Source organism: Choloepus didactylus, chromosome X (genome assembly GCF_015220235.1).
Source record: "Choloepus didactylus isolate mChoDid1 chromosome X, mChoDid1.pri, whole genome shotgun sequence".
NCBI lineage: Eukaryota > Metazoa > Chordata > Mammalia > Pilosa > Megalonychidae > Choloepus > Choloepus didactylus.
In genome coordinates, this window is record NC_051334.1 from 22,064,868 (window position 1) to 22,209,046 (window position 144,179).

General features: G+C 39.2%; 3 protein-coding genes and 3 pseudogenes across 3 annotated transcripts; 4 read left to right on the forward strand and 2 right to left on the reverse strand.

Moving 5' to 3' along the window:
- Positions 1-43,274: 43,274 nt before the first annotated feature.
- PRDX4 (peroxiredoxin 4) lies at positions 43,275-59,609 on the forward strand. The gene is made up of 7 exons (XM_037822282.1): positions 43,275-43,607; positions 46,829-46,946; positions 48,319-48,435; positions 51,203-51,325; positions 54,161-54,291; positions 55,280-55,314; positions 59,499-59,609. Exons 1-7 carry the CDS (start codon positions 43,367-43,369, stop codon positions 59,547-59,549), a joined length of 816 nt encoding a protein of 271 aa, XP_037678210.1. The 5' UTR covers positions 43,275-43,366; the 3' UTR covers positions 59,550-59,609.
- LOC119523221 lies at positions 49,668-51,009 on the reverse strand (annotated as a pseudogene).
- Positions 59,610-73,254: 13,645 nt separating the features above from the next.
- ACOT9 (acyl-CoA thioesterase 9) lies at positions 73,255-95,284 on the reverse strand. The gene is given in 9 exon segments (XM_037822124.1): positions 73,255-73,344; positions 73,517-73,607; positions 73,769-73,880; positions 74,383-74,450; positions 85,471-85,544; positions 90,486-90,589; positions 90,965-91,048; positions 94,834-94,871; positions 95,115-95,284. Coding segments are annotated over 9 exon segments (816 nt in total). The 5' UTR covers positions 95,270-95,284.
- An 11,389-nt stretch (positions 95,285-106,673) lies between these two features.
- Positions 106,674-107,478, forward strand: LOC119523669 (annotated as a pseudogene).
- Positions 107,479-112,032: 4,554 nt separating this feature from the next.
- On the forward strand, positions 112,033-112,188 carry LOC119523794 (annotated as a pseudogene).
- Positions 112,189-130,250: 18,062 nt separating this feature from the next.
- LOC119523372 (pantetheinase-like) lies at positions 130,251-135,436 on the forward strand. The gene is given in 4 exon segments (XM_037822125.1): positions 130,251-130,595; positions 134,152-134,431; positions 134,434-134,577; positions 134,580-135,436. Coding segments are annotated over 4 exon segments (1,626 nt in total).
- The last annotated feature ends 8,743 nt before the right edge of the window (positions 135,437-144,179 follow it).

Here is a 144,179-nt window from a genome sequence, read left to right on the forward strand (position 1 = left end):
ACATGTATACATGATAAACAATTAAACTTGCCTGTTTTTGTCTGGGGACTACATTCAGAGATTAAATGGCCTGATACACCACTTGTGGCTCCCAAATTGATAAGCCTTAGCTCACTCTCTTTGCTTTCAATTCATACAGACAGGTGACTAAGGTTCTAGTATTTTTTACTTGGCCATCGAAAAAATGAAAGAAAAGAGGTTCCCTGAGAAATCCACTAATTCAAAGACCCCTGCTTGAAGGGTGGGAAAGAGGCTGGCACTGGAGATGTTCTAAAGTAAAATTATCTCCAACAGAACAAGGAATTTAAAGAGACAGCTAAAGGAACTCACATATGTAGTGTGATCTTCATGCACCCTGACAAGTCAGAGAGGGATGGGATGAAGGGATACTGGCTTCCCCCTACATAAGGCCCTTTGCACCTCCCATTATTTCTCCTAGTTTATCCCCTTTTCTTTCTTCTATCCCCATTTCCTTTTTCTCTCATTTTGTTCAAAGCTTTCCCCTATTCCTACTCATTATGCTGAGTGATACTCAAAAAAAGTATAGTGGTTTTCTGTGGGGAAGGACCCCAATTCTACAAGGAGGTTTTCCTAGGGAGAGCTTGGCATGACAAATCCTAACAGAATCCATCCCCACATACTCACCTTCTATAAGTATTTTTTCCAAAATAAATCTGCCTGGGAATGATACTGGCACACATCCAGGTCCTCCTCCCTCCCTTATCACTATCAGCTTCTCCCACTTCAGACTTCAGGGTATTATCTGTATTTTTTCACCTGCAGCCTCCAGGAAAAGGGGGTTAAAAATCTGATGTAGTTAATCAGTCAGAAGAAGCTAGGGCTCTGCTCACATAGTCCATGCTGGAGCTCGGGTGGTGGGTCACCATCTAGGCAAAGCCAAACAAGGCACCTCCACTACCACACAGCCAACTTGGGCTCACCCTTCAATGCCTATCTCAGAGCTTGAGGTGGCTAGAGCACTGACATGTCACAATACAATCAGTAGAAGACTTTATAGGGACAGGGTATTCAACAAACTGAAGAGCTACCCTCACTGATGCTGTGGGGAAACCAACACCCAACCCAAAGACCTTTGAAACATGAAAACATGAAACTCCCTGATAATAATACCCTCTATTCTAAATACTCTTGCTTGAATATTGGGGAACAATTCACACTGGAAATAATGCACTGGAAAAATTCTAAGAACAACCAGGAAGGCTTTGAGACCAGAGAGAGCAGAAAGTAATCACATGTGTAGGTGGGGTCTGTATATACCCTGACAACTCAAAGAAAGATGGGATGAAGGGATACTGGCTCCCCCACTATCACCACTTGACTGTACTATCACTTTTTAGAATTCTCTCCTGTTCCCTCTTTCCTCCACCTTCTCCCACTTCCTTCTATTTCTTTTCTTTTTCCCCTTCTCTCACATTCTCACTCATTGTGCAGAGTGATAACTATAAAGAATGGAATGGGGTTTGCTCAGTTAGGTCAGGGCCCCAATCTTTCATGGAGACTTCCCTAGGCATACCTGGGCAGGGAGATTCCTAAGGGAATCCATTTCTCCATTTTCATCTTCTATATGCAGCTTTCATAAAGTACATCTGCCTGTGATTGACCCTGTGCCTCAACCAGGTTCTCCTCCCTCCTTTTTATAAGCAACTTCTTCAATGTGACAAACTAAATCTCCTATTAGGGAAAAAAATTTGTACATTTTTGTGACCTAGTGTTAACATATACTTTGTGACCAGTTTCTTAACTAGGATACCATCTGCACAAGTAAACAAAATATTTAAATTGGAAATCATAAAAATTAAAAACTTTTAACAGTGAAAGGACAACAGCAACAAAGTGAACAGACTCCACAGAATGGGAGAAAATATTTGCTAATCATATATCTTAGCAGAGTCTAGTATCCAGAATATAAAAACAACTCCTAAAATTCAGCAATAAAAAGACAAACAACCCAATTTAAAATGGGAAAATATTTGAATAAACATTTCTCCAAAGAAAACAGATAAATGGCAAAAAAAAAAAAATTAAAAGATGCTCAAAATCATTAGGCATTAGGGAAATGCAAATCAAAACCATAATGAGATACCACTTCACACCCACTAGAATGCCTAAAAATTAAAAAAAAAAACACAGACAATAACAAGTGTTGGTGAGGATGTAGAGAAATTGGAACCCTTATAAATTGCTGGTATGAATGTAAAACACTGCAGCTGTTGTGGAAAACTCTTTGGCAGATCATTCCAAATATAAACATAGAGTTAGCATATGACTCAGCATTTCAAGTCCTGAGTACATACCCAAGAGAACTGAAACCATACGCTCACACAAAAACTTATCCTAGAATGTTCATAGCAGCATTACTCAAAACAGACAAAAACTGGCAACAACCCAAATGTCCACCAGCTGATAAATGGATAAACAAAACGTAGTACACCTATTAAGTGAAAGATTATTCACCCATAAAAGGGAATAAAGTACTGACACATGCTACTCTATAAATGAACCTTGAAAATATTATAATACATGAAAGAAGACATTCACAAAAGACAGTGTGATTCATATAGCATCTCCTACCTAACCAAAGATTGACCTCATTCTGCCCTCCTCCTCAGACATTCCTTCCCCAACACCCTGGAAGCACTCCAAGATTTGGCTGCTATAATGTTAAGTGCAGCCCATCCTGCATACATCACACCAAAATGTTTTCCCAATGCTTGCACACAAGCCTCTGGCACTTAGCCACCTTTATTCTTCAACCATGTACAATCTGTAGAATGACTGCCACAGGTGCAGACATACTCCAATGAACTTCTTGCCATCTTGCTGGCCGTCAACAGGTAGCTGCAACTCTCTGTAATTAAGTTCCACTAATAAATGCTTTTGGATTTATCACTCTTATGTTTAATGTGTCTTTCTCTAGAATCACAACAAGCCCCACTGTAGGGCAGTTTGGGACAATTCAAGCTGGGTCTTCCCCTATTTCTTCTTTCGGGGTGAGTCCTGCAACTGGTTTAGCAGAACACAACAGCAGGATTCCAGAGAAATGGGCTAGGGAAAAGAAGAACTGACTAGGGAAATCCCAGGCTGACCACAAGGGTCTATGCGGGCCTCCATCATACTTCTCTTAGACATCTGTAGACTGCCCCAGGATTATGGTAATGCACCAAAAACTCTGGCAGGTCTTGCCTCTCTGCTGGAAGGGCTAAAATTGCACTCAGTCATCAAAGAAGAGAAGCAGTTGGTGGCTGTAGCAGGGCAGCCCCTGTTGTGGGCAATAAGAGTGGCTACTGAAGCACGGTAATAGCTGATGCCAGTGTATGTAAACCAGAGAAAGAGGTGCAGTTGGAATGAAACATGAGGGCAACTGCATGTTTCCTAGTAAATGATACGGTGAGGAAGGTGGAGGAATGGAAGCCTAGGTTGAACACCTTGGCCTGCTGGTATACAAAAAGGTATGGGAAAGGGCTTCCTAAAGTGAATGTATGGACTATAGTGAAGGCTACCAATTGGAATGCAAAGACGTGGAATCCTTTAGAAAGTTAGAGTGCATCAAGGCAATCAGTTCGGAGGATGAGAGAAGGGAAGCATCTCTGCATACTTGTACCCTTATAGAGAAAAAGACTAGACCAGCAGGATCTCAAGGACCCCCTCCACCAACAAATCAAATATATTCCATCCAGAAATATACTCTCGCAGAGCTGACTAATATACCAAGCCATTTCTGCCAAAATCATAAGGAGACACTGCACCATGGCTAGTAAGACTGTGGGATAGTGGAGCTGATGGGGTGGTCTTGTCAGGAAGTGAAGTTGAAAAGATAAGTAATGTCACCACCCATCCATCCATCAGACAGGGCTTACATGGGGTGAAGGCAGTGATGGACAATCATATCTCAACTGGTTGGATCATTAATGCCTGCCAAGATGCATGGCTCTCAGAAGGGGAAATGCCAGGAGAGTCTGCCATCCCCCAGAAAACTATCGAAGAAATGCAAGGGCTGCTGAGAGAGCTAGCGATGCATGTGGCCATTTATGCCCTGCTCTTCTGGGGCCCTGGCAATGCCACTTTTACAGCAGCCATGAGAAATAAGTTATTAGAAGTGGCACCTCCAAGTTGGAAGGGGACTCTCCTCCCTATTTTAAGCCCTCTTGCCAGTATCCCTGTCTTATGATGTAGGACAAGCCCTTGCTGAGACAAAAGAGATAGCAACGGACACAGGGACATCCAGAGTCCAGAGTACCAAACAGGAGAGTGAAATACACGGTAAAGGAAAACAGCCTGCCCCCAAATCCAATGCAAATAGAGTTTCCTATAGCCAGATATAGCAGGACCTGCTGAAAGCTGGGGTGGCGCAGGAGAAAATCAACAACCCCAACGCTGTCCTGCTGAAACACTGGAAGGGGCTGGAGCCAGAATAACAATAAACTAGAGGGCCCCACAGACCTTGGTTAGAACTAACTCCCCCCTCCCCCACCATGAGAAGAAGGAGGCAGAAAGAAAATGACAACCCCCATACCCCCTTCCCTGAGGGGAACACTGGAAGCCCCATGTGGAAGTAATCATACATTGGTCCACACAAAATAAACAAAAGGTGTTGGCCCTAGTAGACATGGGAGCAGAGTGCACCCTCATACATGGGAATCCCCACCAGTTCTCTGAAGTACCAACACACATTGATGGGTATGGTACTTCCATGCCAGTGAAAAAGTTTAGTGTCCTCCTTCTAATAGGGTAAGCCCTCCCCACCCCACCCCATCCCACGGGTGAGTGTATATATGCCCCATACCTGAAAATATATTGGGAGCAGACACTCTCTTAGGGGCTGCCTTAGATACCGCTTTAGGAGAATTTCGTCTAAGAGTGCGAATCAGGAAGGCAGTGCTGTGGGGGCATGCCAGGTGGGAACCCATCCTCCGGTGGCTATTAAACAAATATTGCCTGCCTCGGGGCACAAAGAAATTTCCGCAACTATCTTGGAATTGGAAAAGGTGCAACTTATCCAACTGGCAAGAGTCCTTTCACTAGTCCAGTTTGACCTGTACAAAAGCCAGATGGAACATAGAGAATGACTGTAAATTATTGGGAACCAAACAAAGTGACTACTGTCATCCATGCTGCTATACCCAACATAACCCAATTACAGAAATTAACAACTTTTCTAGGAACTATCATGCTGTTATACATTCAGCCAATGCTTTCTTTAGTATGCCAACAGATAGTCACAGGACATGTTTGCCTTCATGGGGGAGGGATGGTAGTGAACCTTCCAGGTCCTTCTCCAAGGGTATATATAGCCTTACTATCTGCCATGGATTAGTAATCAGGGACCTGGCCACCTTGCGTCCACTTCCAGAAGTACACTAGAACACTATGTGGATGATATTTTGCTGACCTCTGTAGACTCCAGTCTTTTACAGAAAGTCAAAGACAGGGTCTGACAGCACCTCCAGGAAAGAGAATGGGTGATCAATCCTCAGAAAATACAGGGACCAGGAGACAACCATCAAGTTCCTGGGAGTGGTATGGTTGGGTAAGATTCACGTTATACCATCTACCATGATAAATTAGATCCAAGCTTACCCCCGCCCAGAAACATTTAAAGAGGTACTAACTTGTGTGGGGCTACTGGGCTACTGGAAGACATTCATTCCTCATTTGGCACAATATCTGCGCCCCCTCCACAAGTATGTGATTGGTGGCATAAGGAAGAGGAAGCTGTTGCAAAGTTAAAATTTTAGTAGTATAAGCACAGGTCCTGCAAACTGTGACTCTGGGGTGACAATTTGAGGATGAAATGTAATGAACCCTATGGCAAAGGGATGAAAAGACATGGATCCCCATAAGATTTTGGTCTCAACTCTTCAAAGGAGCCAAGCAATGTTATACCATCCTATTAAAGCAGTTCCTAGCTGTATACCAAGCTTTACTAAAAACAGAGGCCATCACAGGGAATATAGTAGTGAATATAAAAACCACATGTGCCATTAATACATGGGTAAAGGTACTGCTTGTGAGGCCTGCTTCTGCAGTAGCCCAGAATGGCACATGAGTGTGCTGGCACACATATCTACAGCAGAGGGAACACAACAGCCAATCCCATTTTACTCTAGTTACAAGCCCTTCTGGGGCCCATAACATACACCAAAGAATCAGAAGAGGCCCCAGAGTTGCACCTAGAAAAGCCCCAATGTATAAGGGAAAGACAAGGGACACCCTCACAGAATGCTTGGTATATGGATGGCTCCTGCTCAGGCCAACCCCCATCTTGGAGAACAGCAGCCATACAACCAGAAACAGACACCCTGTGGATGGAGAAGGGAACGGGACACAGTAGTCAATGGGCTCAGATAAGTGCCATCTAGTTACTTCTTATGAATGAGCCACACCCAGTCACCATTTGTACTGATCCACAGATGGTTATGAAACAGTTAACAATATAGACAGCCCAATGGGAAGCTGATAAATGGCTTATAAACAGGCCTTCCTTGTGGGTGTGGGTGTGTGTGTGTGTATGTGTGTGTATGTGTATGTGCAGCTGAACTATATAGCAAGATATCTGGGACTGCCTACAATGCCCAGGTGCAGATGTTACAGTTTTCCATTTGGCTGCCTATCAGCCAACCTCCCTCCCAGGATACAGGGAGGCAGGTATCTTAGCAAAGACCTGGTCAATGGAAATGATTAACAAAACAGACATAGCCCACTGGATACACCAAAAAGGGGGCACAGGGGTATTCACACAACCTGGAGACTAGTACAAATGGTTGGTTTGCCCATCTCCAGAGAGGACACTGAGAATGTCCCTCAGGACTGCCCTACTTTCAGCCAAGTGCAACTCAAATCTCTTCCCAGGGTGTCTGGCCATGTCACAAGAAAACTAAAGGTTTAGATGTCTTGCAGGTGGATTATAAAGGGCCTCTTCTGAGATACCAAGGGTACTGCTATGTACTTACCTGTGTAGACACTGTTAGTGGTCTCATGCAAGCATTACTCTGCAGACAGTCCAACCAAACATCCACTATTAAAGACCGCAGTGTCTATAATGTATGGCACGACTAGTATCATTTCTAGTGACCAAGAGTCCCACTTCATTGGTACCATAATACAAGATTGGGCACAAAAGGAAAGGATAACATGGCAGTTTCATTTGCCTTACAACCCTCAAGGGGCCAGTCTAACAGAAAGGCAAGACAGCCTACAAAAGTAACAGCTCAAACTCCTCACTGAATGAACATCTCTAAAAGGATAGGCAGTAGTCCCATCAAACGCTCTCAGAAACCTTAATGAAGCACCCACCAAGGGAGGCAAGGCAGCCTTTGATAGGATCCTTGCAGCACCAGCCCTTGCACAAGCTGTGCGAGTATGGAAACAGACAGAAGAGTCCTGAAGCCCTGAGCTAAATGCCACCCAAAATGGGATAACCATACGAACTCCTCTCCCTGCCACCTGGGGTATCCAAATAATACCTTGGAATCTGGAATGGACAACAGCCAAGAGATGGATCAGAATCCTTTTGCTGATAAGGCAGGAAGCCCCCACCACCCTAGAGCTAACCCCAACATTCCCGGAAGAGAGAGGACCCAGAGAGGCATAATGGTAATAGGTAGGTGAGCGTCCAATCCTAAAGGGCACAGCTGTGGCAACGGTGTGCTGGATTACTGTTAGCACTATTAATATAGAGGTGGCAGCCTCTCCCATGGTGAGATGAAAGGTATGGTATAGCCAGCCAGGGCAAGTCACTGCTGCAGCAGAGGTCATTGCCAAAGGAGGAACAAACACTAGTCTCATATTAATAGAAGGGTGAGATAGCCCAATCTGTGTTCCTAACAAGTTCTTATCTTTCTGCTGCTAGTTTATGCTGTTTTTAAAGGCTAATTGCTTATGCAAATACTTGGAGCATCACTGAAAATATGTTTTTAGCCTAGGTCCACCATACAGCAGACATACACAGCTAATTCAATTGTTGCGTATGAAGGCTCATGCCTTTGAGCAGCTAGGGAGGCACCCCTTGGTGGAAGACCCACTTCAAGGTCACAATTGAGAGATCATCCAATACTGGATCTGAGAACAAAAGAAGGAAGCATCAACCTTGAATAGCACCACCACCATGGGTGGCACCATCAACTCATAGCAGGTAGAGCTAAACACCCTGGAGCACAACCTAACCTGTTCCAGCAAAGCCTCAGAAAGAGAAGCCATTGAGAAGGTGCATAATGTCCCAAAGGATAGCACCTTCCTCCAGTGGGGATCCTATGCCCAATTACAGGATGGATTCATTTGGCTAACTCCTACCATGGGGATACGATTACAAACTGCCTCCCTGTATTAGAAACAAAGAAATCTCACAAAAGACCATTAACCAATTAATACTAGATACCTAGGCTAAATAACTGTCCGGCGCCGCCCCGCCCCGCCTCGAGTCCTCGGTCGGCCGGCGATGGGGACCAGAGAGATAAGGGGAGAGAGGGTGCGGACAACGTCTTACCCGGAGCACTTGTGATCACTCAGGACTCGCGGTGGTAAAGCAGATAAACTTTTAATGGGACTAGGCAATCATCATCTTTACAGGTTCCACCCGGGGCGAGACACCTCGGGGGAGAACAACCTCGATGCGGCCGTCAGGTACGGCTCCTTGTGGGCTGTCTCCCCGAGCTTTGCCCGGGAACTTTCTTATAAACCTTGCGTGTATCCAATGGGCTAACGCCACGCACACAAGCATGATTGGTGAATACAGCGGGTGGTTACATACATCAGAAGCCGGAAGCAGGATGTGGGCGCCATCTTGGCACCACTCGATGGGCGGGGGGACTTTGGAGCAGGTTTACAGCGCATGCGCTATGCCCGTCCCGGGAGACGGCTCTCCACAAATAACCCCTTAAAAATGCTCCCATACCACTGCCCTGACTAGCAGTGACTGGTTTGCTACTGACTGGGCCTGGTGTCCTGGTATCTACTGAATTTCCCCTAATGGCACATGGTGGTTATGCATCACAAACATGTGGCTGTGGCTACCCCTGGGTGGATAGGTAAATGTACTCTTGCCTTCCCCTGGATGCACTCTAGGATATCAGATACAACCCAAGTGCCCTTAAATGAGCCTATTTGGAAAGGAACGTGGAGCAATCTCTCTTGGTGGGATTATTTGATCTCTGTTTTTGATCCCCAAGGAGGCAATGCTGACATCATGCTCAAGAAAGAAACCTTCCAAAAGTTTGTAACCACAACCTTCATTGATACTAAACCCAACATCTCTGTATAAATAGGGAAACCACAGCTATGTGCAAGGTAGTGCTACAAAATTGCATGGCCCTGGATATTCTCACCACAGCACAACTGGGACATGAGCCTTATTAAAAACTGAGTGTTATGTATACATTCCAGATAAAAAAGCCAAAGTAAGTAAGTACTTAGCTCACTTGCAAAAACAATTGCAACTCATAAATCAAATGAGTGATGACTGATGGTGATCTCAAAAGGTGGCTAGGTTTGCAAGTTGCAGTAGCTGGTGGAAACGCTGTTGATGAGTCTTCTAGGTATTGTGGCAAGTGGACTTACTTGATGTGCTTGTATATATTGTTGGTGCAGGTTCTGTATCCAATGCTCCCTTAAAAATGGGAAAATCAATTTTACTAGCTATATCCCCACCCCACCCATGGCCCAGGACTCTTCTGGAAAAGGGGACATGCGAGATTATAAGGGCCAGTCAGGGGGATGGATTGTGTGCTACATACAGTCTTTCCTACCTGTCCAAGAATCGACTTCACCCATGCCCTCCTTCTTAGACATCCCTTCATGTAACACCCTGAAGCACATGAAGCTCTGACTGCTATAACGTTGAGCATAGGCAGCCCACCCAGAGCACGTCTTCTTTTGAAAAAAGAGCACATACCAAAATGTTTTCCCAATATTTGCATACAAGCCCCTGGCACTTAGCCACTTCATTTCTCAACTGTATAGAATCTGCAGAGCAGTTACCAGGATGTGGATGTACTCAAGTGAATGTCTTACCATCTCACTGTCCATCCTGAGGTAGCTGGAACTCTCTATAACTAAGTTCTGCTAATAAATGCTTTTGGACATACCACCCTGATGTTTAGTGTCTCCTCCTTTGGAATCACAACCAGCCCCATTGTAGGGTAGTTTAGAGCAGTCCCGTCTGGGTCTTCCCCTACTTCTTCCTTCGGGGTGAGTCCTGCTGCTGTTTCAGCAGACACAACACTGATTACATATTGTATGTTTCCACTTACAGAAAATGCCCAAAATAGAAAAATCCATTCAAAAAGAAAGTAGATTGCTAGTTGCGAGGGAACAGGAAATACAGAGGATTGAAACTGATTGCTGATAAGTACAAATTACCTTTATAGGGCAATAGAAATGTTCTGGAATGGGATAGTGGTATGGTTGCACAACATTGTTGAATATTCTAAAGACCACAGAATGGTTAAAAATGATGAATTTGAATATGCAAATTATATCTCAATAAAAAATGCTGTGATATAAAACAATAATGGACATTTATGAAACTTACAGTTTCTGTGGTCAGGAATTCAGAAACGGCTGAGCTGTTCTGCTCACAGTGCCTCATGAGGTTGCAGTCAACATGTCAGCCAGGCCTGCAGCCATCTGCATTGACTGGAGCTGGAAGATCTCTTTCCAAGGTGGTGCACTCACAAGGCTGGCAAGAGGATGCTGGTAAGTACAGGGAGGCCTCAGTTTCTTCTCACACAGGCCTCTCCATAGGCCACTGGAATGTCTTCCTAACTTAGTAGATGACTTCTCCCAGAATGAGTAATCCAAGTGAAAGACAGACAGAAGTTCTCCTTCTTGTGACCCAGCCTCAGAATGCACAAAGCATGACTTCCACCATATATATTTGATAGAAGTGAACCCCTAAGTTTAACAAACATTGAAGGTAAGGTGTTATAGTTATCATATCATTTCTACTTCACAGCATGGGAAAGGAAATGAAGCTCAGAGAGTTTATACAAATTTCCCAAGGCCACAAGGCCAATCAGTGGCAGAGCTCAGATTTCAAGCTAGAAAGACTGACTCCACAACATTTGTTCTTAACCTCCATCAGTGGTGATTCTTAACCAGATATGCTCATTTGTGAAGTTAGAGATGCCTGCTCTCCCACCCTCAAAGGAACTGTTAAATCATCACCTCTGGGGCTGTAATCCAAATACTTTAATGTTTTTTATCTCCTCAGGTATTCCTGAGATGCACCCTGGATTCAGAACTGCCCTTCTGTGCATTAGGGTTTTGTACTGTTAATATGGGCAGCTGACTCCAACTGGAAGTTAAGTGCCTTGAAGGCAGGGCTCCCATCTCAAAGCTTCCTTGTGGTTTGCCACTGTGACAGCACAATGTCTTGCCTGAGGGAGTCAGGCATTTAGTAATTATCAGTGAATGGAAGGATACAAAGCAACCACCACCCAGAGTTACAGTTGCCACAGTATTCCCATGGGACTGAGGGAAACACAGAATGTGCCTGGGAGCTGGCCAAGGTGGACTCTCCCAATTGACCAGGAGGTTCACTGGGACCCACTTGGGGGGCATTTTCTGCTGCCAACAGGGATGCCTTAGCCAACCCCAGAGCAAACAGGTGTCGGGAAATAATGCTCAGTCCAAACTCCCTCTCTCAGCTTTCAAATTCACTCTCAGAGTTGTGAAAGTGAAGGTTGCCTTTGCATGAATTTAAGAGTGAGTGCCTTCATAAATGTACTGTCCCAGGTGCTTCAATGATCTCATCCTAGTCCTGACCCTGCTTCTAGTACATTTCATTTCCCACTAGACACATTCAAGGACTGAATAGCCACAAAGGGCTTGCACCTACTGTACTGGACAGCACAGATCTAAAAGCATGGATATGGCAAAAGGGTGTTCCTGAGAATGGCATATTTCCAAACTGGGTGATGGCATATCTACTTGTAAACCATCAATGCAACAAATTCCTATAACTCCACTTGAAATTTACTCTACCACAAAGTTAACAGTGGGAAACAAGCATTACCCTAGTTCACAACTGTCTCCCCCCAAACACATTATTTGACCATGCACTGCCACTGTGCTTACAAGGCTGATATAATACTGGTTCCTGAGCAATGGGCCACTCCTCCTTTCACAGGCAATCACAGGTGAGATGTATTCACATGTGTAGTCATACATTTTATTAACTTCAAAACCTCTTTGCACTTAGCACACACAAATCTGTGAGCCCTCAGAGAACTGGACCTTAGCAAAAGTTGAAAAGGCTAGAACTCCCCATTTAAATCTCATCTTCATTATGGTCCTTCTGCTCTGTACAGTACCACTCATGAAATGTACATTTTACCATCATTCCATACCTTACATAATTTGAGTGACAGATTTTCTATCATGCATGGAAAGTGAAGTCATTCCCTAAAGAACCTTTGCAGAATTATTTTAAGGAAAGAAACAGCTACAATGAGGTAGGCTTGTAACTCCCCAGGCCATGGAAAATACTACCTGAGTGAAAGTCTCTAAACCACAATTTAGACAAGTATTGAAGCTTTTTGTTAGACTTTTTCAATAAAATCCAAAAACATTTATCTAAAGGACACAGAGGCAACTTAAGTAATTACATGTAAACTAAAACCCTAGACAAGAGGGAGAAACCAATCTTCAGAGTTAGCTCATCAAGATAATCAGCTGCCTAGCCTTCAGTAAAAAAATTACAAGCCATACTAAGAAACAGGAAACTATGGTTCTCTCAAGGGAAGAAAAAAAAACTGCAGAGGAGAAAAAGAATTTGTAAGAACTAATCAAAGAAGTTCACACAAATCTAAACCAATTCAAGGAGATGAAGGATAAAAAGCTAAAGGATATTAAGAAGACAACGTGTGAGCATAAGAAAGAATTTGAAAGTATAAAAAGAAAGAAAACAGAAATATGGGGATGAAAGGCAAAATAGTAGAGATTAAAAATATACTAGAATAAAACAGCAGGTTTGAACAGGCAGAATAATCAGTGAACTAGAAAACAGGACAATCAAAATCATACAGCCAGAAGAACAGACAAAAAAAAAGAAAGGAAAAATTGAGCATGTCTCAGGAATTTGAGTGACAGCATGAAGCAAGCATACATAATGCATCATGGGTGTCCCAGAAGGAGAGGAGAAGGGAAAAGGGACAGAAAGAATATTTGAGGAAATAATGGCTGAAAATTTCCCAACTCTTACAGAAGACATAAATATACATGTCCAAGAAGTTCAACATACTCCAAACAGAATAAATCCTAACAGAACTACTCCAAGACACATACTAATCAGAATGTCAAATGCCAAAGACAAAGACAGAACTCTGAAAGTAGCAAGAGAAAAGTATACCAGCACTGATGGGATGGAGCAAAGGCAGTGCTGAGAGTGAAATTTATAGCACTAAACACATATTTAAAAAGAAAAATGAGCTGAAATCAAAGACATAACCACACACTCACAGCAAATCAAAAAATAGCAGCAAACTAATCCCAAAGCAAGCAGAAGGAAAGAAAAAACAAACACTAGAGACAAAATAAATGACATGGAGAATTTTTTAAAAAGCAAGAATCAAGAAAATCAAAAGCAGGTTCTTTGAAAAGAAAAATAAAATTGAGAAACGCTTACTTAGATTGACAAAGAAAACAAGAGAAGATACAAATATATAAATCAGAAATGAGAGGAGGAACATTAACACTGATCCCACAGAAATAAAAAGGATCATAAGAGGATACTATGAACAACTGTACGCCAACAAATTAGAAAACCTAGATGAAATGGACAAATTCTAGAAACACACAAACAACCTACATTGACTCTAGAAGAAACAGAAGACCTCAACAGCCCAATTACAAGTTAAGAGATTGCATCAGTCATCAAAAACCTCCCAAGAAAGAAAAGCCCAGGACCACAGGACCAGAGGGATTCACAGGTGAATTCTATTAATCATTCCAAGAAGAATTAATAGCAATTCTGCACATACGCTTACAAAAAAAATTGAACAAGAGGGAACACCACCTAACTCATTCTGTGAAACCAACATCACCCCAATATTAAAGCCAGATAGAGATGCCACAAGAAAAAAAAATTACAGACCAATCTCTCTAATGAATATAGATGGAAAAATCCTCAACTATACACTTGCAAATTGAAACCAACAGCACATTAAAAGAATTATACACTATGATCAGTTTTATCCCAGGTATGCGAGGGTGGTTCAACACAAGGCATCCAAATTGGAAAAAAAGAAGTAAAACTTTCATGATTTTAAGACAACATGATCCTATATTTAGAAAGTCTCAAAAAATCTACAACAAAGCTACTGAAGCTAATAAATGAGTTCAGCAAAGTGGTGGGATACAAGATTAACACACAACAATCAGTAATGTTTCTATATACTAGCAAGTAGCAATGTGAGGAGGAAATTAAGAAAAAAGTTTCATTTACAATAGCAACTAAAAGAATCAAATATCTAAGAATAAAGTTAACCAAGGATGTAAAGGAACTATATGCAGAAAATTACAAAATATTGCTAAAAGAAATCAAAGAAGACCTAAGTAAATGGAAGGACATTTCATGTTCATGAACTGGAAGACTAAATATTATTAAGATGTCAATTTTATCCAAATTGATTTACAGATTCAATACAATCCCACTCAAAATTCCAAGAGCCTACCTGGCAGAAATAGAAAAGCCAATTTAAAATTATTTGGAAGGGCAAGGGGCCCCAAATAGCCAAAAACATCTTGATAAAGAAAAAGGAAATGGGAAGACTCACACTTCTGACTTTACAGCATATTACAAGACTATAGTGGTCAAAACAGAATGGCAATGTCATAAAAACAGATATATTGATCAATGGAATCAAATTGAGAGTTTAGAAATAGACCCTTACATCTATGGTCAATTGATATTTGACGAGGCTGCCAAAGCCACTCAACTCTAACAACAGTCTCTTCAACAAATGGTGCCGGGAGAACTGGATAGCCATATCCAAAAGAATGAAAGAGGACCCCTATCCCACACCTTATACAAAAATTTACTCAAAATGAATCAAAGACCTAAATATAAGAACCAGGACTATAAAACTCCTAGAAGAAAATGTAGGGAAGCATCTTCAATATCCTGCAGTAGGAGGTGGTTTCTTAGACCTAACACCCAAAGCACAAGCAATGAAAGAATAAATAGATACCAAAAATTCCACTACAAGGTATATACTCAGAAGAATTGAAAGTGGGGACTCAAACAGTTATTTCCACATCGATGTTCATGGCAGCATTACTCACAATTCCCAAAAGATAGAAGCAACCCAAGCATCCATCCACTGATGAATGGATAAACAAAATGTGATACACACACACAATAAAATATTATTCAACTATAAAAAGGAATGACGTGAGAACCTAAGATGGTGGCTAGGTGAGACAGGGCAAAACAACACCTTCATGAAAAATACTAGATAAAAGCCAGAAAGTGACCCAGAACACCAGTTCCAGAGATGCACCAGCTGGACAATGTCTGCTAAATCCACAGGGACCATGCATTTGGTGAACCCGTGAGTCTGCATTCTGAAATGAGTGAGTGAGCCAGCTGAAAGTCCAGTGCCTGTGCTGCAGTGTGGGGAAACCACGGGCTGGCGTTTGGAGACGGACTAGTTCTTTTTTTAAAAAAAAAAAAACCCAGGAGTGGCTGTGGATATGGTGACGAGAGCCACACAGTGAAGTGCGGCAGGAATGAACTGTGCAAACGCCTCAATATCTGGCATGGAAGATAGCCCTTCTCACACCCACTGTTAATTGTCTCAGAGCCAGGAGGGCAGAGGGGAGCCAAAAGGACAAAGAAACTGCGCTCCTTGCAGCCATCTTCCCAGAAGGCTGGGGATGCTCCTGCCTGGGGCCAGAGCCACTGCCCAGAGACGGGCCAAGGGTCCCAGTGTGATGGGGAGCGTTTCCTGCAGCACTGCACACATGCCACAATATCAGCCATGGACAGTGGCCTTTAGTGCACCCACAGCTAATTGTCCCGGAGCTGGGAAGGTGGAGCTGTGTGAAAAGGGGGAAATTAACACACCCCATTCAGCCATCTTTACAGCAGGCTGGGAACACCCCTGCACAGCCAGGTGGCCCAAAGCTTCCCTGGAGGGCCGGCACGCACTTGTGACGTGGCACAGCCTTCCCTCAGCAGAGATCCTGGAAGAGCACGGCTGAAAAGGGGGACACACTCGGAAATCCCAGGACCCTACGCCAATACCAAGGACTTGTGGGTCAGCAGCAGAGAAAATCTGTGGCAAGGCTGAAATGAATGCTTAGACTCTTGCAACAGCATTAAACCTCTGGGAACACCTGGGAGGTTTGATTATTAAAGCTGCCCTGCCTCCCTAATCGCTCAGACACACGCCCCTCATTCAGGGTGGACAGGACCAACAACATACCCAAACTTGGTGCACCAATTGAACCTCACAAGAATCAGACCCCCACACACTACAAAGACAAAGTTGGGGAGAAATGACTTAAGGGGAATAGGTGACTCATGGACGCTATCTGCTGCTTAGTTAGAGAAAGCGTACGCCACCAAGCTGTAGATCTGACAAATTAGACACTGGTGCCTTTCATATTCTGAAAGAACCCTATCAAATGCCAAGAGGCCAAAACCAACAGAAAATTTTAAAGCATATGATAAAACCAGATGATATGGAGAACCCAAACCCAAACACCCAATTCAAAAGATCAGAGGAAACACAGTAATTGGAGCAATTAATCAAAGAACTAAAGACAAACAACGAGACCATCGGAACAGGATATAAAGGACATGAAGAAGAGCATGGCACAAGATATAAAGGACATGAAGAAGACCCTAGAAGAGCATAAAGAAAAACTTTTAAAAGTAAATAAAAAAAATAGACAATCTTATGGAAAGAAAAGAAACTGCTGACCAAACTAAAAGGATTCTGGATACTCATAGTACAAGACTAGAGGAAGGTGAACAGCAACTCAGTGTCCTCAAGGACCACAGAATGGAAACTGAAAGAACTAAACAAAGAATGGGGAAAAATTGAAAAAACTGAAATGGATCTCAAGGATATGAGAGATAAAATAAAACATCCAAATTTAAGACTCATTGGTGACCCAGAAGGGGAAGAGAAGGGTAAAGGTCTAGAAAGAGTATTCAAAGAAACTGTTCAGGAAAACTTCCCAAACCTTCTACACAATATAAATACACAAAGCATAAATGCCCAGCAAACTCTAAATAGAATAAATTCAAATAAACCCACTCTAAGACATATTCTGATCAGACTGTCAAATGCTGAAGAGAAGGAGCAAGTTCTGAAAGCAGCAAGAGAAAAGCAATTCACCACATACAAAGGAAACAACATAAGACTAAGTAGTGACTACTCAGCGGCCACCATGAAGGCGAGAAGGCAGTGGCATGACATATTTAAAATTCTGAGAGAGAAAAATTTCCAACCAAGAATACTTTATCCAGCAAAACTCTCCTTCAAATTTGAGGGAGAGCTTAAATTTTTCACAAACAAATGCTGAGAGATTTTGCTAATAAAAGACCTGCCCTACTTCAGATACTAAAGGGAGCCATACCAACGGAGAAACAAAGAAAAGAGAGAGATATACAGAGAAATTTAACAGACATATGTAGAACATTACATCCCCAATCATGAGGACACACATTCTTCTCTAGTGATCATGGATCTTTCTCCAGAATAGACCGTATTCTGGGACATAAAACAAGCCTCAATAAATTTTTAAAAATTGAATTTATTCAAAGCACATTCTCTGACCATAATGGAATACAAATAGAAGTCAATAACCATCAGAGACATAGACAATTCACAAACACCTGGAGGTTAAAAATGAGGTGGAGATGAAAACATTCCTGGATAATCAAAAGTTGAAGGACTTCATCACCAGATCAGTCCTATAAGAAATGCTAAAGGGAATTCTGCAGGCTGAAAGGAAGGGACACTAAACAATTGACTGAAACCACATGAAGAAATAAAGGTTACCAGTAAAGATCACATGGTAAATATAAATACCAATACTACTGTATTTTTGATTTGTAACTCCACTATTTACTTCCTACATGATCTAAAATACATAAACTGTAATGATAAATCAGTGGTTTTGGATTCAATGTACAATATGTAATTTTTGACAAGAACTACATAAAGTTGGGGGAATGGAGGAGTATAGGAACATAGTTTATGTGTCCTATTGAAGTTAAGTTGCTATCAGAGAAAAAACAAGATTGTTATAGATTTAAGATGCTAAATTTAAGCCCCATGGTAAACACAAAGAAAGTATCAGAGAATATGATCATAGAGATGAAAAGTAGAGTATGGGTTATGAGAAGTGGGGGAAGGGGCAATGGGGAGTTAAGAAATGAAGTGTAGGGTTTCTGTTTGGCGTGAAGGAAAATTTCTAGGAATGGATGGTGGGAAGGTGATGGAATTGCAACATTCTAAATGTGATTAATCCCACTAATGGAATGCTAGGGAGGGGGTGGAATGGGAAGATTTAGGCTGTATATATGTTTCCACAATTGAGAAAAAAAAAACAGTCTAAATAGATAATGACAATTAAACACCAAAGATGATCCTGGATGGGATCTGAGGATGGAGGAGAGGAGGCTCAAAGGGACATAAGAAAAAAAAGGCAATATAGAATGTAAGCTTTGTATCAATGTTGAATTTCTTGAACTTCTTAGCTGTGCTTAATGGGATTGCATAACAGAATGTTCTTGTTCATAAGAAATGTATATGTGAATTATATTGTTTTTCAAGGATGTGTGCAGCTTGCTTTCATATGTTCAGAAGACAGAGCAATAGATGATGGATGATAGGGAGGGAGGGAGGGAGGGAGGGAGAGAAAGAAACAGTGTGACAGGATGTTAAAGTTGGTGGATCGGGGTATCAGGGATGGGGTCGGGGTATGCTGGAGCTCTGTGTATGGGGTTTGTATTGTTCTTGCAACTGTTCCTGTAAGTTTGAATTTATTTCAAAATAAAATTTTTAAAAAAAGGAATGACATCCTGATGCATCCAGCAACATGGATGAACCTAAACGACAATATGCTGAGTGAAATACTCCAGATACAAAAGAACAAATATCATATGATCTCACTGATATAAACTAATTATTACAGGCAAACTCATAGGGTTAGAATCTAGAATATAGGTTACCAGCGGATAGACTGGAGTTAGAGAATAGGGAGCTAATGCTTAATTTGTATAGAATTTCTACTTAGGTTGATTATAAAGGTTTGGAAATGGATGAAGATGATGGTAGCACATTATTGTGAGTGTAATTAACAGCACTGAATTACATAGGTGAATGTAGTTACAAGGGGAAACTTTAGATTGTACACATTACTAGAATAAAAATTTAAAATAAAGCATAGGACTGTACAATACAGTGAATCCTATTGTAGACAATGGACTATAGTTTATAGTAAAAGTATAAGAATATTCTTTCATGAATTATAACAAATGTACAACACTAACACAAGGTGTTACTAAAAGGGTGATAACAGAAAAAGTACACCTAATGTAAACTATGGACGATAGTTAACAGTACTATTTTAATACTTTTCATCAATTATAACAAAGGTAACTACTGTTGAAAATGTAGTACAATTATAAAAAAGTGTTACCATCAATTGTAATAAATGTTCCACACCAATGCAAGGTATTGATGTAGAGTGGTGTATGACAATCCCATATTTTATGTATGATTGGCCTGTAAACACACAACTTCTCTAATAAAAAAAAATTTAATGTCCAGGTTGTAACAAACGATTACAAAAAATATAAAGAAACAGGAAATGATGGCTCATGCAAAAGAGTAGACTAAAGCATTAGAAACCATCAATGATCAGGCCTAAGACTTAAGAGAAAAAGATTTTTTTTAAATAGTCATAAATATGCTCAAAAAGCTGAAGGAAAACATGGACAAAGAACTAAAAGCAATCAGGAAAATGATAGAGGAACACAAATTATCAATATGGAGATGAAACTCATGAAAAGGAACCAAACAAAGCTGAAGACAAGAGTAACAGAAATAAAAAATTCCCTAGAGTGGTTCAACAACAGATTGGAGCTGGCAGAAGGAAGAAGCAATGAACTTGAAAAGACAATTAAATTATTCATTCTCAGGAACAAAAAAGAAAAAGAATGAATAAAAGTGAACAGATATCCATATCCAAAAGAATGAAAGAGGACCCCTATCTCACACCTTATATAAATTAACTCAAAATGGAGCAAAGACTTAAGCATTAGAACTAAGACCATAAAACTTTTTTTAAAAAGGTAGGGAAATATCTTAAAGATTTTGTAATAGGAGGTGGTTCCCTAGACCTTACATCTAAAACACAAGCAATGAAAGAAGAAACAGATAAAAGAGATCTCCTCAAAATTGAATACTTTTGTGCATCAAAGGACTTTGTCAGGAAATTAAAAAGGCAGCCTACTCAATGGGAGACAATATTTGGAAACCACATATTGGACAAGGGTTTAATATCCAGAATATATAAAGAGATCCTATGAGTCAACAACAAAAAGACAAACAACTCAAAAATGGGCAAAAAAACATGGATAAACACTTTTCCAAAGAAGAAATACAAATGGTTCAAAAGCATATGAAAAAGTGTTCAACATCTGTAGCTATTAGGGAAATGCAAATCAAGACCACAATGAAATACCATCTCACACCTACTAGAATGGCTGCTAGTAAACAAACAGGAAACTCCAAGTGTTGGAGAGGATGTGAAAAAATAGGTACACTTATTCACTGTTGGTGGGAATGTAGAATGTTCAACACTCTGAAAGGCAGTTTGGCAGTTCCTAAGGAAGCTAAGTATAGAACTGCCATATGATACAGCAATCCCATTACTACGTATATACTTGGAAAAACTGAAAGCAGGAATACGAACAGACATTCGCACACCGATGTTTATAGCACGTTATTCATGATTGCCAACAGATGGAAACAGCCCAAATATCCATCAACTGATGAGTGGATCAACAAACTGTGGTATATACATACGATGGAATATTAAGCAGCTGTAAATAAAGTCATGATGCATGCAACAACATTGATGAACCTTGAGCAAAATAAGCCAGAAACAAAAGGACAAATACTGTATGATGTCACTATTACGAACTAACTATAATGAGTATACTCTAAGAATTAAATTTGAGAACATAGGTTATCAGGAGATAGAAAGAGGGAGGGATTGAACATTTAAGGCTTAAGGAGTACAGAATGTTTAACAAGATTGATTGTAAAGGTTCAAAAATGGATAGCACAATACTGTGTCATGGTAACACAATATTGTAAGTATAATGAACAAAGCTAAGTGTAAGTATGGTCAAAAGAGGAAAGCTAGGAGCATGTATGGCACCAGAAAGAAAAACAGGACAAAAACTGGGACTGTATACCCTAGCAAAACCTAGAGTGGACAAGGATGGTGATTAATTGTATAAATGTAAGAAAGTTTTTAAACGAGCAAGAACAAATGTATGTTACCATTGCAGGGTGTTAAACATGTAATGGTATACAGAGAAAATACAATTAATGCAAACTAGGGTCTGTAGTTAACAGTAACACTGTAATATTCTTTCATTAATTGTAACAAAGGCAATATACCAAGCTAAATGTCAATAAGAGGGTGATATAAGGAAGAGATATGGAATTTCTTTTCTTTTTTCTTTTGTTTTCTTTTTTTTTCTTCTTTCCTTCTTTCTTTGTGGAAGAAATGGAAAGGTTCTCACACAGATTGTGATGGTGAATGCATAACTATATGATTATACCAGGAGCCACTGATTGTACACTTAGGATGGACTGTATGGTGTGTAAATAAAACTGTTTAAAAAATAAACAGAAAGATACAAGTGCTGGAGAAGATGTGGAAAGAGACATATACCTAGTCAACGTTGGTAGGAAAGAAGAATGGTGCAGCCCCTCTAGAGGGCAGCGTGGTGGTTCCACAGGAGGCTAAGTATAGGGGTGCCATAAGAACATGCAACCCTATTACTAGGTACTCGGAAGAATTGAAAGCAGGGACATGAATAGACATTTGCATGCTGATGTTTATGGCAGCATATCATTCACAATTGCCAATACATGGAGATGGTCCAAGGGTCCATCGACTGATGAATGGAAGAGCAAACTGTGGTGTATATATATGATAGAATATTGTGTGGCTGCAAAAAGGAATGAAGTCATGAGGCATATCATGAGATGAAACAACCTCAGGGACATTATGTTGTGCAAAATAAGCCAGAAACAAAAGGACAAATATTGTATGGTCTCACTAATATAAACTAACTATAATGAGCAAACTCTAAGAATTAAATTCGAGAGCATCAGTTATCAGGAGCTAGAAAGTGGGCACAGATTGGGCAATCAATGATTAAAGAGTACAGAACGTTCAATAAGGCTCATTGTAAAGGTTCAGAAATAAATAGCACAACACTGTTAGTGTAATTAACAGTGGTGTGTGGGTATGGTTGAAAGAAGAAGGCTAGAGTTGTATACATCAACAGAAGGAAAGCTAGAAGATAAAACCTGGGACTATATAATTTAGCAAAACCCAGAGTGGACAATGATGGTGATTAATTTTATAAATAAATGAGAGTTCTCACATGAACTAGAACAAATGTACATCACTATCACAAGGTGTTAATAATAGATGTTTTACGGAAAAACTAACATCTGTAGTTAACAGTAACCCTGAAATATTCTTTCATTAATGGTAACAAAGGCACTATAACAAAGCTAAATGTCAAAAATAGGGGGATATAAGGGGTATGGGATTTTTTCTTCAAAAGAAATGAGAATGTTCTCATAGTGACTGTTGTGGTGAACGGATAACTATGTGATTATGCCAAGAGGGACTGATTATACACATAGGATGGACTATATGGAGCATACTTAGGATGGACTATATGGAATGTGAACAAAACTGTTTTTTTAAAAAAAGAGAGAGAAGCAAGGCAAGCATATAGATTATGTTCTACATGGTAATTAGCATAAACCTGGTAAATGTGTAAAACTGAGACAGGACAAACTTCAGCTATGGTTGGTGGTTGATGACCCCAACATAAGTCAATGTCAAATGTTTTTATTTATGAAAATAGCTTCAGTTAGAAAATTCTTATAAGAAAATTAGGGCCTAGAGTGTAAGTTCTTACAGCAGTCACATTTATTCCTGAGTTTTAACTATAATCTCTAAATTCTGAGATGTTGTACTCTTTATGTGTACCTTGGTAGTTCCCTAGAACTTTGGGTATCTGTGTGACACCTGAGACTCAGAGTTAGAGTTCTGAGGCTCTGAAAGTCAGCATTATTCAATACAGCAACTGTTAAAGAAGCTGAAAAAGAGATCAGACTTCAATAAAGGTATGAATGAAGGCGATCTGGTAAGGACTAAGGTAAATCAGAATACAGGGTAAAGGATGATATTGTCTGTATTTTAAAACTTCAACTTCTGTGTGAGACCAAAGGAAGAGATGCTTATTTTGTCCAAAATTTAAATTTTCTGTAGCACACTATCTAATGTAACCTGTCTGGTCAGTTTATTTAAACAATCTAATTACATGGAACCGAGAATCGGGAATGAGATCTGTTATTCTATACAGGTTAATGTAATACCCTGATACATTACTGAGTATTTTGGGGCAGAAAATAAAAAAGTATTAGCAAAGTCTCTTGATGGACTGGAGAAATAAATCTGGAACTATTAAACTTCACCTGGGGAATTCCTGATATTCTCTCAAGCATTAAGGTCTCCCAATTTAATAAGCCAAGCCCTTGATCTTGAGGCTTGCCCTTATGGAACTTACTTCTGTAATAGAAAAGCTAAGTCTACTTATAATTATGCCTAAGAGTCACCTCCAGAGAACCTCTTTTGTTGCTCAAATGTGGCCCCTCTCTCTCTACGTCAAACTCTGCAAATAAACTCACGACCCTTCCCCCTATGTGGACATGACTTCCAGGGGTGTAAGTCTTCCCGGCAACATGGGACACAACTGCCGGGTATGAGCCTGGCCCTGGCATCATGGGATTGACAATGCCTTCTCGACCAAAAGATGGAAAGAAATGAAACAAAATAAAGTTTCAGTGGCTAAGAGACTACAAATAAGAGTTGAGAGGTCATTCAGGAGGTTACTCTTATGCATTATATAGATATTCCTTTTTAGTTTCTAGTGTATTAGAACAGCTAGAAGGAAATACCTGAAACTGCTGAACTGGAATCCCGCAGACTGAATTCTTGATATAGCTTTTATTGTATGACTGTGTGATTGTGAAAACCTTGTGACTGACACCCCCTTTATCCAGTGTATGGGCAGACAAGTAATAAAATAAAAAAAAGATTAAATGCTGGGTTTTCATCAGGAACCACGGAGGCAAGAATGCAGTGGGATGACATATTTAAAGTGCTACAAGCAAACAATTGCCAACCAAGAATTATATATCTGGCAAAACTGGTTTTCAAAACTGAGGGAGAGACTGGGACATTCCCAGACAACCAATGTCCTGAGAGATTTCATCAGCACAAGACAAGCCCTACAAGAAATGTAAAAGGGAATTCTTTGAGTTGAAAGGAAAGGATATTAGGCAATAGAGCAAAGCTGCCTGATGAACTAAAGCTCTCTGGTAGTGTAAGGAAATGGGTAAATATAAATGGCAGTACTATTATATTTCTGGATTGTAACTCTACTTTTTACTTCTTACAGGATCTAAATTGCAAATGCATAAAAAGTAATGATAAATCAATGGTTTTGGACTTCTAATGTAATTTGTGACACAAACTACATAAAGATTGGAGTACAGAGAGGTATAGGAACATAGTTTGTAAATGCTATTGAAGTTAAGTTGATATCAAACCAAAAAAGTTTCTTATATATTTTGGATGTAAAAAGAAAATATAGGAAAAAAATAATATTCACAGAAGAAAGTTAGAAGGGATTCTAAAGAGTTGATTACATGAGATCAAAAATATACAAAAATAGGCAGTAATGGAAGAACTGAGGGCCAAAAAATGTGTAAGACTTACAAAATCCAGACAGCAAAAGGGCAGAAGTAACCCCTACATTATCAGTAGTTACTTTAAATGAAAATGGGTTAAATTTTACAGTCAAAAGGCCCCTTCCCCCATAGCCCAAGCTGCAGAGCCGCGTGGTGCCACAGAGAAGCTCTCTCCCAGCAAGAGAATACAGCTCAGCTGAGCTCCAACTGGGGTTTTAAGTAGCGAGTGTGAACTGCTCACTACAGGTACGCAGCCCCAAAAAACAGACAGAGGCTTTGGGTGACGACTGACCTGGGAGAGCCGGAGGGTCACCTTGGACTGGGTCTGAAGGGGACTATCTGTTTCTTTTTTGGCTCAGTGGAGAAAGCCCCAGTCATTTTCAGTTTCCAGGGCTGTGACTCTGGGAAGGGTGGAGACACCACAAGCAGAGAGAGAGACCATTGAAATGCTAATGACCTCCACCTGAGGGGTCTGTCTTCTCTAGGAGGAAAGGGGTGGGGCCCTTTCCATTCAGAACCAGACCCCAGAGCCTGGGGGAACATGGCCATACCTCCTCACACCAGTCAAGAATTATAGGCTAACAGGAGTCACCTGCTGGGCAGAAAAGCACAGTGACCCGAGGCATCAAAGGGTGGAGCAATTTTCTAAGACACACCCACAAGGAAACCAGCTACTGAATATTTCTTCCCTCTGGGACCTGAGCCTGTTCTGGTCTGGGAAAACCTGATTTGGATAACCAAGGAAACCATGCCTAGACAACAGAAAATTACAACCTACACTAAGAAAGCAAAGTTATGGCCCAGTCAAAGGAACAAACGTACACTTCAACTGAGATACAGGAATTTAAACAACTAATGCTAAATCAATTCAAAAAGTTTAGAGAAGATATTGCAAAAGAGATAGAGGCTGTAAAGGAAGCACTGGACATGTATACGGCAGAAATCAAAAGTTCAAAAAACCTACTAGTAGAATCTATGGAAATGAAAGGCACAACACAAGAGATGAAAGACACAATAGAAACATACAACAGCAGATCTCAAGAGGCAGAAGAAAACACTCAGGAACGGGAGAACAAAACACCTGAAAGCCTACACACAAAGGAGCAGATGGAGAAAAGAATGAAAAAATATGAGCAACGTCTCCAGGAACTCAAGGATGAAACAAAGTACAATAATGTACGTATCATTGGTGTTCCAGAAGGAGAAGAGAAGGGAAAGGGGGCAGAAGCAATAATAGAGGAAATAATTTATGAAAATTTCCCATCTCTTATGAAAGACATAAAATTACAGATCCAAGAAGCGCAGCGTACTCCAAACAGAAGAGATATGAATAGGCCTACGCCAAGACACTTAATAATCAGATCATCAAATGTCAAAGACAAAGAGAGAATCCTGAAGGCAGCAAGAGAAAAGCAATCCATTACATACAAAGGAAGCTTCATAAGACTATGTGCGGATCTCTCAGCAGAAACCATGGAGGCAAGAAGGAAGTGGTGTGATATATTTAAGATACTGAAAGAGAAAAACCACCAACCAAGAATCCTGTATCCAGCAAAGCTGTCCTTCAAATATGAGGGAGAGCTCAAAATATTTTCTGACAAACAGACAATGAGAGACTTTGTGAACAAGACACCTGCCCTACAGGAAATACTAAAGGGAGCACTACAGAGTGATAGAAGACAGGAGTGTGTGGTTTGGAACACAATTTTGGGAGATGGTAGCACAACAATGTAAGTACACTGAACAAAGGTAACTATGAATACGGTTGAGAGAGGAAGATGGGGAGCATGTGAGACACCACAAGAAAGGAGGAAAGATAACGACTGGGACTGTGTAACTTGGTGAAATCTAGAGTATTCAACAATTTTGATAAAATGTACAAATATGTTCTTTCACGAGGGAGAGCAAGCAAATGTCAACCTTGCAAGGTGTTAAAAATGGGGAGGCATTGGGGGAGGGATACAATCAGCATAAACTAGAGACTGTAACTAACAGAATCATTGTATTATGCTTCCTTTAATGTAACAAAGGTGATATACTAAGGTGAATGCAGATAAGAGGGGGGGATAGGGGAGGCATGTTAGACACTTGACATTGGTGGTATTGTCTGATTCTTTATTCTGCTTTGATTTAAGGTTATTTTTCCTTTTGCTGCTTCCTAGCTGTCATTTTTTTGTTTCCTCTTTCTTTTGCCTCTCTACCTTCTTTGACTCTCCCTCCTGCCTTGTGGAAGAAATGTAGATGCTCTTGCTTAGTATGAGTAGAATGTTCAATTAGGATGAACTTAAATGTTTGGAAATGAACAGGGGTGTTGGTAGCAAGATGTGAGAATAACTAACAGTGCCGAATGGTGTGTGAATGTGGTGGAAAGGGGAAGCTCAGAGTCATATATGTCACCAGAAGGAAAGTTGGAGGTCAAAAGATGGAAATGTATAAAACTGAATCCTGTGGTGGGCAATGTCCATGATCAACTGTACAAATACTAGAAATCACTTCATGAACCAGAACAAATGTATGACAATACAATTAGAAGTTAATAATAGAGGGGCATATAGGGAAGAACCATATACCTGTTACAAACTATATACTACAGTTAGTAGTATTTCAACATTTTTTCATAAACAGTAACAAACGTACTATATCAATACTAGGAGTGAACAATTGAGGGGGGTTGGTTAGGGATAGGGGAGGTTTAGAGTTTCCTTTTCTTTTTTTCTTTTTTCATCTTTCATTTTATTTCTTGTCTGGAGTAATGAACAGTTTCTAAAAATTGAACAAAAATTAAGTGTGATGGATGCACAGCTGTATGAGGGTACCCAGGGGCAAGTGATTGTACACTTTGGATCTTTGGATAATTGTATGGTATCTGAACAATCTCAATAAAAATGAAAAAAAAAAGAGAATAGGAGTGGCTATCCTAGAGTCAGACAAAATAGACTTTAAGGAAAACCTGTTATGAGGGACAAAGAAGGGCACGATATATAGATTAGAGGGTTAGTTCCTCAAGAAGACATAATGATCATAAACATATATCCACCTAACCAACAGAGCTCCAAAATATATGAAGCAAATATTGAGAGATTTGAAGGGAGAAATAGAAGTTTCCATATTAATAGTGGGAGACTTGAATACACCACTTCCAATACTAGACAGAACATCTAGACAGATGATCAATAAGGAAACAGAGCACTTGAACAACACTCTAAAACAATCAGATCTATTAGACATATACAGAACTTTCCAACCAACAACAGCAGAATGCATTCTACTAAAGTACACATGGATCATTTTCCAGGATAGACCATATGTTAGGTCACAAAAGAAGTCTCAATAAATTTTTAAATAGTGAAATCATACAAAGCATCTTCTCTGACCACAATGAAATGAAGCTATAAATCAAGTAACAAACAGATAACTTAAAAATTATCAAACTCTTAAACAACCAATGGGTCAAAGAAGAAATCACAGGGGAAATCAGAAAGTTCCTACAGGTAAATGAAAACAAAAAGACAATGTACCAAAACTTACGGGATGCAGCAAAAACAGTGCTGAGAGATACATTAAAGTGTAAGCACATACATTAAAAAAGAAGAAACTTCTCAAATCAGAAACCTAACCTCACACCAAGAGAAACTAGGAAAAGAAGAGCAAAATAAACCCAAAGGGCACAGAAGTAAGTAAATAATAAAGATTAGAGCAGAGATAAATGAAATAGAGCATAGAAAAACAATGGAAAAAATCAACTAAACCAAAAATTAGTTCTTTGAAAAGATCAAGAAAATTGACAAAACCTTAGCTACACTGACAAATAAAGAGGTAAGACACAAATAACTAAAATCAGAAATTAAAGGGGGGCATTACTGCTGACCTTACAGAAATAAAAAAGATTATAGGAGAAGACTATGAACAACTGTATGCCAAAAGATTAGATAATCTAGATGAAATGGACAAATTTCTAGAAACAAACAAATTAACCAAACTGACTCAAAAAGCAATAGAAAATCTCAACAGATCAATAGCAAGTAAAGAGACTGAACCAGCAAACAAAAACATACCAACAAAGAATATTCCAACAGTGAATTTTACCTAACATTCAAAGAATTAACACAATCCTTTGCAAACTCTTCCAAAACATTGAAGAGGAGGGAACACTAACTCATTCTATGAGTCCTGCATCACCCTAATACCAAAGCCATATAAAGATATCACAAGAATAGAAAATTACAGACCAATACCCTTATGAATACAGATGCAAAAATCCTCAACAAAATACTAACAAACTGAATCCAACAGCATGTTAAAAGAATTATATTCCTTGACCAACTGGGATTTATCTCATGAATGCAAGGATGGTTCAACAAAAGAAAATCAATCAATGAAATACACTTCCTTGCTAGAATGTAGGAAAAGATGCCACATGATCATCTCAATTGATGTAGAAGAGGCATTTGACAAAATCCAGCATCCTTTCTCAATGAAAAACACTCAGAAAACTGGAAATAGAAAAGAACTTCCTGAATATGATAAAAGACATATATGACAAGCCCACAGCTAGGAACATTGGGTATCTCTGTGACACCTGAAACTCAGAGCTAGAGCTTGGCAGATATGAATGTCAGTATTAGCACATACAGCAACTGTTTAAAAAAAAAAAAAGCCGAAAAAGAGCCCAGACTTCAATTAGTGATATGAATGAAGCAGACCTGGTTAAGACTAGGGCAAACCAGGCCAAAGGGTAAAGGTCGAAACTGTGTTTTAAAACTTCAACTTCCATATGAGACCAAGGGAAGAGATGTCTATTTGGTGCAGGATCTATATTTTCTAAACAGTATAACTCCACCATCAGTTTGTTCAAACACCACAATTACATGGAACTTTGACTAGGAAGTGAAATATGGTAGGTTTGTATAGTTTAGAGTGAAACAGTGACACATCCCAAAGTAATTTGGGCAGAGAATAAAAATATATTTGAAGGGCCCCCTGAGGAACTGGGGGGGATATGAGGAAAAGTTGGACTTCCTCACCTGGAATGATGCTGATGTTGTCACAGACATTCAGGACTGGCAGTTTGATATGCTGAGCCCTCTATCATGGGACTTGCCCTTATGAAGCTCATTACTGCAAGGGAAAGGCTAGACTTGCATATAATAGTGCCTACGAGTCTCCCTGAGTACCTCTTTGTTGCTCAGATGTGGCCCTCTCTCTCTCTCTCTCTCTAACTAAGCCACCTCAGCAGGTGAATTCACTGCCCTCCCCACTACATGGAACCTGACTCCCAGGGGTATAGATCTCCCCGGCACAGGCTATGACTCCCAGGGATAAATCTGGACCCGGCATCGTGGGATTGGGAGTATCTTCTTAACCAAAAAGGGGATGCAAAATGAGATGAAATAGTTTCAGTGGCTGAGAGATTTCAAATGGAGTCGAGAGGTCACTCTGGTGGACATTCTTATGCACTATATAGACAACACCTCTTAGGTTTTAATGTACTGGAATAGCTAGAAGTAAATCCCTGAAACTATCAAACTCCAACCCAGTAGTCTGGACTCCTGAAGACGACTGTATAACAGTGTAGCTTACAAGGGGTGACAGTGTGATTGTGAAAATCTTGTGGATTGTAGTCACTTTATCCAGTGTATGGATGGATAAGTAGAAAAATGGGGGCAAAAACTGAACAAAAAATAGGGTGGGATGGGGGGGATGATTTGGGTGTTCTTTGTTACTTTTATTTTTTATTCTTATTCTGATTCTTTCTGATGTAAGGAAAATATTCTAAAATAGACTGGGGTGATGAATGCATGACTATATGATGGTATGTGAACAGCTGATTGTACACCATGGATGTTTGTATGGTATGTGAATATATTTCAATAACACTGAATTTGATTTTTAGAAAAAGGCTACAGCTAACATCATATTCAATGTTTGAAAGACTGAAAGTTTTCCCCCAAAGATCAGGAAAAGACAAGGATGCCTGCTTTCACCACCGCTGTTCAAGACTGTACTGGAAATTCTAACCAGAGCAATTAGTCAAGAAAAGGAAATAAAAGGCATTCAAATTGGAAAGGAAGAGGTAAAACTATCTCTTTTAAAAGATGATGTGATCATATATTTAAAAATTCCAAAGAATCCACAAGAACACTACCAGAGTGTTGGGGACTGAATAATGTCCCCCAAAAAGACATGTTCAGGTCTTGTCTCCTGTTCCTGCTCCTGTGAACCCATTTGTAAACAGGACCTTTGAAGACGTTATTAATTACAGTGTGCCCAAACTGAATGGGAGTGGGTCTTAATATAATATGGCTGGAAGTTCTTATAAGCAAAGTAAATTGGACACAGAAAGGAAGCCCTGGGGGGCAGCCAGAAGCTGGACATCAACAGAACCCAGACGAAAAAGGAGAAGGCATTACCATGTGCACTGCCATGTGTCAGAAAGCCAAGGAACCCCAAAGATTGCCAGCAAGCCAGAAGATACCAACCCTTGAAGGAAGCTAGCCTTCTAACCTCTGAAACCATGAGCCAATAAATTCCTTTTGTTAAGACAACTTATTATACGGTATTTGTTTTAGCGGCTAGGAAACTAAAACAGAGAACTAATAAACAAATTCAGCAAAGTTTTGGGGTATAAAATCAATATGCAAAATCTGTTGTGTCTCTATATACCAGCAATGAAAAATCCAAAAAGGAAATCAAGAAAACAATTCCATTTAAATAGCATCTAAAAGAATAAAATATCTAGGAATAAATTTCACCAATTCCATGTCCATGGATTGGAAGACATTATTGTTAAGATGTTAAGATGTTAATATTACCCAAAATGAATTACAAATTCAACAGAATCATGATCAATATCCTACCAGCCTTTTTTATAGAAATGGAAAAGTCAATCATCAAATTCCTATGGAATGGCAAGGAGCTCCAAATAGCCAAAACCATCTTGAAAAAGAACAAAATTGAAAGACTCACATCTCCTAATTTCAAAACTTACTATAAAGCCACAGTAATCAAAACAGTGTGGTAATGGCACAAGGACAGAAATCAAGACCAATGGAATTAAATTGAGAGTTCAGAAATAAACTTACACATCTATGGTCAGTTGATTTTGACAAGGGTGCCAAGTCCTCTCAGTGGGGAAACAGTCTCTTAAACAAATGAAGCTGGGAAAACTGGACATCTACATGCAAAGAATGAAATTGGACCCAACCTCACACCATATATAAAAATTAACTAAAAATGACCTAAATATAAAAGCTAAAACCATAAAACTATACAAAAAAAAATAGGGAAAAATCTTTAGGACCTTGTATTAGGCAATGGATTCTTACATAGGCTAACAAAAGCACAAGCAAGAAAAGAAAATATAGATAAACTGGACTTCACCAAAATTTAAAACTTTTGTGCATCAACGGACATTATCAAATAAGTGAAAAAAGACAACCTACAGAATGGGATAAAATATTTAGAAATCATGTATCGGGTAAAGGTTTAATATACAGAATGTAAAAAGAACTCCTACATGACAACAACAAAAAGACAAACCAATTAAAAATGGGCAAAGGATTTGAATAGGCATTTCTCCAAAGAAGATATATAACAAACACATGAAAAGATGATCAATATCATTAGCCATTAAGGAAATGCAAATCAAAACCACTTGAAATACCACTTCACACCCACTAGGATGGCTATTACTTAAAAAACAGAAAATAACAAGTGCTAACAAGAATGCAGAGAAATAAAAACCCTTGTATGTTGTTAATGGGAAGAAAACGATTTGGCAGTTCTTCAAAAAGGTAAACATAGAATTACCATATGACCTGGCTATTCCACTCCTGTATATCCAAAAGAACTGAAAGCCAGAACACAAACAGATACTTGTACACCAATGTTCACAGCAGCATTATGCACAATTTCCAACAGGTAGAAACAAGCCAAGTGTCCACTGACAGGTGAATGGATAAACAAAATATGGTATATCCATACAGTGGAATATTATTCAACTATAAAAAGGAATGGGGTTCTTACACATGGATGACCCTTGAAAACATTATGCTGAGTGAAATAAGCCAGACACAAAAGGAAAAATATGCTATGATTCCAGTTATATGAAATATCTAGTGTAAACAAATTCAAAGAGACAGAAAGTAGATTAGAAGTTACCAGGGGTGGGGGAAGAGGGAAGTTGGGAGTTACTGCTTAATGAGTACAGAATTTCTGTTTTGCACGATAAAAAAGTTTTGGTAATAGATGTAAACATGGTGATGGTAGTATAACACTGTAAATGTAATTAATGCCACTGAATTGTACACTTAAAATGGTGAAAATGGCAAATTCATAAAAAAATGAATTATGTCAAAGTGGCATCATAATCCCCTCACTTTCATTAAACACTTTCTTTTAGGTATGTTTCCAAGTAAAGTGGGGCAAGCAATTGGACACTTAAACCCATGCTCTAACTCAATCAACTCAATCTGCCCTGAGGATTGTCCAGGTAAGATGCCATACAGAAACTGGCTGGAGCCATGGCTAAGAAAACTGGCTGGAGCCATGGCTGAGACACATCCACCACTAACCCTGACCACTTTAGGAAACCAGCGATTTTGAGACCAGAGCAGCCGAAACCACCACCACATAACTGAATTTAAATTACACAAAAGGTAAAAGCATCAAACTGACACTGACTGAAGTAGGAAGTGCCTGGGACATAGTAGGTTCTCATTAAATAGTCCTTGAGTGAATGACTGAATGAATAAATTATACATGGACAGACAGAAAGTTACCACACAGCCTCTATCAGGCAGGTGAAGAAAAGCAAAGAGCTTGCCAACTGCTCCAGTGGCCCTCTTCTCACAATGAGAGTGACCTCAGAGATAGTGGAAGCAGCTCCTTCTACAAAGGGATCTACATCCATTCATCCACCCATTCACCCATTCAACAAATATTTACTCAGCATTTATTATGTGCCTGGGACCACAAAGTGCTCTAGGGTTACAGCAGTAAACAAAGCAGACATGGACGTGATCCCAGAGAGCACTGGAAGGTGAGTTGGGCAAGTGGGGAAATTATTAAACTCACTACCACTATGGGGTAACACAGTGAATTACAGGATCATAATCCCACTGCAGAAACTCGGAGACACTCTGAAAAACACATCTCAGGTTTATTCCACCAAAGGAGAGAGTCACTGATTGAGGGCTGCTCCCAGAGTTGGGGGCTGGTGCAGAGCAGGCTTCTGAGGCTTTGTGGAAAGCTGTCAGGCCAAAGATGTAGCCACTAGCAGTCAGAAATCCACCAGAGCACAGAGAAGTGGTAAGGCCTGCACAATATGGACACAGCGCCAACAAAGTCTGCTGCAGAAGCTTTTGAGGAAACCCTCTTGGCTAATGTCCATATCCCAAATTCCCAACACCTATCCAGCAAGATTTAATGGAGCAGAAAGAAAAAAAACTTAATCTGTGGAGTCAGTCATTATCAAGTAATCTGTTTGTTATTCTCATAAAGTATTACACTGCAGAAACTTTACAGGTATTTATATAAACACACATGAATCAACAGATAGCTAGTAGTCTTTTATCAATTTGGGGCTCTTCTGGAAAACTAGTTTTTAGTTTTCGATCAGAGCCCTCCTTTGAAGTGTCTATTTTTTATCGGTTTAGCCTAAATTAAACTTTTAACTACCATAGCAGACTACCTGTATGCTATTCTGCTCGGCAAAACTAATGATTTTGTAGAGAATAGGTCAAAAACAGATAAAATCTTGTTTAAAAATATTTATTTATTCTGATATTCTACTGCCAAATTTACCTTCTCTAAGTGTTCTCTGTAATTTCAAATTTTATTTCAACACAAATAACTTCATGGTTCACCATGGAAATCCAGGGAGAATTCGTTTTAAAGCATATATATTGCACAATATTAGAAGAAAGAGTCAATAAGGAACCCATGTTTTCCTGCAAAATTTTATCAAATATAAGTAAAAGCCACCAAAAAAGTTGGCCTATGACTGGTGTTTCCTTGCCATTTGCATAGAGGCTACTTTTTTAAGAAAATAGTTTTTATTGGAACTTTCTTTTACAGAGTTGAATCCAATTGTGTCTTACTCTCTCCAAAGTATGTAGTATTTCAGATATAATTTTCACTATTCCAAAATTATTTTTCTAATTTTAGTGATGTGAGCTTCTTATAAATAACCCAGGCATTAGGAAGGTACAAAAATTTAACTATTTGCTACCATCTAGTGGAACTACTAAACTTTGCACAGAAACAATTTTCACTTTAACATAGTCATTCTACTATTTTATTACTTTCATCTGATTTCTTCTTGGCTACATGGATTTCCGGTTGTAAAAGTAAACATTCTTGATATTTAATCCAAAATTCTTAACGTGTTCTGAAGGATCAAGTATAACGGGCCAGAAAGATAAAGGACGAAAAGACTTCTGCAGACACATCACTGCACTCTTACCCATTAAAAGGTAAAAACCATTTTGATGGTCAACCATAAACTGATCAAAAGGAAGGGTCACAGGTCATACTCCACCGAAATTTATTCTCAAGAGGCTTTGTTCTCATGCGAACAAGCACTGTATCTTCATTTCCAAGCTTAGCTTCTACTCTACATAATATATCATTCTATTGTCAGATTTTTCCTCTAGTGTGCCTTATGTCATGTACAGCATATCCAATATGTCTGACCATATTAATCATATTCTTCCGAACATGGCAAAGGAGGCCTGGTGGAACATGAGAAATGAGATGCCAAATTAAGAATGTGCCCTATGGTCACTGATGAGTGGACAAAAGTAAAGCAAACACTATGTTCCACAGCACTTAATATGTTGTTTGGTTAAATAGCAGCTATTCCAGGATATAGTGGGCTTTGTCCATGTCCCTTCCTATGCCTCAGAATTCACAGTCATGTAGATGGAGATACTATCTAAAACACACATGATCCTCTGCCCAAGGGCTTTTTCAGATAAAGTGTCTGCCATCAGGAACCATGCATTCTAGTGAAGAACTTTCTAGCGGGGGGGGGGGGGTATTTCTTGTGGAATGAGCATTTAGTAATTATTTCTGGTACCAGGATAGCTCCCTAGTCATCCTGACGCCTTTGAGTCTGGCTGCACAATAGTATGTGGCATCCACCACATCATGGAGGTCAGGCAAAGATTTACTGACAAGACAGATCCTCAGACAAGGAAATTTTTACAAAGATATTTTACATTACAATACTACAAAATCTCTTCTTGGATCCTCCTATAACAAGGGAACACCCTCTTGACCAGAGCCCTATCTCCTTTGATGCTCTGCAATGGACACGACCTCCAAAAAGCTTTGAATTGAACTAACAAAATCCCCCATGTTTACAAAGTTTACAAAGCCATAAAAACAACTGGAGTATTTAAAATTAGTAGTAGATGACAAGAGAATAAAATAAAAAGAACCACAAAGAAAGCCATTACTGCATCATGATGATCCTTCACACTTGTCTCTCCTGAGGGCATGATGTCATCAAATGGAGAGGGGATACGCTCCAGTAATTCTCTACTCTAATTCACTCCAAATTTGATTGGAATATTAAGCCTCTATAGGATGAATAATAAAGCTACCTGGAGGAAAGAAAGCTAGTTATCGATGAACATTCATACTCCCCTTCTTTTACAGAACTGAAAGTTTTACCTGAACATATGACCAGGCACCACCCCCCCAAACCCCACCAAATACTTCAGACCTTAGACTCCCCTACAGTGTACCCCTTCCTGTTCCTCCTCCTCCTAGGGGCCAGACATGGTGGTGAGCAATCTCTGACTGTGTGAATGAAAGCAGCAGTCTAAGATAGCAGAGGAGGGACATTGCAGAGCCCAGTAACCAGTCCTGGAATTCCCATCCAGAATTTTCCATTACAAAGAAACGAACATCTCTTGTTTATGTCAGAGTGTTTTAGCAGCCTAACCTGTATCCTACCTATGACACAACCAGAACATTAGCCCTGTGCAATCTCAACTCTTAAACAGTCCACACAATATCATCCACATACATTTAGAAAAATAATCGGTTATATCAGTTCAAGACATATTTAGTGAATACTTTAGGAGTACGTGGACTCAAGATCTCTTAAAATAAAAGTGTGGCTCTCTGCTGACTAGAAAACATCCATGTAGTATATATAATTTCTCAAAGGTTATTATTTTACAGATTTATGTGTTCACAGTAATTATTCATTCAACCAACATACACTGAGAACTAAGAACACGGTACCAGACCCAAAAGAGGATATAAATATCCATAATATTTAGGTATTAATCAGAAGAAGCTTAAAATTTAGAATGAGGAAAAAACACAAACATAACAATAACATAAGATCACATGTAACTTCCTCAACATGATAAAGAGCATTTATGAAAAACCCACGGCTAACATCACACTCAATGGTGAAAGACTTAAAGCTTTCCCCTCAAGATCAGGAACAAGACAAGAATTCCCACTTTCAGTACTGCTATTTAACAGTATGCTAGAAGTTCTAGCCAGGGCAAGTAGAAAAGAAAAAGAAATAAAAGGCAGCCAAATTGGGAAGGAATAAGTAAAACTATCTCTATGTGCAGATGACATAATCCTATATCTAGAAAGTCCTCAAAACTCCAAAAGAAAACTAATAGATCTCAAAAACATCATTGTTCAGAGCAGCATTATTCACAATTGCCAAAAACTGGAAACAACCCAAATGTCCATCAACAGAATAATGGATAAACAAAGTGTGGTATATACACACATTGGAATATCATTCAGCCATAAAAAGGAATGAAATTCTGACACATGCTACTAAATGGATAAACCTTGGAAACATTATACTGAGTTAAATAAGCCAGACACAAAAGGAAAAATATGTCATGATTCCACTTATACGAAATATCTAGTATAAACAAATTCATAGAGACAGAAAGTAGATTAGAAGTTACCAGGGACAGGGGAAGGGGGAAATTGGGAGTTACTGCCTAATGGGTACAGACTTTGTGTTTTGGGTGATGATAAAAGTTTTGATAACAGATAGTAGTGATGGTAGCACAAAATTGTTAATATAATTAATGCTACTGAATTACACACTTAAATATGGTTACAATGACTAATTTTAGGTTATATACATATTACCACAATCAAATTTTAAATGGTTAATTTTATGTTATGTGAATTTCACCTCAATCAAAAAACATAAATAGCAAAGAACTTGAATACACATTTCTCCAAAGATATACAAACAGCCAAAAAGCAAATAAAAAGATGCTCAATTGCTTTAGTCATAAGGGAAAATGCAAATCAAACCACAATGAGATACCATTTAATATCCACCAGGATGACTGTAATTAAAAAAAAAAAAAAACAAAAAATAACAAAGGTTGGCAATGATGCGGAATAATTAGAACCCTTGTACATGCTGGTGGGAATGTAAAATGGGGCAGCCATTGTGGAAAACAGTTTGACAGTTCCTCAAAAAGTTAAACTAGAATTACCATATGTAATCCAGCAATTCCACTCCTAAGTATCCACCCAAAAGAACTGAAAACAAGTGTTCAAGCAAAAACATCTATACAAATGTTCAGAGCATCATTATTTGAAGTAGCCAAAAGGTAGAAATAACCCAAATGTCTATCAACTGATGAATGGATAAACAAAATTTCATATATCCAAACAAGAGACTATTACTCAGCCATAAGAAGGAATCAAATATTCACACATGCCACAACATAGATGAACTTTGAGAACATTATCCTAAGTGAAAGAAGCCAGACACAAAAGGCCAAATATGATATGATTCTATTCATATGAAATACCCAGAATAGGCAAATCCATAAACAGAAAGCAGATTAGTGGTTGCCAGAGACTGGAGGTGGGGAACAGGAGTCACTGCTTAATGGGTACTGGCTTTCCTTTAGTGATGATGAAAATGTTTGGGAACTAAATAGAGGAGGCAGTTGCACAACATTGTGAATGAATAAAATGCCACTGAATTGCACACTTTAAAATGGTTACAATGGCATATTTTATGTTATGTGTATTTTGACACACAGACACACACACAAAGCACATGTGCCTCTCTTTTAAGGAATTCTAGAGAGAGGCTTCACAGCAAGTGTGCTCTCTCTCTTGCTCTTTACTATAGAAGTAAAATAAAGCAAAAATCAAGTCTGACATCTATCTTTTTCCCAACCTTCTCCCATACCGAACACTGATTGTATGTACAAATGATGAAACATGAAAACTTGCCCATATTGGTCTAGGTGCTACTTTCCACGTTCAGATGGTCTACAGCACAGGTCTCTAAAGGACAACCATTTGTGATTCTCTGCTTGATTAGTGTTCAGCCTGCTTTCCCTCTTTTCAATGCCTACATTTTAAAATGAGCAAGACATTTAACTAATATGAATAGGAAGAGCTCCAATATTTTTTACCCAGAATTGTACTAAGGCTTTACATTTTATTTTTTGCTTAAAATAATAATAAGCAATGGGCAAACTCACAGTTTCTGTAGTCAGGAATTCAGGAATGGCTGAGCTGGCTGGTTCTGCTCATGGTGTCTTAAGCAGCTGCAGTCAACATGTCAGCCGGGGCTAGAGTCACCTGCACTGACTGGAACTGGAAGATATGCCTCCAAGATGGGGCATTCATAAGGTTGGCAAGTGGGTGCTGCTAAAGGGAGGCCTCAGTTTCTTTTCACATGGGCTTCTCCATAGGCTGCTGGAGTGTCTTCATGATTTTGCGGATGACCTCCCAGAGTGAGAAAGAGAGAAATACAGTTTTCCTCTTGCCTTGAGTTCAGGCTTCAGAGACCTTAACTTATGTCTCTTGGAAGATGAGGAACACAGCGACTAATGTCTGACTCACACAAATAAAGTTAAGAAGTTGGGGCAAAGCTGCCCCTAGCTGAAGGAACAATAAGAAGGCAGCCTCAAGAGTGAACTAAATTTCCAGCAGACGCAGAAATAATGTGAAAGCACATTATCTCAAGTAAGTAAAAAGACATCCTACAGAATGAGAGAAAATAGTGGCAAATCAATTACCTGATAAGGGTTTAACATCCAGAACATACAAAGAACTCTTACAACTCAACAAGAAAATGACAAACACCCCAATTATAAAATGGGCAAAGGATGTGAAGAGACATTTCTCCAAAGATAATATACAAATGCGCAAAAGCATGTGAAAAGATGCTCAATTTCATTAGTCATTAAGGAGATGAAAATCAAACTACAATGAGATACCACTTCATACCAACTAGAATGCTATAATAAGAAAAACGTGGAGAAATTGGAATTTTCATACATTGCTGGTATGAATGGAAAATGGTGCAACCACAGTAGAAAAGTTCAGCAGTTCCTCAAAAAACCTAAATCTAGAATTACCATATGACCCAGCAATTCCATTCACAGGTATATACCAAGGAGAAATGAAAACACACATTCACACAAAAATGTTTACAATACATTAATGTTCATAGTATAACTATTTATAATAGCCTAAAAGTGCAAGCAACCCAAATGTTCATCAACTAATGAATGGGTAAACAAACTGTGATATATCTATACAAGGGGATATGTAATGGAGTATTATTTAGCCATAAAAAGGAATAAAGTACTGATACATGCTGCAACATAAATGAAACTTGAAACATTACGCTAAGTGGTATAAGGCAGACATAAAAGCCACATTTTGTATGATTCCATTTATATGAAATGTCAAGAATAGGCAAGTTATATATAGAGAGAAAGGAGATTAGCGGTTGTCAGGAGATGAGGGGAGGAGGGAATTGGGAATGACTGTTAACAGGCATGGGGTTTCCTTCGAGGTGATGACAATGTTCTGCAATTACATAGCAATGATGGTTGTACAACATTGTGAATATAGTAACAACCACTGATCTATACCCTTTAAAATACCAAATTATATGCTTTGTGATTTTTATCTTAATAAAAAAATTGAAAAATAAAAGTCAGCCCCCAGAATGAGTAATCCAAGGGTGAGACAGAAGCTATCCTTTTTATTACTTAGCCTCAGAAGTCACAAAGCATTACTTCCGCCATATTCTCTACAAGTGAGTCCTTAAGTCTAGCCCACATTCAAAGTAAAGCTTTACATTTATCATATCATTTCAGCTTCACAATATGGTGGAGTATTATTGTATAAACTGAGGCTTAGAGACTTAAATTTTCCAAGTCCTTAAGCTTTTAACACCTTAAGGTGTTAGAGCTCAGATCTGAACCTAGAAATGGCTGACTCCACAATCTGTGCTTTTAATCTCCATCAGTGATGGTTAGATACACATTTGTGAAACCAAAAACACTAGAGCTCCCCTCTCCCCAGGACCTATTAAATAATCATCACAGAGGCTCTGGTCCAAGCACTGTTTTTTTTTTTAAACTCCTCAGGTGTTTCTGGTGTTCCTGGGTTCAGAACTGCCCCTGTGTGCCTTATGGTTTTGTTTTATTAATATGAGCAGCTGACTCTAGTTGGATACTAAGCACCTTGAGACAGGACTGCCATTCCAAGCCTCCTTGTGGTTGCCTTTGTGACAGCACAATGTCTTGCCTGAATGGGGCAGGCACTCAGAAATTATCATTGGGTGAAAGGATTCTGAGCAACTGCTACTCGGAATGTCAGTTATCAGGGGGTTCCAGTGGGACCGAAGGATACACAGGATGTGACTGGAAACTGGCGACCTGGTCACTCTCTCCAGTGGGCAGGAGGTTCACTGGGGCCCACCTGGGGGGGTTAGTCCCTGTGGCCAACAGGGGCACCTCAGCCCATCCTAGATCAAAGAAGTTTTGGGAAATAACACTGCCCAAGCTCCTCTCCCAATTATCAAACTTAAAGTCTCAGCTCAGGGCCTAGAATTCACAGCAACTTGTGGCTGCTTGTCCAACAGCGAACATGGATCACCGAAGCCGACTACCGGGCACAGGTCTGAGCCGAACCCCTGGGACCCATCTCCGAGCCCCCCGGACCCCACTACCCCTCTTTGTGGAACAGGAGGCTAGGGAAGGAGAAGATTGGGAGCACGAGGTTCCACGTCAGAGGCCTCCCATCTATGAGCCCCCAGAAAGTGAAGAGGTACCAGACAATGTTATGGGTAAGGACATGCTCTCCCGCCAGGGACAGAGCTTCTTCTTTTTCATCCTTTTCCCACAAGGGACTAGGGCCAGGAAATAGAAAGTAGGACATAGAATGGGCAGAACTAGGGTGAGGATGAGTTTGAAAAGGGCAGGCTTCCTATCTGCCTCAAAGGTTGTCATGAGGAGCATGAATATACTACGCGAAAGCAACTTGAAACTAAGAAAGGCTGTTGGAATATTTAGGTGTTATTTACAAAATCAAATGTTTACCGTGTGCCAGGTGCCTTGGGAAACAAAGATGAATTAGACATCAATTTCGGCCCCAAGGAGCTGACACTCTAGTAGAGGAAAGCAAACTGTTAGGATGGCTTCTGAGGGATTCAGAAAGATGAGAAGAGCCCACAGCGAAGTAGAAGGGACCCTGGGGGGCATAAAGGCCACTGACGGCTCCCGTCTTGCTGGCGCGTGATGTCTCTTCCCCCTAGTCTTCCCTTCCCCTCCTAGCAAGTGGGTAGGTGATGAGGTAATTGTCAGAAAATGGAACAACACTGTGCTGCGAGAAAGGGTTTTCTCCATTAAAAAAACACACACCTTTGAAACAGGTCAGCAAACTGCCTGTTTGCCCCGTAGTTCCTGGCCTGTTGGAAGAAAATAAGTCTCGAAATACTGCTTTCCAGGTTAGACCTTTTCCAAGGTTTCCCAGATCTGAAAGGGATGCAACTTGGTGTGGGGTGTGGGGGTGTTCATGATACTCTTCAGATCACTACAAGGAAAAACTAAGAAATGTGTGTTAGAGGTGTAAAATGCAGGCCGTTCAGGGGCAGAAGGATTAGTTTCAGTTTTAGGGGGATGTGTGCTGATGAGGCTTTGTGGAAAAGACGGGCCCGGAAAGACGACAGGGTCTAAAACATTACCACAGCGCTGAAAGGAGGGGCCGAGAGACGACTAAGGGCGCCACCTAAGCGCGCCTTCACAGAGTTAAGGGACGCTTGGCAATAATAGACAGCCCCAGGGCGCATGCGCAGACGCAGACGCAAACTGGGAGGGTGCGCCCACGTGATGGGGCGGGGGAAGAGTGGGGGGAGGGTGGAACAGGTCTCGCGAGGCCGCGCCCCACATCGCGCGGGCATCGTGCGCGCGGCTGTCGCTGCCTGGTGGCGGGAGAAGCCGCGCTCGCGCCAAGGAACGTGCGTCCGCACTCGTGCGGTCATGGAGGTGCAGCAGCGGCTGCTAACTGCGACTACCACGTTTCGGTGTCGGAGCCGAAGGCTGCTGCTACCGCTGCTGCTGTTCCTGCTGCGGTCCGGGGCTCTGCGGAGCTGTGATGCAGAGGAAAGTCCCCGGACCCGCGAAGAGGAGTGCCACTTATACGCGGGCGGACAAGTTTACCCAGGCGAGGCGTCCCGGGTGTCGGTCGCCGACCACTCCCTCCATCTCAGCAAAGCCAAGAGTAGGTGGTGCTCCGCCAAGGCGGGTAGGGGCTGGGTGAGCGATGGTAGAGACACACGAGTGGCGGTGGAGGTCCCGAAGACACGAGTACCCTGGTTGCAATGGCTTACCAGGGGGCCTGGGGTTGGGCCGCATCCCCTGGGCTGCCACCGGGCCTGGGCTAACCTGGTTATCTCTTGGGAGGCTGGGGAGTAGTGGTGGAGAGGGGGTTTCAGCTTTGAAGAAAGAGATATTTTCCGCTGATCAGATTTTGGAAGAGGCAGTGGTTACCCCTAAAGCCATAGATGAGGGCAAGAGGGTGATTCTAGTCCCAGGCTTGCAGGCATCGAGGGTGTTGTGCAAACTGAAACACTTCCTCAAATATCGCAAGTGCCTGCAGCACATCCCGTCAGTTTTCAAGCACTGTTCGAGGTTTGTCTCCTTGTTTTCAGCTTTCCTAGTATTCAGGGAGGGATATGCTAATAGGCTGAATAAAGAATCACAGAAAGCTTGATTAAACGGAAAAGTTTAATCAAAGCCTAAACAAAATGCTCAGGAGGACAGACGTTTCAGTTCTTTTATTATTTTTGTAACATCTTATAAGGAAGACTATTTAAAGCCACCTCTCAAGGACTGTAGTTAATGGATATTCTTTCTGCTTCTCAGAAATGAAGAACCTGTTACAGGGTGTACTTTGGAGGCTGATGTAAGGGAAACGGGAAAAGAAGAGGCTGGAAATAACGCATTTGGGTTGATGATAAACCTCGTGGCATATTTTGTGTCCTGCCAGTTTGGCTTTTGATTATTTGCATTTCTGTCCAGTGTACACAGCTATTGGCCACTTTCAGGAAAGGACACGTCAGACTAGTAGATACTGAGAAAGTTATAGCCTACTACATCTGTATGTTCAGATTAGCCAAAAAGAAGTGGCCAAGGACTATAGGGATGAAAACTCGTTTGTTTCCTTTCAATAACCTGCTTTTTCCTGTGGATCATTTGACATTCTGTAGGTGTATGTTCCAGTTTTGTTGTTCAGTTACAGCATGTTCTGTGCTGGTATTCAGTGAAAAACGTAATGCTTCAAAAATATGAATCCCCAATGTTAAATGGGATGCTGTTATGACTTAGAATGGGATGGGAGAGTGAGAAAAACTGTTTTGCTTCCTAAAACATTTGCATTTCTTTCTTACTGAAAGTTAACTACTTTTGGATTTTAGTTTTTAGAAAGTCAGTCTTGCAGTTTAAAAATCATAGTATTTCCAAGTCTCTTGGTTTTACTTGCCTGAGAAGATATTTTGAAATGTCAGCCAGTTAAGTTTTTACTGATATTACACATATTTCTCATAGGAAACAAAACCACTCCAAGGCTGCTCATGAAAGCAAACAGTAATAGTGATAATAGATTTCCCTTTACCAGCAAATCCTTTCAAATTTTAGATATTTGCTACCTTTCTGTGTCATAGGATTATCTAGAATAAAAGGCACAAGAACTTTTACTCATAAAGTAGAATATTATGGAGCCATTAGGGTAATATTTTAAAATAATTTTTAGTAATATGAAAAAACTGCTCATGATTAATTTACTCTTTCCTTTAAGAAAAGGGGGTGCAACATGATCCAAATCTGTGTGTTTAAAAAACACTGGAAGAAAAGACATCAAAATATTAATAGGAATTAAATTAATCTGGGTTATGGAAAGGGGTTATTTAAATATTCTTCTTTTAGCCTCTTTGCATTTACCAGAATTTTTATATTAATTATATGATTTATATTCAGGACAGTTGTTCTTTTTTAATAGATGCAAGGGGTTGATGTGGGAGTTCCATTTATACCTCTTAGCAAATTAACAGCATTATTTTTGCTCTGTAAATGGATAACAGTTTTTTCCTTGAACTGCAATTCTTAAATCCAGAACCCAGAATTTCCAAAATCAGAATTTGCAGAACAAAATTTATTTTTCAGATTTGGTTACTAAATCAGTAATCATTGCAGTAATCATTAAGGAGTGTCATTGTAATAAATCGTTATAATTATTATAACCTCACACTTAATGAGTAGCATTTTAAGTAGTATATATAAAACATATATAGTTCAGTACCCTTCTGCTGTCTTATTTGCCCTCCTGGCCTCTACCTAATTAGATAAGGATTAGTATTTGAGTAGGCTGCTGGTAAAATAAGTAATTACATATTATGTATTAACTTCACAGAGAAATTGTTAGTTTGTCTCTATTTCCTGAATGACTAAAAATGCTGGATACTTTACAAAAATATGAATGTTACTTTCTAGAACCTTAGACTTGAAAGCAAGAATTGACTTTAATGTATCTAATGCTTCTGAAAGTTTAAGTGCTATCTGAATGTGTTAACAGAGCATCAGGGTATATTATCAAACTGTGTTGGATAGAATTACAATCTACCCTTAAAAAGAGTAGCACGAACTATTAAATGTCCATCAGGTCACTTGAAACCTGCTCAAGGGAGTCATCTTCAAGGCCCTCTAGTAAAATAATCTTCTGATCAGGTATTTTATTTCTGCTTGATGTGTTTAAAAATTTTCTTCTCCTTATATGGTAGTGAGTGTAGCCTAGTCTGCAACAGCTCAGTGTGTATGTGAAAAGCTGGACATTTAAATTAGTACATCAAAAGACTGCCATTAAAGAAAATTACTGAAAATGTAGTAAGTTGGTAACTTGGGGACTATAGTGAAGTCTCCAGTAAGGTTTAGTGCAGAGATGAGATGTAGGAGGCTTGTGAGCCAAGGACAGAAAAAAAATCAGAAATTTCCCTCCATTATGAACATCGGCAACAAACAACACTAGCATTACTGGTTCTTGCTTGTACCTTTGTCACCAGTAGAATAACAGATATTTTCCTGCCTCATTATGGTTGCTACAGGTATTCTGAAACATCGTTTACACCTATCAATATGTTAGGAAGTTATTAGTTCACTGGTGCAACCTGCAGTTTTAAAGTGTTAACAAAAGAGCACATACATTACTAAATCACCAATTTTTTAATATACTGATAATTGTATTTCAATATAATTAGTTTTCATTGTAATTATATGTGTTTTGATTTATGCATTCAATAACATTTTTCTGAGGAGGGTTCTCATAGACTTCACCAACTGCCAAAGATTAAGAAACTCTTGATTTTTAGTGGTTTCCTAAGGAAAGATGTCCTGCCAGCCTACCAACTTTCTCAGTGTTATAAAACATGATAAAATCTTTTTCTTTCTTAGTTTCAAAGCCAGCACCTTATTGGGAAGGAACAGCTGTGATAAATGGAGAATTTAAGGAGCTCAAGTTAACTGATTATCATGGAAAATACTTGGTTTTTTTCTTCTACCCACTTGATTTGTAAGTAACACTTGTAAATAACACCTGTAAGACCTCAATCATTATAGTTATTATTTGAGAACATTAAATAGTTTAGGAATATTTTTGTTTGGTTCTTGGTTCTTAAAGAGGCAAGCTGAGATGAAGAATTTATTTAAAAAGGCAACATAATCCTTTAGTTTTCTGCCACTACTTTTTCTGTCTTCACTAAGAAATTGGGCAAATGTGTCTCTAGGAAGCATTTCTTGGGATACTAGGAAAGCAGGGGCTGCCCACTCCTACCCTTTGGCAAGTATTTATAATACATATTACATCCCAGGTTTCCAGGGACATAATCCAAGATTAAAACTGTCTGCTTGCTCATGGCAGTGCTTCACTTGAACAACCGAAACATTTGAAGAGCCTGTATTAGGCTCTGGTAGGAACTTGTCCCCTAAGTCGGTATTTTTCAAACTTTGTTTGCCATGTCCCACAGTAGGAAATAACATTTTTCATTGCCACCCAATGTGCACACACATGCACATATATATACAGGCTAATATTCAGTCTCTATGCATTCGTACAGTCATGCTTATTGTTAAAATACTGGAAGACTTCCATATTAGGTGGTAAATAACCACTGTCCTGACACCCTCCCCAAATTACCTCTCCTCCTTGGCTCTTCAGAAACCTCCAAAGCTAAAACCAGCTTTGAGATAAGACTGTTAAATATTTTGAATATCATTCCTGAATATACATATATAGTTTCATAACCTACCTTTAGTATACATGTTGTATTCTCATATTTCTATTCTATTTCACTTTTTTTAAATGCTGGTTGTAATTCACTAAATTAGTTTGAGTCCCTACCATGGTTTAGGTATATTCTCTAAACATGCCCTTCTGACAACATGAAGGTATTAAGGTCCTGGCTGCTATAGGACTGGGAAACAAGGTAGAAAGGACCTTATCAAGAAGGGGGGTGGGGAGAACAGGAATTGGAGAGCATTTCCATATTTCCTCATCTCAAATAAGTAGTGAAATGTTGTAAAATTAGTGTAGGGCCTTTGAAAGTTGTAAAGCACTAGATAGAGTATTATTAAATAAAACCTAATAAAATGGGGGGAGAGGCTGCTGGCAGAAGGAAGAAAAAAACATTGGTGACCACTGATGCATTAAGTTATAAGAAAAAGAAAGTTTATTGAGATATAAGAATTCTATAATAGGCATTTTTAAATTAAATGTTATTTGATTAAATGGCAGTCTTCTAGACATCTCATCTTGAGACGGTTCATATATAAAATTGTTCTTTATGTGCATTTTTATATACTAAAGGTATTTGTAAAATTCATTTGAAACTTAAGATCTATGCACATTTTGAGAATACTGAATTAATTTTATTTTTTACTTTCAGCACATTTGTGTGTCCAACTGAAATTATCGCTTTTGGTGATAGAATTGAAGAATTCAGATCTATAAATACTGAAGTGGTAGCATGTTCTGTTGATTCACAGTTTACCCATTTGGCCTGGTCAGTATCTTTCATTTGTAAGTAAAAAGAATGCATTTACTCTTAAATAAAGGGCAGAGAACTCTTAATCATGATAGAAATATAGTTATTTATCAGTCACTGCAGGATTAGATTTATCTGAGAGTAATACAATGAGCTGCTAGTTCAGTCAAGTAATGGTAAAAATGTATGAGGATTTTATAGGACATTTCAAAATTGTAGGAAAAAAGTTAAATGCAACACATGTGATTTCCATAATGAAAAGCACTGAATTGTGTAATTATAATATATTGGGTAACCTTAATCTGGAGGAAAAATGTTTAAAGTGTATTATTTCTCTATTACACAGTCTTCTAGTACGGTAAGCCATACTCAAAATAGCTTGTATAATTACTTTTCAAAAAGCAGTAATTTTGAAAAATATTTTTTTAAATTCATTAAACACAAAAAGACATTTTGCCTAATTAGTTTCAAAGCAATGTAAGTTAAAATAACAAGAGATGCCATTTTTTCCTTGTCTGATTGGCCAAGGTTTAGAAGATAGAAAAAAAATCATCCAGTATTAACAAAGGCATAAAGAAATGGCACTCTCACACAACAAAACTGGTTCAGCATTTCTGAAGAGCAGTTAGGCAACCTGTTTCAAAATTGGAAATGCTTATGTTGATGTGAGCTTTGATGGTGTCCACAAAGACTTTGGTGCATAATAACGATCGCTCAGAATTATTTTGATTTGGTTTTAAAACCTAATATTCATTTCATTAAAGTTAGAAATTTAAAACACAACTTTTCTCCACTTACAATTCCTGTACATAACTAACACATTTTAATTGGTTGGAGAGCTACAATTTACTTACATTCCCTTAAGGATTTTAAAGTGTAATTAAATATATTTGATTTTTGTTTTAAGTATCTCAGTTTTTAGACAAACTTTCCCAAGTACTTGTGTATTCTTAACAAATCTAATAAATAAATACTGTCTTAAGTTCCTTTAATATTCTTCTTTACTATTTATAAACTTAATAAAATTCAAATTACAGATTTTAAATTGGAATCACAAAGTGAATCTATATTCTAATGTGCCAAATTCTCTTAAACATTGTAAATAACTTAAGAAACAAATATGGACTGATTATCTCTTTTATTTTTTTTTTTTTGATCTACCAAATATTTTATTAGATTTTTCAGAAAAATCCTCTAAGTTAAATAACATGAAATTCTTTACATACGAAGTAGTGATTCTTCATTTAGCGTCAGTTTACTCTTCCAGAAGTTGTTTTCATCCTTCTGAATATCCACTGCCTTTTAAACCTCCTGGCATTTTGTTTTCTCTGGGTTTCCCAAGCATTATTCAAAAACTGAACTGCAGCCTTTTTCACGGGCAACCTCTTATTGTCAAGAGACAGGAATGTATTTACCGTAGTCCTGTTGGTTCCTGGACCATATAAAGAATTTTGTGTGAAGGTCATGGCTGCTTGTTGCCTTGAATCTCTTAGATATTGGTCTTTTAGTCTTACAGCCAAGTAGCCGTGATTCTAGCTGACTGTACTTTTTGCACTTTTTCTTCAGTTTTCTTAGAGTCGCTGCCTTTTTCATTCTTTTCGCTTTTCTTTTGCAAATTACCTTCTTTCCACTTTCCCGGTCATTTCTTTATGCTTTTGTTGGATGAACAGCTCCTCCCGTCGCTTCCTCCTCTCCTTCAAGAGCGTTTTAGCCCTGCGCACGGTCTCCCGCATTCGCCGCTCCTCTTCCCTTGCTTCCGACTGGGCGCTGGCGAACGTCAACTCCTCCGGGGCCTCGTCGTCGTCCTCCAGCGGCTCGGCGGCTGTGCCGCTGCTGGGCTGCCCCAGCAACAGCCCGTGCTCCGCCGCCTCCTCCGAGGCCTGAAGGCTCTCATCCACCATTGCCGACCCGGATGCCGACGACCGGGTGCCTGATTATCTCTTAATATAATTGAAACTATGGGTTTAATTGACTTAATCGTGTCTTTAGTAGTTCTGAATCTTCCTAGGGTTAAAACACATATCCACTAAAGAAAAAGTTGTTATCCCAAATAATTGGGAGTTACTTTCCCAGTAATTTGAGGGGATATACCTTCTCAGCTAGACAGGTTTCATATGAGCCAGAGATTTCAATTTGGATGTCAGAACTGGGCTTGCAGACATCTGGAGCAGTTCTTCACTGATTTCTAGCTGCTGTTAGTGCCTCCCCGTTGGGGCATCAGCCTTCATCTCCTGATTTCAGGTCACAGAATCCTTAAATAGAAGACTAATGAGTCTGAGATTACAACTAGCTTCCTTCACTGCTTCAGGTAGACTTTGCATTTCTTTGACTCTCAGAATATTTGTCATTTAATAATTGTGCCTCTCTCTCAAGACTGTCTTGTGATCACAGTTCTCAGGTTATACTACGACAGTATATATCCTTTGATCCATCAGTTCCACTTCTAGGAATTAATCAGACAAGTGTCCAGAGATGAGAATATAAGGGTGTTTCCAGCAGTGTTGATAAAAGAAAAAAAAAATCTAAATGTCTGTCAATAGAGATTAAATATGCCATGTCTTTACATTGAAAATGCCAAATACATACATCCATATTTCGTGTTTAAAGAGTCAATATATTGTTAAGTGGGGGCAAAAGACAAGAAAATAGAACATTTATTAGCCTGTTTTATAAGAGAAAGTGTGTTTGTTCATGTGTGTACACATACATATGCAGAGAAAAAGAGTACTGTTTTGATGTATATCATTTACTTGGCTCTGAAAGGTAAATGTTTTGTTTGTTACAGGATTAATACTCCTCGAAAACAAGGAGGACTTGGGCCAATAAGCATTCCACTTCTTTCAGATTTGACCCATCAGATTTCAAAGGACTATGGCGTGTATCTAGAGGACTCAGGCCACACTCTTAGGTAACTTTTGGTGGTTTTACATTATGACAAATTCAAGTACATGTGTAATCCTCCTTGAAATAGATGTTATTTAGAGATCTTTGACCAACCCTTTCATTTTATAGATAAAAGAAACAGATTCATAGAGGACCATGAACTTAGCCAAAGTTATATATTAATTAATGGCTGAGTCGACACTTGAACTCAGGTCCCCCAACTCCTCGTCCATTTCTTTTTCCTCTTCGAAACTGACTCCAGTAGTGTTTTTTCTGAGTGCAAGAATCATAGTACTTAGCAAACCTGTGTCTTTGGAATAATAAAAACTAAGGAAATATTTTACCCAGGAGCTCTTACAGGGTTGCTTGAGCTAATAAATGCTAACAGAATTCTTCTTTGGAAAAAAAAATAATCTTAGCCTAAAACAGTTGTAATTTTGTTATATTGTTGAGCTGTGCTTTACAGTGCCAGTAGTTTCTTTTTTTAATGTTTTATGTGAAAGTGTCAGTATTTAATAATCCTGTATTTTTTATAACAGCTTTATTTAGAAATAATTCACCCATTTAAAATATACAATTAAATGGGTTTTAGTATATTCATGGAATTGTGCAACCATTACCACAATCAATTTTAGAACATTTTCATCATTCCAAAAAGCCCTGTATCCATTGTCACTCCCCATTCCCCACCTCCATCCCCAAGTTTCTCCCCTCCCGGCCCTAGGCAACCACTAATCTACTTTACATCTATAGATTTGCCTATTCAGGACACTTCATATAAATGGGATCCACACTATGATCTTTTATGACTAACCTCTTTCACATAGCATAATCTTTTCAAGGTTCATCCATATTGTACCATATATTAGTAAAGTAATACAAGAACACAGTTTTAAAAGTCAGGTTGTCTTAAGCAACAGTCCTCTCCCTATGTCTATCCCTCCTTCTTGGTGGAAGCTACTTTCAACTCTCCAGGTACTTCTTTGATTATTTATCTCCAAATATCTAAATATTATCTCATGCTTTTTCTGGGTTTATCTATCTTTGACATTATTTATCATGGTAAATAGGACTTTTCTGAGGATGTTAATTATACACATTTTAAAAGCTTTCTGCTGCTTCTTGAATTTTTAGTTCCCCCAAAATTTCTTATTTAAACAAGTATTTATCTTGTACCTAATGTGCCAGGTACTGTTCTCAATCCTAGGGATAGAACAGTGAACAAAACATGCATAAATCCTTAGAGCTTATGTTCTTTTGTGGGGAGGTGGACTTTCAGCGTCTCAAGTCTTACATCGGAGGCTTTCCTCAAGTACCTTGGAGTCCTTAGCTCTCTATTCATATTTAAGAGTGAAGTACCAAAAAGCTGATTGTGAGCTACCCCATCAGTCAACTGATGGGTTTCAGTGAAGGGAGATTGGTGGCAATCTGGATTTTTAATTAGGGGGAACCTAAGTTACCAGTATGTCAGACTTTTCCCTGGGGCCATTCAGCCTTCTCCAGATTCTCCTGCCTGGGTTATATACCATGCTACAAGCATTCTGAGATGGAGTGAGAATAGAGCACTAATGGGGCTCACCAGTCAGAATACACACTCACACTGAATGCCCCAAATTTGAGTGCAGCACCTTACACTTGCCCTCCACTGTGCCTGGTGTCCCCAATCCCGTAGCCTCTCAGCTGAGTTCAGTTTCTTCAAAGGGTAAACCTCTGTTCTGCAGGAGTAGAGGAGGAGCTATCTGGCTATAACCAGTAAGAGGGAAAGGGTCCAGGGGTCCCATTCCACTTACACAGACTTTCAGGCAGTTCCTGTTTTTAGCTCATGCCTCACCCCTTCCTTCCACAATACACATAGCCTCCATATCCCAGGCCTTCTGGGGATCTTTGAAGAAAATTGTCTTGGTTCCTTTTGGTATCCCCATCTCCAGGCATGAAGACTTTGGTTTCCTTCCTCTTTGCTAAGTCAGTTATTTTCCTTCTTTTTTTCTATCATATAGGAAAATTGTTGACATATCTAACCCATCTTCTTTTGTTCTCTTTTTACCTATTTTATTTTTGTCATTTTGGTAGGAGTTGAGGAGAGAACAGTTCTTAGGAGGTGGTAACCTGACCATATTATAGTTGCCAATTTTACAAATTTTGCCATAAAGCAGGTATTCATTTTGACTTATTTTGGCAATCTAACGACATATTATTTGAAGTTCTTTGCTTGGGCCAATGGTTTCCTGAGTGGTACAGACTACCAGCTTGTAGGTATTTTAAACTGCTTGCCCAGTAACTGAAGTAGATTTTCCAGCTTTTAATCCCCATACATATTTTTAGGGGCTAATCAAATATAAGGCTATGAACTCACTAAGTACAAGAACAATTAGTGAAAAAGAAATTCTAAGCTATACAGAATAACTTCAGAACAGCCAGACCTGAGTTTAAATACTGGTTGCAGCATTAACTAGCTCTGTGACCCTGAGAACCTCTCTAAACATATTTTCTTATCTTCAGAATGGAGAACACTACCCCATAAGGTTATTATGTAATGACATTGTAAAAAACAAAGAAAATACCTAAAATGGTTCCTGGAAATCAGTAGGTAGTAAATAAACAGTAGTTTTAAAAGGGGAAAAGGATGAACCCCTTACTTTTTACACAATTATACATTAATAGTTCTTAGAACAAAAATACTAAAGAAAATAAAAATTGAGAAGATGAAGAAAATATCCTCAAATTCTTTATTTTTCCATAATAGTTATAAAATTCTCCACCAGATAATTTTCAAAGTGGCTGGTACAGGGATTCACATTAACTAATACTTGTCTTAACTGAGAAGAAATGGCCTTACCTCTGCCATTCTTGTGTCTTCCAGAGGTCTCTTCATTATTGATAACAAAGGAATCCTAAGACAGATTACTTTGAATGACCTCCCTGTGGGTAGATCAGTGGATGAGACACTACGTTTGGTTCAAGCATTCCAGTACACTGACAAACATGGAGAAGGTACCCCTCCTTTCTAACCGTCATAGCCTTTTGATTTTTCAGTTGAGAAATAGCAGCATAACTACTTTGGTTTCTTATCTTAAAAGTAATCTGGATGGTTCCAGAGTCTTCTGATTATCATTGTTTGAAATTATTAGCTTATGTTTTTTAACAGATCAAATTATTATTTAATGTTCTTTTAACAAAATATCACTAATATATTCTACTTACTGATTAAGATGCAAAAAAATCATTATTTGTATAATCCTTTTTGGATAAGCTCAAAGAGAAAAGTTCCTGCTACAATTTTTCAGATTATGTATTTGTAAACTTAAAATGTGCCAATCTGGCAATATTTAGTAATACAGGTATTATTTGCATGTATACATTCTTTGATTTCATTTTTAATAATTAAATGCTCAGAGTTACTCGATATCACACTGGTTCTTCCTTTCACTCCAAGTTTCAGCAGTAGCTAATGGAAAAAAGTCAGATTTTGCTAAAATAAAACACATTATATATTTCCTTTTTAAAGTGTAACTCAGTGCCTGGGTCAGGTTGCATTCTAAATAAAGGAGAAATCCTGCTTTCTGAATACTTTTAAAGTCTCTTTGTGAGCCATGTCATCAGTACAAAATTCTGCAGTCTATGTGGCAGGCAAGCTTACTAGAAATTTTATGTAAATTCAGAGAAATTTTGCCATATCCAGATCTTTCAGTTGATGAGATTCTTAAACTTTCCAACTACTCAGCTTGGTTTCTTATACTGTAAATGTAACTGAACATTGTTGACAAAATGAAAATAGATTAATTGCCTGCTGACCAGCTCCATAACTCAAATTCCTTGGTGCAAGCAGGCAAGCTAATAGAAGTCAAGTGCTCAGTGGCCTGGAAATGTTTTTATTAATATATATTGTCTCTATGGTCAGTTTCATCTGGAAAAGAAACATCAGGTGTTGCTGAAGAGAACTTTGTTTTTAAACTCTTTTCCCCATTTTTATTCCTTTTAGTTTGCCCTGCTGGTTGGAAACCTGGTAGTGAAACAGTAAGTCAAATTGTTTCTTCCATTAAGGGGATGGCTGGAGCAAAAACAAACAAACAAAAAAGCCAACCTTAGAATGATCTTGTAATAGTACTATCTTGATTTTGTAAATGAAGTAAACATTGCTAGGCAGAAATTGTAGAGTAAAGGCATTCTTTGGACTGTAGGGAGAATACCTAAAACTGGAGAAAGCAGAATGTGGGGCTAAATGCTTTAAATTTTAAAGCCAAGTATCCAGAGAAATGTACCCTTTTTAAAAATAATCAAGGGAATAATGCAAACTTGATTGAATAAATTCAGAAGTCTTAAAAGTCATGTGAAATTTCTTCCCATAGTATGGGGAAAGAAAAAAGTCACAAGCAAAACATTTCTATGTGTAACGAAAAGCTTTTGAGAAAATCTGGCTTAATTAACACTGAAGCGAATTATTCTCTCCCTATCATTTGCCTCCTTTGAAGGAAGAAAAGGTTGAAACAGGTACATTCTTTCATTTAAGGAGGTTGTATAAATTTGTAGACAGTCCCTGAAATAGTCTGGCCAATTTGGAAATTTGCTGTGAACCTTTTTTTAAATAACATGTTTATCTTCTAAAAATCAAGAGTTTTACACAAACTATAATTAGGAAATTGAAACGTACTAGCACATTGGAGGAAGAAATCAGTATCTTAGGGTAACAGAAAAAATATAGAATCTTAAGGCTTTCCTCCTTAGCAAACCAAAAAAAGAACCATTAGCCATAGACAAAAAGAGGTAGTAGACATTTCCTCTGTAATTTCAGGTTAAGTAAAGTAACATTTAACTGATTTTGAACCAATTTCAGATGGGTTTGCAAATAAGCTTTGTCTTTGAGTATCAAAGTTAGTATTGTAAACAAACATCTATGTATAGATCTCATCTATACGCAGATGTATACATAGAGCTATACATAGATCTGATAAACCTCAAAGGGGATTTGAAGGGAACTTTGAGCACTAGATACATTAAACTATAAATTACTCATTTGGTTGATTTACATTTATTGATTGTGAGGCTTACAGATAGAAATATAAATCAGAAGCTGCTAGCATCACCTGAGAAGTCCTAAAAAGCATTTCTGGATAGGTCTTCAAGTTAGGGGGCACTTCCCCCTGAAGCTGTAGCAAAACTAGTTGTGACTGATGAATAACATCATTATCAATCACAAGCATGTGCTAATTAAATATCCACACCCTGAGAGATCAACAAAACCTCCCAAGATAACTATGAAGGGCATTATAGGATGAGTAGTTTACATTTCAGAAAACCTGTTGGCTATCCACTTGACTAACTTTTGGAGGCCCATAAACCCTTTTGAGAATCTGATGAAAATCATGGATTCTCCTGCCAGAAAAATGCACATGTGTTGTCATATACTGTTTGGTCATTTTTTCAAGAAACACTTACTGAGCACCTGCTATGTGGCAACTATTCAAACTATAACTATAGCCAAACAATATTTATTAGTGAACAGCAAAGCTGAGGCTCCTGCCCTGAGAGTTACATTCTTACTCTAATTTTTTATTATGGTCATTGCTTCTAAAAACAGGTAGGTGGTAACCCTGGCATTGAGAGACTGAGAATGCCTCTTTGACCAAAAAGGGGGAAAGAAAGGCAACAAAATAAGGTTTCAGTGGCTAAGAGATTTCAGATAGAGTTGAGAGGCTGTCCTGGAGGTACGCCTGTGCAAGCTTCAGCTAGATATGCCAAATGGCCACAGTATGATAAACCCAAGTCAACGGTAGTCTTGAAAACCTTAAAGAATACCCAGATCCTTATTGGAGACTCTATGAAAGTTTCACTCACTAAGTTTATTCCTCAGAAACTTAAATCCTCTAGAGAGCTCCTGTGCCAGCTAAGTCCCAAAACACAGAGGCAATCACCTCTTCAAGAACATCAGCCAGATGTGTCCCCTTTTTCCATAATGTCAACACCCCTTTTCAACATGAACAAATTAGGGTGGTCACTGCCTAGACATCCCTGAAGATCAGGAAAGTGATTAAACTAGAGGAAGGGGTAGCAACAGACAAGATGGAATTTAACAAAGGATTATGAATACTGAATCTCTGTATAATTTTCTTTTTCTTTGTTGCTGGGGTATTGGAATAGCTAGAAGGAACGAACTGGAATGGTGGAACTGTAACCCATAGCATTTTTTGAAATTTGCTCTATAGCTACTTGTTAAATTGTACTTTGAAAGTTATTACTTTTTGCATATATATTTCACAATAAGGAGATAACTAAAACTGTGGAACTGTAATCCATAACATTCTTTGAAATTTGCTCTCTACTTGTTAAATTGCACTTGGATAGTTGTCACTTCTATGTATAAATGTTATATTCCACAATTAGGAAAAGAAACAGGTAGGTGGGAGTTGATGGGATAGTGCCTGGAGTGGGGATAAAGTGGTCAGGAAAGACTTCTAAGATGATATTTGAGCTGAAACCTGAGTGAAAAGATGGAGCCAGTCCTGCAAAGAGCAGTACAAGAAAGAACAGCAAGGGCAGAGGTCCTGAGGCAGGAATGAGATTAGCATGTTCAAAGAACAGAAAGGGGCCAGTGTGGCAGGAATATAGTGAGTTCCTAGGAATGAGAATAGAAATTCCAGTGACACAGGGCATGGAGAGTTCGAGAACAATGAGAAACTGATTCAGTGACAATGGAGGTCATTGGTGAATATATGGAACTCAGTGTCCAGAGAATATGAGGGCAAAAGCCAGTTTGGAGTGGGGAAAATGAGACCAAGTATGTACAAGTAGTTCAAGAAATATAGCCATGAAGGGGAGAAGAAAATTAAGAAAGTAGCTGGAAATGGGGGAATGTAGTATCAAAAAAGGCTTTGTGGTGCTATTTCCTTGAAGATGGGTGAAGTTTTCATCTCCATCTCCCTCAGTTCTCTCCTGGATATTGCCTAGGCCTCCTGATTGGCCTTTCCATTCTTTGCCAGCCTCTCCCAGCCTCCTCTTCTCTATGATTCCTGCACTCATGCATGCTGTGCTCCCACCAAATCATATGACTCATTACTCTCTAAAAGAAGCCCTGCTGTTTCACACCTTTGTGCCTTTGCCTCAGGTATTTCTATAGCCTGGAATGCCTGTCCTCTTCTCTAAATTCTATTCATCTTTCAAGAACAACTTAAATGCCACCTGCCCTCTGAAGCTTTTCCTGCTCCACCATCTCAGCCTCCATCGAGTCATACAGCCTGTGTTGTAGCATGGTTGTACTGTGCATTGCATCAGAAACACTTGTATACATGTACATCTTCCCCATATGCTTGTAAGAGCCGTAAAGGCAGGAACTTGGGTAGCTATCCTTGTATACCCCACTGCTCAGTGCACTGTTGGTACTTGGTAGTTATTCGATAACTACTTGTGAATTGAATGTAAATACAAAGAGATTATAAATTGGCAAAGGCAGAATACTCCTTGAAGTGATACCTGAAAAATTAGGTAAAATTTATCTTATGCTGAAGAAAAATTTTGAAGAAAATGCATAACAAAATGCATATACACCTATTATAAGGCAATTATAATAGTTTATAAGTAACTAGCAAATAATACAGTTAATGTGAAGTCAAATTATATTGGAAATTAGAAAGTCTAGAAGGTTTCTGAGGCTGTGATGCTCTTGAAGTGAGCAATTTTATTTAGAGTATTAGTTCAATCAGTAAAGTTATTTAACATAATGCTTGATGTTGTATTTTTTTTTTTTTACTTTGCAGCTTGACATTAAAAAGGATGCATTCTGGACCTCCAAAAACATTTGCTAAATCCTTAGTGAACACAATGTCCCCTTTTCAAGTTGTTATGGCATACTGCCATTTAATCAGCAAATTATTTTAAAAATACATTAACATCTGTAGCCATGCTCTCTTAATGTGTTTGATTTAATTAGATCAAACCTGAAGATGCCATGAAAGCCTGGTGGCCACGAGAAGAGCTGTAAGTAAAGTTTTGGGTGCTTGAATACAGATGTTAATTTACTAACAAATTATAAATTTGCTTTTAGGGATATCTAAGATTCGTAGGTAGGGCAAACCCAGTTTTTCCTAAATATCTGGTACCAAAATAATCTTTCTTTGTCTTCTTTAGTCAAGAGCTGGCCAACTAATATAAGACTACTAATGATGCACTTTGGATTTAAAAATTAATAATTTGTGTTTTTTTAACAGATAATCCCAGATCCAGCTAGAAAACTGAAGTATTTTGATAAACTAAACTGAAAAATACTTCCTTGGGCTGTGATGCTTGAACATTATTAATAAAGTTCAACATTTTATTACCACATGGTATTGCAGTAGTAATTTCTTGGAGAATACAAAAATCCATGTCACAGTCCAAAGATAGCTAGTGTTCAAATTTTAGACATTGATGCCAGAAGCCAGGCAGTTATTCTGTATCTTTCCATGGTAAGAAAAGTCAGATTGAATCTAATAACAATAACTAACATTTATGAAGTACATGCTATGTGCCAGGCATTGTTAAGCAAGTTGGATGCATTATTTAATTTAATCCTCACAGCAGCTCTTTTGAGTTCATTACTTTACAGATGAGAAAACTGAAGCTCAGATAAATTACTTACCCAAAGTTACAAAGTTAGCTAGTAAAGGCAGAACCAGACTTTGAACCCAGACAGGCTAATTCTAGTTTCTGGGCTCTTAACACTCCACTGTGGCTCACCTCGCTGTACCTTTAAAGCATTAAAGAATAAGTTATGGGCAGTCACTTTGCCTGAGGTCTCATAGAGACAGCAGATCCCCCCATAGCAAACAGCTCTGAATAGCAAGAACCCTGTTGCCCGCCCCTCATTTTCTCTAAATTCATTCAACATATACTAAATTTATATGTTACAAGTTATATATTTATATTTAATTTAACAAAAGTTGAATCCCTAACTCTCTATATATGGCTAGCTCTTAACAAATTACCATATACAAAGCTGAACTCCAGTGCTGCTTCATCACCCTACTTGCCACCCTGAAAGTCAATTGCCTTATTGTAAATAGAGTGCCATGTGGTTAAGGGACCTGGTATCCAGGAGAATTTATCTCATCCTCTTTTCCATGCTAATTACTCTCAACAGTCCCAAAAAGCCATGAAAAGTACAAATTTTTTACTCATGGAATAAACCTCTACCTGCTTGATTAAGTTTCCATTCTCTGGAGCTTTTCTAGGCCTCTTGTTCATTTAGATATGTTTACAAGAAAGGATCCATTTGGGAAAATGGGTCTAATATTTCATTAATTTTAATGAATATTTTATTAAATTAATATTTCATTCAACATTCAGCAACTGTTGATCACCTACTCTAAACACTTGGCACATATCAGTAACGACATGACAAATTTCTGCCTTACAGAGCTTAGTATTTGCTAACTAAACCAGGTGCTGATAGTATAGTAATTTCTGGGTACCTACAAGTAAGTGAAAATACATCCTGGCTCACTGCTCCTCATACTAACAGGATGACAGCCTATGAATAAAATAACATTAAATGCACCCCTTTTCTGTGCCTTTTATAAATTATCTGTTCAAATGGCTGACTTGTAGGAGTCCATAGGTCCAAAATTACATCCTAAAATTTTTCTCAGTAGCCATTTAAAGAAGACTGGAGGTTCAGAAAGGATAGTCCCATGCTTTACTGGAGAGGACAGGCACTAAGCCCGAATGGGATGCAGCTACTGAAGACTTATTCCCATAATCTAAAGCAGCAGTTCTCAACCAGGGTGGGTTTTGTCCCCCAGGAGGCATGGCGATATCTGGAGACACCTATTGGCTGTCACAACTGTGGCAGTGCTACTAGCATTTAGCAGGTAGAAGTTAGGGATGCTGCTAAACATCCTACAATGCACAGGACAGCCCCTACAACAACCTGGCCCAGAATGCCAATACTGCCATGGTTGAGAAACCCTGCTCTAGAAATAGCTTCCCACAGGTTAAGGAAAGCAGGCTGCCAGTATGGTTTAGTAGCTGTCTGTGCAACAGGACAGAGTCATGCCATGACAGCAGAAGCTTATCCAAAATAATAGGTCAAAAGGTAACCTGAAGTTTCTATGAAACACAGTAGACATCTTCAATGCAGTAAGATATTATATCTATAATTTGCTTCTCCCTCAAATTTCTGGTCTTCTGTTGACTATTTCCCAGTTAGGCCTTGCCACTGTTCTGAGCTTTCCAGTGATTATGACTGACTGCTCTTTCAGAGATTTCTTAGTTCCCAGAATCTCACACAAGGCGATTGTTCCTGCCATCTTCCCCCATCCCCATCATCTCTGTCCAAGTTGCATCTAACCCTACATCCTAAACTTTCCATCTTGCAGTAGACTTCCAGGTTGTATATTTTGTTCTCAAACACATTAGCCATTATTTTATTATTTGTATTTTTGTACCCTAACCCCATTTGATATGGAATGCACCATTATTTCATTACTCATGAACTTTCTGACAATGTAGTATAGAACTATGCCACTAAAATACTAAATTCTATGTATTTAATCTTAGGTTGTATGCAACTCTTATCAGTGCCATTACTATCTTAACATAATTTTGGCATAATTTTGTACGCTTAATGTAAAATACTAAAAATATGTAAAAAGATCCACCTTCCTGAGGCTTAAACATCAATCTTTTAAATTAACAGATTCAAAAGTCAGGTCAAACACCCCAATTCACCTAGTGCATTTTCCGTAATCATGCATTTGTGCATAAGAAAATATTCACTACCTACACATGTGCAAGGTACTTTGCTAGGCAGTGGGGGTAAAAAGATATGGCACAGTCCCTTCCCTCAAGAGGTCCACGATCTCATAAATCAGCATGATTTCTCCACTGAAGACCACATCACCTGAGAGTATACTGTCCTTACATAAAAAGACAATTACTTGGGACCCAAGAGATTAACCACGGATCAACTAGTTTTCCTTTCACTGTGATCTACTGCATAATCATACTTCAGCGCTGATTAGATAGGATTAGAAATCCAATGTGAGGCCAAAGTTAGAGGGAAGTTAAAAATTTAATCTGAAGCCTTGATTTTGTTAACTTAAAGCTCTGGCCATTTGTACAGTTCAGTCAGGTCATCAGAAACACTATTTGCAAGTTTTCTCACTATTCAAGTACACCGTGCTATAACCTAAAGTCCACGAGATGGCGCCTGGCATGCAGCAAATAGCATACTGAGGCCCTCTTCCTCTCAGGCGGGTTTTCTTTTTCTTTAAGACCAATAAAAAAGTAAGTACAACTCAAGAAGGCATCTTAATTTGTACTGTGAATGTATTCCTTTCATCTGTGATGGAAAAATCAAACTTTTTTTACCACAACCAGGTTAGTACACACGAGCTAGTACACATATAAATGTGTGTGTATATACACACCATGCACATATATAACAAGTTTTACACAATACTTACCATTTCTGTACATGATGCATTCTGGTATTTCCTTTTTTTAAAATGTTGGTCACAACCCACTAAATTTCATGTCTCACTAATAAGTCATGACACATAGTTTGAAATATATATATATATATAACAGGATATAATAAAGTGCCTGATATATCAATACCTTGTGACTTATAATTTTCAACTCATTTCCATTATGGTTTTTAGTCATACTGTCCCCTCTATTAAAAGCACACAGTTTCTGTGACACAAAACCCAAAACCTCTCTACCCTGTGGTCACTATAATCCTTTCTCTGGAGTATTAATTTCTCAATACCTCTAGCCAACTGGTATTCAGAAAGGCCTTGTTTTATTCTGAGGCTCCATTTTTTTAGCATATACATTTAAAATAGGATTTGATTTTTAATATGATGTTCTAGTTTGCTAATGCTGCCAGAATGCAAAACACCAGAGATGGAATGGCTTTTATAAACGGGGTTTATTTGGTTACACAGTTACAGTCTTAAGGCCATAAAGTGTCCAAAGTAACACATCAGCAATCTGTACCTTCACTGGAGGATGGCCAATGGTATCTGGAAAACCTGTTAGCTGGGAAGGCACATGGCTGGCACCTGCTCCAAAGTTTTGGTTTCAAAATGGCTTTCCCCCAGGACATTCCTCTCTAGGCTGCAGTTCCTCAAAAATGTCACTCCTAGTTGCACTTGAGGTATTTGTCCTCCCTTGGCTTCTCCAGAGCAACAGTCTGCTTTCAATGGCCGTCTTCAAACTGTCTCTCATCTGCAGCTCCTGTGCTTTCTTCAAAGTGTCCCTCTTGGCTGTAGCTCCTCTTCAAAATGTCACTCACAGCTGCACTAAGTTCCCTCTGCCCGTCAGCTCATTTACATGGCTCCACTGATCAAGGCCCACCCTGAATGGGTGGGGCCATGCCTCCACGGAAATATCTCATCAGAGTTATCACCTACAGTTGGGTGGTGCACATTTCCATGCAAGCAACATAATCCAAATGTTCCAACTTAATCCCCACTAATATGTCTGCCCCACAAGATTGCATCAAAAAATACGGCTTTTCTGGGGGACATAATACATTCAAACTAGCGCATATGATATGCAATATATTCATAACACTATTTCACTAACAGAACAACTGATTGAAATGAAGGAAGAATATATGCCTAATTAGAGAACTCTGGAACCAGAAAGATGCCCCTGCTCTAAGAGGAAGCAGGACCTAAAGAGATGAATTCCCCATCCCCAAACCCAATTCCCAGAACTAGCTGACTGCATAGGTAGGGCTAGACCTCACAGGTACAAACATTCAGGCCAGCACTGCTTCTGCCACATCACCTTGCCTGCCTAGGAACCCATACTGGCCCAAAGGACTCCCAAATCCACCTCAGATCCATCCCCTTAGATCAAAATAATCTCGTGACACAACAGTGTCATTTGGAAGCAACGTGATTAGTCAAAGACCCTTAAACCTGTTTTTGTACTTGCCAAATCCCTATTTTTAATTCCTCTTTCCTGTTACCTCTTTTATAGTAAATTCAGTATTGGTTGCCAGGGGAAACAAAACACGAGTCAATTTAGAGAGTCATTCACAACTGTAGCAAAAGTTTTATTCTGAGGTGTGTGTGCTGGTTTGAATGTATTAAGTCCCCCAAAATGCCATTATCTTTGAAGTAATTATCCGTGTTAATTAGATTGTAATTCTTTTGGGTGTTTCCATGGAGATGCACCCCACCCAACTGTGGGTAATGACTCTGATTGGATGATTTCCATGGAGGTGTTGCCCCACCCATTCAGGGTAGGTCTAAATTAAATCACTGGAGCCATATAAAGGAGCTCACAAACAGAAGGAACTCAGTGCAGCTGAGAGTGACATTTTGAAGAGGAGCTACAGCCAAGAGGGACACTTTGAAGAATGCACAGAACCTGAGAGAGTAGCTGCAGATGAGAGACAGTTTGAAGACGGCTGTTGAAAGCAGACTATTGCTCCGGAAAAGCTAAGAGAAGACAAACACAACAAGAGCAACTGAGTGACATTTTTGAGGAACTGTAGCCTAGAGAGGAACATCCTGGAAGAAAGCCATTTTGAAACCAGAACTTTGGAGCAGACACCAGCCATGTGCCTTCCCCGCTAACAGAGGTTTTCTGGACACTATTGGCCATCCTTCAGTGAAGGTACCCTATTGTTGATGTGTTACCTTGGACAATTTATGGCCTTAAGACTATAACTATGTAACCAAATAAAACCCCTTTATAAACGCCAATCCATCTCTGGTGTTTTGCATTCCGGCAGCATTAGCAAACTAGAACATAAGGGGATATTAAAACAAATGCCAAAGATATTTCAGCCATTCTTCTGCCTTAAGGTTGAGATCTCACATATTCTGAGATATATATATATATATATATATATATATATATATATATATATATATGGCATTAGTTTCCCCTTTTCGTAACAACTGAAAAAATATATGTTAAATGTGGCAAAAGACCAACACTCTAGACCTAGTCTGGGCCTACCCCACTATACATAGTTACAGGGTGAGCATTGGGAAGTTAGTTTATCAATCTGAGCCTCAGTTTCTTCATCTGCAATATATGGGTAATAATACTGACCTCAAAGGGTATTATAAAGATTAAATGAGAGGCGGAGGCGGGGCAAGATGGCAGACTGGTGACCTGTATGTTTTAGTTACTCCTCCAGGAAAGTAGGTAGAAAGCCAGGAATTGCGTGGACTGGACACCACAGAGCAATCTGACTTTGGGCATACTTCATACAACACTCATGAAAACGTGGAACTGCTGAGATCAGCGAAATCTGTAAGTTTTTGCGGCCAGGGGACCCGCGCCCCTCCCTGCCAGGCTCAGTCCCGGGGGAGGAGGGGCTGTCAGCTCCGGGAAGGAGAAGGGAGAACTGCAGTGGCAGCCCTTATCGGAAACTCATTCTACTGATCCAAACTCCAAACATAGACAGACTGAGACCAGACACCAGAGAATCTGAGAGCAGCCAGCCCAGCAGAGAGGAGACAGGCATAGAAAAAAAACAACACGAAAAACTCCAAAATAAAAGCAGAGGATTTTTGGAGTTCTGGTGAACATAGAAAGGGGAAGGGCCCTGAGGCGCATATGCAAATCCTGAAGAAAAGCTGATCTCTCTGCCCTGTGGACCTTTCCTTAATGGCCCTGGTTGCTTTGTCTCTTAGCATTCCAATAACCCATTAGATCTCTGAGGAGGGCCCGTTTTTTTTTTTTTTTTTTTAATCCTTTTTTCTTTTTCTAAAACAATTACTCTAAGAAGCCCAATACAGAAAGCTTCAAAGACTTACTATTTGGGCAGGTCAAGTCAAGAGCAGAACTAGGAGAGCTCTGAGACAAAACGCAATAATCCAGTGGCTGAGAAAATTCACTAAATACCACAACTTCCCAAGAAAAGAGGGGTGTCCGCTCACAGCCATCATCCTGGTGGACAGGAAACACTCCTGCCCATCGCCAGCCCCATAGCCCAGAACTGCCCCAGACAACCCAGTGTGACGGAAGTGCTTCAAATAACAGGCACACACCACAAAACAGGGCGTGGACATTAGCCTTCCCTGCAACCTCAGCTGAATGTCCCAGAGTTGGTAAGGTAGAGCAGTGTGAATTAACAAAGCCACATTCAGCCATCATTTCAGCAGACTGGGAGCCTCCCTACAAAGCCCAGCAGCCCAGAACTGCCCTGGGGGGACGGCACTCACCTGTGACATAGCACAGTCATCCCTCAACAGAGGACCCGGGGTGCACGGCCTGGAAGAGGGGCCCACTTGCAAGTCTCAGGAGCCATACGCCAATACCAAGGACTTGTGGGTCAGTGACAGAGACAAACTGTGGCAGGACTGAACTGAAGGATTAGACTATTGCAGCAGCTTTAAAACTCTAGGATCACCAGGGAGATTTGATTGTTAGGGCCACCCCCCTCCCTGACTGCCCAGAAACACGCCCCATATACAGGGCAGGCAACACCAACTACACACGCAAGCTTGGTACACCAATTGGACCCCACAAGACTCACTCCCCCACTCACCAAAAAGCCTAAGCAGGGGAGAACTGGCTTGTGGAGAACAGGTGGCTCGTGGACGCCACCTGCTGGTTAGTTAGAGAAAGTGTACTCCACGAAGCTGTAGATCTGATAAATTAGAGATAAGGACTTCAATTGGTCTACAAATCCTAAAAGAACCCTATCACGTTCAGCAAATGCCACGAGGCCAAAAACAACAGAAAATTATAAAGCATATGAAAAAACCAGACGATATGGATAACCCAAGCCCAAGCACCCAAATCAAAAGACCAGAAGAGACACAGCACCTAGAGCAGCTACTCAAAGAACTAAAGATGAACAATGAGACCATAGTACGGGAGATAAAGGAAATCAAGAAGACCCTAGAAGAGCATAAAGAAGACATTGCAAGACTAAATAAAAAAATGGATGATCTTATGGAAATTAAAGAAACTGTTGACCAAATTAAAAAGATTCTGGACACTCATAGTACAAGACTAGAGGAAGTTGAACAACGAATCAGTGACCTTGAAGATGACAGAATGGAAAATGAAAGCATAAAAGAAAGAATGGGGAAAAAATTGAAAAAATCGAAATGGACCTCAGGGATATGATAGATAATAAGAAACGTCCGAATATAAGACTTATTGGTGTCCCAGAAGGGGAAGAAAAGGGTAAAGGTCTAGGAAGAGTATTCAAAGAAATTGTTGGGGAAAACTTCCCAAATCTTCTAAACAACATAAATACACAAATCATAAATGCTCAGCGAACTCCAAATAGAATAAATCCAAATAAACCCACTCCGAGACATATACTGATCACACTATCAAACACAGAAGAGAAGGAGCAAGTTCTGAAGGCAGCAAGAGAAAAGCAATTCACCACATACAAAGGAAACAGCGTAAGACTAAGTAGTGACTACTCAGCAGCCACCATGGAGGCGAGAAGGCAGTGGCACGATATATTTAAAATTCTGAGTGAGAAAAATTTCCAGCCAAGAATACTTTATCCAGCAAAGCTCTCCTTCAAATTTGAGGGAGAGCTTAAATTTTTCACAGACAAACAAATGCTGAGAGAATTTGCTAACAAGAGACCTGCCCTACTGGAGATACTCAAGGGGGCCCTACAGACAGAGAAACAAAGAAAGGACAGAGAGACTTGGAGAAAGGTTCAGTACTAAAGAGATTCGGTATGGGTACAATAAAGGATATTAACAGACAGAGGGGAAAAATATGACAAACATAAACCAAAGGATAAGATGGCTGATTCAAGAAATGCCTTCACGGTTATAACGTTGAATGTAAATGGATTAAACTCCCCAATTAAAAGATATAGATTCGCAGAATGGATCAAAAAAAATGAACCATCAATATGTTGCATACAAGAGACTCATCTTAGACACAGGGACACAAAGAAACTGAAAGTGAAAGGATGGAAAAAAATATTTCATGCAAGCTACAGCCAAAAGAAACCAGGTGTAGCAATATTAATCTCAGATAAAATAGACTTCAAATGCAGGTATGTTTTGAGAGACAAAGAAGGCCACTAGATACTAATAAAAGGGGCAATTCAGCAAGAAGAAATAACAATCGTAAATGTCTATGCACCCAACCAAGTGCCACGAAATACATGAGAGAAACACTGGCAAAACTAAAGGAAGCAATTGATGTTTCCACAATAATTGTGGGAGACTTCAACACATCACTCTCTCCTATACATAGATCAACCAGACAGAAGACCAATACGGAAACTGAAAACCTAAACAATCTGATAAATGAATTAGATTTAACAGACATATACAGGACATTACATCCCAAATCACTAGGATACACATACTTTTCTAGTGCTCACGGAACTTTCTCCAGAATAGATCATATGCTGGGACATAAAACAAGCCTCAATAAATTTAAAAAGACTGAAATTATTCAAAGCACATTCTCTGACCACAATGGAATACAATTAGAAGTCAATAACCATCAGAGACTTAGAAAATTCACAAATAACTGGAGGTTAAACAACACACTCCTAAACAATCAGTGGGTTAAAGAAGAAATAGCAAGAGAAATTGCTAAATATATAGAGACGAATGAAAATGAGAACACAACATACCAAAACCTATGGGATGCAGCAAAAGCAGTGCTAAGGGGGAAATTTATAGCACTAAACGCATATATTAAAAAGGAAGAAAGAGCCAAAATCAAAGAACTAATGGATCAACTGAAGAAGCTAGAAAATGAACAGCAAACCAATCCTAAACCAAATACAAGAAAAGAAATAACAAGGATTAAAGCAGAAATAAATGACATAGAGAAAAAAAAAACGAGAGGATAAATATCACCAAAAGTTGGTTCTTTGAGAAGATCACAAGATTGACAAGCCCCTAGCTAGACTGACAAAATCAAAAAGAGAGAAGACCCATATAAACAAAATAATGAATGAAAAAGGTGACATAACTGCAGATCCTGAAGAAATTAAAAAAAATATAAGAGGATACTATGAACAACTGTATGGCAACAAACTGGAGAATGTAGAGGAAATGGACAATTTCCTGGAAAGATATGAACAACCTAGACTGACCAGAGAAGAAATAGAAGACCTCAACCAACCCATCACAAGCAAAGAGATCCAATCAGTCATCAAAAATCTTCCCACAAATAAATGCCCAGGGCCAGATGGCTTCACAGGGGAATTCTACCAAACTTTCCAGAAAGAACTGACACCAATCTTACTCAAACTCTTTCAAAACATTGAAGAAAATGGAACACTACCTAACTCATTTTATGAAGCTAACATCAATCTAATACCAAAACCAGGGAAAGATGTTACAAAAAAGGAAAACTACCGGCCAATCTCCCTAATGAATATAGATGCAAAAATCCTCAACAAAATACTTGCAAATCGAATCCAAAGACACATTAAAAAAATCGTACACCATGACCAAGTGGGGTTTATTCCAGGCATGCAAGGATGGTTCAACATAAGAAAATCAATCAATGTATTACAACACATTAACAAGTCAAAAGGGAAAAATCAATTGATCATCTCAATAGATGCTGAAAAAGCATTTGACAAAATCCAACATCCCTTTTTGATAAAAACACTTCAAAAGGTAGGAATTGAAGGAAACTTCCTCAACATGATAAAGAGCATATATGAAAAACCCACAGCCAGCATAGTACTCAATAGTGAGAGACTGAAGGCCTTCCCTCTAAGATCAGGAACAAGACAAGGATGCCCGCTATCACCACTGTTATTCAACATTGTGCTGGAAGTGCTAGCCAGGGCAATCCGGCAAGACAAAGAAATAAAAGGCATCCAAATTGGAAAAGAAGAAGTAAAACTATCATTGTTTGCAGATGATATGATCTTATATCTAGAAAACCCTGAGAAATCGACGATACAGCTACTAGAGCTAATAAACAAATTTAGCAAAGTAGCAGGATACAAGGTTAATGCACATAAGTCAGTAATGTTTCTATATGCTAGAAATGAACAAACTGAAGAGACACTCAAGAAAAAGATACCATTTTCAATAGCAACTAAAAAAATCAAGTACCTAGGAATAAACTTAACCAAAGATGTAAAAGACCTATACAAAGAAAACTACATAACTCTACTAAAAGAAATAGAAGGGGACCTTAAAAGATGGAAAAATATTCCATGTTCATGGATTGGAAGGCTAAATGTCATTAAGATGTCAATTCTACCCAAACTCATCTACAGATTCAATGCAATCCCAATCAAAATTCCAACAACCTACTTTGCAGACTTGGAAAAACTAGTTATCAAATTTATTTGGAAAGGGAAGATGCCTCGAATTGCTAAAGACACTCTAAAAAAGAAAAACAAAGTGGGAGGACTTACACTCCCTGACTTTGAAGCTTATTATAAAGCCACAGTTGCCAAAACAGCATGGTACTGGCACAAAGACAGACATATAGATCAATGGAATCGAATTGAGAATTCGGAGATAGACCTTCAGATCTATGGCTGACTGATCTTTGATAAGGCCCCCAAAGTCACTGAACTGAGTCATTATAGTCTTTTCAACAAATGGGGCTGGGAGAGTTGGATATCCATATCCAAAAGAATGAAAGAGGACCCCTACCTCACCCCCTACACAAAAATTAACTCAAAATGGACCAAAGATCTCAATATAAAAGAAAGTACCATAAAACTCCTAGAAGATAATGTAGGAAAACATCTTCAAGACCTTGTATTAGGCGGCCACTTCCTAGACTTTACACCCAAAGCACAAGCAACAAAAGAGAAAATAGATAAATGGGAACTCCTCAAGCTTAGAAGCTTCTGCACCTGAAAGGAATTTCTCAAAAAGGTAAAGAGGCAGCCAACTCAATGGGAAAAAATTTTTGGAAACCATGTATCTGACAAAAGACTGATATCTTGCATATATAAAGAAATCCTACAACTCAATGACAATAGTACAGTCGGCCCAATTATAAAATGGGCAAAAGATATGAAAAGACAGTTCTCTGAAGAGGAAATACAAATGGCCAAGAAACACATGAAAAAATGTTCAGCTTCACTAGCTATTAGAGAGATGCAAATTAAGACCACAATGAGATACCATCTAACACCGGTTAGAATGGCTGCCATTAAACAAACAGGAAACTACAAATGCTGGAGTGGATGTGGAGAAATTGGAACTCTTATTCACTGTTGGTGGGACTGTATAATGGTTCAGCCACTCTGGAAGCCAGTCTGGCAATTCCTTAGAAAACTAGATATAGAGTTACCATTCGATCCAGCGATTGCACTTCTCGGTATATACCCGGAAGATCGGAAAGCAGTGACACGAACAGATATCTGCACGCCAATGTTCATAGCAGCATTATTCACAATTGCCAAGAGATGGAAACAACCCAAATGTCCTTCAACAGATGAGTGGATAAATAAAATGTGGTATATACACACGATGGAATACTACGCGGCAGTAAGAAGGAACGATCTCGTGAAACATATGACAAGATGGATGAACCTTGAAGACATAATGCTGAGCGAAATAAGCCAGGCACAAAAAGAGAAATATTACAAGCTACCACTAACGTGAACTTTGAAAAATGTAAAACAAATGGCTTATAATGTAGAATGTAGGGGAACTAGCAATAGAGAGCAATTAAGGAAGGGGGAACAATAATCCAAGAAGAACAGATAAGCTATTTAACGTTCTGGGGATGCCCAGGAATGATTATGGTCTGTTAATTTCTGATGGATATAGTAGGAGCAAGTTCACAGAAATGTTGCTATATTAGGTAACTTTCTTGGGGTAAAGTAGGAACATGTTGGAAGTTAAGCAGTTATCTTAGGTTAGTTGTCTTTTTCTCACTCCCTTGTTACGGTCTCTTTGAAATGTTCTTTTATTGTATGTTTGTTTTCTTTTTAACTTTTTTTTCATACCGTTGATTTAAAAAAGAAGGGAAAGTTAAAAAACAAAAAAAGAAAAACAAGGAAAAAAAAAGATGCAGTGCCCCCTTGAGGAGCCTGTGGAGAATGCAGGGGTATTCACCTACCCCACCTCCATGGTTGCTAACATGACCACAGACATCGGGGACTGGTGGTTTGATGGGTTGAGCCCTCTACCACAGGGTTTATCCTTGGGAAGACGGTTGCTGCAAAGGAGAGGCTAGGCCTCCCTATGGTTGTGCCGAAGAGCCTCCTCCCGAATGCCTCTTTGTTGCTCAGATGTGGCCCTCTCTCTGGCTAAGCCAACTTGAAAGGTGAAATCACTGCCCTCCCCTCTACGTGGGATCAGACACCCAGGGGAGTGAATCTCCCTGGCAACGTGGAATATGACTCCCGGGGAGGAATGTAGACCTGACATCGTGGGACAGCGGACATCTTCTTGACCAAAAGGGGGATGTGAAAGGAAATGAAATAAGCTTCAGTGGCAGAGAGATTCCAAAAGGAGCCGAGAGGTCACTCTGGTGGGCACTCCTACGCACAATTTAGACAACCCTTTTTAGGTTCTAAAGAATTGGGGTAGCTGGTGGTGGATACCTGAAACTATCAAACTACAACCCAGAACCCATGAATCTCGAAGACAGTTGTATAAAAATGTAGCTTATGAGGGGTGACAATGGGATTGGGAAAGCCATAAGGACCACACTCCACTTTGTCTAGTTTATGGATGGATGAGTAGAAAAATAGGGGAAGGAAACAAACAGACAAAGGTACCCAGTGTTCTTTTTTACTTCAATTGCTCCTTTTCACTCTAATTATTATTCTTGTTATTCTTGTGTGTTTGCTAATGAAGGTGTCAGGGATTGATTTGGGTGATGAATGTACAACTATGTAATGGTACTGTGAACAATCGAAAGTACAATTTGTTTTGTATGACTGCGTGGTATATGAATATATCTCAATAAAATGAAGATTTAAAAAAAAAAAAAAGACACAACATCTCCCCCATTTCAGTGGATTGGTATAAACTCCTTCCCAGAAGTTAAGACTACATCAAATGTAACTCACCCAAAGCAACAAGCAGTAGCCCATCCAAGTTCATATGCTTTCCTCGTAAGGAAACCACCAAAAATCCGATTGAAAATGTTCCGCTCCTATAGGACGTAAAATAAATATTAATTAGTACAAACTCATGGCCATCCACATACACAGAACAAAAGAATTAACAATGCCACCAAATGGAGGTCAGTTTAAAGGTGCATCAATCTCAGATGAGTATCACAAATGTAAGCTATCCTACTCAGATTTCTCAATAAATTTTAATACCTGAGGATGGCAGATTTCCAAGCTCTTTAGTTTTGAATTCTCCATCCACACTGCATTAGGGGGCAAAATTCGACTTCGAAAACTTATAGTCCTGCACAAATGGAGATTTATTAAACCCTGTTAATGCCATGATTTCACTAGTGAAAAGTAAACATTTGAAAACAACTTCCAATAAGTACAGGCAAGCTTGGCTCTGGAGAAGACCAATGTTTAAATGCTTTCTCAATTTGGAATATCACCATCCTAACTTACTTTGGATCCAGTGCGCTAAGAAACATCTCATGGATGGTTGTCCTCTCCTCAGCACTGGGAGCCATTTTCAGTAATGATGCAGAGCTGAAAGCAATTCTTCGCCCCTTGTTCACTGGAACATGGGAGAACAAGGAACTGTGGTCAAGAGGGTCACACTATAGTACAAGAAGGGTTCCTGACCTGGTGTCCCTTGGACCCTACAAAGGTAGAATTTCAGGATTTCAAAAAGCCCACTAAAAACTGTACATATATCCAAGATAAGGTTGCAGAGGATACATAAAATTTCCAGTGGTTCTTTGCTTTTAAATGGAAATTATATCAACTCAGTGTGGGATGACTTGTTATCACCCTTATCTAGAACCCTGACTGACAAGTTATTTCATTAAATATGTATTTCCCATTTCATTAAAAATGAGAATTAATCAATATTGCTTGAAGGACAAACTATTTCAAAATATGCCCCCTATGGGGCAAAAAATAAGATATTTTTAATTTCAATAAATTCTTAGCATGAATAAGACATTTGACTGGTATGGAGAGTCCATAAATAATCTCCTTTTCAGTACAATTAATGTGCTTTGTGAGTTTATTTTATTTTAAGCAAATTAACATACATTCTCCTTGAGAAAACAGTTCTTCTTCCTCTAGACTTTCAAGGATGAGCGGATTTATAAATGCCGGACTAAACAGAAGAAAAGAAAAAAATACAGTGTAAGATGTGCTATTATTGTTTAATATTATTTAACAAATATGGAAGATCAACAATTATCCACTAGTTTTAAAGTCTTCTGCTATTCATTTGGGATAACAGTTACTGACTACTCTACACATGAACACTAGAACAATTATGGGATCCTTCTGGCTACAGACTTAGCTGTATACCAGAAAGTTCACATAGTGAAAAGGATATCACCTGTAATGGTTGGGTTCATGTGTCAACTTGGCCAGCTGATGGTGCCCAGTTGTCTGGTCAAGCAAGCACTGGCCTAACCTTTACTGCAAGGACGTTTTGTGGCTGGTTAATAAACCAGAAGGCTGGTTTATTAAATCATCACTCAGCTGACTACATCTGTGGCTGATTAAGTCTATAATCAATGAAGAATGTCTTCCACAATGAGAGAATCCAATCAGTTGGATTAAATCCAATCTGCTGAAGACTTTAAGGGAGAAGAGAGAACTTTCACCTCTTCAGCTAGCCAACCACTCCTGGGGAGTTGATCGAAGACCTACATCGGAGTTGCCAGCTTGTAACCTGCCCTTCTGAATTTGGACTCGTGCATTCTACCCTACAGAATTTGGCCTTGCACATCTCCACAGTTGCATGAGACACTTTTATAAATCTCATATTTATAGATATCTCCTGTTGATTCTGTTTCCCTAGAGAACCCTGACTAATACACCACCCCTTGTCAAAATGTTTAACCTGATTCTAATCATGAGGAACAGTCACATATAGATTGTGGGATATTAGATATTCTGAAAGACAACTGATCTGCACGCTTTGAGAATGTAAATGTTTTGAAAGACAGAAAATGAGAGGGGGACTATTTTAGATTAGAGTCTAAAGAAACATGATTATCAAAGGCAGTACATGATCCTTGACTGGATCCTGAACCAGAGAAAAACACCATAATGGATATTTTAAGGACAACTGGAGAAATCTGAATATGGATTATATATTAGATAATACTGTATCACTGTTAAGTTTATGTAGAAAGGCTATGTAGGAGAGTCGCCTTATTCTTAGGAGATACATGCTGTACTGTTTACATGTGAAATATCTGAAACTCAACAAATGATTCAGGGAAAAAATAGGTATATTTGTGTATTTATAAAGAGAGCAAGAGAAAAAAGGCAAATGTAGTATAATGTTAATCGGTGGACTTAGGTGACAGGTAGATGGATATTTATTGCATTATTCTTTGTGCTTGTCCTATAGGCATCAAATTTTCCAAAATAAACAATTAGAAGGAAAGTTATAGTAACTCACTGTGGTGGATATAGACAGACACTCTTTACCGTCAATAAGAACCCAAAAGTATTAAAGAAAAGTGGTTTTGAGGTGAGTACCTACCATCATTATAAGCTGTTTGATGGAAACAACAATGAAAACAAAAGAACTGAAATGCCACACTGGAAAATCTTTAAACAATGTCCCCCAGTGCTGGAAAAGGAGTCCCAGGCCAGCCACTAGAGCAGTGAGTCAGTTAGGGTTAGTGGAAGGAGCAGTTGATAGGTGTTATTTTTCAGTCAGATCACAGAATTCCCCAAAGTATTTTTCAATCTTAACTTGGTTTCCCACATAAGCTTTCCATGAAAGCAGAAAAGATTTCCCATTGTAGACTCTCAAGTTTGTGGTACAAATTAGACTTCTTATAGGCATCTAGCCTCTGTCCTGAACAAACAGCAACCCTGTAATATTACCCCCACAACCCCACACAGAATTAGATGGTTTTTCTCAGTTTGAGTGCCTTGGGTACCTTTAAAAGTCTAAAGGGAGGCGGGACAAGATAGCAGCATAATTTAGTTAGTCTTCTAGAGCAACTACTAAACAGCCAGGAACAACCAGCATACCGTCTGGCCCAACTGTTGGGGACATCCGTGACTGGACACACATCACATACCAGCCTGGAATGGGTGGAATGGCTGAGATTGCAGCACAAACTGTAAGTAAAGCTCCCCAAACTGTGCAGCCAGCACCCCTCCCCCACCGGCATGGCAGGCTGAGCTGAAATACTTCCCTCTGAAAAACATAAGATGGTTCCCTGGAGTGAGGAAAAGTAACTCAACCAAGCTCCAATTGCAGTTTTAATTAACAAATTCGGGCTACTGAATACAAGCTACAAGCACAGATAAACCTGGAGGAAACAGGAAAAGAATCTGAGGTTCTTCCCAACAGAGAGGAGGCAAGGCTGATGGGAAAAATATACATAAATAAATAAAAACAGAGGTTTATGGAGATGGCTGAGCTCAGAATACTGGAAAATGGCTGTGTCCCAAGAAAAGGAACACAGAGAACCAGGTACCAACACTGGTCAACCAATGAAACTAAGGGGTTGGGGATTGGCTCTGAAAAGGGGCTTTTGCTCTTTTTCCTTTTTTTCCTCTCATTCTAAGTAGCTCATTAAAGCCTAAGGCATTTTCAATTGTCAGTTCTGACCCAGGTAAGGGTGGAGTTAACAGGTCAGAGAGACAAAGGAGAAGTTCAAGTGCAGAAGATAACTTCCTAAAGGGTGTATCTTCCCTAAGAAAAGGGGGCTGGGGCCCAGCTCAAATGGCTGCCCTCCCTCAGAGAATTCAGACACCAGGGCCTGGGGGAACAAAAAACCCAGAAACAACTTAAGCTTGGCTTCTGACAACCTCAGCCCCATCAAAGACATGGGCCACTGGGAATTAAAGGGACTACACCGCTTTACACCAGTGGAAAGCTGCGGGCTGACAGGCGCCACCTGCTGGACAGGATAGGAAAAGCACTGAGTCTAGAAGCCTCATAGGAAAGTCTGAAAACCTGCTCCTCAGGGAAACTTGATACTGATTAAATCTTCCTCCTGAGACCTGGGCCCATCTGGTCTAGGAAAATCTGATTGGAGTAATCAAGGAAACCAGATGCCTAGACAACAAAAAATTATGAGTCACATTAGGAAAAACAAAGATATGGCCCAGTCAAAGGAACAAACCCACACTTCAACTGAGACACACGAATTGAAACAACTAATTATTAATCAAACAAATCTCCTAAACCAATCCCAAAATCAAATCAATGAGTTGAGGGACGATAAGGCAAAAGAGACAAAGGATATAAAGAAGACATTAGGCGAACATAAGGAAGAACTTGAAAGTTTAAAAAAACAATTGGCAGAACTTATAGGAATGAAAGGCACAATATAAAAGATGAAAAACACAATGGTGACATAAAACAGCAGATTTGAAGAGGCAGAAGAAAAGATTCATGAACTGGAGGACAGGAAATCTGAAATCCTACACACAAAAGAACAGATAGGGAAAAAATGGAAAAATATGAGCAGTGCCTTAGGGTACTGAATGACAACATGAAGCACATAAATGCACACATCATAGGCAGCCCAAAAGGAGAAGCAAAGGGAAAAGAGGCAGAAATAATGAGGAAATAATCACTGGAAATTTCCTTTCTCTTATAAAAGACATAAAATTACAGATCCAAGAAGCACAGAGTACCCCAAAAAGAACAGATCCGAATAGACCTACACCAAGACATTTAATAATCAGATTACCAAATGTCAAAGACAAAGAGAGAATTATGAAAGCAACAAGAGAAAAGCGATCCATCACATACACAGAAAGCTCGATAAGACTATGTGCAAATGTCACAGAAGAAACTACGGAGGCAAGAAGGCAGTAGTACAATACATTTAAGATACTGAAAGAGAAAAACTGCCAACCAAGAATTCTATACCTGGCAAAATTGTCGTTCAAAAATGAAGGAGATGGATGAGTAGAAAAATGGGGACAAAAACTAAATGAAAAATAGGGTGAGATGGGGGGGGATGATTTGGGTGTTCTTTTTTACTGTTATTTTTTATTCTTATTCTGATTTTTTCTGGTGTAAGAAAAATGTTCAAAAATAGATTGGGGTGATGGATGCATAACTATATGATGGTACTGTGAACAGTTGATTGTACACCATGGATGACTGTATGGTATGTGAATATATTTCAATAAAACTGAATTTTAAAAAAATGAGGGAGAGTTTAAAATATTCTCAAACACACTGAGTTTGTGAGCAAAATACATGCTCTACAGGAAATACTAAATGGAACACTGCAGGAAGACAGGAAAAGACAGGAGAGAGAGAGGTCTGGAGCACAATATTGGGTGATAGTAGCACACTAATGTAAGTGCACTGAACAAAGATGACTGTGAGTACAACTGAAAGAGGAATGTTAGGGGCATGTAGAACATAAGAAGGAAAGATAAAAGATAAAGACTGGGACTGTATAACTTAGTGAAACCCAGAGTGGTCAAAGAGTGTGACTAAATGTACAAAAATATGTTTTTACATGCGGAAGAACAAACGAATGTCAACTTTGCAAGGTGTTAAAAATGGGGTGATATCGGGGGAAGAAATACAATTGAGACTAGAGTCTATAATTAACAGTAACATTGTAATATGCTTCCATTAGCTGTAACAAAGGCAATATACCAAAGCTAAATATCAGTAAGAGGTGGGTATAAGGGAGGGGTATGGGAATCTTGGTGTAATGTTGTCGTCTTTTTTGTTGCATTTTATTTTTATTTTTCTTTGCTGCTTTTTAGTTGTCATATTTTTTTCTCTTTTTCTTTTTAACGTGTTGCTTTTTTTCCTCTTCATTTTTCTTTGTGGAAGAAGTGGAAATGTCCTTATACAGATAGTGTTGGTGAATGCATAACTATGTGATTATACAGGGAATCACTGATTGTTTACTTAGGATGGAATGTATAGTGTGTGAATAAAACCATCTAAAAAATAAACAGAGGGATACAACTGCCAGAGAAAATGTGGAGAAAGGGATGTACCTAATCACTGTTGGTGGGGATGTAGAATGGTGCAGCCCATCTAAAGGGCAGTGTGGTGGTTCCACAGGAAGTTAAGCATGCGGTTGCAACATGGTCCTGCAACTTGGTTATTGAGTATATACTTGGAAGAACTGAAAAGAGGGACACTAATGGACATTTGCACAGTAGGGTTTATGGTGTCAGTATTCACAATTTGCAGTGGATGGAGGTAGCCTAAGGGTACAATGACTGATGAACGGAATGGTGAACTGTGGTGGATACATACAATGGAATACTGAGCTGCTACAAGGAGTGAAGTTGTGAGGTGCATGGACATTGAGGACAGTATGTTGAATGAAGTAAACCAGAAATGAAAAGAAAAGTATTATAAGGCCTCACTAATTTAGACAGACTATAATGTGCAAGCTCTGAGAATTGAGTCTGAGAGCACAGGTTATCAGGGGAAGCCTTATTGTAAAAGTTCCCAGATTGTAAGCTCTTATAGCAGTTGTATCTATTTCTGAGTTGTAATGGCTATTTCTAAATTCTGAGATGCTGAGCTCTTTGTGCATAATCTGGTCAGTCCCTACAACTTTGGGTATATGTGTGACACCTGAGACTCAGAGCTAGAGTCCAGCAGCTATGGATGTCAGCATTACCCCATACAGCAAATGTTAAAGAAGGTGAAAAAGACATCAGACTTCAATTAGAGATATGAACAAAACGTACTTGGTGAGGACTAAGGTAGATCAGACTAAAGGATTAAGGACAATAATGACGGTGTTTTTAAAACTTCAACTTCTGTGTGAGACCAAAGGGAGAGATGTACATTAGGTGCAAAATCTATATTTTTTGGTAACACACTACATAATTTAACTTGTGTAGTCAGTTTATTCAAACACCATAATTACATGGAACTTTGAACAGGGAGTGAAATCTGCTTGGTTTGTACAGGTTAGTGTGAAGCCCTGATACATTCCAGAGTAATCTGGGCAGAGAATAAAAATGTATTTGCAAAGCCCCCTTGAGGGACTGGGAGAAAATGTGGAAATATTAAACTTCCCGACATGAAGAATTACTGATATTCTCACAAGTATTGGGGACGACCAATTTAGAAAGCCAAGCCCTCGATCTTAGGGCTTGCTCTTATGACTTATGTTACTGCGAAGGTGAAGCTAAGCCTACTTAAAATTGTGCCTAAGAATCACCTGCAGAGATCCTCTTTTGTTACTCAGATGTGGCCCTTCTCTAAGCCCACTCAGCAGGTAAACTCATTGCCCAGCTTCCTATTTGGGACATGACTCCCAGAGGTGTAAATCTCCCTAGCAACATGGGACATGATTCATGGAAATGAGCTTGGCCCTGGCATGGTGGGATCAAGAAAGCCTTCTTGGACCAATAGGAGGAAGTGAAATGAAACAAAACAGTTTCAGTGGCTGAGAGATTTCAAATGGAGTCGAGAGGTCATTCTGGAAGTAACTTACATGTTATATAGATATCCCTTTTAGTTTTTAGCATATTAGAATAGCTAGAAGGAAATATCTGAAACTGAGGAACTGCAATCCAGTAACCTTGATTCTTGAAGACAACTGTATAACTATATAGCTTACACTGTGTGACCATGTGATTGTGAAAACCTTCTGGCTCCCACTCTCTTTATCCAGTTTATGGACAGAGGAGTAGAAAAATGAGGACAAAAAGTAAACGAATTACAAGGAGGGATGGAGAGTATGGGATGTTTTGTGCGTTCTTATTTTTATTCTTATTTTTTCTGTGGTAATGAAAATGTTCAAAAATTGACTGTGATGATGAATGCACAACTATATAATGGTACTGTGAACTGATTGTACACCATAGATGAGTCTATGGTTTGTGAATACATCTCAATAAAATTGAATTTTTAAAAAAGAAGTCAATCCTACCCAAACTGATCTACAGATTCAGTGCAATTACAATCAAAATTCCAACAACCTACTTTGTAGACTTGGAAAAGCTAGTGATCAAATTTTTTTGGAATGGAAAGGGGCCTCAAATTGCTAAAAACATTCTAAAAATGAAAAACGAAGTGGAAGGACTTACACTTCCTAACTTTGAAACCTACTAGAAAGCCATAGTAGTCAAAACAGCATGGTACTGACACAAAGGAAGACATACTGATCAATGGAATCAAATTGAAAATTCAGAAATAGACCCCCAAATCTATAGTTGGCTGAATTTTGATAAGGTCCCCAAATCCACTGAACTGGGACAAAATAGTCTCTTCAACAAATGGGGCTGGGAGAACTGGATATCCATATCCGAAAGAATGAAAGAAGGCCCCTACCTTATACCCTATACAAAAATTAACTCAAAGTGGATCAAAGACCTCAATATATAGTACCATAAAACTCCTAGAAGATAATGTAGGGAAACATCTTCAAGACCTAGTATTAGCAGGTAGATTCTTAGACCTTACACCAAAAGCACAAGCAATGAAAAAAAAAAAAAAAGATAAGTAGGAACTCCTCAAAATCAAAACCTTCTGTACCTCAAAGGAATTTCTCAGAAAAAAGTGAAGAGACAGCCAACTCAATGGGAGAAAATATTGGAAACCATGTATCTGATAAGAGACTGGTATCTTACATATATAAAGAAATCCTATAACTCAACAACAATAGTACAAACAGCACAATTATAGAATGGGCAAAAGATATGAAAAGACATTTCTCCAAAGAAGAAATATAAATGGCTAAAAAACACATGAAAAAAATGTTCATCTTCACTAGCTATTAGGGAGATGCAAATCAAGACCACAATGAGCTAATCTCACACCAATCAGAATGGCTGCCATTAAACAAATAGGAAACTACAAATGCTAGAGAGGGTGTGGAGAAATTGGAACTCTTATTCATTGCTGGTGGGACTGTATAATGGCATAGCCACCATGGAAGACAGTTTTGTGGTTCCTCAGAAAACCAGATGTTGAGTGTACCAGTTTGAATGTATTACGTCCCCCAAAATGCCATTCTTTCATGCAATCTTGTGTGGGCAAAGGTATTAGTGTTGATTAGATTACAATTCTTTGATTGAGTGTTTCCATGGAGATGCAATCCACCCAACTATAGGTGATAACCCTGATTAGATAATTTCCATGGAGGTGTGGCCCCACCCATTCAGCATGGGCCTTGATTAGTTCACTGGAGCTCTATAAAAGCTCAGACAGAAGGAGTGAGCTTGCTACAGCCAAAAGGGACACTTTGAAGAATGCACACGAGCTGAGAGAGGAATGTCTTGGGAGAAAGCCATTTTGAAACCAGAACTCTGGAACAGATGCCAGCCACGTGCCTTCCCAGCTAACACAGGTTTTCCAGGCACCATTGGCCATCCTCCAATGAAGATACCCAATGGCTGATGCCTTAACTTGGATACTTTTTGGCTTTAAGACTGTAACTTTGTAACCAAATAAATCCCCTTAATAAAAGCTGATCCATTTCTGGTGTTTTGCAAAAAGGCAGCATTAGCAAACCGGAACAGTTACCTGATGATCCAGCAATTTCACTTCTCAGTATATACCCAGAAGATCTGAAAGCAGTGACATGAACAGATATTTGCACACCGATGTCCATAGCAGCATTGTTCACAATTGCCAAGAGATGGAAACAATTCAAATGTCCTTCAACAGAAGAGTGGATAAACAAAATGTGGTACATGGATATGATGGAACACTATGCAATAGTAAGAAGGATAAAGGTCATGAAACATATGACAACATGGATGAACCCTGATGACATAATGCTGAGTGAAATAAGCCAGACAAAAGGAGAGATATTGTATGTTACCAATAATGTGAACTCCGTGAAAAATGTAAAATAAGTGTCTTATAATGTAAAATATAGGGGACCCAGAGATAGACATCAACCAATGAAGGGGGACTGATAATCTAATATGTCCAGATATGAAATGAGGGTGAACTTAAAGGTATGGGAATAGTCAGGTGTCACTATGGTTCATTAATGGGATTATAAGTATCAGTGACGCATTGAAGGCAAACATGTTGATAAATGGTTGTTTAAAGGCATGTAACTCACAGAGTAGCACCACAAACCTGCAGCTGACAAGAGCTCTGGGATATTTTATGTAATGATAATTGTTTCAAGTTTAGAGTGATGATGACTGTACAACTAAGTGAACATAATGTAAGAAACTGTTAAACCTTGGGATAGAATATATCTTAAGCGAAATTAGAAACAATACTTAATAAATCAGGCCCTCAACTTGAGGCTTGCTCTCATGAAACTTAGAGCTGTAAATGGGAGGCTGAGCCTTCCTATAATTATGCCTAAGAGGCACCTCCAGGGTATTTCTTTTGTTGCTCAGATGTGGCCTTTCTCTTTCTGAGCCCAACTCCTGGCAAATAAATTCATTAACCCTCCCCACCCCCACACCCAACTGGGAACATGACTCCCAGGGGAATGAATCTCCCTGGCAATGTGGGACATGATGCTTAGGAATGAGCCTGGCCCTGGTAGTGAGGGATTGAGAATGCCTACTTGACCAAAAGGGGGGAAAAGAAAGGTAACAAGCTGAAGTGACAGCGGCTGAGAGATCCCAAATAAAGTTGAGAGGCTACCCTGGAGGTTTCTCTTATGCAAGCTCCAGCTAGATATCCCAAATGGCCAGAGTATGCCATGCCCTTACCAAAAGTAGTCCCCAAATACCTAGGTCCCTACCTGAGATTCTATAAAAGATCCACTAAATTTTATTTCTCAGAAACTTAAATCCACCAGAGTGTTCCTATACCAGACAAGTCCTAAAACCCAGAGGCAATAGCCTCTTTAAGATCAACTGTCAGATATGGCCTCTTCCCCATACTGTAAACACCCCCTTTCAAAATGAACAAGTTAGGGTGGTCACTGCCTAGACACCTGAAGATGGAGAAAGAGACTAAGTGAGAGGAAGGGATGGCAACAAACAAGATAAGATTTAACAAAGGTCTATCAATACTGAAATTTTATATAAATACATATATTTTTTAGATGCTGGGGTGTTGGAATAGCTGGAAGGAAGTAAATGACATGGTGGAACTATAATCTATAACATTCTTTGAAATTTGCTCTATTTGCTCTATTTGCTCATTGAATTGTGCTTTGAAAGTTTTCACCTTTCTGTATATACCCTATGTTTCATAATAAAGAAAGAACTAAACTGTGGAACTGTAACCCATAACAATTTTTGAAATTACTTGCATGACTGCTTGTTGAGCCATACATCGAAAGTTAGCACCTTTATGTATGTATGTTATATTTTACAATGATGGAAACAGCTGAAGTTGTGGAACTGTGACCCATGACATTCTCTGAAATTTGCTACCTACTTCTTAAATTGTACTTTGGAAGTTATCACCATTATGTATATATCACTGTTGTGTGCATATATATATATAAAGTTCACAATAACAAATTGTTCTTTATACCCTAGAAGCCTCTACTTCCAGAAAAAACAGTTCACAATAACAAATGCAAAAAAAAAAAAAAAGCCACATGGAGAGAATATTTAAAAAATCAAATGCAATATATACACCTTCTTTGGAACATGATTTGAATAAATCATGACAAAGATATTTTTTTAAAAATTGGGAAAAAACAACAAACATAGGACTATACAACACAGTGAGCCCTAATATAAATGATGGACTATAGTTAATAGAACAATTATGAAAATGTTCTTTCATAAATTGTAACAAATGTACCACACTGATACAAGGTGTTAATAATAGGGTGGTATAAGGGAACTCTGTATTTTGTGCATGATTTTTCTGTAAAACTACAACTTCTCAAATAAATTAAATAAATAAATAAATGGTGACATCGAGGAACTGAAAAAGCACCAAGTTGAACTTCTGGAAAAAAAAATATAATGCTGACATTAAAAACTCAAAAGAAAGCTATTTGGGGAAACCTGACTATGAACTAAATATCAGAATATACTAAGGACTTACTATTATTTTTGTTAGGTGCGATGATGATAATGCAATCATTTAGGAAAATGTCCTTGGTTTTTAATAGATGCCTACAATAAAGTATTTATAGGTGAAATGTCACGATGTCTGGGATTTGATTTACGATGCTATAAAGAAAATAATACAATGCTCTTCAGTTTTATGTATCTGAAAATTTTCAAAATAAAAAATTAGGGAGGAAAAAAGCAATTACTCTTTATTTTCAGAATCATGAGCCACCATTACAAATGCTGCATCCAAAACAGGATTATAGTCATCTCCATGTAACTGAAGAACAAAACAAAGAAAATGCAGATGAAGGAAATGCATTTACCAGGAAGCTCTAACAGATATCATGCATGCTTTGAAAAACTCTGAAATTAGAAAAGGAGAGAAGCATATTCATTAACCACCATCTGCTATAGTTGCCTACCCTGGGGCAGGCACAGCATTAGAATGTAAAATGGCAGGATGACCAAGGAGCTTCTGGGCTAGGAGAGAGACACCTAAAAACCCAAACACAGCATCATGCTGGGTGCTTCTGCATCATCAGTAGCATTTAACCTTCCTACTTTACACAGAATTCTGGCATTCTTCATCATACTTGTCCTCACAGTGGCACACATATCCTACTGCTTCTGTCACAGCATTAGTATTTTTAGGGAACTTTAGTGGGCTGACTACCAGCAGATGTTCTGTTTCCTGAGCTGAGCACAAGGGCTCCCAAGAAGGGGTAAGATCGGTGATAATCCTGTGGATTAAACCTCATAATGCCTTTGAGGTTTTAAGGTGTTTCTTTACACTCTAGAAGCCTCTACTTCCAGAAATGTCCTTTCGAAAAGCAGTAATATGAACTATTTATAAACTGAAGATATATTATGTTCCCTAATCAACAGATGTTACAAACCAGAGCCACATAATGAATAATTATAGTATATTAAATATTATGCAGTATTTCTAAACAGGGACAGTATTGCCATTTTGTGTATTAAATATTTTGTGTATTAAATATTGTGTATTAAATAGTATTGCCTCAACAATGGGGACAATCTCACCCCTCGAATAATCCACCACAGTCTCACAAATCTTATCAAGCCTCTGCTCTGTTCAAAACCTTTCACTGGCTCCTCCTTTCTTCTAGCATCTGGTCTAATCCTCTTTATATAAAGCTCTCCACAATTCAGCCAGGATTTCTCTCCAATCATTCTTCAAACACTTCCCTCATACCCGCACCTTTTTTGCTAGTCATAGATAATAACCTCAAGGTCCTGGAATGTATCACGCTGTTGAACACCTCCTCTCCATGCCTTTGCCTGATGCCTTCCATTCCTATTCCCTAGGCCAAGTTAATCATTCCCTCCTTTAATGTAAACAAATGTCACCTAAATGGAAACAAAGGCCTCTCTTGACAGCAGTTCTCATGTAAGGGAGATAGATACCACCCTCCTAGGGAACATTTGGAAATGTGTAAGGCAGTTCTGATTGTCACATCTCTTGAGGGGTACTATTGGCAAGGGGTGGTACCTGGGAGCTAAACACCTTGCAATGCAGGGGATGGTCCTGCAGAACAAAGAATCTTCCCACACAAAATGGCAATACTGTTGCTGTTTAGAAATACTGCAAAATATTTAATATACGATAATTATTCATTTATGTGGCTGTTTTCCTACTGTACCATGAGCTCCTTGAAGACAAAAACCATTTTCATTCACGTTGTATCCCTAGCACTTAGCATAAAGCCTGGCAGATAGCAGATACCTGGTCAACGTTTACTGATGAATGAATGAAGCAGGTAATTATTGAGCACTATTAAAATGTGAACTCCAAGAGAATGGAGTTTGTCTGTTTTACTCACTATTGTACGCCTAATACAGAATAGGCACTCAATAAATAATTACTAAATCAGTGTTAAGTGAATGGATGCTAGGAAGTGGGCTAGGTGACCCAAACCCAACTCCTGCTGGGCTAGGTGTTTCAAACCCAAATCCTGTTGTTGAGGGACATACAGTCTAGTAGAAAAAAAAAGACTTGTTTATACACAGTTCTGTAGGGCAGAGTAGCAGGTGCCAGAGGAGAAAGGAAACTATGGAAGTCCTGAGGAATGAACAGGCACTACAAGCTGGGAGGACCAGAAAAGGCTTCCAGCTTGTAGTGACCCTGAAGCACAGAGGGAACGTGGCTACACAGAGTCAGAACACAAGGAATTTCAGGCAAAGGAAAAGGCATAAGCAATGATATTCTTCATTCACTTACTGTCTCAATTATTTATTATAGTGAACATCTACTAAGTCCCAAGCACTGGAATGCAAAATTAATAACTCCCTACTCTTAGGAGGCTCAAAGTGTCCTACACTGAGCAATAAGAAGGATGCTCAAAGCATCTTGCAGTGAGCAATAAGAAGTATATAATGGTAAGTCAGAAAGGTGGAAGGAACATAGCTGGAGCAGGTTATGGCGCACCTTGGATCCGAACTAGTCAAAGGAATTTAGATTTTAATCCACAAATAATGGTCACTGGAAGTTTTTGAGAAAGGGAGTGACATGATTCAAGATAGGTTTTGGAAGATTTATATGGTAAAACTGTGTAAAACTAACAGAGAGAACAAAACTAAAGGAAGGTCAACTAATTAAAAGACAGTTAAGTCACTCACACAAAAGGCAGTGGCAAATCTAAAACAGAGGCCAAGAGCATGGGGAAGAAAGGACTCTGATGAGTTGCTGTGGGTGATGAATTTGTAAGACCCAGCAAAAGGCTGCACAGGAAAGGGAAAAACTAAAGCTATCACAAAGGCTTGGAGCTGAGAGGAAGAAGAGGATGGCAAAGGAGAAACTAAAGGAAGATCAGGATTGGAAAGGAAACTGATGCGTTTAGTTTGGAACACACTGAATTTGAGGTATCACACATCTAGGTGGAGAACTATAACAGGCACTCAGAAAGGTAGGTCTAAAAGTCAAGCATAGAACAGAGATTTGGGACCATCTCAGTAGCAGTGCTAACAAATTAACATTGCCAACATCTGATTAATGGTTACTGTATATCAGGCATTGTACTAAGTACTTCATTTTTTTTTATTTCACCCTTACCACAACCATATAATGTGGTTCTATTACTATTCTCATGCTACACAGAGAAAACAGGTTCAGAGAAGGTGAATAATTTACCTACAGCCACACAGCTAATGAGCAGCAGAGCCGGGATTCAAACTTAGATCTCCCAGCATGAGTGGCAGAGTGCTTATCTCCAAGCTACCTCTCTGGAATAGAAAAAGTCACTCAAGTCATGAGTTATCAGAATGACCAAAGAGAACTGCAAATTTAAAACAAATCTTTTTACTTGTCTTTCTGACATTTATTTGCATTGGCTCTCTCCTCCCAATAATTCCTATATTTCTATTTTAACCTCTTTGTCCAAGATTCAAACTATCAAAATTCCCTAAAAAGCAGGTCTTATGCCAGGAATCTGCTATGCATGGCACTGAGCAGCAGGGTAGGAATCAGCCATAAAAATTAAAAAGTAATGTGGACACCCTCCCCGCTACGTAGGACCTGACTCCTAGGGGTGTAGATCTCCCTGGCAACACAAGATATGACTCCCGGGGATGAATCTGGACCCAGCATCACAGCATTGAGAACGTCTTCTTGACCAAAAGGGGGATGCAAAATGAAACGAAATAAAGTTTCAGTGGCTGAGAGATTTCAAATGGAGTTGAGAGGTCACTCTGGTGGACATTCTTATGCAGTATATGGATAACACCTCTTGGGTTTTAATGTATTGGAGTAGCTAGAAATGAATATCTGAAGCTGTCAAACTCCAACCCAGTAGTCTAAACTCCTGAAGACGACTGCATAACAATGTAGATTACAAGGGGTGACAGTGTGATTGTGAGAACCCTGTGGATCACACTCCCTTTATCTAGTATATGGATGGATGTGTAGAAATATTGGGACAAAAACGAAATGAAAAACAGGGTGGGATGGGGGGGAGTTTGGGTGTTCTTTTTTACTTTTATTTTTTATTCTGATTCTGATTCTTTCTGATGTAAGGAAAATGTTCAGAAATAGATTGTGGTGATGAATGCATAACTGTATGATGGCACTGTGAACAGCTGATTGTACACCAAGGATGATTGTATGGTAGGTGAATATATTTCAATTAAACTGAATTTAATTTAAAAAAAAGTAATGTGGACAAATCATAGCAGCATCCTAGCAACTTTATTACTTTTTGTTTTAAAAACAGTATTAACAAACAAACAGACAAAGGTACCCAGTGTTCTTTTTTACTTCAATTGCTCTTTTTCACTTTAATTATTATTCTTGTTGTTTTTGTGTGTGTGCTAATGAAGGTGTCAGGGATTGATTTAGGTGATGAATGTAAAACTGTGTAATAGTACTGTGAACAATCAAATGTACGATTTGTTTTGTATGACTGCGTGGTATGTGAATATATCTCAATAAAATGAAGATTAAAAAAAAGAAAATAAAAAAACAAAAAATAAATAAAAACAGTATTACTATCAATTACAAAGATGGAAGTTGAAGGGTTCAACTGCTTACATACAGTACTGAATAAATAACTATTTAACAATTTTGACAAATAATTCTAATTATTGCAGAGCAAACTTCAGACTTTTTCCAAAAGTGAAATAGCTCATAATCCCATAACAGAAAAAAAATGTATCTGAATAACAAAGCCTACCGAATACCCTAGTACAAATGAGTAAGTCATTCTTAAATAAGTTTTCACAATGAAATCTTGGACATTCCCTGAAGTATTTTACTTCTGTGCTATTATCCTTTTTGGGGTCCTTTTCCTGTCAAATTTCTTCATTTCCTTATAATAGCTATTCTGAATTTTGCTCATTAGAGGGGCTATCCCTAACTGCTGTAACAGTCTCCTTGTCCATTCCCAATCACACCTAACGTTAACTCTAACTTAAATTCTGTAAAATTCTCCCAAGCAAAACCAGAAACAAGCATCTTACTACGGAGTTGCATTATGATTTGGAACTAACAAACACCAAATATAAACACCAATTAATGTGTCAGTCTTTATTCAAGAGGATAATATTAATAGCCCACCATCTAGATGACATGAACTTTCAACTGTTTTTCTAGAAGTGATGAGCTATATACCCATCTATGGATAGATAAGTAAATAACCTTTTCCTTCACTGAGGCTAGCTGGTTGTATTGGAACAAGTGGGCAATCTTCAGGGGCATACAGACCTGGAACATTTGCATCTTCACTTCCATGGATGTCTTCCCAACCCAGCTAACATGGCCACTAAGTTTAAAGTCCTGTTCTGGGCTTATGCTCTTCTTACACATACCTGTGAAACAGAAAATTGGTTTATGCCCAATCCATACCAAAAATGTTCTGTACTGCAAATAGACAGCTTCATTTGAAATGTTGGCAAATTACACCACATTTCTTTCTTGTCTTCAAAATAAAATAACTTTCTGACATACAAAAGAAACACTTTTTTTAAAATGTTAATGCAAAAACACGTAAAATATAAAACTTCAATCCTGCAAAACCCTTCCACCCAAGATAATTATAATAAATATTTTGGTATATAGCATTCCACACATTTTCATATGCATACATATATTAATTCCCCACAAAAGAAGAAATTTCTCTAATCTCAATAACACCCTGTAATTACTAAGAATTCTGAATAAGCACAGGAAAAGATAACACTTACCAATCTTGCCCACCTGGGCAGTAACTATCGATAAAGGAGACATCTTAGATGACAGAATTTTGGTGTGTGTGTAGCAAATAAGAACTGTAGGAAAACAGGAAAGTACCAAATAGAGGGAAAGAAAAATTATTTCTCAACATTTACAGTTTCCTCCCTGAAATCTCTAAAAGTTCTTAACTTGTTTTGAAGACCCAATTCCCCACATTCCACTAACAATCTTATTCTTACACCGAAGACTTTTAAAATTAAAGAAATGTGGAGATCCTCTAATCTCACTGACCCTTTAATTTCAGATGTGAGGAAACCAAAGCCAAAGCCCAGGACCATCAAGTGACTTGTTGCCACTCCATAGAGATACGGTGTCTAAATCAGAGTAAAAACTTAGCACATAGGTCTGACAGTATCAACATACAGCTTCAGAAAAGAGAAACAAATCAATGATTCAGTTACCTGTTTTCCTCCTGACTCTTTCCTAATCATGAAACAAAAATTTTGCCCAGTTATTCCTCCTTGCCCATAACACCCTCAGCTTCTTCACCACCCTGTGGTTATCTGTACATTTTCCATTCTTTAACAAGCATTTATGTGTGCCAAGAATGGTTCTGTGCACCTTACAAATATCAACTCATTTAAGGTTGCATTATAATTATGTTTATCTGTCTCCCTGCTTCCCCCATGGTTCATTCAAATGTGAATAACCAACCCTCAGATCCGGGTCTGTGCTCAATAAATAATTGTTAAGTAACAATAAAGCCTTCATTCATACAAGAGGGGAACTGAGGCTAAAGGCAAGAAATTCAATTTAAAAGCCTTTGTGGTACCCAGAAATCATGTGGGCCTGACCTACAGCAACAGCAGGAGAAACGAAGAGAAAAGATTCAAAATATAAGAAGGCAGAGCTGACTTGAATAAACGCAGGTTTCTAGCTTCAATGAATGAGAATGGTGGTACCATAAGCTGAAAAACAGAATACAGGAAGAGCAGAATGGACAATTTTCAACATGTTATATGCAAGAAGCCTATGACATATCCAAACAAAGATTTCCAGTAGGCAAAAGGACAAAGGGATCAAGAACTCAGAAAAGCAGTCCAGGAAATACAGCTTTACAAGTACTCAGCATACTGACAGCAACTGAAGTACTTGGTGTAGGTGAGATTATTTATAGAGAATGTGCAGAGTTTAAAAAGAATAGCAGACAAAATCCTTGGGACAACCAACATTTAAGGGATCAACAGAGAAAGGGGAACCTTCAATGGGCTCTGGGAAGGAGCAACCAGAGAGGAAAGAGGAAATGTTGCCAAAACCCAATGATGCAGTCAAAAATATCATGGGCAGCAAAGGGATAAGGTAAGCCCTGAAACTCATCCAAGAGATTATGCAATAAAGAGGGTCAACAGTGAGCTTGGCAAGAATTTCAGTAGCATGGAGGGGGAAAAACCGGATCACAGTAGACTAAGAAATAACAGGCAGTCAGGAAGTAGAGGCAATGAGAGAAGTTGATTTTTCCCAATTCTTTCCAAACCATTAGCTATGAGAGGAGGGAAAAGGACACTTTGAGAGTATTGTAATGGGAGGATGTTTTATCTATTTTTCATTTTAAGACAGAAGCAACTTTTATATGTTCAGAAGCTGAGGAAAACGTAAAGTTAGGAAAAGGTTTAAGACATGAGAAAGAAAGCATAAGCAATAAGGCAAGATCCCTGAAGAAACAGAAGAAATATAATTGAGTGAGCAGTAAAAGGGACCGGCCATCACCAGGAGACAGAGGGATAAAACAGGAAGAGTGACAGGTGTGTTTGTGAATACAAGAACATCTAAGACAACTAAAGTCAAATATATAAGAAGATTTAACTAGGTTAGCTTCATCTGGAGAAAGAAAGTAGCTAGAGATGAGCCTAATAATGGACCTACATCTATATTTTAAAAGTTGTTAGACATAACAAAAGTACCAAACTAATGAAAAGTGTGTGAGAGGTATATGGGAACTCTGTACTTTCTGCATGACTATTCTGTAAACCTACAACTTCTTTAGTTAAAAACAAGAAGTTATAAAGACTTTCATCATACCCCTTTCCAACAGTTCAATCCAAAAACCATTAGGTAGGAGCAAGCAAGGCAGCCTAGAGCAGGCTCTTGGAGACCAAGACAGGTGAAGAGGGTGTTTACATGCTAGAGTAGCCAGGTACAAGGTGTCAGAGCCCAAGAAGGGTAAGGAGGATGCCCTTCAGAGGGGTGACAAGAACAGTGACCCAACAGGTCACAGCCTGAGCTCAATGAGGAGAGTGACCGCACAGAGGAGTACCTGATTTGGGTGTCAGAGCCCAACTGAGGTAAGGGGTGTTCATGAGGGATTAGGGGTGGCAGCAATAGCAAACTGGTTACATACAGGGGAACTGATCAAATAAGTAAATACATCAAGGATAACAGAGCCAGTTAGAGAAGGGAATTACAAATATGGAAGGGGAGGAAATGAGAATGAATCTTGTGGTGTTGCGCTAGATATCAGTATGAATGGAAATACCAGTTTTCATATATATAGATTTAGAAATAAACGCAGATATAAATATAAGTGTATATACATATACTCCCCAGATCTGTTCACTAAGAGGGTATGGGAGCAGTGATATCCCATAGTAACAACAACCACTCCAAGCACCCAGATCTTGGTTTCTAAAGTCCATTCTCCACTTAACAGAGCCAGGAGTCCTGGGAGATTTGGCTGATTCCAGGACTGGGGCAGAGAAAATACAAAATAAGCCTAAAACATCTTGTTACGCCACAAAGTGAGAAAGTGCTCAAAGAATGATGGGCATATACCAAAAACAAACAAACAAACAAATACACAGAAGTCAGCTTCAAGGGACTGGAACAGTTCTAGGACAATTTATGCATCAAAACAGATAATCTAAATCAATCAAACCAATCAATGAAATAGGAATCTCTGAGACCATTACGATTTTACAAAGAATAAATTGAAAGTTTGATGAGGAATGGGGTATTTACATGGTCTCAAAGTATCTACTCACAAAATACCTATTAATTACAAAAGGGAAAAGAGTGAAGAAATCTGGCAGAAATCACCTTAATCAAGTAATCAAAGTTAACATCACCAGTAATGGGACAAATTGAAATCACGCACCACCTGTTAGGCTGCAATAAGAATACAGCATCCCTTCCTTGGCGTTTCTTGCCAAAGATGAATAACCCGAACCTAATCATGAAGATACATCAGACCCAAATTGAGGGACATTCTACAAAAGAACTGGCCTGTAATCTTCCAAAGTGTAAACATCACTAAAGTCAAGGAAAGATTGTGTAATTGTTCCCAATAGGACGACTAAATGCAACATGTGATAGAGAACTGTATCCTTCTGCTATAATAAAGGGCATTATTGGGACCATTAGTAAAAGCTTAATGGAGTCTGAGGATTAGCCAGTGTAAGGTAACAAAGTTAATATCCTGATTTTGATGGCTATATGGTGCGTATACAGGAAAATGTCCTTGTTTGTAGGAAATACACATTAAAATACTTGGGGGTGATATCACATCATGCTAGCAATTTGCTCTCACATGATTCAGGGGAAAAAAGTTCTTTATACAGTATTTGCAACTTTTCTGTAAGTTTCAGACTGATGTTTAAAAGTTGTTAGAAAGGAGGATTAATCAGATGTGTAACTCCATTAATTAGGAATCTATGTTTGTGGGGAAAAATAACAATTCAGAGATAATATGCTCTTCTTTTTCTGCTCCTTTAGAGTATGAGAGATCCTCATCCATGCAGGTTAAAGAACAAAAAGACCCTTGAAAGCCATAGGATTCAAGGTATAACTTAAGTATCTATTAGAAATACTAAAATAATACCAGTACCTCCTAAGCTATCAAGATCCTCCAGAATCCTGCCAAATCTGTGAAATAAAACAAACTGAATTAAATGAAAATCAGGATGATCTCTCATTAAATATAAATAACACACTAGCATGATGAAAATGTTCCAAAATTGATCGTGGTGATGGTTGCACAACCCTGTGAATACATTAAAACCACTGTACACTTTAAACAGATGAATTGTATGGTGAGTGAATTATATCTCAAAGTGGTTATAAAAAAGAAAAGGAAAAAAATAACACAAATAAAAAGTGCTGTGTTACCTTACAGTGTTTTGAACAGTCAAATATTTCTCTCATAGTTCAGGCTGGCTGCCCAAAGGCAAGAGAACTTCGATATAACTGTCTTTCATTCTTCTCGGTGGCAGTTCTTTCTATGACTTAGCTAAAAAACTATGAAGTAATTTTCGTTCCTCCATTGCTTTCACATGGTCTCTAAGAATAACAGATGCAAGCTTCTTAAAACACAGAACATTGCTCTCACACAAATCCAGTAGTACACAGGCCATCAAAAGAGGAAATAGAAGGTCTGGACCTACTTCATCTCCACTTTCTTCCCTCCCGTCCTTTCTGTCACTTGGTGAAACTGAAAATTTCTGGTAAAATTTCTTAGGTTTGTAGATAAGGAAAAACATACTTAAAAATCATATAGATTTTTTAAAATTTTAATGATATAAATAAACCCAAATGGACATATATTCACCCTCATCAAAACATTTATTCAAATAAGATATTTGAAATCAAATTACAAATACACAGACATGTACACAATATGTATATACATGGGCTGAAGAATGACACAGCTGCTGAACTCCGTATTCTCATCTTTCACACCTTGACAATTCTTTATTTCTGTGCCCCAGCTCCTTCTCTCTCCTCTCCCCTTTCCCTCCCTCCCTCTTTTTCTCTGCTTTCAATTTCAGGAGAGGAAGACAGAGAAGGAAAAATGAAGTACATCCAAAAGAAGTATGGAAGGCAAAGTAAAACGTAAAAAAGTAAGAGAAAATGAAAAGGATATAGAAAGGGAAGAAAAGGGGACATTTAAGATTGAAGAGAAAAAAGACAATGGATAGAGAACTCAAATGTTGACAACATCATTAATTATGACATCTTTCTAGGCTTCAATTATGAATTAGTATTATTGCCAGAAATGTTTAGCATGAATCTAATCAATCCTTTTGATGTAATTTCTAGCCTAAAAAAAATACAGGACATAGAACAACTTCAATGTCACCACATAAATCCAGAATATGGAACATTCAAGACAAATGACTTGGTTTCTTAAAAATCAAGCTCGTGGACAAAAAAAAAGGGTGCAACAACTGTCAACTGTTCTAGATTAGGGGATATTAAAGAGTCATAACCACCAAATGTAATATGCAACGTTCACTGGATCTTGATTTCTTAAAAGAAAAAATGCTATAAAAGACACTTTGTGAACAATTGAGGAAATGGAACTAACAATTTTGTTATGTAAAAGAAAATGTCTTATTTGTTGGATATACACAACTGTTGATTTTATTATGTAGGAGAATATCTTTATTGGAAATGCATGTTGAAGTGCCATAATGTCTGTAATTTACATAGAAATGGTTCTGTCTATATACAGAGATAGATACGTATGGCAAATTTGGCAAAATGTTAACAATTATCAAATCCAGGTGGTAAGTACACAGGTGTTCATTCTTCCTACTTTTTAGTATATTTGAGATTTTTCATATAGAGTTAAAAATAAAGTATTAGATAATTTATATACCAACAATAGATTATTATATATCTAGTGCTCAGTCATGCCTATTATTCTTTTTACCTAGTTTTAGCCTCAAAATTCTGTGTACCAAGAGGGATATTATCCTATTTTACAGGAGGGAAATAGCAAGAGAAAGAGAAAGATCTGTAAAGGAGACCTGATTAATTGTAAACTGACAAGAACCAATAAAGGAGTCAGGTAGCATGATATAATACAAAAACCCGGAGACTTGTGTTCAAGACCCAAACCCTGATAATTAATCATCCAATCTCTCTGAGTCTCAGTTTCATTGTAAAAAAGGGATAGGAATATATGCCATAAGCATTTCACAAGCTTTTTTTAAGAGAATAAGTAAGGTAATACACCTGAATTCACTTTGAAAACCATAAAGTACAATGTAAATCACATTATTTTAAGGCAACGATGCATCAACTGATGAGTATGTTAGAATGTGGATCTTTTCCCCGAGCAAAAAACTCAACCCATCTCTGGGCACAGTGTCCACAAGGGCCTAAATAAAGCCTAGCACAACGCTTTGGGGATGAAAGGATAAGTGAACCCAAGAGTGCATACCTCCAGTTTGTTGATGCTCCTACTATCTCCAGTAACTTTTCTCGAACTGAAACAAAAATAAAAAGGTTACTCCATGAAACAAAGAAATACGAGAACTGATTATGGCAATGAGTTCAAGAACAATGAAAAACAATTCAGGCACTCAGAAGCTGTAAAGGTTCACGGCCGCAACAAATAGCTCAGGGAAGGGATCAGGCCTCTGCTCCTTGAAAACCTGAAACTACCACTATCCCCTTAGAGCAAAAAAGAATACCCTTATGCCAATCACTGCAGTCTATCTAAACAAACAAAAAAAGAGGATAACTACAATTATTCATCCCATGGGACTGCATCCTTGCCAGTAGATTAGTCTCTTTGTGACAGAGGTATTTATTATGAACAGGATCCACACCTATCTTCTCATAGGCAGTATTAAATCAAATTACTTAGTTCAGGGACTAATACTTGACAATCGAAATACTAAATCTGAGTCTCATTATAATTGCTTTCTCCAAATTTATAATGTACTAATTGTTAGAAAAAGTGTAAGTCAGAAAAATGAAGCAAAAAATTAAATCAAGGTAAAGCAAACAGTGGAATTTAAGTTTAGTTAATGCCAAATGCCCAAAAGTGCTAGAATGAATTAGTGGTAAAAAAAAAAAAAAAATGGAGCGCTTAAGAAAAGAAGTTGATACTTATTACCACACTCCATTATTCACGTGTATAGGTGAACATGCTATATGGACGAAGGAAAACAAATTAGATAACCAGTATTAATTTTAAAATAAAAAATAAATCTATGGTATTTCAAATAATGTATTAACTGGTTTTTTTTTTCTAGCATTTCAAAACATATATTACAATGATAGGAAATTAACTATAGCAATCCTTGTTTCTTCAATAACTTTAAACTGATCAAAGAAAGCCAAAAATGGTTAAACATGTACTTCAACTTTCATGAAAAATTAGCTAATTTTTCTATCAAACAATTGTGTATATACCATAAATTTGGTGCAAACTGATTATAATCAAATCACAAAGGACTACAAAAATAACCATTAGTAAATTAATTTTACTTCTGATTTTTTCTTCCTGAGTTCTTTGAAAAAAAGAAAGTACCAATGCAGACTACTGTAGATGCAATCTACATTTTATGTTCACTGGCATAAAATGATTATTAAGTGTTTAGTCCATGTAAGAAAAGAGGCAGGTGCTGAGGGACAAGAAGGAAAATGGAACTTAAAATTACATATATACACATATATTTATTTGGACTTTGGAAAATTTGAATTATAATAAATATTCCTAAATTGATAAAGTCAATCCACAGCTTGTATATGAGATTAGCAACTGAATTTAACTTCAATTACACATGGATTAACAGGTTTCCTCTAACAAAACCATGGACTAAGAACATTTGGTTGGTACAACTGAAGGGCCCACGTCTTATTTACCCATTAGGTCTCTTTTTCCCATGCCTTCACTTTCACTACCTAGCATAAGTAGTAGAAATCAATTAACTAGAAAATTTGGTCCCCAAGGCTTCCAGAAACAGCTCAAATTCTGAAAGTGATTTCTATCCAAAGCTATTGTGCAGCTATCCTAGTCATTTTATAAATGAAAAGTTCATGACAGATCTAGCTTTAATATGTCCCATTTACCCTAAACTATTGTTCTATAAGCCTGGCAAACAGAAGTACATCAAGGGTTTTTGACACAATAGCATGAACAGGAAACAACCCATCCTTACCTTCATTAATGTGAATCTTGGCATTCTGGGATCCTTGAGCCAGTCCTCTGCCAGGAGTAAGCAGTCCTTGCTCAAGGTACTAAGTCTATAAAACAAGATAAAGCACACTTAAGAGAAGGTACCACGGGCTCTTCCCTGACGATCCAAAGACCTGTGCCTCTTCCCAGAGCAATTAAAAGTGTAATTAAAAGGTAATCAACTCAATGAATTCAGAGCCCTCTCTCCTTGTATACAGACACCCAAGTACCTCAGACATAAACCTTGGAACACTGGCTCTCCAAGATTAGATTTCAGAGACTATAAACAAAAGACCACAAAAATCTCACTTGATCATTAGGAAACAGTGAAAAATCAGAAAAAAAAATCCTCCTAACAACTTTTAAACATCAGTCTGAAACTTACAGAAAAGTTGCAAATACTGTATAAAGAACTTTTTTCCCCTGAATCATGTGAGAAAAAAAAAGGTAATCAACTTTGAAAATGAATTAACCCTTTTCAATCTAAGAGAGTATTCACTGGACGTATGCAGAGATTTCCAAAATCCCCAGAAAATCAAATATTTCTCCAAATGTGCCTAACCTGTTCTCCCAAAATAAGTTGATTTTGATTCACTGTTGCTTAAGTGTTGTCTCCTAAACATAGCAATGTAAAAAAATTTTGAACTTTGCTTTACAAAATTAATGTACAAAGACGCAATCTACAAATGGCTTTATTTCCAGCACTGGTAATTATTTGGCCTATAAAAGCAGCTTATCCTAGTGGACAAGTAATGATCAACCAAAAAAAAATGTAAAGTGTATTTTTAATTTTCTTAGGAGCTCAAGTTACTACAGATTCCTTCTCTGGATTAGGGCATTCAGGAATAGTCTATCAGTAAAACTGTTTCATAAAATCTGCATGTAGTTTTCATGTCTGTCCTTCTGTAGGTACATTAATAATGTAGTGTTCTTGGCCTTTTAATTTGCATTTTCTCAGAACTTACTTGAATTTTCTTTTTACTTTTCACTATTTCATTCTATGTACTTTCTGTAGGTTCAGATCCCTTTCATAAGGAAACAAGGCATGTATTCCTTCATTCTGCCATCTCAGAAAACAGCATTCTGCAATTGGATATATCTGGTTTTAAAAAGCACACTGAAAAAAAGTTAATCTTTTCCACTGATATCATTAGCTGAAAAAAAACAAAAAAAAAAACATACCCTCAATATACTAATAACAATTATAATAGATGCAGCAGAAGTACCCAACAGAAGAAATGAGATCTGACTATGAATGGCTAAATACTTTGTAATATTCACCACAGACTAACAGGAGCTAAATCACTGATCTCATGTATCTGGGTAAATACACATATATGCAGGCATTTTTGTTTTGTTACCCCAAGAAGAATTTTCTGAAGAGTGATAAAAATTACCCCATCCTGCCCATGTGAGAGGCAGTGTAGAAAAAAAGTTAAGAACCCAACCACATTGCTTGTTAGCTGAATGACCTTTGGAAAGTTATGTAACCTCTTTTAGTCTGTTTCCTCATCTGTAAAATGGGAATAATAGTACCTGTGCCAATTTGGATATATTATGTTAACCAAAAAGCCATTTTCTTTAATGCAGTCTTGTGGCGGAAGACGTATTAGTGTTGATTATGTTGGAATCTTTTGATTGAGTGTTTCCATGGAGACATGACTCAATCAACTGTGAGCAAAACGTTTGATTGAATTATTTCCATGGAGATATGAACCCTGCCCATTCAGGGGATCTTGATTTAATCACTGGAGTCCTGTAAAAGAGCTCACAAACAGAAGGAGCTCAGAGCAGATGAGAGAGACTTTTGGAGAACGGCTTAGAGATGCTAGCCCAGAGTTTGCTCTGGAGAAGCTAAGAGAGGACACCGCCACTTAGATGCACAGGAGCTGAAGAAGCTAAGAGAGACAAGCCCAGAGACATTTTGGAGAGAGCCATTTTGAAACACAACCTTGGAGCAAAGGAAAAGCAGACGCCAGCCACATGCCTTCCCAGATGACAGAGCTGTTCCGGACACCATCAGCCATTCTTCAGTGAAGGTATCATCCTGTTGATGCCTTAGCCTGGACTCTTCTATGGCCTTAGAACTGTGACTTTGTAACCTAATAAATTCCCTTTATAAAAGCAAACCCATTTCTGGTATTTTGCATAATGGCAGCATTAACAAACCAGAACAGTGCCTATCCCATAAGACTGTCATAAGGATAAAAAAGTTAACGCATGTCAAACCCTTAGAAGTTTGTCTAGTACACTGACAAGTCCTCAAAAAACATTAGCTATTATTATGCCAGAAAGTCATGCATCCCACTAAACCTCCTATAAAGGTCAAAAAAGTAAGAACCTGAAATCTGGAAAGCATAAGCCAGGCACTATGATGGACCATCCTAAATGTAGACTCAAACAGAGACAATAAAGAAGGGGACTGATGAATACAGAGAAACAGTTGGGCCAATTTATTTGGAAAATTGTGGTCCTACAGCCCTGTTCTTTGTATGCTGTCTTAAGAAATTTGGAAATATATCCATGTGGCACAACAAAGGCATAATTTGAATACTTCAATCATATATTGGTTAACTAAATCTATACACACCATTCAGCTAATGGTAAATTTTCGTTACAAATTGGTAAAATTTCACTACTGATAATCTGATGAAAACTGTGGACCCTCATGCCCAGGGTGAGGGGAAACACACTTCTACGGACACACAAAATGGTATATACTATTTCAGAAGGTTCAGAGACCATCCCCCTTTGACCTTTCCATGGTCCCCTATTTTTAAAACTTTTATTCAAACCAACGTCCTGAAGAAACTGAAGCCCACAGAAACTAGATGACTTTTTCCAGTGCCAGTCAACTGGCACACTGGCAAAGTCCAGGCAGAACCCAGTTCTTCTGAGCACTCCCACCCCCCAAAAAAACACACAAAAGCAAGCTGTTCCTCTCACAATCTCAAGCTGCTTCCCTTTATATGTGTAGTCCTGCAGTGGAGGAGATAAGGAAATGCTTTAATCACTATTTCCACAGTTCAGGTTTTCTGGCTTATCAGGGCAGCCTGCAGGAGTTACAGCAAACTTCTTGGCCTTTAGAAAAAAACTGTCAAGAAGCCTTTGGGACACTCAAGCCCTAGGTCCCTATGATTGAACCTTTCCAATGAAAGAAGACCAAGGAGCCCAACTTCTCCATGGCTTGCCTAGGGAGGTACAGAAGTAACCCAGAGGTGTGAAGAGAAGTGTCCAGGCTCTGTTCTGGGTCCCAATCCTAGGATGGGTGGCCAAAGAAGAGTTCCCAATACAGCAATAGGCAATGCCACTCACATATTATCTACTTTGTGAAAATGCCTCAGTTTAGATACTAAATATATTTAGATACTAACTCTTGTGAAACTTAAAAAACAAAAAGCTATAAAGTTTGCCCATCAGGCAAATAACTTAATCATCTCAGGATAGTTTGTATTTATTTACGAACTCTTTCTCTTGCTAAACACTGACAGAGTACCCACTTAAGATTCAATAGGACTCACAAGAAAGGAACACAGGGTTAAGGAAGTGCAGTGCAAAGAAAGAGGACTTCCAAACTGGGGGAGAGAGGATCGAGAAAGGTTTCAGGGGGGAAGGCACATGGGCAAGACCTCGATGCTTATAAAAAGCCCTTCAGATCTTGTCCAATGCAAGCTAAGGCCCACTGGGGTCCTTCTCGTTAGGACTTTGCACTTGTCTTCAAATAAAGTGCAACAAAGCTTTTTTTTCTTTTCTTTAAGTGCACTAAACAAAAAGAGAGAAGCCTTTTCAGCTATTAAGAGTGACAGCAGAGGCTGCAGCAAAGTCCACAGGGTAAGAAAGAAAGGTCCAGGAACCCCAAGGGAATTGATAGGATCAGTGTCAGTGAGAACCACCGCGGGCCACACCAGGTGGGGGCGGGAGGGCAGGCACACCTGTAGCGGGATGACTTCAGAAACCAGAGCAGGGGTGAGCCCCAGGGACCTAGCCAGGCAGAAAGAATGTAGGAGGGCTGCAGGAAGCTGGGAGGGCTGTGTATATGAAAAGGCATCCGCCTGCTCCAAGTGGTCCAACTCACCCCTCTCCCCCGCCTGTACAGAGATCCTGTTGCTCATTAAAAGTAAAGTTCAAATCAGCACCAGGGGCCCTAATCCTGAGTCCCTGAGAGCCAGAAACGTACCCTGCAATCTCTGCCCACGTTACAACACATCTGGGTCCAAGTAGGTAAAGCACTTAACCCTAAAAATGGTTTCTAGAGGTAACACGGAGCTTCAAATACTAGCTTTCTGACAAGGAGCTTCCCCAAAACAGTTTCCAACCACACCCATAATATTCGAAGATAAAGGAATTTCGAGAAACACCCAACTTCCTCCCTTAGAGATGCTGCTTCGCTTTTACGATTAAACTCCGTGCCAAAAGACACTGAAGCGGAGGGCTGCCCACCGCCACACACACTCCCACCAGAGCTGGAGGCCCGTTTGCGGGCGATGGTAGCGGTGGGCGGCGCCCTTTCGCGCCAGGCCCCCGCTTTCTGCCCACATGTCCACGATGTTAGTCATCGCCCGCTCGCTCCTTCCGCTACGGCCCGCTCTGTGGGCACTGGGCGCCACTTGGCCGACGCCCCGCCGGGGCCAGGTACCTACCGCAGCGCTGCCCGCTTCATCACGCTCGCACACCGTGCACGCGGCCGGAGAACCGGGACCCGCGCGACGTCCGCGGAGGGAAGCTGAGCTGACTGACCTAGAGCCGGAGATCAAGCACGAGCGAGAACCCACTCCCCACGACCACGCCCTCGCAGACGGGCCGCCCGGGGGCTGGGCCGTGCCGCCGGGGGCGGGATCACACTGCGCCTGGCAATCCTGACCCGCTCATTGGCCGGAAGCTGGAGTCCCTCTGAGGCGCTTCCCAGTCAATTAGCAGCCTTGTGCTTCTTGCTTCAGAAGGGCGGGCCTATCCCTGCCGTTTGTCTGCTATGCGCCACGTGAAGGCGGGGCGCAGCTCGGTCGTGCGCGGCATGTTTCCGTTGTCCTGCTTCGCTTGAGGCCATGCGACCTTGATCTCCGCGCCTCAGCGTCCAGTCTGTGGTTCTGGCGTTTGGCTGCACGCTGGAATCTCCTGGGCAACTTAACAAAATACTGGTGGCTGGGTCCCACCCTCTGAAGACTCTGATTTATTTAGTCTGGGGTGCGGCCTGGGCTTCAGGATGTCCAAAGGCGCCCCAGATGATGCAAACAGAAGCAAAGGTTGAGAACCACTGACCTAAACGGAGAAAACGGGTTCCTCATTTAATCTCGGCCTGCCCCTATAACGTTTGACAGTTGGAGATCTTGGCGGGACCCAGAGAGATTTAAGCCCAGACAGTGATGATTTCACCCTGTGACCTGATTCTCCATTTCACTCAATGAATTCTCATTGAGCTGCTTGCAGTGTGCCAGATGCTGCCACAGACACTGGGGATGCAACAAAACAAAGTCCCTGCCCTTAGGGGCCTTATATATAGGGAAGGAAAATAAATCAGTAAACAAATTAGTGAATAACATAGTATCAAATGTGGTAAAGCAGTCTAAAGATGAAATAAAACAGGGCAATGGGTGGGGGTCTTTCAAGAATATATGCAAGTCTTGCTTTGCCCCCCAAAGATAGTAAATTCCTAGAAGACAGGGGCCATATGCTATGTTTTTTTATGAATACCCCATGCTTAGTAAAGATTGGTTGATTTCAATTAGGCTTACTTTAAAAAAAAAATCACCTGAGTTAAAATTGGAGCATGATCTTTGACTTTCCCTTTCCTTTCTGCCTAACCTTCCCTGCTTTTATCAGTCCCACATCCAGAAATCTCACCTTTTGGCCTGGAGGGTTCCCTCCTTCATTTTTGTTCATATTGTCTGTACCTTTTCAATCATGCTTTTGTTCTGCTCTGTGTCAGTTATATTTCTTTACAGTCTATCACACCTAACACAGTGCAATAAATATTAGATTGAATTATACTATTTTTGTTCTTGTTTTTACTTGAACTTTTGGTTAAGGCAATGGGAGGCTCAGGGAGAAAAATTAAGAGAAATTTTCAGGTTACATATACATATAATAACCAGTAGGGACAGCTTGTCATTTTTGTGCAATTAAGTCACCTTCTATCAACTTCTAATACATGTAATCAGACACATTCTCATCTGTATATTAACAGCATCAGTTTGGACTGGAACAGCTGGAGCTAGGGACTCAATGCCATCAAGATTCCTTCTCTCCACTGCTCATATTTGCTTTCTTTTGCACACTGATGTCATTCTTTTTTCTGTCTGAACAATGGCTTTCTCCACATGTCAATAAAAGCTCCTAAAGTTTACATCTTACAACCACGGCCACATGCAGACACTGACTCCAGTTTTTTCATCCCAAATCCAAAAAGTCCTGAGAAGGGATTCACTGGCCCAGTTGGGATCAGGTAAACCCCTGGACTAGTCAACTGTGGCAGCATGGTAAGTTCATAGGATTCATATGACTGACCTAGGTGACTTACTAGGTACCCTCTAACCCACACCCTAATCATGTGCTGGGGTCACAATCTACTAACATGGTGTTCCGGTTTGCTAATGCTGCCATTACATAAAATACCAGAAACGGATTGGCTTTTATAAAGGAGATTTATTAGGTCACAAATTTACAGTTCCAAGGCCATAAGCATCCAAACTAAGGCATTAACAAGCAGATATCTTCACTGAAGAATGGCTGATGGTGTCTGAAACACCTCTGTCAGCTGGGAAGTCACATGGCTGGCCTCTGCTGGTCCTTTGTTCCCGGGTTGCATTTCAAAATGGCTTTCTCCAAAATCTGTCTCTCACCTTCTCTCTCTCAGCCTCTGTGCATCTGTGCTTGTTCTCCCAGGGCATTTCTCTCTAAGCATCTGGAGGCCTTCTCTTAGCTTCTTCAGGGCAAACTCTGGGCTTCATCTCTTAGTTTAGCATCTCCAAACCTCCTTCTGACTGCATCTCCAAGCATCTCCAAACATCAGCAAGCATCTGGGTCTGTGTCGGCTCTTAGTTTCTCTCTCAAAGACTCCAGTGAATTAATCAAGACCCACCCTGAATGGGTGGGGCCAAACCTCCATGGAAATAGCCTAATCAAAAGTATCACCCACAATTGAGTGATGAAAACACTCAATCAAAAGTTTCCACCCTAATCAAAAGACTCATAAATCTGCCCCAAGATTGCATTAAAGAACACGGCTTTTGGTGGGCCGTGATATATCCAAACCGGCACATATGGCTACTTCCATAAATAACCACATGGATAAGGACATGAAGCACTTCTTAGGAAAGGAGTACCAAGCAACCAACCCCACAGATGTTCACCACAGATGTTATGTAAAGAGGAAAAATAACCAATCTTATCCCTTAGCCCACCTCTAACCTCAGGGAGCCCTTGCTAAACCCAATCACCACTCATCCCAAGCATCTAGAGTTATCACAATTGGCAGCATGCACAAAATTCTTAGAGTTTAGCAACCTTGATTCTGTGTACATTGTTGCTGTGGTGGTGCTGGTGGTTATAAAGCTATATTACACCACATTTTGGATAACAAGATGGAAGGTGAAATGATCACTAAATCAGACCAGGAAACATGCAACAAATAACAGATTCTTCACCCCACCTTTTTATTTCCTGTTCTATTCCTTTAGTTCCATTTTGATACAGTCTCATGGTAACAGAGATGGTAGCAAATGTATAATTAAAATAAAAGGTACCTGGTTGCCACCACCGCAATGCAGAGGGAGGAGAAACAGCTTGAGGCATCATTAGATGCACTGCTGAGTCAAGCAGCTGATCTGAAGAACTCAGTGGGGAGTTTCATTTATAAGTTGGAGAACGAGTATGACTGGCTGACCTGGCCTTCTGTCCTGGACAGCTTTGCCTTGCTTTCCGGACAGGTGAACATTCTGAACAAGGTCTTAAAGCACAAAGACGCCAGTGTTCCGTAACCAGGTCATCATCCCTCTGGTATTGTCCCAAGACCGAGATGAAGATTTTATGCAGCAAACTGAAGGACCAGTACCCGTTTTCAGCCATGAGGTGGTCCCTGACCATCCAAGAACCAAGTCTGACCCTGAGGTTGAAGAGCAGAAGAAGCAAATGACAATAGATGCTGCCCGCATTGGTGCTGATGCAGCTCAGAAGCAGATCCAGAGCTTGAATAAAATGTGCTGAAACCCTCTGGAGAAAATCAGCAAAGAGGAGCGAGAATCAGAGAGTAGAGGTCTCCGGCAGAACAAGCAGACTTTCAACCCTGCAGACACCAATGCCTTGGTGGCAGCTGTTGCCTTTGGGAAGGGGCTATCTAATTGGAGACCTTCAGACAGCAGTGGTCGTGGCCAGCCTGGCCAGCCAGGAGCTGGGACAATCCTTGCTGGAGCCTCAGGGTTACAGCTGGTGCAGATGGCAGGAGATTCAAGCCAGCAGCCAATGTTCAGTGGTGTGCAAATGGCCCAAGCAAGTCAACCAGGGAAAATAACAAGTGGAATAAAAACCAACCTCAAGTCAGCTTCAATGCGTCCCTACCAGCGGTGAATGCAGTTGGCAACCTCCACCCTTTAGGGCTCTTTCCAGAGCTGGGCAGTGAAATTACCTTTGCCCAAAGCTGACCTAGATGGGTACAATAAAAGAACATGGGCTTTCAGCAACAGACAAATCCCAGCTCCACCACTGACTAGCTGTGTAGCCCTGGGCAAATGACCCAGTTTTTCTGAGCTTGTTTTCTTATCTGTAAAGTGGGGGCAATAATACCTACCTCATAGGGTTGTTGTGAGGATTAAAATGAGAAAATAAATGTAAAACACTCAGCACAGTATATGAAATAATGGACACCAATAAATGATAGTTTTTACCAAAAAAAGGTACCTAATCATATATTAACAGATGCATGAGATAAAATCAATGTCATTATTACAAGAAGAACAATAAAATCAAATAACAAAACCTAACAATACGTTGTCAGTTCAATCTAATATTACTGAATGAAAAATATCTAGTAATCATTTTTCCTTGGGCTGCTGAACCACATGTGTTTTCAGATATCTGATTTGCATAGAAAATGTTTTGGAAAACTGTGTCATCAACTTTCAAACAAACTGATTCATGCTATGATTTCATTAGTATAGAGAAACCACCTTTTTAAAATTAGCTTATTTCCTGTACTATAGAGATTATGCAAAAGGATCCATAATAAAATTGGGAGGGGGAAGGGGTAAACAATGGAAAAGTATTTTCCCCCCAAACATTAAAGAAAAAAGCAGAAAGACTAGAGAGCTGTGTTACTGAGAGTGCTTAGTATTATGACCACTTGCTCCAACAAGAAGCAAAACCAAGGCTAGGCAATTTAGAAAGAGCAGTGATTTTTTTTTCCTTTTTTCATCTTCATTAGAGAAGTTGTGGGTTTACAGAACAATCATGCATAAAATACAGGATTCCCATATATCACCCTATTATTAACATGTTGCATTGGTGTAGAACATTTGTTACAATTGATGATAGCATGTTTTTATAATTGTACTATTAGCTACAGTCCATAGTTTAACTTAGGGTTCACTGTGTAGTGTCGGTCCACAGATTTAATTTTATTCTGTTACCATATATGCAATCTAACATTTCCCCTTTTAATCACATTCAGATACATATTTCAGTGCTGTTAATTGCATTCACAATGTTGTGATACCATCACCACCATCCATTACCAAAACATTTTCCTCATTCCAAATAGGAACCCTGTACATTTTAAGCCCTAACTTCCCATTCCCTATACCCACCCCATCCCCTGGTAACCTATATTCTAGATTCTAACTCCATTAGTTTGCTTATTCAAATTATTTCAAATCACTGAACTCACACCATATTTGTCCTTTTGTGTCTGGCTTATTTCACTCAACATGATGTCTTCCAGGTTCATCCATGTTGTTGCATGTGTCAGGGCTTCATCCATTTTAAAGGCTGAATAATATTCCATTGTATGTATATACCACATTTTTATTTATCCATTCATCGGTTGATGGACACTTGGGTTGCTTCCATCTTTTGGCAACTGTAAGTAATGCTGCTATGAACATCAGTGTGCAAATATCTGTTCAAGTCCCTTCTTTCAATTATTTTGGATATATACATAGCAGTAGGACTGCCAGGTCATATGGTAGTTCTATACTTAGCTTTCTGATGAACCATCAAACTGTCTTCCACAGCGGCTGCACCATTGTAGATTGTCACCAGCAATGAATAAGTGTACCTATCTCTCCCCATCCTTTCCAATACTTGTTGTTTTTTTAAAGCAGCCATTCTAATGGGTGTGAAATTGTGTCTCATTGTGGTTTTGATTTGCATTTTCCTGATAGCTAATGATGTTGAGTATCTTTTCATGTGACTTCTGGCCATTTGTATATCTACTTTGGAGAGATGTCTATTCAAGTCTTTTGCCCCATTTTTAATTGTGTTGTTTGTCTTTTCACTGTTAAGTTGAAGGACTTTTTTATATAATCTGGATATTTAAACTTTATCAGATAGAAACAGCAGTGATTTTTATCTCTTGCTCAACCTTTTCAGAGTTCCACTTTTATGACTGCTCATCAAATCCAAATGTTGAAAGGTTCTTGTCTTTCACAATGCTCTCTTTTTCCTCTAACAATTTCCTCCAGCTTAAAAATGTCAAACATTTTAAAAATGTAACACTATTAGTGACATGAAATCAAAGGGCCTCTTTAGGATGGGACATCTTAATTTCAGGCTGTCACCTTCAAAAAAGATGTCATCTTCAATACAACAGGGCTTTAAACAGCAAAATTTCAGTGGGTAACTGTCCTGTCCACACCTAATCTCCCAGTCATTCTTCACCCCCAGCCATCTCCACCCTCTCTCTCACTTAATCCACTTTTTTTTAATTTAAAATGCAATTCATTCTAATAGAGGAATATGCAAAGTACTTCTGATACATCAAAGGTAGACTGTTCCTGGACAACATTACTTGAACACTTTTTTTCCTCACCCACTGTATTGGTTTTCTATTGCTGCTGTAACAAATTAACATGCACTTAGTGGCTTAAAATAGCACAAATTTATTACCTTACAGTTCTGTAGAAGTCTGACATGGATCTTAATGGGCTAAAATCAAGGCTTAGACAGGGCTGCATTCCTTTCTGGAACTCTAAGGAATACTCCATTTCCTGGCTCTTTCCAGTTTCTAGATGCTGCCAACATTCCTTGGCTCATGGCCCACTTCCACCAAATTCAAAGCAATCAATGTTGCAGCTCTCTGTTCTTTCCTCCATAGTCACATCTTCCTCTGACTCTGTGACTCTCTGCCAAGACCCTGACCAGATTTTTCTCATTGCCCAATTTTCCAAACTTACGCCTGAATTTCAAGGCTGGTGCACTAGTCCAAGTACTCCAGAGAAACAGATGTGCAAGAGGTTTACGGGGGGGGGGGGGGTAACACCTATGAAACCTAAAAAGGAAGAGCAGGAGTAGGAAGGGAAGGCCTGCAGATAATGATGCAGGTCTAATCTCTGAGAAAAGAGAAGGATGTTTGGGTAGAAAGAGCCTCATACTACAGTGCAGCTCTGAGAAAATCTAGCTCAAACGAAGAACTCTGGTACAAAGATTGCCCTGTAGAAGAGTCTTGTACTGGCCAGAAATGGTGAGCCCTGGTACCACTGCTGTGCTCAGTCTTTGGCCAGTGGCTGCCTGGGAAACAGGCTGTCAGCTAACTCAACCCCTTGCATCAGGCTCTCTACCAAAGGGAGGTCAGAATGGGACACCATCATGACTGCCATAGTTCACCCCTTGCATGGTGCAAATCCACATCTCCATATACATTCGGGGAGCAGCTCCTCTAGGAGCGCTTCTTGAAGGGAAATTTAGAAGGGGTGGTTAGTGGGCTGAACTATAGTCTCCATCAATGCAGTTGGTCTTGGGGCCACAACTGGTATTCATCCTCTCCTTCCTCTACTATCCATTCCAGAGTCCCATCACCCTTAGCTGTCATCTCTAACTTGCCTGAAGGTGTGACCCAAACCCTCATTCCCGAGAGATCTAAGCCTCTGGTAACCATATCCATCTCAGGCTAGGGTTACTGCACTTGTTCATACACAGCCACGATTAGGCAAGGGAATACCAAGAAGTGCCCCAGATCTCCTGAGTCCCACACACATTCCTCTACCCATTGTGTAAAAGCAGCTTTACCTCCTCTTGCCAACTGAGGTCAGTTATTCCTGACAAGATAGTGAGTTCTTGGACACAAGGAGTCCAAAGCCCTGGCAGCAACCACAACTTGTAGTTCAATGGGACCCTTGCCATGTCCACTGGCAAGAGTGTGATCCTTTGGGGAAAAAGAAACTCAAAGTCTTCAGAGTCCAGAGTTGTAAGTTCAGGAAGCACAAAGTCCTGCAGTCGGTCATTAGGAGTGATGGTAACTGGGGCCACTCCTGCTTCCATCCTTGGTTCCCTGACTCATGAAATCCATGTCCTGTATAATCTCTTCTTCAGTGCAGGTGGATCCGTGAATATAATGGATGTCACTCCCATGACTACATTACATTATATGGAAAGGATGATGGCATTTTCAGATGTAATTAAGTTCCCTAATCAGTTTGACTTTCAGTAAGTCAAAAGGGAGATTATCCTGGGTGGGCCTGATCTAATCAGGTGAGCCCTCAAAAGAGGTACTGTGGCCCTTCCTGGAAATAGAGATTCTCCTAAAGGCTTTGAAGAAACAAGCCACCATTAGTTCTACAGCCGCAAGAAGATGAATTCTGCCAACCACCTTGTTATTTACCATTACCCATAAATCCATAAATATTCTCACTTTGGTCCAGTTAAGCACCATCACATAGCCTCTATTACTTTCGGGCCCCATCATCCCATGGCTCTGCTTTGTGATCAATTCTCCTGGCCTGCAGATGAGAGCCACTGCTGAACTTCTTAGTGATGCTGATGTCCCTCTCACCAGCATATTCCTGATGACTTTAGTGAATCATGTGTCTTCTGGGATCTCCTGTGGTACATAATCATCTGGTAGATCTTTTGGTCTCACAAAATATATCCATTCCATTGTTGTGGGTACCCTTGACTGTCATCTTCGCCATGTCTTCTCATAAGACTTTTAGAATCAAGTGATCCCTGGCCAAGAAACAAAAACAGAATTGTTCCATTCCTCAATGGATTCAAATGAAAACTGGCAATAAAATCAGGTACAACTCCAAGAGGAGACAATGGAGAAGAACCAAGCTGGGTCTGTAAGGAATGGCATGTGATGGCACACATGTTGATTCTGTACCAAGTTCACTAGCACCTTCAAGTTGAAAGAATCCCCCTTTCCGAATAGCTGGACATATTTTATTGGGGAAAAATCTGGCTTTCTTTGCTTTTATGCTCCTACATAAGTAAGTTGGTTCAGTAATAAACATGTGAGGCCTTTTGCTTAAAAATATATATATATCCATTCCAGCATGCCCACTTCCCTCAGCCTTTTAATCCCTTCCTCCACCATCTGCCACAGCAATACAGGCATTTCTACTTTGCTCAGAGTGAGCCACCACTTTCTTCAGGCTTCTAAGAGCCACCCTAGCAGTGAGTTTGCCCATCCTGTGGCTTTCTTGCCAGGATGTTAAATTCAGTATCCCAAGAGATTACCCTGAAGTCGGTGAACTCTTGTTTATGCAGTCATGTTCCAGTCTCTTTGACCAAGCACCCTCAAAATCCAACCCCACAGGGACTCTTCTGGCTTCTGTCAGTACATGCTAGCTAATTCCTATAGCTCTTTGGTGTGAAATCTCTTTTTCCCTTATCAGGCTCAGCACAATCCCAAATAGATATTACTGGGATTTAACTCTAGTTGTTGGTCTGGCAGCCAGGAGAGGATGTAGGGGCACCTCCTGGCAGAGGAGGGTGGCGGGGAACCTGTTGCCTTGTGGGGAAGAGGCCTCTCCAGTAAGTTCCCACACGGAGGAAGTACTAGCTCTCAATAAGGTGGGGGTATGCCATCTCTGTAGGCTTTGAGGGTTCAGAGGTTTGCAGAGTCAAAATCTTCAGGGGCACCCATCCAGATGTGCCCATCTCATGTTTCAGGGTCTTAGATTTTCCCAACCAGGGCCTTGACCTTAGTATTACAGACTGCCTCTGCTGAGCATTCAATCATCTTTGAAGCTTGGTGACCCAACTATCAGATCCTGAGTTTGTTCCCCCAGGGATCCTGTATTTGCTGCTGAGCTGGGTTTGCTCTCCCACTGCAAGAGATAAGAGCCTTTTGTAACCCACCAAGGAGGACTTCTGATTCTCACACTTAGTTTTTAGCTGTTTGTTAATTAACTGCCTTCAGTTCCTCATTGTGATGATTTTACAATGTGTCCACCAATTCTTTGATACTTCTCCTTTCAAAAGGTAGAGCTTAATTCCCCTCTCCTTGAGTGTGAGTTGGATTTAGTGACTCCCTTCTAATGAATAGAATAAGATGGAAGTGACAAGGCGTAGCTTCCAAGACTAGGTCATAAGAGGCATTGCAGCTTCCACCTTGTTCTCTTGGATCACTCACTCTGGGGAAAGCCAACTGCCATGTCATTTGGCTGCTCAATTAGTCTTATGGGGAGGCCCATGTGATGAGGAATTCAGGCCTCCTGCCAACAGCCATGTGATAGAGCCATCTTGGAAGCTATATTAACATGCTTTTCTTTTTTTTCCACTCAGTATCACCATTCATGATAAAAGACTACAGATGCAGAAGGAACATGAGTAGATGGGTTTATTGACTACTAATTCTGAACAATACTTTAGGGTGTGATTTCAAGTTCTTTATTGTTTTCTAGTGCAAGCCAATTGCTAGGGAGAATTTCCAAGTAATTGAAAACTCGGGTTTATAACCTAGCAAGCCTTCTTAGAATGGCCAATATAGAATTTTAGCTCTGGAACATTTTCATTCCTTTCTGGTAGACTGTTTCCAGACCACCACTCAGCTCCATCACCAGGACCACCAAGGCCACTCATTAGCATCCCTCCTTCCCTTGCCCACCTTCAGTCTCCACCTTACTGTCTCTGATCCTTCTTTCAGACTCACCTGCTGGCCACTTCAGTAGAGGTGATGTGACCTGGTAGGGGAACCTTTCAACCACAAGTTACCCATACAATCCCCTACCCACTAAGCTTGACCAAAAGAGAAGTCATGTGGTCAACTCAGTTTGACCCATATTCAAGCCAGAGTTCCCACACACATGGCAACCAGTACACAAAGTTCATTGCTAATACCTGGAGCTATGGGTGTCCCTAAAGTCTAACTGCAAACATCATATGTATAATTGCACCACCAGATACACTGAAGCCCTGTGCTCAGGGGCCAGTCTCCATGACAACATGCACACTGCCAGTTCACTAAAAGGACAGGAAATCAGCAAATAGTTTAAACAACTACTGGATAAGCAACTCTAAAATAAATATTTCTCCATAAACAGTTTTGTTCAATGGCTCAGGAGACTATCACCAAGTACATTTAAAGGTGCTCTGCTGATGTTTCATGCTGTGCTACCTGATTATCTGACCCACACTGTCTATCAAATTTTGAATGGAGGTTGGGTGGGGAGGGAAATGGGACAAAAATATGAAACAGCTCTCCCTGGCTCAGCTTAGCAATGATACAAACATTATATTTCAGAGCTGAAAGGGACCTAGTAAACTATCCTTTTCCATCCCTCATCTATCTATCTATCTATCTATCTATCTATCTATCTATCTATCTATCTATCTCTGTCTCTCCCTCCCTCTCTCTCTCTCTCTCTATATATATATATACACACATGCACACACACACACACACAACACACATATACATATACACACACACATATAACACATATACATATTTTTTTTTTTACAAAATATGATTCAGAGAAGTTAAAACACTTGCCTAAAGCCATAGTGGCAAGAGCCAGAACTATAATCTGAGACTCCTAAGATCCAGCCAAGACATTTTTCAGCACCTCACACTGTGTCTCAAGGACTGTGAGTATACAAAACAACAATTCACACGGTTAAACACATGCTATGAAGAGACAGGACATATTTTCCAATTGGTAAATCAAGTTGTGATCTTTTAGAAGAGAGACACAGACAACACAAGAAGAGAAAAAAAGGAATCAAACTTTTTACATTAACCAGTTAAGCAAATTTGGTGATTTTGGACAAAAATGGACCAAACAATTCCACCCTCATCTCCTCTCCAACTCTGAGTGCTAATTTTTCTGAAAATATTCTAAGAAACTTATGGTAAGATAGTAAGAGTCAAATGTGTCCTGGCAGCCAGTCTGGAAAGAAATAATAGAATCTTGGAATTGGCAAGAACTTCATAAGTTCTGTGAATCTGCCACATAAGGTAGAAATGCCCTTTTGTAACCTTCTTTCCAGAAGCTCTCCACTCTTCGGGGCAGTTCTTCAGGTGCATTCTTTTTATCAAATGCTTTACTTAACATTGAACTAACATCTGCTTTTTGCTAACTGTCCTCTATACAATGCAGAATAAGTCTAGCCCCACTTTCTCATACAACCGTTCAAGTTTTAAAGTCCTTGACATGAAGGACACTTGGTTATTTCCACTTCTGACTACTATGAATAAAGCTACTATGAATATTTGTGTACAATTCTTTGAGTTGCTTGATTTTCTCATCTACAACTTGAAGTTGTCTCAGTGGATGGGTCTCCAAGATCCGAATCAGTTCTGATATCCAGATTAGAAGGGAAAAGAGGGGAAATGGGGTTGTTTATTTTTACCTCAACACTATAATTGCAAACTGTATATTAAATCTTGGATGAGTCATTTGATTATTTGTGCTTCAATTTATATATCTATTAAATAATTCAAGGGGGTTCAACTAGATGATCTCTAATGTGTTTTCTAGCATGAAGTAATCCTCTCCAGTTCTCTAGAATTTTTCTCCTGAAATGCCACTCCTCTGCATGTTGGATTTGTACATCTAGATTTTCTTCAAGCTTATGATTCTATGCCTCATTTATTGGGATTCAGTCAAATCTGTCTTTAATTCTCTACTTTTTCTTTGAATCCTGGCCCTGTCCTACAAGGGCTTCACTTTCTCCTTCACTTCTTTTCTCTTGCCCTCTTTTTAGAATCATCTGCAAACCAGTTCCATGGAAGCTTTTGTTTGGCCAAGAGGTGCGTATATTCTGAGCTATAGAAATTAAACATAATATAAGGAATTTTTCTGATGAACTCTATCTCTAATTCTTTAAAAAACAATCAATAGAGCCAGTGTACTAATTGAAGTCAATTGTATTTAATTCATTTAGTGAGCACCTTCTGTATGTCAGGTGCTGTGCTTGCTGAGGCTACAAAGATCAAATGGAGAGTTCCCGACCTCCAGGAATTCACCAGCTAGAGATTTAAGAAACAAGAGATGTAACTGAATGCACTGTGATAATTTCTGCAACGAATAATGTGCCATGAGATCTCAGAGGAAGCAGAAATAATTCATTATGCTGGGATGGGGTACTGGAGGAGTCTTGGTGAGGACAAAGGATAGTGGCCTGGAAAGCCACAGAGAGGAGATGAGCCTTGAACGAGTTCTTCCCTTAGAGAAAAAGAGACCAAAATACCCAAACTGAATTTTCCAGTTTCACAACTAAACCTTTTATAAAGAGGCTAAGAAATTTTTCCAAAAAATTAAGAAGGGAAATTTTTTTGTCCTTCTGTCTAACATTATCATATATCTAGACACCTGGTAATTTAAAATGTCATTTTAATTAACGGCAGCCATGGACGGTAGCTAGGTACCACTGTGTCAATGGCTCAGTTGCTCATCTCCTGGTGGGAGAGTTCCCTGAGTGACCTAGCAGTGCCACCATCACTACCAACCCAGATGAATCTTGTGCTGGAGGTACAACTAGAGCTATGTGTCCTCAGTGGAAATGGGTTGGATACGCAGGGGATCTCTTTTGTTTCATTCCCAGAGGACTTAGCTTCATACCCTGAGAAAAATACATGCCTCTCTCAGGATGGTTCTAAGCAGAGCCCTAACTCACTGAGGTTGATTCACTGCTTGCTAACATGAACTTCGTCTCCAGGTAGACAAGTCTCCAAACCATCTCCTCCATAAGGCACATTTGTTCAAGTCAAGATACACATATATTGAGCATCTATTCTGTTGCAAGGCACTCACTAGATGCTGGAGCCACAAGGTTGAAAACAGTCCCTGCCACAGAGTGGCGGACTTCCTAACCCATTTCACAGATGAGGAAATGGAGGCTCTGATCTTACTGGTTTCTAACTCTGCTCTCTTCATGCTGTACTCCCTTTATTAAGTACCTTTTCTCTCTTCATGGCCACCTATCATATCCCACCTTTTCAGGGCCTAACTGAAGCCCCACTTCTAAGAGGATTTTCTGACCTCTATACTGCCTATTAAATTTTACTTTCACAAAGATGGGAAAACCCACATGGAGACAATCCTACACATTTAAAAACACCATCAAAGAGAAAATTCAAAATAATTATTTTAAGGTATTGCAGAAAAGGAACTATATCTACTAGTACAATCCCCAAATCAATTTAAAAATTCAGCACAGCCCCAGTGAAACTTTTAAAATCTTAATCTAAAATGTATATAAAGAAATAAAAGCTCATAAATAGCTAAGTCAGTCTTAAAAAGAAGATGAAACATAAGGGAGACTTGCCCTACCAGACAGTAGAACAAGTACAGAGCCAAAGTAATAACTTACTTTATGGTATTGTCACCAGAGCAGACAAACAGTCTGAATGAACAGAACAGAAAGCTCAGAGAATATATGGGAACTTAGTATATTATAAAGGACAAATTGCAAATGAATGGGAAAAGGACTTATTAATAGATGGTATTAGGGAAAATGGTTTAATATATGGAAAAAAACTGAATTCCTATCTATACAAAGTTGGGCTCTAGGTATATTGAAGACTAAGTGTAAAAGGTAAAATTATAATTTATGCAAAAGGGATTTTTAAAGCAAAAATTCCAAAGCACAAAAAAGGCAAAAAATTTAATGAATTTAAGACATCAAAATTGAAAATTTCACTTCAACAAAAGAGTACCATAAAAAATACTGACTAGAAAGAGGGCAAAATGGGAAAAGATATTTGCAATGTCTACAACCAAAAAGGACCAATATTCAGAATATATAACACAAATCTGTAAGAAAAAGATAACACAAATATAAAAATGGACAAGGGCAATATGCAGAAGAGAAAACCCAAAAAAATGAACAAATATTTGAAGAGATACTCAAAATCATTAGTAATTAAGAGTAAATGCATGATGAAACTGTGAACAGTTGTGCACTTTGGATGATTGTATAGTATGTGAATATATTTCAATAAAATTACATTAAAAAGAGTAAATGCAAAAAAATTTACTTTCTTTAAGTTTCTATTTCACTAAGTCTGTATCTGACAATTTCTCACTTAATTATACTTTACCTTGTTTTATTTCTATTATTATTTTAAATGTTCATGTTGGTACTCTAATGATATTGCAAGCTTCTTGAAGGCATAGGCCATCTTTTAAACTTCAGATGTGGGCACATGGTTAATTCTCAATATGTATTTAAGACAACTGATTGGATGATGGAAACCAGCTCCTGAGCAGGCTACTAATGGAAAAAGGAATGATAAGCAACACTCCCACCTTCAAAGGCCAGTTTGTTCCTACCTAACTCAGCCTTCAGGTCCAAGCTGTGCTGGGGTTAAAGAACCTGCCATAAAAGCATAACATAAAAACAAAAGGAGGAGAACCTAAGATGGCAGCTAGGAGAGACAGGGCAAAAAAACACCTCTCTGAAAAATACTAGATAAAAGCCAGAAAGTGACCCAGAACACCAGTTCCAGCGATGCATCAGCCAGACAAGGTCTGCTAAATCCACAGGGACCGTGAACTTGGTGAAACCAGGAGTCTGTATTCTGAAATGAGTGAGTAAGCCACTGAATATCCAGCAGCCACGCTGAGGTGTGGGGAAACTGAGGGTTGGTGTTTGTAGGTGGACCAGTTCTTTTTAAAAAAAAACCCAAAAGCAGCTGCAGATACAGCAGTGAGAATCACACAGTGAAGCGCAGCAGGAACAGGCTGTGCAAACGCCTCAATATCTGGTGTGGAAGATAGCCTTTCATGCACCCGCTGCTAATTGTCTCGGAGCAAGGCAGGCAGAGGTTAGCCAAAAGGGGATAAAACCACGCCCCTTGCAGCCATCTTCCTGGCGGGCTGGGAAAGCTACTGCCCGGTGCCGGGGCCACAGCCCAGAGCTGCGCCAAGAAACCCTGTGTGACGGGGGGTGTTTCCAGCAGCACGCACACACACCACAGTGTCAGGCATGGACAATAGCCATTCGCGCACCCACAGCTAATTGTCCTGGAGCTGGGAAGGTGGAGCTGTGCAAAAAGGGGGAAATTAACACACCGCATACAGCCATCCTTACAGCAGGCTGGGAACACACCTACATGGCCCAGTAGCCCAAAACTTCCCTTGAGGGACAGCACATACTTGTGACATAGCACAACCTTCCCTCAGCAGAGGCCCTAGAAGGGCACGACTTGGTAGAGGGACCGTGCTGGTTTGAATGTACTGTATACCCCAGAAAAAGCCATATTCTTTGATGTAATCTTGTGGGGCAGACATATTAGTGGGGATTAAGCTGGAATGTTTGGATTAGGTTGTTTGCATGGAAATACACCCCACCCAACTGGAGGTGATAACTCTGATGAGACAATTTCCATGGAGGCATGGCCCCACCCTTTCAGGGTGGGCCTTGATCAGTGGAGCCATATAAACAGAAGGAACTCAGTGCAGCTGAGAGTGACAGTTTGAAGAGGAGCTACAGCCAGGAGGGACGCTTTGAAGAACACACAGGAGCTGGCGATGAGAGACATTTTGAAGATGGCCATTGAAAGCAGACTCTTGCTCAGGAGAAGCTGAGAGAGGACAAAAATCCCAAGTGCAACTAAGAGTTACATTTCTGAGGAACTTTAGCCTAGACAGGAACATCCTAGGAGAAAGCCATTTTGACACCAGAACTTTGGAGCAGACACCAGCCATGGGCCTTCCAGCTCACAGAGGTTTTCCAGACACCATTGGCCATCCTCCAGTGAAGGTACGTGATTCCTGATGTGTTACCTTGGACACTTTATGGCCTTAAGACTGTAACTGTGTAACCAAATAAACCCCCTTTTATAAAAGCCAATCCATCTCTGGTGTTTTGCATTCCGGCAGCCATTAAGCAAACTAGAACAGGGACCCACTCAGAAATCCCAGGGACCATATGCCAATACCAAAGACTTGTGGGTCAGGGGCAGAGACAATCTGTGGCGAGATTGAAATGAAGGTTTAGACCCTTGCAACAGCTTTAAATCTCCAGGAACACCTGGGAGGTTTGATTATTAAAGCTGCCCTGCCTCCCTAACCACTCAGACACACGCCCCACATTCAGGGCAGACAGCACCAACAACACACCCAAACTTGTTGCACCAATTGGATCCCACAAGAATCAGACCCCCACAAAACCACCAAGACAAAGTGGGTGGGAGAAATGACTTGAGGGGAATAGGTGACTCGTGGACACCATCTGCTGGTTAGTTAGAGAAGGTATAGGCCACCAAGCTGTAGATGTGACAAATTAGAGATTGGTGCTTTTCATATTCTGAAAGAGCCCTATCAAGTATAGCAAATGCCAAGAGGCCAAAAACAACAGAAAATGTTAAGGCATATGATAAAACCAGATGATATGGAGAACCCAAACCCAAACACCCAAATCAAAAGATCAGAGGAAACACAGCACTTGGAGTAATTAATCAAAGAACTAAAGACAAATAACAAGACCATAGCACAGGATATAAAGGACATGAAGAAGAGCATGGCACAGGATATGAAGGAAATGAAGAATACCCTAGAAGAGCATAAAGAAGAAATTGCAAGAGTAAATAAAAAAACAGAAGATCTTATGGAAAGAAAAGAAACTGTTGGCCAAATTAAAAAGATTCTGGATACTCATAGTACAAGACTAGTGGAAGCTGAAAAACAAATCAGCAACCTCGAGGACCAGAGAACGGAAAATGAAAGAACAAAAGCAAGAATGGGGAAAAAAATAGAAAAAATTGAAATGGACCTCAGGGATATAATAGATAAAATAAAACGTCCAAATATAAGACTCTTTGGTGTCCCAGAAGGGGAAGAGAAGGGTAAAGGTCTTGAAAGTGTATTCAAAGAAATTGTTGGGGAAAACTTCCCAAACTTTATACACAATATAAATACATATAAATGCCCAGCTAACTCCAAATAGAATAAATCCAAATAAACCCCCTCCAAGACATATTCTGATCAGACTGTCAAATAATGAAGAGAAGGAACAAGTTCTGAAAGCAGCAAAAGAAAAACAATTCACCACATACAAAGAAAACAACAAAAGACTAAGTAGTGGCTACTCTGTGGCCACCATGGAGGCGAGAAGGCAGTGGCATGACATATTTAAAATTCTGACAGAGAAAAATTGCCAACCAAGAATACTTCACCCAGCAAAGCTCTCCTTCAAATTTGAGGAAGAGCTTAAATTTTTCACAAACAAATGCTGAGAGACTTTGCTAATAATAGATCTGTCCTACTTGAGATATAAAAAGGAGCCCTACCAACAGAGAAACAAAGAAAGCAGAGAGAGATATGGAGAAAGGTTCAGTACTAAAGAGATTCAATATTGGTTCATTAAAGGACAATAAGAGAGAGAGGGAAAAATATATCTGACAAACATAAACCAAAGGATAGGATGGCTGATTCAAGAAATGCCTTCACAGTACTAACACTGAGTGTAAATGGATTAAACTCCCCAATTAAAAGATATAGATAGGCAGAATGGATCAAAAAATATGAACCATCAATATGCTGCATACAAGAGACTCATCTTAGATACAGCAACACAGAGAAATTGAATGTGAAAGGATGGAAAAAATATTTCATGCAAGCTACAGCCAAAAGAAAGCAAGAGTAGCAATATTAATCTCAGATAAAATAGACTTGAAATACAAGGATGTTATGAGAGACATAGAAGGCCATTACATACTAATAAAAGGGGCAATTCAACAAGAAGAAATAACAATCATAAATGTTTATGCTCCCAATCAAGGTGCCACAAAATATATGAGACAACCACTGGCAAAACTAAAGGAAGCAACTGATGTTTCCACAATAATTGTGGGAGACTTCAACACATCACTCTCTCCTATAGATAGATCAACCAGACAGAAGACCAATAAGGAAAATGAAAACCTAAACAATCGGATAAATGAATTTGATTTAACAGACATATATAGAACATTACAGCCCAAATCACCAGGATACACATTCTTCTCTAGTGATTAAGGAACTTTCTCCAGAATAGACCATATGCTGGAACATAAAATAAGCCACAATAAATTTTAAAAAATTGAAATTACTCAAAACACATTCTCTGACCACAATGGTATACAATTAGAAGTCAATAACCATCAGAGACTTAGAAAATTCACAAACACCTGGAGGTTAAACAACACACTCCTAAAATAAATGGTTTATAATGTAGAATGTAGGGGAACCAGCAATAGAGAGCAATTAATGAAGGGGGAATGATAACCCAATAAGAACAGATAAGCTATCGTGGGTAAATTTACCATTCTGGGAATGCCCAGGAATGCCTATGGTTTGTTAATTTCTGATGGGTATGGTAGGAACAAGTTCACAGAAATGTTGCTATATTAGGTTATTTTCTTGGCATAGAGTAGGAACATGGTGGAAGTAAAGTAGTTATTTTAGGTTAGGTGTCTTTGTCTTACTCCATTGTTATGGTTTGTTTGAAATGTTTTTTTATTGTATATCTTTTTAAAAAATTTTTTTTGATATAGTTAATTTTAAAAAAAAGAGTTGATTAAGAGTTAATGGCAATCAATGCAATATATGATACTGGAGTGGATCTAAGAATGGAGGAGAAAATCTCAAAGGGGGCATAAGGAAAAATTGGAATATAGAAGTTAAGCTTTATATCCATATTAAATTTCTTGAATTAACTGCAGTTAAGTTAATGACATAAGTTAATATCCTTGTTTGGAGGAAATGTACATGGAAGTATTATGAGTTCAAGGGGTAAGATACATGCAACCTGCTCTCAAATGTTCAGAAGATGATAAATGGGTAGACAGATAATTGATAGAAAGATAACAGATATAGTTGAAAGAAAGGGGGGAGGGAGGGAGAGAGGAAGGAAGGAAGGAAGAAAGAAAGGAAAGAGGAAGGAAGGAAGGAGGAAATAAAGGAAGGAAGGAAGGAAGGAAGGAAAAAGAAAGAAACATACTGCAAAGGTAGGAAAATGTAAAATTGGTGGATATGGATATCTGGGGATGGGGGGGTGTTGGAGTTCTCTGTATGGGGTTTGTATTGTATTTGCAACTGTCCTATACATTTGAAAATATTTCAAAATAAAAATTATAAAATTTTATAAATAATATTCACAGTCCAACTAATTGAAGACTGAATCTATCACAGTGAAAAAAAAGGATGATTTATCATATGGGAGAACAACATAATCTGTGTTAAATGTTGACCTCAAAATCTACCCTTCACAGTATCCTAAATTTATTTTAATTCATCAACCCTTTGAAATGTTTTCAAATTAAAAATAACTTTCTTCTTATTACCATAAAGGGATGTTTTCTCCCTCCCCCTGCCACTCCTATTTCTGGGGTATCGCACATCCTACTAAAGCTTGGGTAACAGAAGAGGGTATCTAGTAGGGAAAGAGATGGCAACTCTTTGTAGCATTATAATACATGAGATATGCTAAAAGAACATAAACATTGGCAGTGGGAAAGGTCTGATTTTTGTAGCTTATCCCCCCTGAAGATGGGCCAAAATAAGGGCCTCTTTCCTTTCTTCCCTCTTCTACTTACTTGCAGAATTCAACCCCAAAGAAATCCCCACCCCTTTTCTACTCCCTAGCCAGTCTCATCCAGGGAGAATTGGATGGTTGACACCAAGCAAAAGGCTAAGGGTAAGAAGTCCAGGAGAGACTTCCAAGAAGATGGTGGAGTAAATGAGGTGGAACCAGCTTCTTCTCTGTCAGAGTACCTAGAAAGGACCCAGAGAACACCAGGGACCGCAGTTTCAGGGTGTGACCAGCAACAGAGCCCCCCCCCCCTTATGTGGAAGGGACACCCAACAAAACTGAGGAGAGACAGCTGCTGGAGGGTCACTGCGAGTGAGTTCCCCATCCAGACCCCACCACCACCACCAGGCAGGCAGCAGCAAAACCGCTGCCGGGCAAGAGAGTAAGCAGGGTCTCTCCACTCCGGTCCACTTACACTGACGGTTTCCTGGAGGGGGTGATCCTCCACAGCCAGATAGCGGGCAGCTCCCGTGAGGGAACCCAGCAGGCAGCGACGACACTCCCCCCACGGAAGTCCGAGGGGGTGCAACAGGGAGAAGTGCGGAAGGGAGAGCCACTATATCAGCGATCGGGAGCCACTCCCGCACCCTGGAGACTCGTGGGCACAAGGCAGGCAGAGAACCAGCAGGCAGGGTGCACGTTCCATCTATGGACTGCCCTTGATTGGGCTCCCTGCCTACTTGTTTGGGGCCCACGTTGCAGCCCCGGGACCGGGACTCCCCAGAGCACCTGGAGATCTGGTGCACTGATTAGTTCCCCACCTGGTTCGGAGTCTACCCACTGCACAGAAGTTTGGGGAAGAACTGGTTGAGAGCTCCACCTGCTGGTAGCTTAGGAAAACTGCACTCCAGCAAGCTGTACCACAGGAGCGCCACCTGCTGGTAGAATTTGGAAACTGCATGCCAGCAAACCAAATTATATATAAATGCTCAATTAATTCTGCACTTCCCAAAATAACTCTATCAAGACAAGCAAATGCCCAGAAGCCAGAATAAAATTACAAAGCACTTGAAGGATACAGAAGACATGGACAAGCCAAATAAACAAATTAAAAAGCCACAAGAGACACAAAATTTGGAGCAATTAATCAAAGGGGTACACAAAAACATCAAAACTATGGCTCAGGTCATAAAGGACATGAAGAAGACCCTAGAAGAGTATAAAGAAGAATTTGCAAGAGTAAATAAAAATATAGCGGATCTTATGGAAATAAAAAAAACACTGTTGATCAAATTAAAAGTATTCTTGAACACATAACACCATATTTGAAGAAGCAGAGGAACAAATTAACAACTTCGAGGATAAAGTGATGGAAAGTGAAAGCACAAAAGAACAAATGGTGAAAAAAAATGAAAAATTTGAAATGGATCTCAGGGAAATGGCAGACAACATGAAGGCATAAATATAAGAATCACTGATGTTTCAGAAGGGGAAGAGAAGATTAAAGGGCTGGGAAGAGTATTTGAAGAAATTGTTGGGTAAAACTTCTTAACCCTTCTAAATGACATAAATATGCCAATGAAAGATGCCCAACATACTCCAAATGGAATGAACCCTAATAAACCTACTCCAAGACATATACTGATTAGATTGTCAAATGCTGAAGAGAAATAGAGACTTCTGAAAGCAGCAAGAGAGAAGCAATTCACCACATACAAGGGAAACAACATAAGACTAAGTACTGACTACTCAGCGGGCACCATGAAGACAAGAAGGCAGTGGTATAACGTATTTAAGATTATGAAAGAGAAAAATTGCCAGCCAAGAAATCTTTATCCAGCAAAGTTCTCCTTCAAAATTGAGGAAGAGTTTAAAATTTCCACAAACAAATGCTGAGAGAATTTGTTAACAAGAGACCTGCCCTGCAAGAAAGACTAAAGGGAGCTCTACCAGCTGAGAAAAAAAGAAAGAAGAGAGAGGTATGGAAAAGAGCACAGAACTGAAGACTTGTTACTAAGGGTAACTTGAAGGAAAAAAAGAGAGAGGGAAAAAAATAGATCTAACAACTAAACACAAAAGGATAAGATAGCTGGTTTAAGAACTTCCTTCACAGTAATAACTTTGAATGTGAATGGATTAAACTCTCCAATTAAAAGATACAGAATGGTAGAATGGATTTAAAAATATGACCCAGCAATATGCTGCTCACAAGAGACTCATCTTAGACCGTGTGACACAAAGAGACTGGAAGTAAAAGGATGGAAAAAAATATTCCATGAAAACTTCAATAAAAAGAAAGCTGTGGTAGCTACCCTAATATTGGACAAAACAGACTTCAAATGCAAAGATGTCATAAGAGATAAAGGAGGACACTATATGTTAATAAAAGGGATAATTCACCAAGAAGAAATAACAATTATAAATGTTTATATACCCAATCAAGGAGCTCCAAAATACATAAGACAAACATTGGCTAAACTGAAGGCAGCAATAGAAACGTCTACAATAATAGTGGGAGACTTCAATACATCACTCTCTTCTAAAGATAGAACGACCAGATAGAGGACCAATAAGGAAACTGAGAACATAAACAATACAATAGATGAATTAGACTTAACAGACATATATAGATCATTACATCCCAAAGTACTAGGTTATACATTTTTCTCTAGTGCCCATGGGACATTTTCCAGGATAGATCCTATGCTGGGGTACGAAACAAGTCTTAATAAATTTAAAAAGATTGAAATTATTCAAAGCACATTCTCTGACAACAATGGAATGCAACTAGAAATCAACAACCGCCAAAGAACCAGATGACTCACAAACATACAGAGGTTAAACAACATACCCCTAAACAACCAGTGGGTAAAAGAAGAAATTGCAAGAGAAATTGGTAAATATCTAGAGACAAATGAAAAATGAAAACACAACATATCAAAACCTGTGGGATTCAGCAAAGGCAGTGCTGAGAAGGAAATTTATAGCTCTAAATGCATATATATATCAAAAACCTAGAAAGAGCTAAAACTAAAGACCTAACTGGACAACAGAGGAGGCTAGAGAATTATCAGCAAACTAACCCTAAAGCAAGTAAAAAAAATAAATAACAAAGATTAAAGCAGTAATAAATGAGCTGGAGAACAAAAAAAAGAGAGAGAGAATAAATAAAACCAACAGTTGGTACTTTGAGAAGATCAACAAGATTGACAAACCCTTAACTAAACTGACAAAGTCAAAAAGAGAGAAGACCCAAATAGAATCAGAAATGAGAAGGGGGTAGTTACTACAGATCCTGAAGAAATTTTTTTAAAAATCATAAGAGGATATTACGAACAACTGTATGCTAATAAACTAGATAATTTAGAAGAAATGGATAATTTCCTAGAAACACATGAACAACTTAGACTGACCCAAGAAGAAACAGAAGACCTCAACAAACCAATCACAAGCAAAGAGATACAAACAGTGATCAAAAATCTACCTACAAATAAAAGTGCAGGGTCAGATGGCTTCACAGGAGAATTTTATCCAACTTTTCAAAATGAACTGACACCATTCCTGCTCAAACTCTTTCAAAAAACTGAAGAAAAAGGAACATTACCTAACTCATATTATGAAGCTAATATTACTCTGATATCCCAACCAGATAAAGACACTACAAAAAAGGAAACCTATAGGCCAATCTCCCTGATGAATATAGATGCAAAAATCCTAAGCAAATCGAATCCAAAGGCACATTAAAAGACATATACACCACCACCAAGTGGGGTTCATTCCTGGCATGCAAGGGTGGTTCAACATAAAAAAAGCAATGTAATTCAACACATTAACAAATCAAAAGGGAAAAATCAAATGATCATCTCGATAAATGCTGAAAAAGCATTCAACAAAATTCAACATCCTTTTTTGATAAAAACACTTCAAAAGGTAGGAATTGAAGGAAATGTCCTCAATATGATAAAGAGCATATATGAAAAACCCACAGCTAGCATAGTACTCAATGGTGAGAGACTGAAAGCCTTCCCTCTAAGATCAGGAACAAGACAAGGATGCCTGCTATCACCACTGTTATTCAACATTGTGCTCTAGTGCTAGCCAGGGCAATCTGGCAAAACAAAGAAATAAAAGGCATCCAAATTGGAAAGGAAGAAGTAAAATTGTCATTGTTTGCAGATGATATGATCTTATATCTAGAAAACCCTGAGAAATCAATGATACAGCTACTGGAGCTAATAAACAAATTTAGCAAAGTAGTGGGATACAAGATTAATGCACATAAGTCAGTAATGTTTCTATATGCTAGAAATGAACAAATTGAAGACACTCAAGAAAAAGATATCATTTTCAATAGCAACTAAAAAAATCAAGTATCTAGGAATAAACTTAACCAAAAATGTAAAAGACCTATACAAAGAAAACTACATAACTCTACTAAAAGAAATAGGAGACTTTAAAAGATGGAAAAATATTCCATGTTCTTGGATAGGAAGGCTAAATGTCATTAAGATGTCAATTCTACCCAAACTCATCTACATATTCAATGCAATCCCAATCAAAATTCCAACAACCTACTCTGCAGACTTGGAAAAGCCAGTTATCAAATTTATTTGGAAAAGAAAAGGGCCTCAAATTGCCAAAAACATCCTAAAAAAGGAGAACAAAGTGAGGGAATAAACAAAATGTGGTATATACACACAGTGGAATACTACGCAGCAGTAAGAAGGAATGAGGTCATGAAACATATGACAACATGGGTGAACCTTGAAGACATAATGCTGAGTGAAATAAGCCACACACAAAAAGAGAGATATTGTATGTTACCACTAACATGAACTCTGTGAAAAATGTAAAATGAATGTTTTATATTGTAGAATGTAGGGGACCTAGAAATGGACAGCAACTAGTGAAGGGGGAACAATAATCTAATAAGAACAGATACAATATGGAGAGTAATCTTAATGATATGGAAATGCCCAGGAATGACTACAGTTTGTTAATTTGGGGGTATGGTAGGAACATGTTGGAAGCAATGTAGTTATTTTAGGTTGGTTTTCTTATTCTTTTGTGTTGTTTTGTTTGAAATGGGTTTTTTAAAATTTTTTGATCTTAAAAAAAGAACAACAAAGTGGGGAGACTAACATTTCCAGACTTTGAAGCCTACTATAAAGCTACAGTGGTCAAAACAGCATGGTATTGGCATAAAGATAGACATACTGATCAGTGGAATTGAATTGAGAGTTCAGAAATAGACCCCAGCTATACAGTTGACTGATTTTTGTTAAGGCCCCGAAATCCTGTGAACTGGGACAGAAAAGCCTCTTCAACAGATGGGGCTGGGAGAACTGGATAGCCATAAAAAAAAGGATGAAAGATACAGTTTGAGAAGAACCTAAGATGGCAGCTAGGTGAGACAGGGAAAAAAAAAACAAAAAACAAAAAAAAAACAAAAAAAAACAAAAAAAAAAACACCTCCGTGAAAAATACTAGATAAAAACCAGAAAGTGACCCAGAACACCACTGCCAGCGATGCACCAGCTGGTCAAGGTCTGCTAAATCCAAAGGGAATGTGTATTAGGTGAAACCAGGAACCTGCATTCTCAAAGGAGTGAATGAGTCGGCTAAAGTCCCGCAGCCATGCTGCGGTGTGGAGATACAGTGGGCTGGCGTTTGGAGACGGACTAGTTCTTTAAAAAAAAAAAAAAAAAAAAAAAAAAGCCCTGGAGTGGCTGCAGATAGGACGGGGAGAGCCGCGCTGTGAAGCATGGTGGGAGTAGGCTGGGCTAACGCCTTGGTGTCTGGCGTGGAGGATACCCCTTCCCACACCCGCTGCTGATAGCCTAGAGACCAGAGGGGAGCCAAAAGTAGAAAAAAAAAAAAAAAAAAAGCATTCCTTGCAGCCATCTCCCCAGCTGGCGGAGGTCGCTCCTGCCCGGGGCCAGACCCACAGCCCAGAGACACGCTAAGAAACCCAGTGTTACAGGGAGTCTTTCCGGCAGCACTGCGCACATGCCACAATATCGGCCATGGACAGGGGCCTTTAATACACCCACAGCTGATTGTCCCGGAGCTGTAACAGCAGAGCTGTGCAAAAAGGGGGAAGTTAAGGCGTCCCATACTGGGAACGCCCCTGCAAGCCCAGCGACCCAGGACTTCCCTGGCCGGCTAGCATGCACTAGTGACGTGGCCCGGCCCTCCCTCAGCAGAGGTCTCCACTTGTCAGAGTTATTTCGGCTAGCTCCTTCTAAATTCTTTTAGCCCTAGCGGAAAACTTAGCAGTGGTTTTCCTGGAGAGTTTGGTGTTTTTCTCGTGCTGGGTGGCAGAACGTTTTCTTCTTGTTCTTCAGGCTCTGGGCGGCTAGGTCTTGCTGGTCCGCATCTGAACTCCCACTGCTGGTGCCCGAGCTCTCGTCATCCGACCTTTGCTATCACTGGACATCTTGATGAAATTATTACTTGTACAACTCGGCCACCCGCCCGGCCCGCTCGCGCATCGCTACCATGTAGGGGGAAGGAGAGAGAAAACAAAACCTTCCTTAAGGAAATGGAGACAGCTGAGTGGGCGGGAAAGGGGGGAGGATAAAAACCAAGCGGAGAAGGCTCTGGCCAGTGAATGGGGCAACACTGAAAGCCGGATAGGGGTGTGCAGTGCCACGCTCTGGCCGGAGGGTGGCACCGCCCAGCGCCTTCGGCAAAAAAAAGGGGAGGGGCGAGGGTGCGAGTTCCCAGAGAGGCGGCGGGGACGCAGGCGACCCCCGCGCGCTGTCTCTCCAGTCATTCTAAATCCTGCAAGTTCTTTGATTAGGATAATTTCCAGGAATATGAGATTCAACTCCCAGCATCATCTTATTAGAGAAATGAAATTAAAACAGATGTCTAGAGGAGTGAAGACTGCGGAAAGGAGATGTAATAGCACCCAATAACATATTGCCTGCGGAGACCATATGGAGAGAAGCAATGAACCCAAATAAAATTGTGCCTTAGTGCTCCCGTCTTAAGGGCTATCTCAGCCTTGTGGGGCCTGCTAAACTTGGGAATGCCTCCCTGGACAAGGTCTTAAAAATTTTGAGGACAATCAGAAGGAAATTTCAGGCAACAAGTGACAGTCAAAGGATTTAACAATTCCTTATTCCCTTGAAAAGAAAAATAAACAAAGCTAAACAATACTCCGATTACTTGCATTGCTTTCAACAAAGTCCTTGCACTGCTAACATCCCTAACTAGGTGGTTTGGCCTGAATAACGAAGGGGTCTGATCTGCAGCTTACAGTCAAACCCCTGTAAGGACCACCAGCCACCCATTCCAGCAAAAGGAAGGCGATATTCTGACCCATTTTATTACTTTCCCCAAGGCAAAAATTAGGGTCCCATGGTAACATGTTATTGTGAAAATAATTAACAGTGCTGAATGGTGTGTGAATGTGGTGGAAAGGGGAAGTTTACAGTCATGTATGTCACCAGAAGGAAAGCTGGAGGTTAAAACACGGAAATGTATAACACAGTGTATCTTGTGATGCACAATGTCCATGATTAACTGTACAAATATTAAAAAGTTATTTCATGAACTAGAACAGATGTATGGCACTATTATAAGCAGTTAATAATAGACGGATATATGGGGAAAATGTATCTATTGCAAACTATGGACTATATTTAGCAGTAATACTTCAGTACTCTTTCATCAACAGTAACAAATGTACCACACCAACACTATGGGTCAACACTTTGGGGGGCAGGGATAAGGAGTCTGGGAGGATTATGGTTTTCTTTTTCCTTTTTATTTCTTTTCTAGAGTAATGAAAATGTTCTAAATTTGATTATGGGGCTGTATACACAACTATGTGACGATACTGTGAACTAGTGATTGTATGCTTCAGATGGTTTCTATGCTCTGTGAATATATCTCAATAGAATTTCATTTAAACATGAATTTTTTAGAATTAACATGAACAAGGATTTCTCTGTCAATTTAACACATGTCAAAAAGAATAAGTACACAGGATTCTTAAACATAAAGGGTTTAAATAAGGGACTGGCAGGTGGTATTTATTTTCACTCAGTGCACAAATGCAATCTATGTTTCAAGAAAAGTCAAACATTGTCTCATCTATACCTATGTAGTGCCAAACTTTCTTAATATACGTTTAGGGATTATCCAGAGGATTCGTGTCAGTTTCCAGCTCCTTATTTTTCCTTTTAAATGGAATCAGACAGATAAGCCTAGACTATCCTTAGAGTTGGCCTTTATTCAAGGTAAAAAAAAAAGAAGTCCACAATTTCAGAATTTCAAGACAAAAACATATTCACTGCAGCAGCCTCAAGATTAACATGCAGTAGTCTCAAATTAGTCACCAGTTTATGCCTTTCCAACTTTCAAAAGTCTTTTTAGCAGCAAGTAAGATTGAGTCCTTTTTCTCGGATTCATATTAAGAGAATCTACAAACTGAGTTACGCCCCAATTTACCTCAGCTCATTGGGCCCAGCAAGGATATTCCTAATCTTTATTAATCCGAACTGAAACCCCACATATTCCTTCTGAACTACACCATTACGTCACTAGTTAGTCTCTGCATCCATGACGCTCTGCCCTTACACAAGGCAATTACAGTAGCATTGGTTGGTTTAACTGAATTATATACAGAATTACTTGATCAGTGCCAATTGTCCAGTCTTTCCCACCAGAAAGGAGAGGGCCAGTGAAGCACCTACTGACCTTTAAAACAATGCAGGACATCACAATGGAACTGGCAAAGAGAGGGATTACAGGGATTCCAAGTCCACTGAGGACTATCAGCGTAAATATACATGGTAGTGAGAAGTGGAGGACCCAAACACAGTCTATCACAAGTCCAATTTTTCCCAAATGGCATACCAGGTATGCAGTAAGTTGTGTACTTCTCAGCCAGCTGGCACAGTCTTGCACCTCAGGCTTTCCCGGAAAAACTGACGAAGGGGGTTAATTTGGGGAAAGTAGGCTCATGATCCCAGTCATCTTTAAGAGCAATCACTGCCAGAAGGAGCAGGATCAGGGGAACCAAACTAGGAAATGAGAAATCATCTAGAAACCTAGATAATCATGGAGTCTCAAATTGTTATCCTCAAGTTCCCTTCTCCTGCACATATTCAGCATTTTCCAAGCCTTCACCCAATATTTCTCCCTTTTTTGGTTTGTTTCCCCATATGGCCAAATGTGTTGTACATTTATTTTCCCTTTGATAAATTATAAAGCAATGACACATGGTTCTAGATTAATTAGTAGATTATCATCAAGTGATTCCCGCAATACACTGCAAATACAATGTTCTGAAAATTCTCATTTCAGAACCCTATGTCTGCATATTTGTCTTTCTAATCTAGATTTCTTTTCTATCTCAAGCCAGGAAGGGGGGAAACTCTATTTTCACTTCTTTCCCCTGTATTTAGGAAAAAACAGATTTAGCACTTCTTATTACTATCTCATTAGGTCCCTTCTGGTGGATATGAATCTATCTCATTTATTGGCTAGATCTTTACATACATATTATCCTTATCCACCCCTTGATCCTGACCACCATGGAAGCAGTAGGTGATGAGGGGACAGAATCAAGGATGAACTTCAAACCAGAGTGGTAAGCATGTGAGCTGATGCTGGGGCTATAGTGGGAAGGAGATTTGAGGGGCTATCCATTTCAATAATCTAGAGCTGCACTGTCCCATATGGCAGCCATTAGCCACATCTGACCATTTAAATTTAAACCTATATTAATTAAAATGAAATAAAATTTAAAATTCAGTTCCTCCATAGCACTCACCACCTTTCAAGTGCTCAACAGCCACATGTGACTGATGACTACCATACTGGACAGCATAAATATAAACCTTTCCATCATTACAGAAAGTTATACTATACAGTGTTGATCTAGAGACTGAGAATTTAACTAATACCCATATGCAGCAAAAGATAAGACCTTGGGACACACACACACACACAAATACATACACAAACACACAAAGCCTATAGGGAATAGACGGATTTTTAAAACTCCATGCACTAGGCTGAGGAAATCCCAAGAAGCCTATTTGTCTTGGTCTCGGTTCTCAGCAGGAAAAATAGTCTCCCTGGAGAATAAGGAATAAAGTAAAGAATACCATAAGGAAACAATCAGGCACATCTAGAATGTGGGTCATTCTGTAAGACAGCTCATCTAGACTCTTCAAAAAAGTCGAAGTCATGAAAAACAAAAAATGACTAAGTTGGGGGGGACCATTCTAGATTAAAGGAGACTAACAAGATACTATAAAACACAATGTATAGAGTCTGAGCCCGAGGCACCCGGCTAAGCTACACCTGCACTCCGGACCCCAGAAACTCTCCCTGCAGGCGTTTACTGCAGCTGTTTATGAGCATGCGGTGATACTGCCTAAAGCCACGCTGACAGTTCTGTCCCATGAGGAGGCATTGGCTCTCATGAACCAAAATCTGGACCTTTTGGAGGGAGCGATCACATCTGCAGCAAAGCAGGGTGCACATATTATTGTGACTCCAGAAGATGTGATTTATGGCTGGAACTTCAACAAGGAAATTATCTATCCATACTTGAAGGATATCCCAGACCCTCAAGTAAACTGGATCCCTTGCAACGATCCCAACAGCAAAACCTATTCATGGGTGAAGATCAATTCAGTACACCCAAGAGGCCTGAGATGGTGACTTTCGACACCACCTTCGGAAGGTTTGGCATTTTCACCTGCTTTGATATTCTCTTCCGTAAGCCTGCGGTTACCCTGGTGACCTGGACACCATTCTCTTCCCGACAGCATGGATGAATGTTTTACCACATTTGTCAGCTGTCGAATTCCACTCTGCCTGGGCGATGGGCATGGGAGTCAATTTCCTTGCATCCGAGATACATTATCCCCCATATAATATGACAGGAAGTGGCATCTATGCGCCCGATTCTCCAAGAGCATTTCATTATGATATGAAGACAAAGGAGGGAAAGCTCCTCCTTGCACAGCTGGATTCCCATCCACGCCGCTCGGGCACAGTGAACTGGACCTCTTATGCCAGTGGCATAAAAGCACTCTCAACGGGGAACCGGGAGTTTAAGGGCCTTGTCTTTTTTGATGAGTTCACCTTCGTGGAGCTCATGGGAAGCACTGGAAATCACACAGTTTGTCAGAAAGATCCCTGCTGCCATCTAAACTACCAGATGTCTGAGAAGCGATCCGATGAAGTTTATGCCCTAGGGGCATTTGATGGACTACATACTGTTGAAGGAACCTATTATCTACAGATTTGTACTCTGTTAAAGTGTAGAACAACTGATGTAAGGACTTGTGGTGACTCTGTTGAAACTGCTTCTACCAGATTTGAAATGTTCTCCCTCAGTGGCAATTTTGGCACCCAATACGTCTTCCCTGAGGTGTTGCTGAGTGAAATTCAGCTTGCACCCGGAGAATTTCAGGTGTCAAGCAATGGACGCTTGTTCAGCCAGAAGCCAACATCAGTGCCTGTCTTGACAGTGACGCTGTTTGGGAGGGTGTATGAGAGGGATTTGACATCAGATGCTCCAGCAGGCCTCACAGCAGAAGCACTCAGACTGATGATAACTGTTATAATATCTACTATGTCCTCATTAAGTTGGTAGAATATTTACATTCTCCCTTTCCCTCTCTCTTGTATCAATCATTTTTATAAGGATGGATGCCAGAGGAAAAAAGAATGAGTTTGAATTTTTTGATCCTGGTCTCAGGTATAAGTGAATTACTAATATATATTTCTCTTTATTCAGTTACACACATACACATAGACACCTGATGATATACACCGGATGAACAGGAACAATATTTTGAAAGGTAAAATCTGCAAAATGAGAATAACAATTGTAACCACTTCTTAGTTATTTTGGTGAGAATTAAGTAAATAAAAATTTAAAGTGCTTGGATATGTTCCTGCTCATGGAATTCACTTGATATATGTTAGTTATTTCAGTTACACATGACAGTAACAAGAAAACCAATTGTGATGTATTTATTGCCAAAATTATATTACCTCTTATTGTTTAAAGTGCATACATTTGCTAGTGGTTGATCCCCAGAGTATTTCAATTAGAAGATCGATGAAATCAACACAAGCTGATTGGCTTCAGAAGGAAGTCTAGCACTGATATATAACAGAAGGCAGTTGGTTTGTCTCAGGGCCCATGAGAAGGCCTTTACATTTTGGGTGTGTTTTTCAGAAGCGAGTTGGTCCCTGTCGAGGACTTTGCCTTTCTTACCAGCCTATAGGCCTATTAATAGGATGACTCTAAGGTGGAGGTGTCAAATCCAGCCTATTGCCTGGTTTTTGCATGGCCTGTGAACTAAGAAAGGATTTTACATTTTTAAATGGTTGAAAAAAAATCAAAAGTAGAATAATATTTTGCGACCTGTGAAAATTGCATGAGATTCAAAGTCCATACATAACATTTTATTGGAACATAGTCAGGCTTATCTGTTATTGTCTGTGGTTGGCTTTGTGCTATGAGGGCAGAAATGAGTAGTTAAAACAGACAGACAAAGACCCAAAAAGTTGAAAACATTGACTACTTGACTCTTTACAGAAAATGTTTTTGGACTCCTACTCTAAAGCATTAAAAAGTAATGGAATTTATGAAAAAATGCTCAACTTCACTGGCTATTAGGTAAATGCAAATCAAAACCACAATGAGATAACATCTCACACCTACCAGAATAGCCATTATCCAAAAAACAGAAAATTACAAGTGCTGGAGAGGATGTGGAGAAAGAGGCACACTTATTCATTGCTGGTGGGAATGTAGAATGGTGCAATCAGTCTGGAAGACAGTGGGGAGGTTCCTCAGGAAGCTAAGTATAGATTTGCCGTATAACCCAGATATTCCATTGCTAGGTATATACCCAGAGGAACTCAAAGTTAAGACACAAACAGACATTTGTAAACCGATGTTTATTGCAGCCCTATTCACGATTGGCAAGAGATGGAAGCAGCCCAAATGTCCATCAAAGGATGAGTGGATAAAAAAACTGTGGTATATACACATGACGGAATATTATGCAGCTGTAAGACAGAACAAAGACATGGAACATACAATAACATGGATGAACCTTGAGGACATTATGTTGAGGAAAGTTAGCCAGAAGCAAAAGTACAAATACTGCATGGTCTCACTAATATGAACTAACATTAATGAGCAAACTCTGAGAGTTAAAAGCTGATAACACAGGCTACCAGGTGATAGTAAAAGGGTAGAGATCAGGCATTTGGTGCTGAAGGACTACAGAAATGTTCAGTAGGATTGATTGTATAGATCCAGAAATAGATAGCATAATATTGTGTAATGGTAGCACAATATTTTAAGTACATGGGACAAAGAAGTGAGTAAAGCTGAAAGAGGTGGGATAGGGGAATGTATGACACCAGAGGTAAAGATGATGATGAAGACTGGGACTGTATAACTTGGCAAAAACTGGAGTGGCCAATGACTGTTGCTAAATGTACAAATATAAAAATGTTCTCACATGTGGGAGAACAAATGAATGTCAAACATGCAGAGTGTTGAAAAAGGGATGGTATTTGGGAAAAAACACAATCAAAGCAGACTGGAGTCTATGGTCAACAGTAACATTCCAATATGCTTCCATTAAACGTAACAAAGGGAATATACCAAAGTTAAATATGTTTGAGTGGGGGATATGAGGGAGGGATGTGGGATTCTTGGCGGTAGTGTGTTTTGTCTTACAAATGTATTGTATGACAAAAAAAAACACAATGTATAACTTTGACTGGGTCCCAAAGACTGTTATCCTTAGGCAATGCATGCTGAAATATTAAGGGGTGATACAATATGACGTCTGCAGCTTACTTTCAAACGGTTAAGTAAAATACAAATATATGCATATGAAGAGCAAGAGACAGAAAGAATGGCAAAACATTAAAAATGTGTGAATGTATTCTTCCAACTTTTCTGTAAATTTTAATTTCTAAAATTTAAAAAGCTAGGGGAAAAATTCCCTTAAGATATGTACTCACAAGCCTTGTGGTCTTTCTCTCATCACAGCTTCTTATCCTCAAGGCAGCTAGCTCAGGCTTGTTCACAAGGCAGCAGTGTCCCAAGACAACTAAAGCAGAAGCTGCAAAGAGGAGCACCTAAAAGAGAAAAGACAACCTCTCAACAACAACAAAAGAAGTCAGGAAACAGTGAAATTCAAAGTTCTCAAGGAAAATGGCTGTTTACCTATTAATTATACTCCCAGCTAAAGTGTCATGCAGAAGAGAGAATAAAATAAGGATATTTACAGAAAAACAAAAACTGAAAGTTTGCCACAACAAATCCTTGGTGAAAAATCTATTAAAGGTTTTAACTCAGATGGAGGCAAACTGAACCTGTAAGAAAGGAGTACTATACAAAAAGCAAGAGAGGAAAAAAGGTTAGTAAGCAAGTGGGTAAACCAAACAAGTATTGACTGAAAAAAAAAGTAATCAGTAATTTGGGGCATTTGAAAATAAAGGGGAACTTTACTAGTGGAAAACAATAAAATGAAAAGAAGTAGTGTGGTAAGAAAGTTAAAATTTTCTAAGGTTCCTGTATTTTTGAAAAGTGAGTAAAGAAGATATGGATGAATTTCGATATCATTCAGTATGCTTGTTAAATTGAAGAATATTTTTTTCACCAACATTGCTTAGACTGGCTGGTAAATGGTGATAATGAAAAACTGATGGCCGTTTTGTTAGTTTTATTATTGTTTTTAAATTCTCTGCAGAAAGCCGCTTATTGTCTGCAATTGGAGTGGACCATTCCTACGGCCCTGTCCTTGGTATGACACTGGCATAAGCACACTGGAAGTCTGGAAGCAACAATTAGGAAGAAAGATCTATCAGGTAAATACTTGGAAAAATAAAGTTGTATTAGCTATATTCATTTCATAAAAAAAGGGCTTTAAATTTTAAAACAGAATAAGGGTAAAGAGGCACAAACATGATAAAACGAAAAAAAATCACTGTAAAAATATAAAAATTCTGAACTTGTTTGTACCTAATAGCATAGTCTTAGTTAAAAGTGAATTGATAGCGGGGCAAGATGGCGGAGTGGTGAGGAGCTGAATTTCATCTCTCCCCTAGAGCAGCTGGCAATTACCCAAGAACTATATGAAACAGTGTTTTCGGGGTCTCCAGTAACCAGTGACACATTGGACACAAGTTTGGAATTGGAGGAAAAACTGAGATCACAGCGAACATTGCTGACCAAGGAATCTACCTGCAGAGGCTCCAAAGAGGAGAGGGGAGAAGGTAATAGTGCCCCTGAGAGACAACTGGAGTTCTGATGATTGGGAGAGTGGAGGGAGGTCTAGCTCAACTGGCAGTCCTCCTTCTGGGAACTCAGACCCCAGGGGCTGGAATTCAGATTCCAGCTTCAGTCAGCCACGCCCCCAACAGGATCAGAGTCACCAGGAGAACTAAAGTCTCCATACCTCCTTACACTGGTGGGGGAGCTGCAGGCTGGCAAGCGCCACCTGCTGGACAGATGAGGAAAAGCACTGATTCTAAAGGCCTCATAAGAGGGTCTCATTCTCAGGAAAACTCCATACCCTCCCAATGAGACCTGGGCCTCACTAGACTGGGAAAATCTGACTAGGGTCGACCATATCTGAGGAGACCCACTCACAAAAAAGGTTACACAGAGGCAGAGCAAGAAACAAAAAAAACAAGAGGGGAAAAATTCTGATCAACTAAATAGAACCTAAGTTAGAGGTCTAGAATAAGTTGAACTGAATAACAGAGGCCAGAGAACAAAGCCAACCAACAAGAAAACCACTAGGTAAAAGATAGAAAACAAGCTCCAAAATAAACTAATCAAGAAAATCAGATGCCTAGACAACTTAGGATAACAAGCCATACCAGGAAACACGAAAACATGGACCAGCCAAAGGAACAAACTAATAGCTCAGCTGAGACACAGGAGTGGAGGCAACTAATGCTAAATAAATTTGATGAAATGAAGGAAGATATAGCAAAAGAACTGAAGGATATAAAGAAGACACTGGCTGACCATAAAGAAGAATTCATAAACTTAAAAAAACAAATGGCAGAACTCATGGGAATGAAGGCCACAATGGAGGAGATGAAAAACACAATGGAGGGACACAACAGTAGATTTGAACAGGCAGAAGAAAGGATCAGTGAACTGGAAGACAGGTCATTTGACTTCATACACACAAAAGAACAGACAGTGAAAAAAAAATGGAAAAATATGAGCAGGGTCTTAGGGAGCTGAGTGACAACATGAAACGCACAAATATATGTGTTATGGGTATCCCAGAAGGAGAAGAGAGGGGAAAAGGGGCAGAAAGAGTAATAGAAGACATATTCACTGAAAATTTCCCAACTCTTATAAAAGACAGAAAATTAGAGATTCAAGAAGTACAACATACCCCAAATAGAATAGATCCCAATAGACCTACTCCAAGACACTTACTGGTCAGACTGTCCAATGTCAAAGACAAAGAGAGGATTCTGAAAGCAGCAAGAGAAAAGCGATCCATCACATACAAGGGAAAGTCGATAAGACTATGTACAGATTTCTCTGCAGAAACCATGGAGGCAAGAAGACAGTGGCATGATATATTTAAGATACTGAAAGAGAAAAACTGTCAACCAAGAATTCTATATAAAGCAAAACTTTCCTTCAAAAATGAGGGAGAGATTAAAACATTTTCAGACAAACAGACACTGAGAGAGTTTGTGAATAAGAGACTGGCACTACAAGAAACACTAAAGGGAGTGCTATAGGCTGATAGGAAAAGACAGGAGAGAGAGAGTTGGAGAAGAGTACAGAAATGAAGATTATCAGGAAAGGTAAAAGGAGAGGAAAAAATAAGATATGAGATATAAATTCCAAAAAACAAAACGGTAAAGTAGAAAGTACTGTCCTTACAGTAATAACACTAAATATAAATGGATTAAACTCCCCAATAAAAAGACACAGACTGGCAGAACAGATTAAAAAACAGGACCCATCTATATGCTGTCTACAAGAAACTCACTTTAGACACAAGGACAAACATAGACTGAAAGTGAAAGGTTGGAAAAAGATATTTCATGCAAACAACAACCAGAAAAAAGTGGGAGTAGCTATATTAATATCAGACAAGTTAGACTTCAAAAGTGAAACAATTAAAAGAGACAAAGAAGGGCACTATATATTAATAAAAGGGTCAATCCATCAAGAAAACATAACAATCATAAATATTTATGCACCAAGCCAGAATGCCCCAAAATTCATGAGACAAACACTGCGATCACTGAAAGGAGAAATAGGTACCTCTACAATAATAGTTGGAGACTTCAATACAGCACTCTCATCAATGGATAGAACATCTAGACAGAGGATCACTAAAGAAACAGAGATGTTGAATCGTATGATAAATGAACTAGACTTGACAGAAATTTATAGAACACTACATCCAACAACAGCAGGATACACTTTTTTCTCAAGTGCTCATGGAACATTCTCTAGGATAGACCACATGTTGGGTCACAAAGCAAGTCTCAACAAATTTAAAAATATTGATATTATACAAAACACTTTCTCAGACCACAATGGAATGAAGTTGGAAATAAATAAAAGGCAGAAGGTCATAAAATTCACAAACATATGGAGGCTAAACAACACCCTCTTAGAAAACCAGTGGGTAAAGGAAAAGTGGATTGATAAATTTGACTACTTTAAAGTGAAAAACTTCTGTATACCCAAAGAAACTATTAACAAAAAAAAAGCCACAGATTTAGCAGATGTCAGCAACCAAAAGTAACACAAAAGGGGGAGTGGGGGTAGGGATTAGAATCGTGAATTATATAAAAGAGCCACTGCAAATGAGTAAGAAAAAGATAAGCAGGCTAATCAAAAATGGACAAAAGTCGTGAATTGTCCACGAATGACCAATAAGCATATGAAGAGATCAACATCATATTAATCAAATTAAAACCATAATAAAATACCGTTTCAGAACTATTAGATAAGTAAAAGCAAAAAAGTCTGAAAATACCCACTGTAGGTAAGGACATTGAGCACTGAGAATTCTCATTTGCTGCTAGTAAAAGAAGCAAATCTTCACTTTGGAAAACAATTAAGCACTATCTCATCAAGTTGAACATGAGCCATACCCTTTGACCCAGCATTCCAATCCTAGGTAAATAGCCTATAAATGCTTGCTCCTGTACACAAGGACATACAAAAGAATGTTCATAACAGCATTGTCTGAAATGACAAAAAAGGGAAACAATTTAAATGTCCATCAACAGGAAGATTTTTTAAAACCTTAAATCCACTGAGGAATGATTTTTAATGCAATTACAGTTCATAATACATGGCACAAATCAGAGTTCCAAGGTGAGTGTTCCTCTCTCAGAAAGACTTCCAATGCTTATAATTTAAAATTTCCTTGTTGTATCCCCTTCACATATATGAATATTTAAAAGTAAACATTGCAAATAGGTGAAAGGCTCACATGCACTATCAGGGTATTAACTGGAGAAAGTTGTGTGGCTCTCTGTCTCCCTCGATGGCACATAGGGTTGAATTGCCTTGTTGAATGTACCATGGTTCAGATACTGGCTCTCAGTTAGGGAAACCAGAAATTTGACTTGTCACTTCACTAAAGGTGGCTCTGTGTCTCTAGGACTCACACTAACCAAGAGACTGATATAGGAAATCAGAAATCAATTTATTAATATGTAATGATATGTGGGACTGCTTGGGGACCATGAGAAGCCCAATCATAATGAGATTTACTGAAGAGCATGGAATCAGCTGCATTCAGATAAGATAAATTCATTAGAATGTAAGTGCCATGAGGGCAAAAAGTTTTGTCTGATCTTTCCACTGCTGTAATTCTAAAGACTATACCTCACATGATACAATAAAAATCTGTTAAATATATGAATAGTAAATAGAGACTGATGTATCCTTCTCCACAATAGGGACACATCTGTCTCAAGATTAAACTGCTGAAAAACATGCTTACACAATGCCAGACCCAAATAATTCAGATTTAGTTTTTAACCACAAAGAATCCTCGTGTGGCTTTTGTTTAATCCAAAAGGTTTCCCATATTGGCGTCTTTTAACTTGTACTGTCTTTGAATCTAGGGATCAAATTCTAATTATGTTTATGGTAAAAGGTCTTAATGGGAGTCTGAACTTGAGCAGATTTCCACATTTGAGGGCTAAGACCACAGACGTGTATCATTCTAGAATGTGTTGTCTGAGTAGCTCATACACTACAAAACGAATGAAAAGAAATCAGGATTGTCACTTTGAACCATTACCTGAACCTTTCTGGAGTCAGGTGGGTGGGCAGAGTATGAAGGATGGGCATGGACACAATGGGGATCAGCTTCTTTCCCAGTTTGTTTTGTCAGTTCATTTTTGTGTGGAGTGCCTCTACAAGGTAAACAACATTCAGTTTTATTGACTTTAATGTCATTAAATTAGTACAGAAAAGTATTTGAATATAAAAACTATTCGTTTAGTTTTGGTGGCTTGACTATTCCTTATGAAGTTAACTGAGGGCTACTGACAGTACAGTCCAAGAAACATGTGCCCATTTGATCCTAATTTTTCCCTTTTCAACTTGAACAAATTTAAAATATTCTGCTGTCTTGAATATCCCACAGTCAGGAAGATTAAGACTTGCCAGTCATAAAGCAAACCTGAGTACATTGGATGTATATACCAGCACCTAATAAATTTAATCCTGCTGTTTTCAGGAAGGTAAGAATAGATGTATATTGGCTACTGGTAATTATAGAAGGAAATCTTCAAATTTAAATTTTTCCCAGGAGGGCACTCAACAATTTATGTAGATTATCACAACTATAGAAGATTTAGTCTGAAGCACAGTTGTGCTAAAACTGGTTTTATGGCTATAACCCTGACCACAAAGAGCCAGTGCTTATTGTGAAATCCATACAGTAAGAAAGTTGCACATTGTATTCCAAACATGTATTGGTTTGACTGGTATCTTAGAACCTTACTCTGTTGAAGTGATTCTTAGCTGAACATTATGTCTGTTGCAACACTGATAAACATTTCCACTTTTGTTATTTTTTAGTGGTATATATTTTTTTGAAGTGTCAAATCTTGTGACTTTAAAATAAAATATCATTGCAATTAAAATGAAAAAAAAAAGATTAAACTGCTGGAGTTCTTGCATCAGGGTATTCTTGCTCCAGCATGGTGCTGGATTGAGCAGTGCCAATTTTGACTTCTGAGATTTTTTTTTCTATGCTTCCATTACTGACCCTAGTAGACACCCTTTAGTTGTCACTCCCTATTTCTTTGTAAAAAGAACCCCAGTTTTCCCCCCACTACAT

What these genes read in the sequence shown, in the direction of transcription:
- PRDX4 (XM_037822282.1), top strand. Translation starts at nt 43,367, where the DNA reads ATGGAGGTGCAGCAGCGGCTGCTAACTGCGACTACCACGTTTCGGTGT. An exon ending in CACTGACAAACATGGAGAAG is followed by an intron (nt 54,292 to 55,279) that starts GTACCCCTCCTT and finishes TATTCCTTTTAG; the next exon opens with TTTGCCCTGCTGGTTGGAAA. An exon ending in GGAAACCTGGTAGTGAAACA is followed by an intron (nt 55,315 to 59,498) that starts GTAAGTCAAATT and finishes TTTTTTTAACAG; the next exon opens with ATAATCCCAGATCCAGCTAG.